The sequence below is a fragment of the Rhinopithecus roxellana genome, chromosome 15, assembly GCF_007565055.1.
Source record: "Rhinopithecus roxellana isolate Shanxi Qingling chromosome 15, ASM756505v1, whole genome shotgun sequence".
Classification (NCBI taxonomy): domain Eukaryota; kingdom Metazoa; phylum Chordata; class Mammalia; order Primates; family Cercopithecidae; genus Rhinopithecus; species Rhinopithecus roxellana.
The window spans coordinates 87,846,897-87,988,304 of NC_044563.1; the positions used below are offsets into that span (position 1 = coordinate 87,846,897).

The following is a 141,408-nucleotide window of genomic DNA, read 5'->3' on the forward strand; positions in this document are numbered from 1 at the left end:
AGCCTCAGTACTGAAATGAACAGAGCCAGCCTACGAGGTCACTCTGCGATTTGGGGCAGGAAAGATCTGAGTTTCTTTCTGCACTTCCATTGAGTCCTGCTGTAGAAACCACAAATGGGGAATGATCATTGAATCCCAGAAGGCTGAGCAGGAAGGGCTGCTGCAGGTCATCTGTGTTAATTCTTTGTCTTTGAAATGTTGGAGTGAGGCCCAGAAACGAGAAAGATGTAGCCCACGATCACTCCGCAGGGAGGAGTTGTGGTTAAAATTCAGACCCCTGGCTTCTAGCCCAGTGTCCTTTCTGCTTTGCTGAACCATTCCATCTTTTCTTTGCTTTTTCTTTAAACAAACCACCTCCTACAATTGCTTATGCTGAAAATCAGCCCAGTCTCATAGCTCTGCAACCTCTCTTTGTCCCCTTCCAGATAACCACAGGACACTTTATTTTACACTTCTGTCATAATGATTTTATACTCTCATTTTTAAATTTAGTATTATTTGGGGGGGTTGGGTAATTAACCCTAAATTCTTGTAGAGAAATTAAGTGCTTAGAGTATATTTCTGGGTTGCTTATTTTCTTCCATTGAAGTTTCACATGAGATTCCTGTCCATCATCACATTGCTTCAGTTGTTGCCGCTGTGTATTTTCATATCTAATGGGTTTGGTGCTCCTCTCATTAGCCATTATCAGAATTGTCTTTGCTTTTCTTACCTGTTTTGTTTTTGTTTTTTTTTTTTTTCCTCCAGATAATCTATACCTGGGTTATCCAGAGGAATTAGGGGCAGACGAGTAGCTTATCTCAGTCTGCCTTAATCCTGGGCATCCACACAGGTCAGCTGAATTGGGCACTCTTAATTCATGGCTCTGAAAATGGAAAAAAATGGCCATTGATTGAGAGAAATAGGCAAAAAAAGGGAGTAGTGGTGGCACCAATGCCCTGACTACCCCAAACTGTCACTGTTGCCCACTAATCTGCCATCCTGGGATGTGGGGCAGGATGCCCGCGCTGTGTGGGCATGCTGTCACGGGACGACGGAGCTGGCATTGCTGATCGACACTAGCCAGCAAGTCAACATGGCCACACTGGCTTTCTTATCACAGAACCCACATTCACAAACCATCTTGGGGCTCACCCTCCTTTCCTTAAATCATCACCACAGGGAAGCTTAAAAAATCTCTGTACATTATCAAGTTTCAGAATCCCCTTGGAATTTTGCTTCGAACTAAATGAAATCTCATTTAGGAAGAATGACTGTCTTTAAAATAGTCTTCCTATCATATAGAAATACATTAGGAATCTCCATTTCTTCAAGTTCCTTTTATAAATCTCAATTGCATTTTATAATTTTCTTTATATGAATCACAAATCAGTCTCATTGGTATTATTTTAAAACTTTTCATATGTAGTCTTATACCACTGTAAATGAGATCTTTTTCATTTTCATTTTGCAAATGATAATTTTTTTATAGAAATGTTCTTGGCTATTTTTCCATCTTATCTGGCAACTTTACTGAACTTTCTGATTCTGGGGGTTTTCTTGTTGATTCCCTTACATTTTCTCAGGCCCAGTACAGTAGATCACTTGTAATAATATAAACCATGAGTCCTCCTCTCTAACATAGTAGACTAATGCCTGTTCATCAATGCCCCCCTCAGGAACTTTAAAGAAATACAAGTAGTTGGGGCCTCCTTGGTCCCCACTGAACCATGACTTCAGTCTCAGCCTTAGGGCTTTGGCCTTCGGGTGCAGGGATGGGAGGTGGATTCCAGACCTAAAAGTCTGCAAAGGTGGAGAAAACCTGGCTTCTCTAAAAGCATACCAGTATAGCTGCAGACCAGAAACTTGATTACTTTGTAGGAACTTTTAAAAATTTTGGTCTGTGAGCAAGGGAAGCGAGTGAAGGATTTGAAGCAGCAGGTGCAAGGAGAGATTTGCATTATGAAAAAAATCACTCTCACTGCCATGTGAGAACAGACTGCAGGGGGGCTGGAGGGAAAGGGGGTGCAGATCATTATGTAACCACAGCTAACTCTTACTGCCTGTTTTAAGTGGTTTACATATATTAACTATTAAGTCCCCAGGACGGCCCAAGGCATACAGGTGGTTCATGGCAGAGCACGTTTGAATTGTTCCTAAGCACTCATCACCTCGACTCTTTTTCACAGAGAGGGTGGGAGGGACTTCAGACCCACTCATGGAGTGCATCCTGAGCTGCCATCTGTCTTCTGGGTGTGTGACTGGGTGAGGGATGGGTCTGTGCTCATCATGCCTTTTTCACAGGGGTAAGTCTAGCCTGAGTGTTGTCTATGCTGCTGTCCCAGGGAAGTGGGAGTGGGAGGTGAGAAATGTGTATCCTTTTAATGTAAATTTTCAGATGGGGCCCTTGATAATGGAGCTCTAGTGATGTTGGGTGCCTTAGACCTTATCTAATCCAACTCCCTCATCTTATACACTGATACACTGAGGCCAAGAAAATTGGGAAGGCACTTTTCTATGGTCATATAGGAGGCTGGGGACTTAGGCCTAAACTCAGGATTCCTGACATCCAAGACACTAATGGTGTTTTTAGATCAAGTGAGAACATGGGCCTACAACATCAGTAAATGTCTGGTCACCTGTAAGGAGCAAGGGCAGTTTTACAAGAGATTCGTGTCCTTCACCAAACTGCTTCAGTTGTCTCTCAGAGCCAGCAGGATGCGGTGGGACACAGTTCAGAATAGTCAGGCTGAGCTGCAGATATGGGGAGCCACAGTACGACAAAGAGAACTGGGGTGTGTTTGGTGCAGGGACCAGGTAGCTGGGGCAGAGCAGAGGATGACCTGAGCTAGAGGAACACACAATGGCCTGAGGCCCCTCCCACTGGGGGAAGGGAGACCTCTGAAGTTCATCTGAGGGCCAACCCGACTTGCCTGTCTCCAGGGAGACCCCAGAAATCCTCAGAAGTGCAAGGGCTGGGACAGGGCCACCTGGCATGAGATGTCCAGCTCAGAATCCCAGGGCCTCGTTCTGCTAAGCTGAGCCCCCATCCTCAGAGCTCCCTCCCATGCCTTCCTCAGGGTGGAGGTACAGGAAGGAGCCACTCTGCAGCAGCGGAGAGGATGGTGACAGCTCAGCAGACACAGAGACTTGGAGAGCAGGTGGGCTGTGATTGGACCAGGGGTCGGGAGAGAGGCACAGCGAAGCAAAGGATGCAGAGGTGGAAGGAGGCAGAGGTGGGTACTGCCCCGCAGCCCCACCACCCCTGGGCATGATCTCACCTGAGGAAGGCTAGAAGGAGTCTTCGCGCATCGCCTCCTCCAGCCAGAGCTCAGCTTGGAGATGTGGAGGGGGAAGGGACCCTCTTCCTTCCTTCCCTTCCTCCCTCCTAGAGCCCAGGCAGGGCAGCAGTGGTGGGACCACCTGTTCTCACCCTCATCTGTGGTGGGCGGCGGAGGCCCCATGGCACAGGCCTGGCGAGGCTGAGTAAATCCTTGCTGCTGTGACCACCCACAGTGCTTCTGCTTCCTTCTGTATAATAGCTCCTTGGGGAGCTGCCAGCAATCAATGAGACAATACAAGTGAGCACTTAGCACAGTGCTGGCCCTGTGTGAGGGCTCAGTGAGTGGGAGCTCTAAGTACTAAATGTTGTCCCATCTGCGTGGTACTTTGGACTTCCAGCACAGCATTCACAGACACATGTTCCTTCTCAGTTCAGCCTTACATACTATGTGCAGTAGGCAAGGCATACGTTGTCTCTAATTAACAGATGGGGAAACTGAGGTGAGCCTGGGGAGCGTGGTCTCTGGTCACCCAGTGAGTTAGCAGCACAGAGAGGACAAGAATTCAGCTCCCCTAAGTCTTATGTGTTTTCACAGCTGTGTTTCTTATATAAAATACAAGAATGCTAACACAAAAAACAATAAAGCAAGAATTCTCACCTTATTTCAGAGTTGAGCAAACTATAATCATCTTCTTTTGTCTCCTAACAGCCCTGCTGTAAAGAGTCAAAATATCAGAGAATGTTTAGTGCTGAAAGGAGCCTTAGAGATAATGCCACTCTCTTTCATGAAGCGCAGAGAGGGAACATCCTCATTTGAGGTCACACAGCATATTAGCAACTTAGTCAGGATTGGAACCTGGCACTGGCGTTCTTTCCTCTATAGCTGCTGCCTCCATAAGGTCTTGGAACTTTTATTCCCACTTGAAAACTCCAGTCCCATAGCACTACCTTTTAGGATTCTGCTTCCTCAGTGGTGGCTCTAGAGTCTGATATTTAAGAATCAGCAGCAGCAAAAGGGAAGGGCCATGGAGCAAAAAGATGGTGTGTTGGGAGTAATAAACTTTTCAAATAGTTTAAATTGCATTTCAGCGACTGATTCCTCTTGCTGGAGAGATTGGTGTGTGAATTCAGAATAGGATTGTTTAATATGCATTTCACATTTTAAATAATCATGGTTTTCTTAGAGCAGGGAGAAAAACAGGTCAAAAACACAAACTCATAGGCTTTTCTGAAAGGTTACAAAATAAAATGTTCTTTGCTGGAGGATATAAAGGAAATGGCTCTCTGTTTGACAAAGGAGAGGGCTCTGCTAGATAAATCCTGCATTTTTGAATAAATGAAAGCTCTCTTTGTCTCTTCCTGATCAGCTTAATTCCTTGTTGCCTATCTGTAAATCCAATAATGCTGGTGAAACAAACCCCTCCTGGAGGCTGAGCACAGGGGCCTGAGCGCTCAGCCTCAGAACCACTCTTTCTATTTATAATCTCAGCCTCTGCTCCCCAGAGAGCTGGGCTTAGATGCCCCATGGGCAAGTGGGCAAGAGGACTTGCTGGGAACAGAAGCTTCCCCAGATCAGGGACACTGTCCTCCAGCCCTGGATCTCCCTGCCTAGGAAGCACTCAGCAAATGCCTCAGAATGGGTAAAGAACAGATATTACAGTTCAGCATTGTTCCTGCACTTCCTCTGCTCCCTTCCAAGATAAATAACCAGGCTAAGAATTGCAGGTGTTTCTTGCAGCCACTTGGCTTTCATCTTAGTGACACACCATATAACACTAGGCGACTAAGGATATGTCAACTTGTAAGGCATTACTATATATATATATATATATATATATATATATATATATTTTGCCTAATCTATTTTGCATCAATAGTGTGTTTATTGTCTGTCTTCTCCAACATTGGGGGTGAGGATGTTGTCTGTGCTGTTCAGGGGTCACTAGGAGGTCTTAGGGGTCAAAGCTGGAGCTAAGAGGAGGTCCAAACACCTGGAAGAAGTGGCCGTCTGGAATGGAGGATGTGGCCCCTAGGGCGGCAAAGCTGAGACACTGGACTGTGTCTTTCACTCTAGGCAACTTTGTATGAGACCATATATGTGTCAGCTGGTGGGGCTTTTTCATAGAGCATTATACTTGCGTAAAATATTGTATCCCCATCTCATAAGTCCATTACTTTGTCATTAAAAATTCTCTATAAGGCTGGGTGTGATGGCTGACACCTGTAATCCTAGTGCTGTGGGAGGCTGAGGCAGAAGGGTTGTTTGACCGAGGAATCCAAGACCAGCCTGGGAGACACAGCAATACTCAATCTCTACAAAACATTTTTTAAAATTAGCCAGGTGTGGTGGTTCACACCTGTAGTCCCAGCTACTCCAGAGGCTGAGGCAGGAGGATCACTTGAGCCCAGGAGTTCAAGGCTGCAGTGAGCTACAATAGCACAACTTATACTCCAGTCTGGGTGCAGAGTGAGACCTCATCTCTTTTTTTTTTTTTTTTCTTTGTTTTGAGACAGAGTCTCGCTCTGTCACCCAGACTGGAGTGCAGTGGCGCAATCTTGGCTCACTACAACCTCCACCTCCTGGTTGCAAGTGATTCTCCTGCCTCAGCCTCCCAAGTAGCTGGGATTACAGATGCCCGCCACCACGCCCAGCTAATTTTTGTAAGTTTAGTAGAGACAGGGTTTGCCATGTTGCCCAGGCTGCTCTTAAATTCCTGGCCTCATGTGATCCACCCACCTCAGCCTCCCAAAGTGCTGAGATTGCAAGCGGGAGCCACCGTGCAAGGCCGACCCTGTCTCTTAAAAGCAAAAATTCCCCATAAAGGATGCTTAGTGATCCATCCTGTGAACATTGAATTATTTACTTAATGGAGTCCTAATTAATAGACATTTTTTTTATCTGCTCCCAACCAATTTCCCCTGTTAGCAATAAAGTTTCCATCAGTATCTTTGTATATAAACTTTTGACTTCGTTTTCAATCTCCTTTGACTAGTTTTCTAGAACAGGAATTAATGAGTCAAAGGGCTAAGGCACCTATCATCTGGTTTTCTCTGGAGGAAGGTAGTTCTCTGGACTCTACAACGCTCATCTGCCTGAATCTGAATTTGAACTCTATTACTTCTTATCAGTGTGACTTTCAGCAGATTATACATAACCTTTCTGTTGCTTCATCTGTAAAATGGGGATTATAATAGTACCTACATTGTAGTGTTGCTCTGAGGATTAAATGGGAGAAGTCATGTGTAATTGTTAAGTTGAATAGGCATAGGCATGACTCATGAGATGTAATCATAAAGCAAACTTTATTTTTGTCCCCCACAGTCTCTTCAAATTTATTCTGTAGGGCTCTTTTCCCTTTTCAAATTTTATTAAATTTAGGGTAAGTCCCATGACTTTCCTGGCCAGTTTCAGGTAACCAGAGGTTGTCTTGTCAGTAATTAATGCATCCTGTCTGTTGTAATAAAAAAAAATCTTGAAACATCAGAGTTACACCATCTCTTTCCCAGCACAGTCTGCTGTAGGCCAGCTGCCTGAGGGGAGCTTGGACATGACAGTCCTGACCCTTTCCAGGGTCCAAGGTGGAGCGGGAGGGAGGTAGGAGACGAGATGGGCGGGAAAGGTCTTCCATGACTATACTCTGATGAGTTGGTGTCCTGTTGTTCTCTGGGCCCTCTCTCTCACTGGGGTGTTTTTGCAGGTTGGTGGAGACAACCCCATTGCTGGAGTCTCATCCTGCACCTCCCTTGATGAGGGTGATACTTTCTCCCCATAGCCGATCCTATGGTTTCTTTCTCAGGCTCTGGGAAAGCGGTCTCCCTCAGTGTCACTTCCTCCCTTGGAGGAGCCCTCTTGGCCTGGATCTAAGACAGTCACATCTGGCTCTCTTGCTGGGTCCCACCTCTGTCCACAAGAGACACTCACGTGTGCTTTGCCCTGCAAACCAGGGAGCACAGGCTGATCCCGAAGCAGCAGCACTCTTGCTGCTCTTTGGATTTGTCCACTGTGGCACCAAGACCATTGTGGCCACATATCAACTGACTTAGGGGTTTCCTCAAGGCCCCACTCTGTGGCTTTGAGGTGAAGATGATAGCATCCTGCACCCCTCCCATGTATTAGGGATCATTTGACCCCAAAGGCTCTCTCTGAAATTCATTCTAAACCTCCAACAACCCTTTTTTCAATCTCTCTCCCATTTTGTATATATTAGAGATGGGTGTCAGCTAATGGCACGGATCCAGGTTTTCGCCACCTCTTTTCCAAGAAGTGTATCCCACTTCACTTTAGAATGTGGTATCTGTTCATTTGGAGCCCCAAGTGGAGCCTAGACTGGAAGCATCCCATCTCATCCTCCCATTGCCGTATTTGTCTCTATGAAACACACAGAGGAGCACCTGGCATAGAGCAGGCACTCAACAAATGATAGCTGTGTATGATCCAGGCTCACAGGCTCTCTAGTCACATTTACCTCATAACCATTCGATCTGGTTTTATTCCTATTACTTTGTTTTATGCCCTATGCGTTCTATGTTTCCTGTAGATTATGCTTTTGTGTATTTGTGTGTGTGGAAATGATTTGCTATTATTTTCAGCAGTGATTTGGAAAATAGACATTGCTTTTAATTTTACTAGTGGTTGACCTACTTTTTTTTCAGACATTGTAAGCCTGTTTATCTCAATCATCAGCAGTACTGCAATGGTCTTTGTGCATTCTGCAATTATTTAAATGGGAATTACAGAGGGCTTTATCTGGCCACCCATACTTATGCTACCATCTTGCCATGATGTCTACCCACAGCTTCAAAATGGCACTTGACTGTTTTAGGGCTGGCTTATCTTTGTCCTGGACTTTACTCATAGCTGTCTAGCAGTTTTCCATACCACTAGCCTTGTCTCCCTCAATCCTCCATTCTGCTCCCAATTATTTCTTTCTAAAGGTTACATCTGGGCAGATTATTCTTGACTTAAAACCCTCTAGTGGTCCCCCATTGGGAACCACATCCTTAGAATAGAGTCTATAGGATTTTTCCAAACTAAAGGATAATTGTAAACACCCTAGCTTGATGTTCAGGATGACATATGATCTGGCCCTGCCTTAACTTTCTAGGCCCATTTCCTGCCACACTGAACCATTCACCTATTGGTTGAATGCTGCCATGCTGGTTTGCACCTTGGTTTTCGAGTGCATTGGGCATGTACTCTCATGTCTCCATATCTTTGCTCATGTCATCCTCTCTGTCTGTAAGGCCCTTTGGTAAAAGACTCTAGCACAGTGTCCGGTCAATTGTAGAATCTCAGTAACTGTTAAGTTTCCCCCTTCCTTTGTTATCAGCTTATCAAAATCCTATTCATCTTTCAGGGCCCAGCACAACCATCATCCTTTTCTACTCTTGGGAAGGCTTATCCTAACCTGACCTCCCCTCTTCTAGGGACTTCCATTGACTGCCTCTTTTCTGTGTCCCCTCACCCTCAGCACGTTGTATACCTGTGTTGTAACACCAACACCTTAATGTGGGGTACAGTTATTATTTCTTCCTATCTCCCTTGCCAGACCGAAAGCTCCCTGAGAGCAGCCATGCACCTGACCCCCACTAAGGCCACTGCAGCCCTGCATCAGCCTTCGAGGGGCTAGTTGATGTTTGATTGATTTGAATTGGCTTCCTCAGACTGCAAGGTCATAATGCAAAGCCACCAGGCAGGACTCAATCTGAATGGATATAATTTATCATTCATATCCCTTTGCTTCCAAAATTGGCTAGAGATGGCCCACATTCAATAAAAACGTCACATTAAGTATAGCACATATAAGACTCCACATAGGTGGCTAAGTGCCAAAATGCTAACCCTCTTCCCTGGGTGAGCTGATCCTGCTGAGGTGGGGCGGGCAGGGGAGGGGGGTGGTGGCCCTGGGGTCCTCAAGCTAAGGTGGCAGATGCGAGGGTCTCTGTTGGGCCACTTCACTCCCCATGCATTCCTTCACTCCCCCTCACAAACATTTCATCACCATATTTGAAAATGCCTAAAATGCAAACAGGATGATTTAAATTCATAGCAAATATCTTACCCTTGCAGGATTTGGGCAGGTGGTGAGGGAGGCACGTTGGGATTGCTGTGTGGTGGTGTTTCAGTCGAGATAACCTTGCTCCTGGGGCTAAATTTGAAAAGTTTATGCCCTTCTTCAAGGGTCACTGTTATAGTGCAGTTGTAAAAACATAACTTTACCTGTGGCCTAGTATAATATTCATTATGTGACTTTCTGGAGTAGCTTTTGGATAGAAGGCAAGTGCATAAACTTAAAATGTCAACCACGGAAGCCATTTGAGTGGGAAAACCCATCATGCATTCTGAGTTGAATGTTAACACTCATGCACTCCATAGAACTCGAAGAAGCACACACATCATTCCCTTGCACACGTACCATCCAAAAAATGTTCTTGTGCAGTCCTGTTCAGTCTGCAGAGCCATCTCTCACACACATACACACACTTCTGCATACACTGAAACAGTCCTACTGCCCCCAACTTCCCATGCACACACACTCATGCATACACTGGCACACAATCCCACTGGCTTTCACACAACCTATGTGCATACACACATGCATACACATACACATTCATATGCATACACTGGCACTCAGTCCCACTGGCTCCCCCATATCCCCTGCACACACATGCAAATGCACACACATACACACTCACACATACTGTGTGCACTGGCACTCAGCTCCCTCACATGTACACACACTCACACTCATGCATACACTGGCGCTCAGTCCCACAGTTCCCCCACATCCCATGTATATATGTAACTTCTGCAGAAAGAGACTTGGAAAGCCATCTTATTTCTGCACCTCACTCTGCCTCCAGATTTTGTTCCCTTAGGACAGAGCCTAAACTGTCTATTTAATAGATTCAATTACTCCAGGCTCCTGAGACCTTCCAACTTAATTCTGATTGCTTTAAGGTGTCAGGTAATTTGGGAATAAAGGGAGGAAAACAGCTTCAAATTTTTGAAGGGAAAGTCTTTTAGACTCTAGTTGTCTCTGACATGGTAGCTACTAATTGCAACTCAGGAAGAGGTGGCCTGGAGGGCGGGGCCTCCAGGGGTCAAAGCTTCTGATCTCGAGGCAAGGTTCTGTCCTGAAGAACAGAGGCCTCTGGGCAATGCTTTGCTGCTCCGTTGCGGTCTCCAGGGTAGGGACCAATCTCTGCTGCCCTTCCTGGGAGGCCAACAAAGTCTAGGCCAAGCATCCCAGCAGGCAACAAAACAACCCTGCTTTCTGCATTCTGCACCCCACTCCCAGGTGTTTTATTTTGTCTGCTCTCTGTCCCCAGTGACAGTGATAGCTCTTGGAAGTTGATAAATAATCAAAGGTCAGACAGCATCAATGTTGTGCCAGACAGAGATGGGTCTGACTTGTCCTGAGCTCCAGAAGCCTGGAGAGAGAGGCTGTGTGTGTGTGTGTGTGTGTGTGCATGCATGTGTGTAGGTGTGTGTGTGCATGTGTGTAGGGGTATGTGTGTGTGTACACTGCATGAACTGTGATAGGCCGAAAGGAGATTGAAGGTAAGTGCTGTAGACCCAGACCTTTTGTGTGTGAATGCTAGCTTCATCATTGACCAGCTGTGTGACTTTGGGCAAGATCCTTGCCTTCTCTGTGACTCAGTTCCTTTGCTGTAAAATGGGTATGATAATGGTGCCTACCTTCTAGGGTGGCTATGAGGATTAAACGAATTATAATATGTATGTAGCACCTAACACAGCTCCTGACGCCCAGCAAATCCAAATGTAGTGGTTACTGTGTTTTATAATTTTTTTTTTTTTTTGAGACGGAGCCTCGCTCTGTCGCCCAAGCTGGAGTGCAGTGGTGCGATCTTGGCTCACTGCAAGCTCTGCCTTCTGGGTTCACGCCATTCTCTTGCCTCAGCCTCCCGAGTAGCTGGGACTACAGGTGCCCGCCACCACGCCCGGCTAATTTTTTGTAGTTTTAGTAGAGACAGGGTTTCACCGGTGGTCTAGATCTCCTGACTTCGTGATCCGCCCGCCTCGACCTCCCAAAGTGCTGGGATTACAGGCGTGAGCCACTGCGCCGGGCCGTTTTTTATAGTTATTTTGGGCAAGAGAAGGCAAGGCTGAAGGGCTGGGAGAGTCCTGGGGTGGGGGTCTGGCTGTGGCCCCAGGGCAGCAGGATGAGCCCCTTCCTCAGCCCAGTTGGTTTTTCTCACATTCTCTGCGGGGCAGTCCTGACCGCCTGTTTATCATCAGAAGATCCCCGCACAACACTCTTATGGCTTGGATGGTGGGGCAGAATCCAGGATGCACATGAGGACGCCCACGGGGCGTATGGGGGCTGTGCCCCTCCGCAGACCTCTCCCTGATCACCTGCTCCACACGCAGGCCCTGGTGACCCCTCAACCTGCTGCTCCTTGCTTCTGCTCGCCCTGCTGTGGGTCCTCTACCTTCTCAGTGTGCCATGCGTTGCATTCAAGCTGGTCCCAGTCACAGCCAGGACCTCCTCAGCGCGCGCAGAGACTTTCAGATGATCTTTGTAGAGGTTTTTGCCTCCGGTTAACTGCGCCCCCTAGGAAGGGCTTTGGAGGACACCGATCACAGAACAGTTTCAGCTCCACCACTTCCTAGCTTTAAGGCCTTGGGCATCTCAGCATTCCTATTCTCTGGGTTATAGGGATAAGATATTTGTCTCTCAAGGCTACTGTGGAGATTACATATTAGAAATTTGCAAGGGCTGGGAATGCAATAGACAGTAAATGCCCCCCTTCCCTTGACGCTATAGCTTAGATGGGAGGGAGCCGCTGCTGAGGAAACATCTCCTTAACCCAAAGACAGAGGGTTACCCAGGCGCGGGTGTGGAACTCGGAGGTGGGGGTGGGGGAAGGCCAACCTCCACGCTTCGGCCCGGAGGGTCCCCCGCCTCTTCCTGCACTACTGGATTCCTCCTCCATCCGCGCCCCGGGCCGGGTCCCTGTCCCCACCAAATCCGCGCATTGGTTTCCCATCCCATAGCGGAGATAGGTAGGGCAGGTACATAGGGAGGTGTTCCAATGATCCCCGTTTCACAGAAGACGAAACTGAGGCTGGGAGGCCTGGGGACTGGCTGCAGCCCCGCCGTTAGCCGAAGGTGGGCGCTGGCGCGGTCACGTGCACGGTGCGTGGATCGCGGCGATTTCGCGGGAGGAGGCAAGGCCGCTCCGCAGGCGCTGAGCCGGCCGGGGGGTGGGGTCTCCGAGGGCGGGGCGGGGCGAGGGATAAGGGGCGGGCGGGCGGTCGGTCGCTGCCACGCAGTGCTCCCGCCTTGGCGCCAGAGGGGCGCGGGACGGTGCGGTCGGCCTCCCCGCCTCCACGCGCGCGCACGCCCCGCGCACTCCCGCCGCTTCGCCGCCGCGCCGCGCAGGCAGCAGCTCGTAGAGCCAGCAGCCCGGGCCCTGGCGTGCAGCGGGGTCCTCGGCGGGGCCCAGCGCCCCGGCCCGGGAGGATGAGGCCCGGGGCGGCCCGGGAGCTGAGCAGGGTCCCCGCGCCAGCCCCACCGGGCCCCGGCCTCCAGAGCCGCAGCCACCGCCCCGCCCCCGAGAGACATGACTTCCAAGCCGCATTCCGACTGGATTCCCTACAGGTACGCGGGCGCCGGGCTGCGCCCACCACCCCCGACTTGGGACGTAAGCTGGCCCGGGATACGCAGCCGGGGCGCAGGGCACCGCTGCCCTCCCCACCTATCCCAGCACTGGGGCGCGGGTTGGAGTCGCTGGGCTTTCCTCCCTCAACTTTGAGGGCCCCTGCGGACTGATCCCGCCTGCCCCGCTCCACCCGCTTATCTTCCAGGGTTGCTGGAAGGGGCCTGTGTGGGCCTTGCTGGGTCAGGCAGCACCATGTGGGCGCCTGGGGAGGGAGCCCACACTGCTCTGAGCCCACTCCTAGGCCCAGCACCCCAGTCACACGCCTGTGTTGGGTGCGCGCACACACTTACACATCTGCACGCATGCACCCACAGGACGTCCGAGCTTTAGGCCAAAGACGCTCCTGCTGGTCGGTTCGCATTCTCAAAGCATGGATCCGTGAAGACAGTTATTCTGAACCAAGAGCACACCAGTGGTCATATGGACATGCACCCGTATATTCTACACACAAGAATTCTTGGGCTCACAAAGACACATGCCTGCATATCTGTGCGTGTCCACCTGCTGTATCTGGAGAATAACTGACACCTGCTTCTCACAAGTGCTACTCAGTCCCTTTCAGACACTGAATAATCTACTTGCTAGCAGGTCTATACCTAGACACACACCAGCTCACAGTACATGGAACTGCCCTCACATGCACAAAAGCACTCAAGAATCCAGGCACACGCAGGGAAGTCCATCACCCTTTGCTGCCAGGCACTGTGGTCTATCTCAAGGATGACTGGACTTTCCCACTTGCGTGGGAAGGGGGCGGGAAGGTGGTTTCTGGGGGCCCCTCAAAGGTGCAGGCCTTTCCCTGTCCACTCTACTCCATTCTCTCTATTACCAGGGAAAGGAGCTCATCGCCATGGTAGGGCCAGATTCTTGGCCACCCATTGGCTCCTTGGTTGCCATGGGCTACGGGGCTGTCTCTAGGCCTCCTAGCGGGACGTGTGTAAAAAGGGTGCTGGACTGCTAAGGCCTACTGTGTTATTGCTGACCCAGGTGCACGTGCTAGCGGACGGCAGGATCAGATCCTCAGGACCCGCCTTGTAACACAGCCTGCTCTCTGTTAGAGCCTCATACCAGTCACTGACAGAAAATAGTTCTGACAGGACTCTTCTCTGAGTCTGTCCAGACAGCGTCCCAAATAGAAACTAGCTGAAACCGCCCAAGGCTTGTTAAAAGCAGATCCTTCTGAAAACAGGCACGTAGCCTGGGAACTCAGGGTTTCTCTTGAGAATTGTTACCTCTAATCTCAGCTCCTGTGGGGGTTTCAGGGGTTTCCAGGTTATTTTATGTCTCTCCCCACCACCACCAGCAACACACACACGTGCCCACATGCAAGTCACCCATAGGATCTCCTGCAGACACATGTAGTCACACTTCAGTCTCACACGGATCAGGGAGCTGTTTCCATCATGGAACCAGGGACTGGGGCTGGGCTAACTCAGGAGAGCTGCTGCCCCCGACAGACTTCCATGCTGGGGCACAGGTAGTTTCTGGAGGACCCTGGCCTTTCTTGGCACATATGGGCTGAGGACCTTCTAGAAGACAGTGCAACCCCACAGAGTGTCATCAGCCTTTTCTAGCCACGCGGCAGAGGTGCCTGGGCAGGGCCTGTGGGCTGAGTGGACTCCGGACCTGTGTGTGGGGGTCCACATGGCAGGGTGGTGGCCATGGACTGAGGAGGGTGGGAGGGGCAACACTTGTGACTGTGGAGATGATGGCATGTTTAGGATCTGGCAAACTGGAGGTGGGCCAGGCCAAGACATGGTTCTAGGAAGCTTCTCCCAGGGAGCCAGGGACTAAAGCAACTTGTAGAGAGTGTGCAGGGGTCTTAGAGAAAATCTGCCTCAAACGGAATGGCTTAAGCCTATTCCTGGGAAAGGTGGCCCAGGAAGGTAGAATTGTCTCTAGGAAATGACTCTGTTCTAGCAAGTGCCTAGGGCCCTGGCATCCTTCAAGGAGTGATTTGGCACTTGCCCCAGCCCAGGTCCAACTACTGTCTCCCCTCCACCCCCATACCTCCAATTCCTTTCCTGGGCTGCAGACTCAGCCCTGAAGCATAGAATTCTGCCTCCCTGGAAGCCTGGCCCCAAGGAGCATCTCGACACCCTTATAGCCCTGCGCTGCTTACTTTCCCCATGCCTGTCACCCCGCCTCCTCGTTCTATTGTAGAGAGGGGGGGTGTGTAGCTGGAGGCAGGCTATGTCAACAGTTGCCAGGATCCCCCCTGCCCTGCTGGGGTCTTTCTGGGCACACACTGAGCGTGGGAAAGCACTGGACTTGGGGTGTAGACTTCCGAAATGAGAGACTTGGGCTGAGAGGAGATTCAAATTGCTTCTTGCATTAACTGGGCTGCTGATTGCAGTCAAAGCCACATGCTGTCTGATCACAGAGAAAACTGGGGCAGAAGACAGACAAAGCATTTAACTTGCAGATGGGAGTGGGGGCAGGGGGTGGCACGCACGTGATTTGACTGATGTGAGGTTTCCCTAATGTCACAGCATGTCAGAACTGGTATGTGGCATTTGCTTTTGGGAGAGAGGTGTTGGCTGTCTTCTTGCTAGTTCTGCTGGTGAGGGTTTTACTCCCTCTCTAATGGTTACACCTTGCATTCCCTGGGCCCAGCTTATTTTCTTTAGAGAAATGATAGTTGGTGATAATCTTCTTATGGGTAATTTTGGCTCAGTGTATAATGATCATGGATTAATCTCACATTCTGACTTCAAAGGGAGCCATTGAGTTTATAAAGTTTAACAATTGGAATTTTTTTCTTTTGTTTCTTTCTGTTAGTACTAATAGTTTCTAATTCTGCCAGTTTCTCTTTACCTGTGTTCTTGAGGAATGTTAAATGCCCTTAGTACATTGACAGCCTTTGATAAGTTGGAAGTGGAGCAGCGAGAGTCAGGAAGGACTAAGGCCCACGGCATATTGGAGGACCATGCTGGGTGCGATTGGGGTGGCCCTGTCCTCGGTGCCCTTGTCTTCATGGTCCTGAGGCCATTGCCTGGTGTTTCTCTCACTTGGTCATGAACTAATTGAGAGCAGGGAACTTATCAGGTTCCTGGTCGTGTCCCCAGCACAGACAAGACGTACACTTCTTTGAATTAAAGTGGCATCCCCGGATAGCCTCTAGGGCTTCCTTGGCTTTCCCAGCCCCACACCTGGGTTCGAAGCACACCTGAGGGATACAGTACTCTCGCACCACCATGGGGCCTCCTGTAGCACTGCTTGAAAAGCACACTGTAGGTCACAGAAAGAGAATCTCAGGCTGGAAGAGCCCTTACAGGTCATCTAGTTCTCAGTGTGGATGCTCCCTATGACATTCCTGCCACACGGCCTCCGATCAGATGGCTGTGACTTTTAAGTTTTTCCTTAGGTTGAACCTAAGCAAGTCTCTGGGTTTCCCCTCCTCCTGGCCCTTGTTAGGATCGTCCCACCACTTCCTCACTTTGTTTTCTAGGGAGTAATGGGACTCCTGACTCCTTCAGTTCTGCTGCTAGGTTCGGCCTCCGAGGTGCCCTGGGCACTTGGACCCACCACTTCACTTCTGGCAACAGTCTTATAACAACTCCCTGATTTTCTTGTTCTTTAGAGATCACCAGCTGTGGCTCATGGTCGCATTTGCATGGCTGAGCATTAGAATCATCCATGGCACTTGCTTTTACAAAGAGAGAGAGGAGTGGGTTGATTCTGGGGGATGTTGCCCAGTAGTTCTGAATGACCGAGTCAGGGCTTAGTCCCTCCAGCCGTTTGAATGCACCTGGTAAATTTGGGAACTGCTGGCTGGAATAGAGATGGTGCATCTTGGGAGGCTGGAACTCCTGTGAGCAGTGTGGTCCTCTCCCTTCTGGAGCCACGCTGGTTCCCACTGTGTCCCAGTAAGTTGCCAGGCAACAGAAGCCACAGATCTGGACTTTCCGAGGGTCCGGCATTGGGCACAGGGTTGCAGCCAGCTGCCCTGGCGGCCTTTCCTCTCCTGACAGCCCACATCTCTGATTTCCTGGGTCCAGCAGGGGTAGCTTCCACTGTGACTGAGGGGAACGAATGAGGGCAGGAAGAGGGGAGGGTGAAGTGAACGTGGGAAGTGTGTCCAGAGGGTTGGGTCTGTCCCTAGATTCCCTGACCCTTGGGCCTCTGGTTAGCGCTGGTGGAGTAGCTGGAGCGTGTAAGGTAGAGTCTACGAAGAGAGGGAGGGAAACAGGCTAGAGGATGTTGGCCGTGTGTGCTTTTCCAGGGCACCGAATTGTCCTTGTGGCCCTGCCCCCTGTTGTCAATCGTGGTTGACTACTCCGATATCTGTGGGGTGCCTTGGGGGAAGTGAGTGGATGTAGAGGGGCGGGCTCCCTCGGAGGTGAAGCTGCCGTCTTGTTGGTGCTGGCCAGAGCGGATGGATTTGTGGACGCTGAAGCCTAGGTTTCTCTGACCCTACTGAGCCAGTGGCTTTTCTGAGCCTCCCTGTTCAGGCCCCCAGCAGGAGCCGCCTGTGATGGAGGAGCCTCCAGGGTCAGCTGAAAGACCTATCCATCAGCGCCCTGTCTCCTGTCTGAGTCTCCTGGCGGGGCTGCAGCTGGCAGCCTGGGCTTGGCAGTTATTCCATAATTGGAGCTGAAATCATTAAAAAGCCATTACTGTCTCCTTGTGTGGTTATGGTTTAGTGCAGCTAGAACAGTGCCCATCAGAAACAGGCAGGCTGGGGAAGTGTCAGTGAGAAAGGAAGATGCCTTAGGAATGGTGCTGGGGTGGAGATGAGGAGGAAGGGCCATCTGGGTGGGGGTGGAGAAGGGAACTGGGCCTGCTGAGGAAGCTAGGGGAGCTTTTGGTTCTGCTCTTCCTGGAGACAGCCATCATGGTTGCCCTTGGTCTCCACAACAGCTGCTATTGGCTGGGGATTCTTTGTTATTCACCAGGGGGAGTTGCTGCGCACTTGTCCACTTGTCGTTAGCTAGGAACACCCACCTGGTACAAGCTCGTCACTGCTAGGTAATCGTGGTCCACTTCGTCCCCTTGCAGCTCTTCTAGAAACACTGCTTTACCAGGAGTCATGCCCACTGTCAGAGCCTCCCCATTTTAGTAAATTTAGTGTAGACCCTCCTAGCTGGGTCTTGCTCAGCCAGGCACAAGTGGCTTCTCCCCAGTGGCCACCTCCCAGCTGTGCATGCTCCTTTCCTTCTGTGTGCTTGCAAATGCCTGCCGGTGGGTGAGGTGGTAGGCGGCTCTCTAGGTACTTTGGGGATATCTGTTTCTGGAACCTCTTTTCAGAAGCCTAACGCTTGTGTTCATCCATCTTTCTCTGAAGGCCAGTGGTTAAGTCCTTTCTACCTGTAATCTTACCTAGTAATCAGTGTTACCGAAGCCTGTGGCTCTTTATCATTCTCCCCCATCAGGAAATGGAGGTAGAGGCAGAGGAGGAGAAAGGAATGTTTTCATGGAAAGCAGCCTCCTGCCTCCGGCATAACTGTGCATGGTCCATGGCAGTAGGACAGGGGCCTATGGTAGGGAAACGTGCCCCATGCATGGATGAGAGCATTAGAAGACGCTGGGCAGTGAGGCCACTATGGCTGCAAATACCTTTTGTCAGTTGAGCAGCTGCTGTGACCCAGCATTTCCGAAGGTGGCATTGCTGATGTGAGTCTCACCTCTCAGCTGGATGTCCCCTTTTCTAAATGACTCTAGATGTGAGCGTCAGCACCATGGAAGGCATCTTCTTTGTCTTGCTCAGCCAAGCCCAGGGCTGGGGATGGCCCAGGTGACTGCCCCGTCCCTGCCCTCTGAAAGTGTGAGTGGCTTGCGACTACCTAGAAAGCTGTGGAATGGCCCCTCTTGCTGGCACAAAGGGAAGCCAGCACTGTCTTGTGGAGGTTGCACAGGGGCCAGGCCACTGGCTCATGACAGTGGGGTTTATAGCTGCCCTGTGCCCAGGCACAGAGCTTGGCAAATGGAGCACAGTTAGATTCCAGATCCTGTTGCTTCTGTCAGCCAGGGGCCATTGTACAGAGCTTAGACTGCATTTTTCATGTGTGTGCTGAAAGTTGTGATGCATATGCACTGCACGTGTGGCTGACCATGGGGGACACTGGTGTTCGGGTCTGACCCTTTCAAGTCCATCTGTGGGCAAATGCTTTGACTTTGCTTATTCAGTCAGGCTGTTGGCTTGAGCTGTAGAGACAGGGGAGAGTTGTAGCCTCTCAGGGCCCTGAGGCATTTTGTGCTCTGGTCCTGAACCCTTTCTTCAGAAGTCTTCACTGCAGTCCTCCAGCCTGGGTGCATGCCTTCCGCGATGGGATGCCCACCCTTTCAGCCAGCAGGAATATTTAGAGACCTGGTTGCATCCTGTGGTCCTGGCAGTGCCTTCAGGGAGCCCCAAATGCAGCTGTGCCCTCTTAGGCAGATGGGCTGTTTCAGGAAGACCGAGGCCTAGAAGTATGGCTCTTGAGCAGTGTTTTCTCCTGTGCTCTGGCAGCTGAGGGTTTGGTGAATGAGGCTGTTCTGCACAGCCCCAGATCACAGTTGGGGCTCCTCAGGCATGCAGAGCAGCCCGTGGGTACCAGGAAAGGCCTTCCCAGCTGTCAAGTAGGCAGGACAGCTTCTAGTTAAAAACATGCATAGTCCTCATAGATGGTGGTCAAGGTGGTGGGTGGTGGGCAGCCTGTGATATGGGGACTTCCTTCTGCCCTCTGACTGGCTCCCTTGGAGATGTAAGTAGTTTAAGGCTCATGTAGGTCAATGAATGTTCCAGCTAGAAAGGGCTAGCCATCAGGAGGAGGTGAAAGTGACTTCACTTTGTCCTCAGGGTGATGTGACCTCATGTTTCCCCCTTACACACACATTGCACTCACCTTCACACAAGCACACCCACTTCTTCACAGGTGTCTGCATGCATGTGTGCACATACACGAGATATTCACACACTTCCTTATGGCCTCGCACAAACCTAATGCACTCGGGCATGCCCGTGCAGGTACCCGCACACAGTATGGTTCTGGGGCAGCTTCAGAATAACTGGACCGTGGCCGCCTGGGGCTTCCCAGAGCTCAGATCCTCAGGCTCCAACCTCACCCCATGCAGCTGTCCACACCTTGGCCTTTGTAGCATTTGGGCCTAGGTCTCATGCATGTGTCTCTGGCCAGCCAAAAGCCAAGTGGTTTGAGTTACCAGCTCCCTACTTGTGCCCTGACTTCCTCAGAGGCACAGCCAGTCTGGGTGAGATGAGGGTCCCTGTCCCAAGACTTGTGGTGCTCAAGGATTTGATGTCCCCCGGGCTGTCTGTGCCATGTCTACAGCCTGGGAAGGACCTGGTGGCTGGTTGCTGGGCTGTACGTTGATGTGTTGTGTCCACCCTGCAGACAACTCTGTGTGGCCCAAGCCCTGTACACTGAGGGACTGGTTGGTCTCTTAGCTTCATTCTCTCAAATGAGGAGGACCCTTTTTAAGTGGGGAAGGGGAGCAGACAAAGTCAGCACTCTATTCTGCCCACTTGGAAAGCTAGGAGTTTGCTTTGAATGGATGGGGAAAGGGTCTGTCCCAGAGGACTGCAGCCTCCTCTAGAATGGTGGAAAGGAGGGGAAAGGCTGGGGCTGGTGAGATCCCAGTAGGCAGCTGGAGGGAGCAGCCCCCTGGGTTTGTCTGAAGCCTGGCCTTGGACCTGGCTTGTTGCTGGAATGCCTCTGGATAGTTTTCCTGGATCTCAGTCAGGCTTGGCCCTGCTCAGGGATCTGAGGGGAGGGTCTCATCCAGTACTTACTGGGGTGTGCTTGGGGAAACAGGGGTTCTAGCAGGATTCCAAAGTGGCAGCTCAAGCCCTTTTGGTTCAAGCTGGTTTCAAGATGGCAGGCTCTACCCTTCCTCCTTCTACCATGTGGGCTCACTGAGCCCCAGAAGCCATGATGGGATGGGTTTAAAGAGCCCAGATATGCTGGGGTTGGGCTTTGGGATATATCCTGGCACCTCATGGGCAAGCCCTGAAAACCCCTCTTTCCCTCTGCAGTGTCTTAGATGATGAGGGCAGAAACCTGAGGCAGCAGAAGCTTGATCGGCAGGTGAGTAGGCCTGGGGCTGGGTGGAAGGGAAGAGTCTGGGCTGGGATCTCCGAGGGCAGAGGGGCAGGGCTGTCCATCTTCCCTGGATGATCCCGTCTGACTGGGGAATGGGATTCCCATGTGGAAGAAGAGAGGTGCACTCTCTCCCAGCTCAGCACTAACCCTGCGCGGCACATGGGCTTCTACCCCTCAGGCAGCTGGGTGACTGCAGTTGGAGAGCTGCCTGTGCTGTGATCCTGTCAAGGCAGCCACCTGGGCCCTGTTTTGCCTCCTTTTCCTGGACCCCAAGTCTTGGGGTTCCAAGGACATGGGGCCTTGGCCCAAAGTGGGCTGTGGACCCGCTGAGAACTGGGAGCCCTTCCTTCCTGGTGGAGGCAGTGGGTCAGCCAAGCTCTCTGCCTCCATAGCGGGCCCTGCTGGAGCAGAAGCAGAAGAAGAAGCGCCAGGAGCCCCTGATGGTGCAGGCCAATGCAGATGGGCGGCCCCGGAGCCGGCGGGCCCGGCAGTCGGAGGAGCAAGCCCCCCTGGTAGAGTCCTACCTCAGCAGCAGTGGCAGCACCAGCTACCAAGGTATACCTTGCCTGCCGCCCCACATCCTGTCACTGCTTCGGGGAGCCCCTCACTTCCTGCCCACCGTGTGGGGCTGGACCTGATGGGGGATGCCCAGGCTGTGTGTGGCTTCTAGCCCAGGCAGACAACTGAGTAGGGAGGGCAGAGGGAAGGTGGACCTGTAGCTTTGGGCGCCTGCATATGCTCCAGCTGTCACCTCCTGAATCAGGCGCTGAGGCCAGAAGGCTAAACCTTTAATGAAGCCAGGAGTTCAGAAGTCCAAGTTTTGATCTGGAGCATTTCAGTGAGTGCAGGAGGCAGCTTCTAAGAGTAGATGACCTGCTCCACCAGTATTCTGCATCCTGAGAGGAATGCATCTCACTGTCCTGCCCCATACCAACCAGTGTCTCAACACAAACACCTGTTTCCTTCCCTCTCTGCACCGTGTCTGCCTGGCTTCTGACTTGCAGATCCCTGTCTCTGGCTCACAACTCCTTAAGAGCTGTAGTGACCTGGAGCCTCCAGCTCCCATCCTTAAATGTTCCAGGTCTCGGCAGAGCCCAGATGGGAGAAATTCTCTGCAGCTCATCCTGGAGAGAGAATGGCTTCAGCACATCTCTGCTCTCAGGACCCTCCTTCCTGCTTGGGTTAGGTTAAGAGTAGGCTAGGCCAGACGGAGGGTTGGGCTCTCTGAGCTTGAACGGAGGACTCAGACTCAGTCTCCACTGCCCCCTGCTGGTGCTACTAATCCAGGCTGCTACTTCACCAAATAGTAATTCTAAGAAGGTTGCAGGCATCTGGCTTTTTGGGTTAGGAAGAACCTTAGCAGTCGTGGTGCTCCCCTCCTTCAGTGGCTTCTTTATGACCTGGAGCCTCCAGATACATGGAACTACTGGTAGTTGCCTCACCTCAGGGCTTTTTCATCTAACTGCTGGCCCCATACCCTGCCTCGCAGTGTTCCAGGTTCTTCTCTGGGTTCCACTGACCCATAGCTCCCTGAGCCCTTTGCACACTGGAGGGCAGCAGTTGAGTCTCATTTGCCTGGTGCCCATTTTGTGGCTGGGCACATCATACAGGCTCGGTCCCCTCTGTGCACGTGTATCCTCCGAGGAATCCCACTCTGTTTCTTCTAATAAAGGCTGGCTGTGCATCTGCCGGTGGCTAAGTACAGCGCTAGAGGCTTTACCTGCATTATCTCATTTCATCCTCACAGGAACGCATTATCCCCACATAATCAGTAAGGACGTGAGCTCGGAGGGGCTCAGTGACCTGCTCATAGTACTCTGCTAGTGAGCAGCAGGGCTAGACTTTGAACCCAGACCTAACAGACGCCAAATGGTCTCTCCTCCATATTCTGTTGCCTCCCTGATGGAAAGCTCCTTCATGCTAATTCCCGTGTGTGTGTCAGTTCAGCACCCTGACCATACCTGGTATGTCTGTACTCTACTTGAGAGGCCTTCAGAAAAGGGAAACAAGGACCTCAGCCCAGCTGTCTCAGAGGCAGCCCCAGCTGGTCCTCACAGAGCTGGCCCCAGCCCCACCCTTTGCTGGCAGCCACCTCCTCCACTTCCTTTGTGAGTGCCATCCCAAGAGTGGTAGTGGTACCCTGCCAGGAAGGCGGCCACTGTTCTGGGTCATATGGCGCGTGGCCTGTGGCTGTGTGGCATCACAGCCCCAGCTCTGCCAAGCCTGGCAGCTGGGTGAGTGAGGCTGCATATAGAATGGGGGCCTGCACCCAGGATTGTGGGCCCTGCCAATTTGTGCCAGAGGCCAACATCATGAGAGGTCATTGATGTGCAGTCATTTTGGCAGGTATTTCTTGGCAGCTGTGTTCCAGATGATGCCAGGTCATCAGAAAGACTGTGGTACAAGTAGCACCTCTGGCATAAGTGCAGGACTGAACTCAAAAGACAGTTTCTGCGCCAGGTGGCTCACGCCTGTAATCCCAACACTTTGGGAGGCCAAGGCAGGAGGATCACTTGAGGGCAGAAGTTCAGGACCAGCCTGGGTAACATAGTGAGACCCCATCTTTAAAAAAAAATTAGCAGGGTGTGGTGGCATGCGCCTGTATTCCCAGCTACATAGGAGGATCACTTGAGCCCAGGAGTTCGAGACTGCAGTAAGCTATGATCGTGCCACTGCAATCCAGCAAGAAAAAAAAGAGAAAAAGATAGTTTCTGGTTGTGCCACTACCAGTTACCTGCTCACTTGTGACTGGGACAAGCCATTTACCCTCTCTGGATTTGTTTCCTCCCTTATAAAATGGGGAGAGTTCTCTGTCTTAGGGCTTTGGTACTCGAAGGAGCCATGGTGTGTTCCAAGGTCCAAAATCAGCTGATTGCTATTCCCTGCTGACATGCCAGACGGCTGGGCCTCCACCTTTTTCACAGAGGACATATGAACATGTGACATTTGACTTCTGGGAGGTGCCTACTGCTTCTCTGGGGGCCCAGTCTTTATCCAGGTCCAAATGGTGGACAAAGCTCTTGGGAGGCTGCTGCACATGTGGGTGGCCTACCCGGGAACTGGTGTTTCGAAGGCCACTCCCACCCACCTACAGCATTAGCTGCCTGCCTCTCTGCCCTCTGCTGACTACAGGCGTCAAATACAGGGGATCATTCCAAGAGGAAAAGGAAGGAGTTTGATATACATCAGAGCTCAGAGTTTATCCTGGTTTTTGACCTGCTAGGTATACTCATTCATGTTACACATTCATTCATTTCTTAAATATTTATTGAGGTTTGTGTCAGGCTCTGGATTAGAGGCTGTAGGTCCCGAGTGAGCACGTATGGGTGTGGTCCCTGCTTTCATGGACCTTACAGTCTAGGTGGAGAGACAATGTTAAACAGACCGTCACGGGTGTGCTTTGTGGAAGGAAGCCAAATTCTGTGAATAGATGACAACACCTGCGCTGACTAGGGAGATAGGCACAGCTTCCCTCGGGAGGTGACATCCAAGCTGAAATCTGCAGGATGAGTAGGAGCTGATCACTGAGGGTGGCGAGGGGGAAGGCAGTGCAGGCAGCAGGAGCAAGGGCCCTGTGGCAAAAGGGAGTGCAGTGCATGTGAGGCACCAGACCAGCCTGGTGTGGCTGCAACTCTTGGTGCCCCAGAGGTGGGGAGTATGTGTTTAGACCTAGGGGAAGAGAGAGAATGTTGGCCTTCATCTTAAGAGCAATCAGAAACCATTCAAGGATTTTGAGCAGATTGGGGTTCTGCAGTATGGAGAATTTGGAGGCCACCAGCTGGAACCCTTCTGAAACCTCACTGTTGGTGCTTGTAGCTTCTTGTATCCCAGAGTTGTTCTAAGCACTCCTATACCCCAGCCTCCCATGGGCTCATCCCTGCAGAGCTCCCTCATAGGCTCCCTGGAGTGCTTGCTCTGGTTGTGGTCTCTTCCAGAAGATGCAGCCTTTGTTCCTTCTTCACCATCTTCAGGGGCCATATCTTCTTGGACATTCTCCCTGCCTCTGTTCAGGCTCAGTACGGTTTGGTGGCCCAGAACTTTGAGTGCTTAGTTTGTTGGCTGATCACAGGTGTTGGTCTGGCTGTTGACTTGATCACACTGGGCTGGGGGTGCCACCTCCTTCCAGCTGGGCCTGCCCTGGAATCTTTGCCTAGTAGAGATGAGTGGGCCTGATTCTGTGGGCTGTGGAAGTGGTACAGGGGCCCTGGTGGGACTCAGGGTGTGGTTGAAAATGCTGTGCTGGGGACTGTGTTCAGGTGGGAGCTCTGGTCTCACCCAGTGCCTGTTTCTCTCTCTCGGTCTGGGGATGTTTCCTGAGCAGTTCAAGAGGCCGACTCACTCGCCAGTGTGCAGCTGGGAGCCACACGCCCAACAGCACCAGCTTCAGCCAAGAGAACCAAGGCAGCAGCCACAGCAGGGGGCCAGGGTGGCGCCGCTAGGAAGGAGAAGAAGGGAAAGCACAAAGGTCAGCTCGCATTCTCTACAGCCCTCCCCAGCAGGCTTGGACTCCACTGTAGGGCTGGGGGAGGTTTGTCCTCCTGACTTGGAGGGGAGGGATAGGATGAAGAGCCTCAGGGAAGACACAGACTGCCACTTGGGGCACCCCCCCAGGTGGCTCATAGGCCTCACCTAGCTTGGGAGGTACCCGGGCTGCCTCTGGGTATGGGCATGCCCACCACACTGCCAGGAAGTGAAGTCCTACTCAGCTGTGGCCCATCCTTGTGCAGCCCTTGCTGTCAGCTCTTCATATAACATGGACTTCCCTTGACTGTAGTCCAGGTTCCATCCTCTGGACCACAGACCAGCCTGTTCCTTCTGCTCCTCTTTCTCCAGAAAAGACCCCTAAAGATTAAGGACAGTGATGGTGGCACCTGCCCCAGGTCCTGTCTCTTGGCTACACACCCCATTTCCTCAACTTTTGTTCATGGACAGTGGTTTCCAGGCCACCGCATCTTGGTTGGACAGTGATGTGTCAGGGGCCATGGGCTTCTGGAGCTGACCGAGCACTCTGGGCATAGCTCAGCAGGCGGGCAGGGTGGTTGCCACCTGTATGGGTCAGGTCTTGCTTCTGTTACTGAAGCTCTGTGGTAAGAGGTAGGAAGGCTGACGTGGGATGGGAGATGCTCCACTTGGGAAGGCGAGTGTATGCCAATTGCAATCTTTTTCAAGGGGCCCATGCTTCTAATGATGTATGTGAGTTACTGCATGTGTGTATGTGTGTATATTTGTGAAAGAAAACAGCAGCATTGATCACTTGTAGCTGGCCGTGTCCATGAATGATTGCTGGCCTTGGCTGTGGTCTGGATCAATCCTTGTTCTCCATCTTGTTTTTTCCACTGTGCAGTTGGTTTTGTAGATGGCTGCCATCTGCTTTAAGGATGCGAGATATTGTAAACCAACCCTCAGCAATTAATTTGGGGGAAGAGCAGAAGAAATGAAGCCCACATGCCTTAGTAGCTTACCAGTTGTTAACAGATTGCCTCAATCATTAGTTTTATAAAAATCAGTCTTGCAAATAAAGTTTTGCAGAGGGTCTCCCCACTCTTCCCTCATCCCCTTCACGGACATCTGAGAATCCAGGCCCTCCTCTCCTCCTCCTGGATGTAACTCAGGAGTGTCCGTGGCCTGCAGGCACCAGCGGGCCAGCAACACTGGCAGAAGACAAGTCTGAGGCCCAAGACCCAGTGCAAATCCTGACTGTGGGCCAGTCAGACCACGCCCAGGACGCAGGGGAGACGGCAGCTGGTGGGGGCGAACGGCCCAGCGGGCAGGATCTCCGTGCCACGATGCAGAGGAAGGGTGAGCCCCATGGGGGCCCAGTGATACCCCCAAAACTTAGTCCCAGGTTCTCAGATGTACCTTTCTCCAGGAGCATGGCCTTCCTGTGTCCAAGTCCCTCCCTGGCCATGGTGGGTGGGGGTGGGGCACACTTTGGAGACATATGAGAACCTCTTAGGCAGGGCGCCTGATAACGCCCCAGTGGGGCCCAGATTTGGGGCAGATTTCATTTTCCTTTTGCTCCTTAGATAAAGCTCCTTTTGCAAGAAGTTTCCTATATGTCTGCTAAGCTAGTGGGAGCAGGGCCACGATACCAAGAGGCGGGGTAGATCCTCCCTGGAAACCTTCTGTTCAGTTTTCCCATCACAAGCCCTGCCTTAGGGAGCCCCTGGTGCAGGGTGGCAGAGGGAAGAAGTCTGGCAGCACCACACACATTGTGAGGAATCTAATCAAGGATGGCTTCCTGTACAAAGGACTTGGAGACAACTTGGGGATGGGGATGGCATTCCCGGGGAACGGCGGGCGGGAGGACAGCTAAGATAGAAGCTCAGGGCAAAGATGAGGGGTTAGTGGGTCCCCTCTACATTGGGCTGAGGAAGGAGCTGAGGCCTGTTCCCTGGCGGATTCCGTGGCCTATGCCAGCCAAGGCCTCTAATAGGCCTGAGGTCAGAAATGGAGGTTCTCAGTTCAAGGTGAGCTCAGTGCAGGCCTTGATACACAAGAGGCAGTGGCAGGGTGGCTGCTAGGAAGCGGGGTAATGTAGGGACTGAGCTGAAACTGGGTGGTGGGGACATATCCTGAGGATTGTGGCCAGCCCCGGCTCATGTGTGCACCTGAGAGAATGTCCTTGTATATCTGGACATGTGTGGGAATGTATGTGTGAATGTGAGTCTACACGTGTACATATGGCTGTGTAAGAGTATGTGCATAAGTGTGGGTATAGGTGAGTCAGTGTCTGAACATATGTGACCATGTGTATTTCAGGGGCAGGGTAGACTTCTCCTCATTCATCCCTTCTTATTCTCTCCTTGGCCCAGGCATCTCCAGCAGCATGAGCTTTGAAGAGGATGAGGAGGATGAGGAGAACAGCTCCAGCTCCTCCCAGCTAAATAGCAACACCCGCCCCAGCTCTGCAACTAGCAGGAAGTCCGTCAGGGTGAGTGAGTGAGTCTGCATCCACAGCAGTTTTTGAAGGACTGCTCACCAGAATTAGAGGTGGAGAACGTGTGAAGAGATGATGGGGAGCTAGCTTTCTTGGGGTTGGGGCTGGACTCATACACCTTTTAGGAGCTTCTCTGCTGGCCTCTTACATCCCTCCACCTTGCCTCCTAACCTCTTCAGCCAGGCCAGCAGGGTGATGTGTAGGGGTAGCTGCAGTTGGACAAGATGACCTCTGAGGACCTCCCATATCTCCCATCTCCACCTCTAGGAACTGTTGAGAAGAGGGCAGGACTGGGAAGATGGGAAGATAGCTCCTGACCCCAGGCCCAGGCTGGCCAGGCCCCCATCCCAGGATCCTTCCCTCTCTCCCACCACCATATTGGGAGGCAGATTTGGATCCCAGATCACCAACTTGGGCTGCTTAGGGTCCTTGGGACTCAGGCGCCTGTTCTCTGTCCCCATAGGAGGCAGCCTCAGCCCCTAGCCCAACAGCTCCAGAGCAACCAGTGGATGTCGAGGTCCAGGATCTTGAGGAGTTTGCACTGAGGCCAGCCCCCCAGGGTATCACCATCAAATGCCGCATCACTCGGGACAAGAAAGGGATGGACAGGGGCATGTACCCCACTTACTTTCTGCACATGGACCGTGAGGACGGGAAGAAGGTAAGGTTGGTCTGGGCATGTTATCATCTAGGCTTTTCAGCCCTTTGAAGTCCTAGGGGCTAAAATGTGACTGGAAATCTCATATCTACCACTGACCTCTCAGTTCCTCAAAGAAACTGCCTTCGTGTCTGGTCAGTGCATATCTTTGTGTTTTCCAGTGCATTTGTGTGTGTGCACATATGTGCGTTTGGGAGCTGAAGCAAGGGAGAGACAGTCTGTGTGAGTGGCTCTCATGACTGTGTGCAGACCAGAGGCTGAGTCTGGAATATGACCTCGTTCCACTCCCCAAGGTGTTCCTCCTGGCGGGAAGGAAGAGAAAGAAGAGTAAAACTTCCAATTACCTCATCTCTGTGGACCCAACAGACTTGTCTCGAGGAGGGGACAGCTACATCGGGAAACTGCGGTACTAGCATTCCCCCAGGAAGCAGGCGGGAGTGGGAGGGAAGGGCAGGGGCAGGCTCTCTGTAGAGGGCCTGAATCTCCCTGAAGGAGATCTAGGCCAGGGATGGATACTCTCCCAGGATCCTCTCTGATCATCACACCCAACTGGAGGCCTATGTCTATGCCAGCCTAGAGCCAGACTTGGAGATGGGCCTCACACACCCGACCCCAAGCTGTTCCCAGGAGGTGGGTGCAGGTCCACTGAGAGTGATGGATCCAACCCCAGGATGTCACTGATAATGCAGGCCACCATGGAAGAGCTGCCTTGGCTCCATAGTCAATGCCAAGGGACAGGGCTAAGAGTAAGCTCTTGAGGGAAGAGACACACAGCAGTCTTGGGGGTGGGGAGCAGTGGGGAAGGGGCAGGAAGACTCTGAGCCTAGGCCTCTAAGGGGGGGTGGTGGGGAGGTAGGGTTTGCTGAGGAACAGAGTACCAGATTTGGGGAGCATAAATGAACATGAGAGGTCAGGAGCTAAAGCTGGAGATGGGGCTGGACTGACACTTAGGCTGGCTGTGACGGGGAGATCTCATCCTCTCTCCATGGGTACTAAGTCTCTTCCACTGTCTTATCAGATGCCATTCTGTTTGCTCACCTCCCATGAGGAGAACTCCCATGTTCCCCCAGATAAATCTTCTGAAGAATCCTGATTTACCTCCCCGAATTGCTCTCACCGAACTGAAATGCACTTTGAGTCAACTCAGAGCAAGTCCAGGCCTTCTGCCCACGAAGTGTCTTCAAAGACGTGGATTCAGTGAGCAGTGTGCCTCCCTGGGCCTGCTGCTGGCCCAGTCCAGAATGTTTTGCAGGCTCCTCATAGAACAGACGATGAGCTGTTCCCTGCTCTGGGGCAGAGGGTGCATGACTGTATACCAATTGTGCCTTTATTTCAGGTCCAACTTGATGGGCACCAAGTTCACTGTTTATGACAATGGAGTCAACCCTCAGAAGGCCTCATCCTCCACTTTGGAAAGTGGAACCTTACGTCAGGAGCTGGCAGCTGTGTGCTATGTGAGTCCTAGGTTCGGGGGTCTCTGATTTCCAAGGTAGATATGAAACCCAAGACTTGTTGCCTGATCTAGGGCCTATCCCATCCATCTTAGTGGGCAGACAAGGCTGTGTGGAGAAGGGCTGTCCTCTGTGGAGTGATCCTGGCCTAGGACAGGGGCTGTCTCCTCCTGACTTCAGAGCTGACACCACAGCCGGCCATCTACTTGGGGAGCTCAGAAAACCAGGCCTGGCTCTCTGCAGTCCAGGCCAGGAGTCTCTTAGACAGAAGGAGATGGTAGGCCTGGGTTCTTGTCTGTGCATTTCCCAGATCATCACTCTGGCATGCCAGGTTCTACATGGATTACAGGGCTCTCTGTCATCTCACTGAATGTTCAACCTAAGAGGTAGATCCTATTTTCTTTATAGATGATGAAACTGAAGCTCAGCTGCAGCAACGTCACACAGCTCAAAAATGACCAAACTGGTATATAAATATAGAGGATTACTCTACCTCTTTGAACCTGTTTCTTCATTTTAAAAATGAGGGGTGGGTATCTCATCACCCTGGGCATGGGCACTTCTTGGAGGCCATCAGTAATCCACAGCTACTTTGTATGATCCTTTGGTGCCACCTGCTGACCAGTTTTGGGGAGGCAGCCTGAGTCTTCAAGTTCTTACTGAGCTCCAACTATGCATACTGTTTGAGGCACTAAGGATATAGTAATGAACAGACATAAATGTATACCTTTATGGGACTCGAAGCCCTAGTAGGGAAGACAAGCTATGAAACAGATCTATCAGTGAAGTAAGTATGTTCTTTAAAAACGCTAAGAAGAAAAAGTAGGGGAGGAGGGATAGGAAATCTCAAGGTATGTGTGAGATTTTCAGAATGGCAGGGAGGGCCTCACTGAGGTAGCTCTTGAGTAAAGACCAGAAGGAAGTGAAAAACAGCAGTGTACATGTCTAGGGGACACAGTGAGGGCAAAAGTCCTGAATGCCTGGTATGAAGAAGGAATGGAGTAGACACCAGGGAGTAAATGGTGAGGAGAGTACGGTCATGGGACCACGTGCAGGTAAAGTCACATCTCCAGCTTTTACTCAGAGTGAGCTGGGGAGCCACTGGAGGGTTTTGAGCAGAGGAGAAAGATCATTTAACTTAACGTGCCTGAGCACTGGCTGGTGTGTTGAGAACAGATGGTGGGAAAGGAGGAATAGGAGGGCCAAGAACAGAAACCAGGAGTCCAGGTAAAGGCTGTACAATGATCTTGGTGAGAGAAGCTAGTGGTAGAAAGTGGTGGAGTTCTGGGTATAATTGGAAGGTAGAGCTGATAGAAACTCCTGATGGATTAGAAGTAGGATGTGGAAGACAGGACTTTGAGTGTGACCAAGTAGTTTGCCGCAGTGAATGGAAGAATTGCATTGCCGTGAGCAGAAGCAAGGATGACGCATAAGAGGAGCTAGTTCTGGCAGAGTAGAGACCCAGGAGCTCAGTTCTGGCCATGTTAGGTTTAGAGAGATGCGTGTTAGACTTCGGAGTGGAGATGGTGGGAACTAGCTCTTCATTTTTATTCCCGTCCCCCCTACCTTCTCCAGTAGGTAAATAGATGCCTCAGGTGGCCAGTGTTGCATTCTTTTTCCCAGGAGACAAACGTCTTAGGCTTCAAGGGGCCTCGGAAGATGAGCGTGATTGTTCCAGGCATGAACATGGTTCATGAGAGAGTCTCTATCCGCCCCCGCAACGTGAGTCTCTACCCTTCACTCCCCTCTTTCCCCATCATCCTAGTCTCTGCATGAGCTTCTAAGGGCAGAACTCCAGCTGATGTGTATATGTGGAGGGGATACCATATGAGAAAGCCCTGTAGGTCTAGGGAAATCTAAGGACCCCCATTCCTGGGATAGATCCCTCTTTGGGGTGGTCATGGTGCCAAAGGCCTGGGCCTGGCTCAGGTGAGGCTGCCCTCCCAGGAGCATGAGACACTGCTAGCACGCTGGCAGAATAAGAACACGGAGAGTATCATCGAGCTGCAAAACAAGACACCTGTCTGGAATGATGACACACAGTCCTATGTACTCAACTTCCATGGGCGCGTCACACAGGCCTCTGTGAAGAACTTCCAGATCATCCATGGCAATGACCGTGAGTGTTTCTGTCCCTACTCATTATGGTCCGTAGGATACCCAAGGCCCTTAGCATAGGGTTCAGCCCACCTAGCACTGCCTACACTGGTTAGAGTTTAAGAATGTGAGCTATACAGCTTAGGTTAGATGTATGGAACTTTCTAACCCTAATGACTGGGAGGTCCTGGAAGAACCGTCTTTGCAGCCCTGGTCCTAGATTCTGTGTATTCAGCAGAGTCTCAGGCGTGGGAACACCCCTTAAAAGGACTTTTCCTCTTCTCTGTCCCCTGGTGTTCACATGCATCTTTCTTCTTTGCCATCTGCTACCTCTTTGCTGCCACTTCTCCCAACTGGCCTTTGTTTTACTTCCTTTGTGATTCCCCTGGCATCTCCGCTTCTCACTTTTTCTTCCCTCATGTGGTTTGGGTGTCCGTCTATCCTTCCCTGGCTCTACCATTCCTGCCCTGTCCTTTTCTCTGTCTGTGCCTGTGCTTGGCCCCAGCGGACTACATCGTGATGCAGTTTGGCCGGGTAGCAGAGGATGTGTTCACCATGGATTACAACTACCCGCTGTGTGCGCTGCAGGCCTTTGCCATTGCCCTGTCCAGCTTCGACAGCAAGCTGGCGTGTGAGTAGAGGCCTCTTCGTGCCCTTTGGGGTTGCCCAGCCTGGAGCGGAGCTTGCCTGCCTGCCTGTGGAGACAGCCCTGCCTACCCTCTGTATATAGGCCTTCTGCCAGATGAAGTTTTGGCCCTCAGTGGGCTCCCTGGCCCAGCCAGCCAGGAACTGACTCCTTTGCCTCTGCTGCTGAGGCAGGGGAGGAGTAGTGGAGAGCGGATGGGTGGGTGTGAAGGGATGAAAATAATTCTTTCCGTGCCCCGAGATCACACACTCCCACCCTTGGGGTAGTAGTGTGTCGTAGTCGTGCTTACCAAGCTGAATAACCTCTTCAGCTGGGAAGGCCAGAAGAGGCATTAGAGGGAGAGGAAGCACAATGCAGGGCTGCTGTGGCCCAGTCATCCGCTCAGGCAAGGAGTCAAATGGCATCGGGTACTTCAGCAGGTAGGGGCACAGTGAGTGTGTGTATGTATGAAGGCCACGTCAACTTTATGTAGCAAAGGGCTTGGTGGCCAAGCCTGGCCCTTAAACAACTGCAGAAAGCCCTTCAACTAAAGAAGGCCTCACCCAACCCTGAGAGAAGTTGGGAGGGTGGTGGGAACAAGTAAGTGGCAGGACCCTGTCAGGATTGCAGGTGCCTGGCTGGCTGTGGCTATGGGAATCAGCTGGTGGCTAGGGTTCTAGCGCATTTGATTTCTTCAGGTTTGCTGCGTCTCACAGAAGGCAGGTAGGAACCCAGCTGTCTTAGTGGAGGGGCCCTGCAGGACACAAGCTCAGCATGCAGAAGTGCATGAACGGGGTCCCTGGATCAGGGTTGTTCTGGGAGTTCTCTCAGCTGCCCCAGGAGCTCTCTGCTGAGCAGCCCAGCACAACCCCCAGGAAATACAGATGCGGTCCAGGTCACCAGCTGACTGCACACAGCTAGGCATGCCTGGGGATCCTGCTGCCAGAGAACCATTCTCAGGCCATGGCATGCTCCTTGAAGAATTCTCTTTCTCTCTCTCTTGACCCAACTCTCTGTCTCTCTCGACCCAACTAACTCTCTCGACCCAACTAACTCTCTCTCTCTCCTCTCTCTCTCTCTCTCTCTCTTCTCTCTCTCTTTCTCTCCTCTCTCTCTCTCTCTCCTCTCTCTCTCTCTCTCTCTCCCCCCCCTCCCTCTCCCCCCCCCCCCCAACTCTCTCACTGCTGTCAGGGAATATTTTAGAACCACAAGAGATCAGCGGTGGCAGGACCCTTAGGGATCTAGTACAACCTTGTTGCTTTAGGTGAATCACACTCAGAAAACGGGGCTTGCCCTAAGTCACCTAGCTGGTTAATAACAGCATTCAGAACTTCAAGTTCTCTTGATTTCTTTGTTCCTATTGTCCCCCAAGAAACTAGTATCTCTGGCCTCCTGGGGTCCATTCTGCATGCCCTCTCCACTTCCCCCGATTCCAGAGACTTAGAAACAACAGAGTTGATACATAAGATTGAAACCATTCCAGTAGGAAATCAGGCAGTTTGCTGTTGAAAGTTGTCTGGCTTTTTGCATGTGAGCAAAAAGCAGACACAGGACTGGCCTGTGTCTGGCCCCTCTGTGAGGGCTACTCAGCAGTAAGCAGGCCTTAGTAAGGCTGCCGCACACTTTTTGGTCTAGGTGAGAGTGCATAAAGGTTCTGGGGGTGAGCCTGATAACTCTGCTATTTCTCCTTGGATGGCACCATCCACCCGGCAGGCTTGGGAACTCTAAGCTCAAGCTCTTGCTCATTTGTCATTTACCCTGGTGGAAGCTTCTTGCCCAGATAGAGATCTGAAATCGGTGGGAAGCAAGCAGGGATTGTACCTTGCTTTAGAGTAGATATGTTTGGAAAAGCTAAGTAGAAATTTTTTAAAATAAAAGTTGTATTTTAAACATGTTAGGCTTTGTAGGTAAAGGACTTGTTTTGACTTAAGTAGAAGTAATATGTTCTCATTTCTTTGTAATCTAGATTTTCCTATTTTGAATGCTTAAAGCAAGGCATACCTGTTCTAGCAGGATCTGCCCACACCTCGGCCGTACATCTCTGTGAGAGGCCCCTCCAATGATTAGCTTTTGCAACATGGTCCAGTTTCTAGAGGGCACTAGAACTTTCTGTGCCAGGGCTGGCAAGTTATCATGGTGCCATCCTCCTTTCTATAGTTCCAGTTTAGCCCTTCTTTCCCTGCCTTTAAGGAGAAGAAATGTGGTGACATTTGAGATGATGGAAACTAGATCACCTCTAATGTCAGGTCAAGCTATTTCTCTGGATCTATGATTTTAAGATAAAACAGGCTGGTTCTGAGTTCTGGTAAGACAGAGACCCTGGTGGCAGTGGAAAAATCAGAAGCACAAAGGAAAACTCTTGGCCTCTGCTTTCTCCTGTAGCACACAGAAGAGGGAGTTGGCTAGATCTTTTGGTGGGGTCAGGAAATACAGGCTGAGCTTTCTAGTCTGAGTGTGGAGAAGGGTAACCTCAGCCACAAAACTCTGTCAGGCATAGAGTGACAAGCCTCAGCAGCTGAGTGCACTCCTGGTGATGCTGGTTTTCCTTGAATACTGGCCCTGGGGCTATGGGCGCATGGACTCGTAAAGCTGTTGGCGCCCCTGGAAACCACCTGGGTTCAGCCTCTCCCACAGTAGGAGTTCTTGCCCTTCATACCCTCTCTCTGGATGGATGGTCCTTGATTGGGCAGGGAATTAATGACAGAATGAGCAGTCCCTAATGGTATTGGGCAGCTGGGAGTTTAGGCAGCTTCTCTGTAACCGCTCCTGGGACCACACCTGAAAACTACACCCTCTGCCCCAGAACAGTTCTGCAGAGTGGTGAAGTTCACTTCCCCAACTCTTCTCCAAGTCTAGCTTTTCTTTCCTTCTGGCTCCAAGGTGCTCTGTGTCGGTCTGTGTATATGTGTGTCTGCGTGTCTCTGTGTATATTTGGGGAAAAGGGCGATCAGCAATCAACTGAGGTTTCTTAATTGTGATTATATTCCTGAGAATGAGTAGGACAGGAATAAGGATGTTATAATCGCCTGTGGATTTTGTCCATTCATTTCATGCTCTTTGAACAGAAGGTATACCTGGGAAAATACCAGCTCTTTCTCTCAGGGTTCTGAGTGAGAGGACACCATCCAAGAATGTTGTTAGCTTTTCAGTTCCCACTCTGCATTGCCTGAAGAAATTGGTATGTTGCACGTATGCTTTTGGTTGAAATCGAACATATTCTAGTGAATGTGCCTTAAAAATCACGACACTAGTTCAGAGGAAGCACATAAGGTCCAGACCTATGGCAAAGACAGGTGTTGGAAGACAGGACTGTGATAATCAGAAGCTGTAAGAGAACTTTTGGAGCCTGCAGGATATTTACCTCTTAAATAAACTCAGCATTTAGAGGTAGTTCTAAATTTAACAAGTAACAGGGTTGGTTTGAAAGAAAAAGGTCCATGCTTTGCTTACAATGGAGTCTGCAGTGAGGGGAGATGCTGAGATAGCCATTTCCATGGCTCTGTTATGAAAGCACAAATTCCATCTCCTAGATGGACTTCCTGGTTTTCTCTTACTGCAGTAACACTGGCCTTCCCTTCTCTAATTCCTTACCCCAGCTGCGGCATCCCTGTGTCAACCCAGGATGCCAAGTGGCCCTCAGATTACGCTTCTCCAGATAGCTGAATGAGTCTGCTTTCACTGTTACTGGGACCTGAATGATCTGCAGTCAGGGCCCAGAGTTGAGACTCTATACTACCCTGGGCTCTGGTCTGTAGGCTTGTAGTAGCCACCAGTAATAAGCCAAGGGCTGGGCTCTTGAGTTTATGGCCACCTGGAATTTTCTGTCATCTCATACAGTTGGGAGGGGCAGAACAGACATTATGACAGGTTTGGTTTTTAAATTTTCCAACCAAGTTTGAAAAGGCAAGTTGGTCTTATAGAAAGCACTACTGCACTTAGTAGCTATGTGATTTTGAGCAAACCATGTAATCTCTCTAGGTCCATTTTCCTAACCATAAGATGAAGATGTTACATTGTCAAAGCTTGCTGTAGGATTCGGGGTGAATGAAAGTTACTCCTTGCTTTCATCACTACCTTTATAGCTCATCACTGTGCCTTTTTTTCTTTCCTAAGAAAGACATCACATCCCTCTCCTCTGTGCTCCTGTCCCTCCCTCCCCCTAGCAAGGTCCAGGCAAAGCTGGAGATGAGGCTGAGATCCAGAGTTTCCTAGAAGGCAACTTAGAATGGCTAGGAAAGGGGAACCTGACTGCTTGGTCAGGAGGGTGCAGTATCTCTTGCTGGGAACACAGCCAGTTTTCACAATGCCTAGAATGTGTGTGTCTATTTGCACAAGTTGTCTTTTCCTATTTTGGAGTGGTCAGACATTTATTTTTGTTCAAGATTATCTGGAGTTTTAGACAAATTTACAAAACTGTGCTTTTATTAAGTGACTTTTTGAATAAACTTCTTTGGTATTCTGGAGCAAATGTATTTATTTATTGGTATGTGCAATGACAAACTTGGTATTTTCCCATGTTGACATTATGTTGTAGAATTTAGTGTTTGTCTAAGTACAGACATAAATCAACAAATTAAACTTGAATTGTTTCAACATTTCCGTGTACTTTTTTCATAAAAGGGGGAAAAAAGCCCTGTTTACTTCCTAATTTTTTTCTATACCTTTCATTCATTGTTTTCTAGGAGCCTCAGGTGGGTAAGTAGGTGGTAATAGCAAAGAGGTCATAACCTCACCAATGACATGTAGGTCAACACTGTCCTCCCTCTGGCTGTCCCTTTCAAGTTTAAGGTTCATCAGAACCACACCCAGAGACTGGAAAAATGGTGAAGTCAGAAGGTTCTTAAGTTAGAGCAGTTCTCTTCAGGGTCTGCTGTGTCACCTGAAGGGGCTGGCGGTTCCTCAGCATCCCGTGGGCCTGGCCTTAGGAAGGGAACAGGGCTGTAGAGATGAAAAAGGTACAAAAGACCCAACCACTTGATTTCTCTGGGCTTGCTTGGACCCTAACCCATTTAAACAGGACTTAGACATGCTTAGGAATCTTTTTTGTTGCAGGGCAGCTGTGGCAGATTTGAAACTAAAAAGGAAGGGAGGCTACAGTGGTAGCTAGAAGCAGACGTGAAAGCTAATGGTCTGACCCAGAGAGGAGGTTATAACTAAAGGCACCCAGAGGCTGCAGAAGGGCCCTGGGCCATTCCTGGCAGTCAGGGTGGCCTTAGAGGGTGTCCAGTGTGACATCTCAGCAACACTGGACTCGGTGGTGACGGTGATCATGCTGTCACCAAGCACCTACCATATGCTTTGCCCTGGCACAGACACTTTATAAACAGCATCTTATTTAATCCAAACAGCCCTGTAAAGAGAGCATTTCCCAATTCATGGGGAAACTGGTTCTCTGAGAGGTTAAGGAATGGCCTAAGAGGAGAAATTTGGCCTATTTTCTTTGTATAAAAAAAAGGAAATGAAAAGGAAGCACATTTTAGAAAAGTCAATGGTCAAGGCAAAGTCATAAATGTATTCATGTTTTTTTCTCAATATTGCTGAATAGCTAAAGTATTAAATTTTTCTTTGGAACACAAATAGTCCAGATTGAAGGGAACTTTGAGAGTGGGGTAATAAATAGGGTTTGTTTATTCCCCCAGATCTAGAGTTCTGAGGTGACCAAGGGAATTTCCTACGTGAACCATGGCCTATCTCCTGTGGCCTCTGCCTCTGCCCCTGGTGGGAAATAGCATATACAGGATATTCTAAAAAGGAAAGAGGGTTTTGTTTGTTTGGTCAGCAGGTTGAAAAATCTTAGATGGCTATAGACAGGGGTGGCCCTATGTCCAAGATAGTCTTAGTTTATGCCTATCACCTTGGCATAATTACATTAAAGCTCCCTTTTTCCAAGGTGTTTGCATTTGGACCATAAGTTATTTGATTGCCCAAGCCATATAAGGTGCAGAGTATGGTTCTCAAAGGCCACTGCTTCTACAGGCCAAATACACCTCCACTCCTCAGCACACCTCCCTGGGTCCAGCTTCTGGAGCTAGTCATGGAGATAATGAAATGGTTTCTTTGTGCTCCCGTTGTGACCAGGAAAGAGGATCTCCTGGCTGCACTACCCACCTGATTTATCAAGAATGATCCCAGATTATGCATTTGTTTTGTGGGCTAACTGTCCATAGAGGTATGACTTGTGTACTCTGCCACACTGCCCAAAGGCCAGGGGACTGATCAAGTTCCCAGCCCCCTTGTTGTGAGAAATGAAGACCGCAAGGAAAGAAACAGCAGCCCTGGCAACAAAAACCAGTCCCATGATTTTGTCATCCTGGGTTGTATACACACATAACTATCATCCCTGAAGGATAAAATAATTCTGGAAAATCCAAAAAGAATTGTCTAAATTCTCAATGACTGAAAGGTACATCCAAATGTCTGATATATAAATACACAAATATACTCCTTATATATAAACCAACCAAGAGCTAGGGCAGGAAGAACTACCATAAGGGCTTAGTACTTCTGGCAGGAATTTCCATAAGCCAGTTTTCCCCAAAGACTAACAACACTTTACATAACAGCCTCATCAAAATACTTGAACATCCATGTATTTTCACACCCTACTGCTTTTTTCAACATCTCTTTCTGCCAAGAATGTCCTCTCTTCTTTGCCCAGCTGAAGAAGTTCTTAGCATGCCTCAAGGCCCACCTCCCAAGAAACTGAAGTGTCTTGGAAATACTTTAGCAAAAACAATTTCTCTTTCCTGTAGTTTTGGGCCCATGTCTGAATTATAGCATAGCCCTTATAATAAAAACATAATTACCACTTAATGAGTGGTTATCATGTATGAGCTAGAACTAATGCTGTTTTACACACACTGATTTCATTTAACCAGAACTTTTAATACTCCTCCCTTTACTACCCTAAAGCCAAAGCTCAGACCAGTTAAGGAGCTGACCCAAGATTCCACAGCTAGAAAATGCAGGGACAGACCATGGCTCATGTTTCTCTGCCTGCAGAATTCACAATCTTGAGCCCTCTTATAGGGTCATAGTTCATTTTATCTGTCAGGCTCTCTCTCGTTAATATTGAGTTTTTTAAGAATAGAAATTGAGCCTCTGTTCCTAGTACCTAGCACTGAGCAACTGACTGCTAAATGAATGAATTAGCTAGAAGAAAACAGAAGTATTTATCTCTAATAAGGGAATCATATCCTAGGGCAAAAAGGAAATCTGAGCGAGGAACCCAGGGCTCTCCTCGTAAATTAGCCCCTCATAGCGAACGAAGGGAAATAACAGAAAACAATTTATCGAAACAGTAAAGAGCACCTGTTATTTTTCACCTTTAGTGTACATCTAGATTGCATTCAGTACATTTTAAACTGCATTCCTTACAATGTGAAGCAAATGTTCTACACAGAGATAGATGCAATATACTTTCTATAAATTCAGTCTTGAATGACTTTTCTCTGTAACTCAATAATAAATGCCTAGTAGTAGCTGACAGATTATCTTATTATGATCCCATACCTTCTAACAGCAGTCTGTATGCTGATGTATGATTTTAAACTATTATTTTCCCGGCATCTTATTCATGCCAAGCATAATGTAACTCTAAAAGCCATATCTACCTTTACATAATTTCTTAATTTTCCAGTCTTCTACAATTCATGACTGGGAATGTCTTTGGGAATGTGCCCTCTTCAAACTCTCAGGTCTTACATGTAAACTGAATTCACACATACTTCATGATGTAATTCATGGGTGCTATCTTGTCTCAAGAAGACATGCGTCAGATGCAGTAAGGAGAAAAGGCCTTTAGTTTGGTCAAAATCCTCCCAGGCCTAATCTAGTTGCGACTTTCCCCAGCTCTCTCAAAAGACCCAAATATCTGAGTATGGAACATATAGTCTCTACCCCTGGGCACTGCTATATTGGTTCTCTGCAACAGACATACTCCAACTTCCCTGCTGAGTTGACACTTTGTATACAAGATCAGTTCTCATTTCTGTTTCAATTTATGTGCTTTTGAGAACAAATTTCTCAAAGGGTGCAACATTCAGAAACAGCTTTAGGTAAGGACTGTCCATAAGCGCACAGATTCTCTCCCCAGTTGCTGGCTTCCTGGCCGTCTGAGCTCCTCATGGCAGAAGCAGAATTCACAATCTTGAGCCCTCTTACAGGGTTGCAGCCTCCTCATGGCAGGACCATCCCTGGGCAGGCCTTCCTGCAGCTTCAATGGCCTCAAGTCTTGTCTCTGCAGGGCAGGGTCTAAAGTCTTTATCTAAAGCTTCCTCTGTCCACTGAAAACCAGGAGTGCAAAGGTACTTCTGGGCTTGGCAGTTCTGTTAAGGGGTAAAGGAAGCTAGATATCCAGGCAGTATCAGAGTAAAACAGTCCCCAAACAAGCCTCTGGGCTCATTCTCAGATCAGTGGGAGTTTTCCCTACTCTGGAGAAAAGAGGATGTTTGAGGCAGCATCAATGTTCCTAGGAAGACCCTCACTGCAAGGAAGAGGCTTCAGCTCAGAGAGCAGTCTTACCCTGCTCTGGGCCCAGCCCCACAAATAAAATGTTCTCTTCTCCCCAGGGGACTACTAACCTGCTCAAGGCCCAAAGAATAAGGCATCTTGGAGTCTGAAATCTTCATTCTTGCAACCTTAAGTCCTCATCATCTGTAAGCTGATGTTCGTTCACAGGTGAACTATATGTTACACCTACCAGGAAGAGTCAAGACTTTTGCCCCTGAGTGGTTCCATCTGTAATTACAATAGACCAAAACATAATTACTTAATGGATCAACTTCTCTGATAGGGGAAAGGCAGGAAGAGAAAGAGCAAAGCTGTCCTGTGTTCACACTAATGTCCGTGTTTTACAAGGTGACAGGTGTGTGAGCACCAGGAAGGATACATGATATCCGTGATAGTGGCCTGATAGCTATGACACTTGAACACAGTGAAGAAAGTACAGGGCACAGGGCCAAGAAGGAAATCTGAGGAGAGAAAGGTCACCTTGGGACTTGAGTAATGGATACTTCAGACTGGCTGTTTTCACTCTAAACCCTGGGGGTTACGCTTCCTCAGCGTGCTGCCTGTATATGCTTTATCGATGTTGATGCCCAACCCTTCATCTCTAAAGTCTTGGGACCACTCTTCTTTGGTGGTTTCCTCTTGCTCAAGGTAGCTATCTGCATTGAATCCAGCATTCTCTGCCAAGACAGCAGGATCCTCGTCTTCATGAAAACAGCAGGAACATGTTTCTGGCTTTGGATCACACGAGGTGACAGAATTATCTTCCTGGGCTCTGGGGTCAGTGGGCAGACTTTCCCAACCCAAATGATCTGATTCTTCCTCTTCTATCACTCCCATTCTCTCAGCTGTTTCTTCAGCAGAAAGCTCTTTTGGGTCAGGGTAATCCACCAAGATTGTTTCTTGCCTAGGCTTGATACACTCTGAAAGGTCATAAATTGGATAAGTCTCTTCAGGGTAACCTAGAGAGAAAAGCAGCACAAAGTATTACAAAGAATGTCTCCTCAAAAAAAAATAGTGTCAGGTTCAAAGAGGATTCTCAGGCAGCAGCCATCCTATCCTAACAGATCCATTCAAGACATCTCTTAAGATTCCAGTAGTTCTAAAGTTTCACTTGAGCAAATTCTTAGCAATCTGGCTGACTATCCCAATGCTCTGAAATACAAACCAATTCAGGTGAAAATTCCTTCTTATGTGTAGGGTGCTTGGGGCAGAGTTAAGTCTTATACCACGTGTTTTTGCAGTACTGATGAAGATTAAACAAACAACATGAGCCTTTAGTTTAAAAAAAAAAAAATCAAATACCAGAGCACAGCTCCAGGCTAATGTTTATAATTTCTATTTGGAACAATTTCCAAATCTTCCTTGGTGAAGGGGGGAGAGGAAAGGAATGCTAAGCTCTTTGAAAAATACCCCATGAAGCTTTCTATTTATCAAAACAATTGAAATGGCTTGCAAGTGTCAAAAATAGAGAGCACGTTAGCAAGACATGCCCAAGACCCCGAAGGACAAGCACTGCATTTTTGGAAGACAGAATTCCTGTTGTTGGCTTCTTCATCTTCACAAAATGGAACAAAAGAAAACAACAAACTGGTAAACAAAATGAGTAACACTGGTACTGAATCCCAGCTAGGATAATGAGAAAAGAGAAACTGTTGCCAAATTACCAAACGAAATGAAATAAATCTGTGTCAGCCAAGCAAGGCTGAGCAGCAGATGGGCCGTGCTGGAGCTCACACACCAGTACTGGCACCAGCGGCAGTGATCACGATACAGTGCAGAAAGCTGGAGGATTCAGAACCCATTTGCCCATTATGATAATTGGCAAATTCAACCCTAACATAAACCACTCTGTGCCTACAAACTGTGACAAATAAGTCTTTTTTGGTGAAATGTAGGGTGTGGGGAGACATTTCTACATTCACTGCTTTTTCTGACTATAAAAATCATACAGACACATTTGTAGAAAATTTGGAAAACATACAAGCTAATTTAAAAAAGAAAACACAAATCACCCATATCATCACTCATAATAATTTGCTTTTTTCTGGCCTTTTAACCATATAAAACATGTCTTTTCTTTTCTTCTTTTCTTTTGAGGCGGAGTCTCGCTCTGTCACCTGCCCAGGCTGGAATGCAGTGGTGCAGTCTCGGTTCACTGCAACCTCCACGTCCACGGTTCAAGTGATTCTCCTGCCTCAGCCTCCCAAGTAGCTGAGACTACAGGTGCATTCCACCACACCTGGCTAATTTTTTGTATTTTTAGTAGAGACAGGGTTTCACCACGTTGGCCAGGCTGGTCTCAAACTCCTGACCCTCAGGTGATCCACACACCTCGGTCTCCCAAAGTGTTGGGATTACAGGCGTGAGCTACTGCACCCGGCCAACATGTATTTTCTTATTCCCTTTTTTTTAAAAAGAAGGATCATATTTGTGCATAAAAGGTTATATCCTAATGTTTTTCAATTCAACATTATATCATGAGCATCTCTCCATGTCATTAGGCATTTGAAAGCTGGCTGCAAAGTATCTCATCACATAGCTACATAACTGACATGATTTACTAGTCCTCTTTTCTAGGACATTTAGATTCTTTCCAATTTTCCCCTATTATAAGTAGTATACAAGTTAAGATCTCTTAATGTAAGTCTATGTCCACTTCCTTAATTCTTTAAGATAGACTTCTACAAATAGGAAAACTAGACCAAAGGGAATGGACATTTTAAAAGTCTTTTTTATACTCTGCCAAATTACTTTCCAGAAGAGTGGTATAAATTTTCAATCTTACCAGTGATATAAAGACTGTCCATCTTATCACCCCCTCACCAGCACTCACAGTAGTATGTTAAGAATTTTGCCAGTGCAGCTTTATTCCAAGGCTCAACTTACTGTGGATGGAATGCTAGGTAAAGTGGAGCTTAGCTACCCAAGACCCTCAGCCTCCACGGTCAAGGATAGGAGCTGGAAAAGCTGCTTGCTAGTCAGCTCCCAGCCCCTGAATGCTTAAAAGAAGCCCATTTGCTGGCATGTCCCTGCCTTCCCACACCTAGAACAAAGCTTACCTTTGAATTTTCATGACTATCTGCTTTAAGAGGGAAGGCCACCCAGACTCAGGCTCTCAGCCTACCCCAACACCAGGCCTCAGACCAGCTCTGCATCCCTAGTCATAATGCCTGTACCCACCAACCCAGCCTCCATGCTGGCCCCTGCAGATACAGACTCCGGACCTACCAAGCATCAGGCAAGCAACTATGGCCCCATAATCCAGTCCCACCCTAGGTTCCAGACAAAACCAGAGCCAGGTCTGCCCGTATAGCCCCAATGCCAAATTGGCACCCCTAACTTCAGTTACCAGGCCAGCACCTGCAGACACAGACTCCAGGCCTGCCCAGTGCCAGGCTAGTCTCTATGACCACCCCTACCTTCAGGTTGGCCCCTGCATTCCCACAATCCAGCACACCCTGGGTCTAGGCCAACCCAGTAGACCCTAGCATTGGGCTGGCCCTCAGAACCCCAGGACTGCCCCTATGGACCCAGGTTCTAGGCTGGGGCCTGTGGCCAGCCCTAATGGACCTAGCCTCCAGACACATCCATCAGACTCAGACTCCAGGCCCATTTCAGTGGACCCAGGCACCAGGTTCATTCTAGCATCTGGCCAATCTCTGAAGACCCAGGCTCAAGGCCCAGTCCACCCCCAGGTCAGCCCTTGCGGACCTAGGCTTTGGGATAGCCTCTCCGCACAAGATACGAGCTCCAGGTCCATGCCTGAGGATTCAATCAACAGGTACACCCCAGGGGATCCAGGATTCAACCCCAACCCCATGGACTCAACACCAGGCCACCCTGCCTAAGGACTCTAGCAGCAAGGCCACCTGCAGATCACACCAAATGGCCTACCCAGAATCTCTGGGCATGCTGACTGGCGAATGGCTTTTCCAGACAAAGCCAGTATGAAAAAACCATTCACCAGCATAAGTCCCTGCTTCTTCAAATGCACAGACACCAATGCATAGCCATGAGGATCAAGAACAATCAGGGAAACATGTTGCCACCAATGAACAAAATAAAGCACCAGGAACAGACCCTAAAGAAATGAAGATATGGCTGGGCACGGTGGCTCACGCTTGTAATCTCAGCACTTTAGGAGGCCAAGACAGGTGGATCACCTGAGGTCAGGAGTTCAAAACCAACCTGGCCAACATGGTGAAATCCTGTCTCTACTAAAAATACAAAAAGTTAGCCAGGCATGGTGGCAGGTGCCTGTAATTCCAGCTACTCGGGAGGCTGAGGCAGGAGAACTGTTTGAACCCAGGAGGCAGAGGTTGCAGTGAGCCGAGATTATGCCATTGCGCTCTAGCCTGGGCAACAAGACAAAACTCCGTCTCAAAAAAAAAAAAAAAAGGAAATAAAGACACATGAACATGAATTGCCTAACAAAGAATTCAAGATAACTGTTTTAAGGAAACTTAGCGAACTTCAAGAAAATACAGAGAAACAATTAAAGGAAACTAGGAAAACAATTAACTAAAACAAAAAATTTACAAGAGATTGAAATTATATTTAAAAAATCAAATTCTACAGCTGAAAAATACGAGATATGAAATGAAAAATGCAATAGTATCAACAGCAAAACTGATTGAGCAAAAGAATGAACCTTTGAATCTAAAGACATTATTTGATAATATACAGTTGGGTGAGAAAAAAAGAATGAAAAGAAAGAAAGCTTATGGGATTTATGGGGCAGCTTATGGGATTTATGGGAACTGGAGTTCAAGAAGGAGGAGAGAGAGACAAAAGGATAGAAAGTTTAAAGAAATAATAGCAGAAAACTATACAAATCTGGGGAAAGTTTTAAGTATCTGGGTACAGGAAGGTCAAAAGTCTCCAATCAGACTGAACTCAAGTAAGACTATATCAAGAAGTATTATAATCAGACTATCAAAAATAAAAGAGAGGATGCTGGAAGCAGCAAAAGAAAAAAAGTAGATCACATATAAGGGAGTTCTAACAGATTTATCAGCAGAAACCTTAAAGGCCAGAAAAGAGTGGGAAAATATATTCAAAATGCTTATGGAAAACAAAAACAAAAAAAAGGTCAACCAAGAATATTGTAGTTGGCAAAGTTCTCCTTCAGAAATGAGGAAAAAACAAACACTCTGCCAGACAAAAGTTGAAGGAGCTTATCCCCACAAGATCTATCTTATAAGAAATGCTGAAGGGTGTTCTTCAAGTAGAGAGCAAGGGACACTATTTAGTAACACAAATATATATATGAAAGTATAGGCTAGGTGCAGTGGCTCACGCCTGTAATCCCAGCACTTTGGGAGGCTGGGGTGAGTGGATCACCTGAGGTCAGGAGTTCAAGACCAGCCTGACCAACAAGGTGAAACCCCACCTCTACTAAAAATACAAAATTAGCTGGGCGTGGTGGTGCATACCTGTAATCCCAGCTACTTGGGAGGCTGAACTGAAAACTATAAAATTTTGATGAAAGAAATTGAAGAAGACACAAATAAAATGAAAAGATGTCCTGTTTATGAATTGAAAGAATTGATATTACTAAAATGTCCATAGTATACAAAGCAATCTACAGATTCAACACAATCCCTATCAAAATTTCAATGACAATTTTTCACAGAAATAGAATAAACAATTCTAAAATTCATATGGAACCACAAAAGACCCCAAATGGCCAAAGCAATCGTGAACAAAAAGAACAAAGCCAGAGGCATCACAGTGCCTGATTCCCAAATCTACTACAAAGCTATAGTAATCAAAACAGTATGTTACTGGCATAAAAACAGACATACAGACTGATGGAACAGAATAGAAAGCCCAGAAATAAATCCACACATTTACAGTCAATTTTTTTAAACAAAGATGCCAAAAAATAAAACATACACACATACACATAGGTCAAATGACAAACACAAAAAGGTCAAAGGACAATCTCTTCAATAAATAGTGTTGGGGAAACTGGATATCCACATGGAAAACAGTGAAATCAGACCCTCATCTCACACCTCACATTTACAAAAATCAACTCAAAATGCACTGAAGACTTAAACCTAAGACCTGAAACAGTAAAACTACTAGAAGAAAACCTAGGGAAAAAGCTCCATGACATTGGTCTGGACAATGATATTTTTGGATATGACACCAAAAGCCCATGCAACAAAGGTGAAAATAGACAAATGGGATTACTGCAAAAAGCTTCTGTATGGCAAAGGAAACAACAGAGTGAAGAGACAATCTATGTAATGGGAGAAAATATTTGCAAACCATATATTTGATAATGGGTTAATATATAAAATATATAAGGAACTCAACTCCGTAGCAAAAGAAAACCTAATTTAAAAATGGGCAAAGGATATAAATAGACACTTCTCAAAAGAAGACATTAAAAATAGTCAACAGGCATATGAGAAAGTGCTCAACATCACTAAACATTCAAGAATTGCACATTTAAACCGCAATATCACCACATCTGTTAGAATGGCTATTATCAAAAAGACAAAAGGCAATAATAAGTGTCGGCAAGGATGTAGAGAAAAGGGAACCCTTCTATACTATTGCTGGGAATGTAAACTAGTACAGTCATTATGGAAAACAGTATAGTGACTCCTCAACAAATTAAAAATAGAACTATCATATGATCCAGCAATACCACTACTGGATATATATCCAAAAGATAAGAAATCAGTACGTCAAAAAGATATCTGCATTCCCATGTTCACTGCAGCATTATTCACAATAGCCACACTATAGCATCAATCTGAACATCCATGAATGGATGAATAAAGAAAATGTGGCACACATACACAACAGAATACTACTCATTTCTTTTTTTTTTTTTTTTTGAGACAAGGTCTCACACTGTCACCCAGGCTGGAGTGCAGTGGCACAATCTCAGCTCACTGCAATCTCCACCTCTTGGACTCATCTCAGCCTCCCACCTCAGCCTCCCAAGTAGCTGGGACTAGGCACATGCCACCATGCCTAGCAATCTTTTGTATTTTGTGGAGACAGGGTTTCACCGTGTTACCCAGGTTGGTCTTGAACTCCTAAGGCTCAAGTGATCCACCAGCCTTGGCCTCCCAAAGTGTTGGGATTACAGGCGTGAGCCACCACACCTGGCCTATTCAGCTTTCAAAAAGGAAATCCTGTTATTTATGAACTTGGAGGACATTATGTTAACCGAAATAAGCCAGGCACACACAGACAGATACAGCGTGATTTCACTTATACGTGGAGTGTAAAAAAGTCAAGATCATAAAGAAAATAAAATGGTGGTTATCAGAAGCTAGGGGGATCAGGGAAATGCTAGTCAAAGGACATAAAATTTCAGCTGGATAGGAGGAATAAATAAGTTCAAGATATCTATTCTATATTGTACAGACTACAGTTAATAACAGTATGTTGTATATATGAAAATTGCTAACAGAGTACATTTTAAGTGTTCTCACCACAAAAATCCTTAAATATGCAAGGTAATGCGTATGTTAAATAGCTTGATTTAGCCATTTCACAGTGTATACATATATCAAAACATCAATATATATAATTTTATGTATTCATTAAAATAAATAATTTTCTTTTTAAAAGAGGAAGAGGCCCCCTGAGGAAAATCAAATAACTCATAAAACTGCTGAGGTAGTCTATGTAAGCCAACATTACTGGTTACTCAAGAACATCATTAAGGGCGGACGCGGTGGCTCACACCTGTAATCCCAGCACTTTGGGAGGCTGAGGCAGGTGGATCATGAGGTCAGGAGATCAAGACCATCCTGGCTAACACGGTGCCCCATCTCTACTAAAAATACAAAAAATTAGCCAGGCATGGTGGCAGGAGCCTGTAGTCCCAGCTACTTGGGAGGCTGAGGCAGAAGAATGGCATGAACCCAGGTGGCAGAGCTTGCAGTGAGCCAAGATCGTGCCACTGCACACCAGCCTGGGCGCGACAGAGCGAGACTCCGTCTCAAAAAAAAAAAAAAAAAAAAGGAACATCATTAAAAATATAAGCAAGCAACAAAAATTCACTGCTCCTATGAGAAAACCAGTAGTTCAAAATGAGGGAACAAAACTAACCGAAACTATGCCAATAGTCCCTAATAAAATAGTGCAGGAAATAGCAGTTAACATCAACCAATTTATGATTGATATTCCCAATAATATTCAAGAAGATACTGCATTGATAAAACCTAGCCAGGCTTCAATTTAAAAAGGGAGCAAACAAGAAATAAAAAGGAACTATTGAATAGAAAGCCATAATTGTAAATAAAAAAAAAATTAATGCTCAGCAAGAAAACAGCAGATGGGGCGAGGTGCATTGGCTCACTCCTGTAATCCTAACACTTTGGGAGGCTGAAGCAGTTGGATCACCTGAGGTCAAGAGTTCGAGACCAGCCTGACCAATATGGCGAAACCCTGTCTCTACTAAAAATACAGAAAAATTAACCAGGAGTAGTGGCGGGCACCTGTAGTTCCAGCTACTTAGGAGGCTGAAGCAAGAGAATCACTTGAACCCAGGCAGCAAAGGTTGCAGTGAGCTGAGATCGCGCCATTGCACTCCAGCCTGGAAGACAGAGCGAGACTCTGTCTCAAAAAAAAAAAAAAAAAGAAAAGAAAATAGCAGATTGAAATGGATGTGGCTGAAAACCAAATTAGTATATTAAAAGTCCAAGTTGAGGAATTCTCCCAGCACAAAGATAAAATGATAAAGAAGTGGAAATTATGAGGAAAAAAGATAAGCTGCATGGCAAACTATCAACAATATCCAATTTCAGAATTACTGGAATTCTAGAACGAGAGAACAAAATAGGGTAAATGGGCACAATAATTAAAGAGATTATAAAAGAAAATATCCTTTAGCTGAAGAAAGCCTTGAGTCTTCCGATGGGAAGGACTCACTAAATTCTTGACAAAAATACTATGAAAAATCCACACATTCGTACACACTCAGACATGCGCAGATTATCTGACCAAATTCAGAATTTTTAAAAGCTGGAGGCATCACGCTACCTGACTTGAAACTATACTATAAGGCTACAGTAAACCAAAACAGCCTGGTACTGGTACAAAAACAGATATATAGACAAATGGAACAGAACAGAGGCCTCAGAAATAACACCACACACGTACAACCATCTGATCTTTGACAAACCTGACAAAAATGCGAAATGGGGAAAGGATTCCCTATTTAATAAATGGTGCTGGGAAAACTGGCTAGCTATATGTAGAAAGCTGAAACTGGATCCCTTCCTTACACCTTATACAAAAATTAATTCAAGATGGATTAAAGACTTAAATGTTAGACCAAAAACCATAAAAACCCCAGAAGAAAACCTAGGCAATACCATTCAGGACATAGGCATGGGCAAGGACTTCATGACTAAAACACCAAAAGCAACGGCAACAAAAGCCAGAATTGGCAAATGCGATCTAATTAAACTAAAGAGCTTCTGCACAGCAAAAGAAACTACCATTCGAGTAAACAGGCAACCTACAGAATGGGAGAAAATTTTTGCAATCTACCAATCGGATAAAGGGCTAGTATCTAGAATCTACAAAAAACTCAAATTTACAAGAAAAAAAACCAAAATACCCCATCAAAAAGTGGGCAAAGGATATGAACAGACACTTCACAAAAGAAGACACGTATGCAGCCAACAGAGATATGAAAAAATGCTCACTATCACTGGTCATCAGAGAAATGCAAATCAAAACCACAATGAGATACTATCTCACGCCAGTTAGAATGGCAATCATTAAAAAGTAAGGAAATAATAGATGCTGGACAGGATGTGGAGAAACAGGAACGCTTTTACACTGTTGGTGGGAGTGAAAATTAGTTCAACCATTGTGGAAGACAGTGTGGCGATTCCTCAAGGATCTAGAACTAGAAGTACCATTTGACCCAGCAATCCCATCACTGGGTATATACCCAAAGGATTATAAATCATGCTACTATAAAGATACATGCACACATACATTTACTGTGGCACTATTCACAATAGCAAAGACTTGGAACCAACCCAAATGTCCATCAATGATAGACTGGATTAAGGAAATGTAGCATATATACACTATGGAATACTATGCAGCCATAAAAAAGAATGAGTTCATGTCCCTTGCAGGGACATGTATGAAGGTGGAAACCATCATTCTTAGCAAACTATCACAAGGACAGGAAACCAAACACTCATAGGTGGGAACTGAACAATGAGATCACTTGGACACAGGGTGGGGAACATCAGACACTGGGACCTGTCGGGGGATGGAGGGCTGGAAGAGGGATAGCATTAGGAGAAATACCTAATGTAAATGACGAGCTGATGGGTGGAACAAACCAACATGGAACACATATACCTTTGTAACAAACCTGCACGTTGTGCACATGTACCCTAGAACTTAAAGTATAATTTTTTTAAAAAAAAGAAAGAAAATAAAACAAATTTCCAGACAGAAAACAAGTAAGCTAGCTAACTAAAAACAGGTAACCTATTGAGAAAAAGGAGCAGACCAGGATAAGATTTCTCATTTTCAACATCAAATTAAAGAATGAAGCAATATTTTCTAACATTTTAGGGAAAGTGGCATAATCAACGATTTTATACGCAGCCAAACAATTTGTTTGTGTACAGGTGAAAAATATGTACAGATATCCGAGTACTCAGTCCACAATACTATATGGGAAAGAAATATGAAGATATCCTTGACAAATACAAAAATTAGTCAAAATTTAAATTCAAGAAAAATGATGCTATATATAAGACAGTGGTTAACAATGAAATCTGTAAGAATTATCAACATAAAATAAGTATTGATAATGTGGCCCAGGAATTTAATGCTACTGTTAAGAAATGACACTTAAAACAGAAAAGGTTAGTATCTTTAAAAATTAATATCACTTGTAGTTAAAATTCCATATATTTTCAACAAAACCTAAAAGGTAGGTAGTGGGGGAACAATGAAAACTGCAATTTGGAGGAAAAACTGAATTTCATTTCATTAATTACTTGTGAGATTAAAATACTTTTTTATATGTTTCATAGCTGGCTGCATTTTTTCTTTGTGAACTGCTTATCTGTAAGGATATCAGTGTTTTCTAAATTAGTTCAAGAACTTTTTAACATATTAAAGATATCGGCCAGATGCAGTGACTCACATCTGTAATCCCAGCACTTTGGGAGTTTGTGGTGGGCAGATCGTTTGAGGCCAGGAGTTCAAGACCAGTCTGGCCAACATGGCGAAATCCCATCTCTACTAAAAATAAAAAAATTAGCTGGGCATGGTGGCGCATGACTGTAGTCCCAGCTATTTGGGAGGCTGAAGCACGAGAATCACTTGAACTCAGGAGGCAGAGATTGCAATGAGCAGATATCAAGCTACAGCACTCCAACTTGGGCAACAAAGCAAGCCTCTGTCACAAAAAAAAAAAATAAGATAACTTTTTTCAATTATATTTGTTATAAATATTTTTCCAGTTTATTCTTGTCCTTTAAACTGTGTGATATTTTCTGATCTGCAGAAGGTAAAAGTTTTTTTTTTTTTTTTTTTTTGAGACGGAGTCTCGCTCTGTCGCCCGGGCTGGAGTGCAGTGGCCGGATCTCAGCTCACTGCAAGCTCCGCTTCCCGGGTTTACGCCATTCTCCTGCCTCAGCCTCCCGAGTAGCTGGAACTACAGGCGTCCGCCACCACGCCCGGCTAGTTTTTTGTATTTTTTTAGTAGAGATGGGGTTTCACCGTGTTAGCCAGGATGGTCTCGATCTCCTGACCTCGTGATCCGCCCGTCTCGGCCTCCCAAAGTGCTGGGATTACAGGCTTGAGCCACCGCGCCCGGCCAGGTAAAAGTTTTATGTATTTAAGTTACACAATCTTTTCCCTTAGAATTTGTGTTGCTTTTAAAAAAAATTAATCTTTTTTATTTTTAGATAATTATAGATTCACCAGCAGTATATAAGAAGTAATACAAGCCAGGCACAGTGGCATGCACCTGGAGTCCCAGCTACTCAGGAGGCTGAGGTGGGAGGATCGCCTGAGCCCCAGCATGGGCAACATGGTTAAGACCCTATCCCTTTAAAAAATAATACTAATAGTAATACAGAAATCTCATGTACCCTTTATCCAGTTTCTCCCAAAGGCAACATCTAGCAAAACTGTACTACAATATAACCACAAGGATATTAATATTGATACAGTCAGTATACAGAACATTTTCCATCACCACAAGGATCCCTTATGTTGCCCTTTCATGGCACACTCACTCTTTCCTACTCCTATTCCTCTCTTAACTCCTAGCAACAACTAATCAGTTCTCTATTTCTATAATATTGCCATGTCAATTATAAATGTAATCATATAGTATGTGACCTTTGGGAATTATTTTTCCCCCACACTCAGCATAATTCTCCGGAAATTCATCTAGGTTGTTGTACATATAGTTCATTCCTTTTTATTGCTGAGTGTATACCACAGTATATATATACCACAGTTTATTCACCTCCTAAAAGACATTCAGGTTGTTTCCAGTTCTTGGCTATTAAAAGTAACTTGCTATAAATATTCACATGGTGGTGCATGCCTGTAGGCCCAGCTACTGCGGAGGCTGAGGTTGGGGAGTTGCTTGAGCCCAGGAGATCAAACAGTGAGCCATGACCATGTGCCACTGTTCATGGGCAACAGGGCAAGACCCTGAAAAAAAAAAAAGAGAGAAAAACAAAAGAAAGAAAAAGGAAAAGAAAAAAAGGAAAAAGGAAAAAGGAAGGAAGGAAGGAAAGAAAAGAAAACAAAAGAAAAGAAAGGAAAAAAGAAAACAAAACTCCAGACCAAGATAATATCATTGGAGAATTCCACATAACTTTTATGGCATAAATAACAGTAACTCTACAGAAACTTTTCCAGAAAACAGAAAAAGGAACACATCCCAATGCATTTTATGAGGCCAGGATTACCCTGAAATCAAAACCAAAGACATTACAGGAAAAGAAAATCACAGACCAATATCCCTCACATATGCAAGACCTATACCTTGGAAACTACCACATATTGCTGAGAGAACTTTTAAAAGATCTAAATAAATGGTGAGATATAACATGTTCATGAACTAGAAGATTCAATATAATTACTGTATTGATTCTTCCAAATTGATTTAATGATTCAAAGCAGTACCAATCAAAATCCCATTAGGCTTTTTCATAAAAACTGACAAACTAACTGTAAATTTATCTGAAATTGTGAAGGAAATAGCCAAAATAATTTTGGAAAAAAAATCTGAACAACTTGAACTACCCAAAATCAAGACTTACTATAAAGACACAGTAATAAGGACCATGTGCTATTGGTACAAGTAGAGACATACAGATCAATGGAACAGAATAGAGCCTAGAACAGACAAGCACATGCATGGTCAACTGGTTTTTCAAGCTAATGTCAAGCTAATTAAATGTAACAAAAGAAGCTGAACAATTGGGTATTTGATATGGAAAAAAATAAACCTCAGTCCTGACACCTCAGACCATCTATAAAGGTTAACTCAAAATAGATCACAGTCCTAAATGTAAAAGCTAAAACCGTAAAATTTCTAGAAAACATGGGAGTTAGGCAAACCTTGGGTTAGGCAAATATTTCTTAAACAGAACATAAAAAATGGGCCTGGCACAGTGGCTCATGCCTGTAATCCCAGCACTTTGGGAGGCCGAAGCAAGCGGATCACAAGGTCGGGAGATTGAGACCATCCTGGCTAACACGGTGAAACCCCATCTCTACTAAAAATACAAAAAAATTAGCCAGGCATGGTGGCAGGCGCCTGTAGTCCCAGCTACTAGGGAGGCTGAGGCAGGAGGATGGTGTGAACCTGGGAGATGGAGCTTATAGTGAGCCAAGATGGCGCCACTGCACTCAGGCCTGGGGGGCCAGAGCAAGACTCTGTCTCAAAAAAAAAAAAGTAAATCATAAAGAAAAAAATGGTAAGTTGGACTTCATCAAAATTTAAAACTTCTACTCTTTGAAAGATGCTGTTAAGAAAATATAAAGGGCCGGGCGCGGTGGCTCAAGCCTGTAATCCCAGCACTTTGGGAGGCCAAGATGGGCGGATCACCAGGTCAGGAGATCGAGACCATCCTGGCTAACACGGTGAAACCCCGTCTCTACTAAAAATACAAAAAAAAAAAACTAGCCGGACGAGGTGGCGGGCGCCTGTAGTCCCAGCTACTCGGGAGGCTGAGGCAGGAGAATGGCGTAAACCCAGGAGGCGGAGCTTGCAGTGAGCTGAGATCCGGCCACTGCACTCCAGCCCGGGCGACAGAGCGAGACTCCGTCTCAAAAAAAAACAAACAAAAAAAAAGAAAATATAAAGGCAAGCTACAGAAAATATTTGCAAAATACAGAAATGACAAATAACTTGTACTCAGAAGATATAAAGAACTCTTGCAACCCAACAAGAACCTAATCAACCCAATTTAAAAATTGGCAAACAATTTGAACAGACACTTCAAAGATATGCAGATGGCAAATAAGCACATGAAAAAATGTTCATCATCATTAGTCATTGGAGAAAGGTAAATTAAAGTCACAATTAAGGTATCATTTTACACTCACTAGAACAGATAAAATTAAAAAGACTAACAAGACCAAGTGTTACCAAGGATGTGGAGTAACTTCAATTGCCATACACTGCTGCTGGGAAGGGAAAAAGAAGAGCTACTTAGGAAAGCAGGTTGACAGTTTCTAATAAAGTTAAACATGTGGTCAGACATGGTGGCCCATGCCTATAATCCCAGCACTTTGAGGGGCTGAAGCAGCTGGATCACTTGAGGTCAGGAGTTCAAGACCAGCCTGGCCAACATGATGAAACCCTGTCTCTACTAAAAATACAAAAATTAGCCAGGTGTGGTGCCAGGCACCTGTAATCACAGCTACTTGGGAGGCTGAGGCAGGAGAATCACTTGAACCCAGGAGGCAGAGGTTGCAGCAAGCTGAGATTGCTCTGCTGCACTCCAGCCTGGGTGACAAAGTGAGACTGTCTTGAAAAACAACAACAAAAAAAGTTAAATATACAATTACCTTAAACCCAGAAATCTCACTCCTAGGTATAGACCCAAAAGAAATACAAATACATGTTCAAACAAAGACTCATGCAGAAGTTTATAGCTGCTTGAGTCATAAGAGTGCAAAGGTAGGAATAACCCAAACGTTCCTCAACTGGTGAATGGACAAATTATGGTATAAGCAAATAACTGACTACTACTCAGCAAGAGAAAAAGTATGGATACACTCAATAACAAACATGAACGTCAAAAGTATTACGCTAAATCAAAGAAGCCAATGAGCATATGCAGTATAATCCACTTACACAGAAAAGGCAAAACTAAAGGTACAGAAAGCACTTCAGTTGTTGCCAGGGGCAGGAGAAGGGCATTAGCTACAAAGAAGGGGGAGCTTTCTGGGGTGATGGAAATGTTCTTTATCAAAATTATGGTGTGATTATACAAACTCTATACATTTGTCAAAACTCATCCAACTGTACATTTAAAACTGGTTAATATTCCTGTTTATATATTATACCTCAATAATGAAGCTAATTTTTAAAAAATCTGTATGATCTCTTTTCTGGGCTGACAGCTAATAAAAAAATGAGAAGACACTGTTTACCTTCCCAGTCCTCCATGTAAGGAGCCTCCTCAGCTTCTTTCTCTGGAGAAAATCTGTCAATGAATTTTCCTTCTTTCATGACCCTGGTGATTTCTCGGAGCTGATGCAGCAACCGTTTCTCTTGGTCAGAAGTCACAGTCTGTGTTCTGCTTAGAAATATCAGACAATCCAACCATTTAGTGGTAAATACTCCTAGGCAATAGACATAAACATCACTATGGCCTGTCTGGATACTGGAATAGAAAGTGCAATTGCAGCAGATAATTATTCTAGGAATTGATCCTCCAACTGCATAGCTGGGAACTAGAGATGTTAGTCCAATGTTTTGATTTTATAAATGGGAAAACTAAAGCCCAGAATAAAGTGATTGCCCATGGTCCCGAAATTAGTTATTGTCAATACTAGGACCAGACCCCAGATGTCTCAGCTTTCAGTTCAGTGTTTTTTCAGTGTATCTCAATGCCCTGATTCTCAATCGCCTAACAATTTCACTGTTACTCACACTACTCCATTTACTACAAGCCACTTTTCTCTGAAGCAAGGTCATCAAAGGAAAATGTTCTAGGCCATTAGCATCAACCAGGAAAATTTATGCTACTAGAAATCACCAGGCTTAATTTACTTGTGCAGGTATAAGGATAGATTCTAAAATTTCAGAGGTGGGTAATTTTGAAAACTCAATCATCTAGACTAGAGAAATTGGGGAAACTGGGGTCCACAGAGGAGAAATATTGTTTATATATTCATACTGCCACTTAATGGAAGCACTATAACTAAAACCATCCAGGCTTCTGATCACATTCTGTGCAATTCTTGAAGCACAGTGCTCAAGTTCCACATTTTGGAAAACCTGGTTTGAATCCCAACTTAGTTGTGTGGCTCTGGCAAATATCTGCAAAAATAACATGAGACTCAAGGATAACAGTATGATTATTTTCTTTTAGAGGAAAGCACTGCATCACACTGTTAGGCAAACAAGGTCCTACTTAGAAGACTGATAACTATCTGCTTTGAGACCAGTTTTATCTAGCAGCAGGATTTAATGGAGGCTACTTATTCTCCTCTTAAAACCCAAACACAAGTTAATACAACACTTACAAAGGAAAAATGATGTACTCTGTACTAGCCTGTGGAGATGGTCATCTATTTTTCTAACAGCCAGTTCTGAGCCTGCACTCATTTCTACGCTCAGTCTAACTTTAGCCTTAATGACTAATAAGGAAAATGAAAACACTATTTCTCCTTTCAACATGAAGATAGTAACTGAGGAAAATGAAGAGCCAACATTACCAGAGACCTCAGTGAAAGGAAAAACGAAAACACCATGAGTTCCACTTCTTCCACACCAAGTAGCTTCAAAGCCATGAACTACTAAAGATGCCTATCTGTTCCACATTCAGCTAAAATCCTATACTTACAGGGCCTCTGACAGCTCTACTCTTCCCATCAGTACAGGAGTCCTGACTCTCCAAAACTGCTCATCTGTCCCACATAACCCCTATTTCTTACTGTTAAAACAACCCACTTTCTGTGAGGCTTCTGGGGCCAACTAGAAGAGCTTACCTGCCTATCACAAACTCTTGTCTCTTCAGGTGGCACATGTTACTTTTCCAGACTGTACACAGGGCATTCTGATCTTCAATGAACGCAACAGTCTTAATTCTGTTTCCTAAGTCATGGGAAATCAGAAGCCCTTATCCTAAAAGAGGATGGGTAGACTAGAGGAAGCAGAACAGACAAGAGCTTTCCCAGAGAACTCCAAACCAAAGCATCCTCATTTCACTCTAAACAAGTATACCTTTATTGTCCATATCTGGCATTATGCATTAATCATGGTCTACTTTATGATATATTCTGAATTTATTGCAATGAATATTTTCACGGATTCCTTATCATCTCAACTTGGTTTGATACTCCTAGAGGGCAGTAATAATTAAGTTGACAACAGTATAGGCACAATGCCATGATCACTATTAAAAGCTCAATAATTATGTGTTAGTTTGATTGATCCCCATTTCCTCACCATCCACTATTTTCTTCCACCTCCCTGAATTCTGGATTCCATTCTATCGTTTTACCAAAAGTTGCAAAAACTTTTACTCCTAAGTGATTTTCACTTTACTAAGTCCAAGGGTCTTTTTCTCACATTTCATTCTTCTTGACTTCTCTATACTATAGACCATCCTCTGCTTGAAACCTCCTCCTCCCTTAGCTATTGAGACATTTGTATTCCTCCCACTTCTTTAACCATTCCTTTTATCTATGACCCTGGCTCACTTTTCTTCCACCCACCTCCCAAAACAATTTTCCCAAGACTCAATCCTAGGACTCTCATTTCTCCATTCTTATAATCATGCCCTCAGGAAGCTGACCCAGTATCACAGATTAGACCATCACCTCTACAGAAAAGATGTCCTAATGCTACTATTAATCTTGACTTTTCACACAAATTCCCATCTCACAACTCCAGTAATTTCCTGGGCACTTCCACTTGGAGGCCTTGCGACTATGTTAAAGTTAATCTTAAATTCACCTCCTGAAACCAGGTCCCAGTTGGCTCAGAATCGTGAGCAACTCCATGAACAGGAAGACCAGAAGAGGCTGAGTATGGAAGATTCTAAGATGATAGAAAAATAAAAGGTCACAGTTGGGAAACAGCCTCACCAGAATTTTGAATTCTGTAAGCCCAGCAGAATCATCAAGTTCCAAAAGCAAGAGTTAAGCACAGAGAATTAAACAGATGTTAATAACACCATTCATGGTTAGAACAGAACTCAGATCAGTAAAAGATTTCAGGATACTGCAGCAGAGTCTGATATGCCTCAAAGATTTGGTGATCTTACCTTTCTCCATGGAGATTTTCTCCATCTCTCACTCCCAGCCAATGACTTCCAAACCTGAGCCCTTTGCTCTGACCTCAAGAACCAAATTTCCTATTGCTGTTTCATATTACACATGGATGTTCTGATGGCATCTCAGACATACTCAGTGTTGAACTTACGATCTCAACTCCAAAGCCTTATGTACTTTCCCTTCTTTTATATTTTATCTTGGTTAATGCCATAATCTTCCTTCCAGTTTGGCTGTAAATCTCCAATGCATCTCTATTTATTCTTCTTCATTGCTCTTATCTGGTTAGTGGTTTTCTTTTGGGGAACCAACTCATCTTCCATTCACAGTGCAAAGGTTAGCATGAGCCATGCATCCCCGACCTCTCCTTCAAGGGTGGCCATGTGACCCACAGCTAATCATCACATTCCATCCCCTTGGCTGCAGGGATTGATTCAGGGATAAATATAGGACCCAAGTTGAGCCAACTTTACTTTTGGACCTTGAACACAGTGAAGCCTGAACTGAATACTTTGACATTAAATTCATCCTGACAACAGTCCATGAGGAGACTGTCCCTTTGTTCCTGCTCCCTAAATGCCCAAAGCTGCTCTGGTTACCACCCTTCCTGAAACCTGGATGTTTAGTTGTTCCTTTGACATTATGAGCTACCCCATATTCTTCCAATAAATTCTGCCTCCTCGTACTTCAAACTTTTTGCTAGCCAGAGATGGCTGCTTGCAACCAAGAAACCTGATACAGCCTGTGATTTTTCTTCTTCCATTAGGTGCCCTTAACTTGGCCCCACTTTTCCACTCTCACTGGTCTATTTATTACCATTTGCTGAAACCTTTTCAATAATGTTCCAGCATACAGTCACTCTATATATTACTGTAAGAGTTATTTTTCTAAAGCATAGCAAATCGTGGTATTTCTCCTCAAAAGCCTTCAGAGACAAAATAAGTGTGTGTTGTCGGGGGAGAGAGGAGCTAGGCAAATGAAAAAGTATATGCCAAGTCCAGAGGCAAAAACATACAGGTATTTTAGAGGAACAGCAAGTGGTCAGTGTGGCTGGACCACAGAGAGAGTAATAAAGAAAGATAAAGTAAGAGAGGTACAAAAGGCCAGGTCACTCAGGACCGTGTAAGCTATGTTAAAGATTCTGTGCTTTTTCAAAATCAAAAGGGACCTGTTGAAGGATTAAAACAAAAGAGATAATCCATCTGTTTGGAAACCAGAAAGAAAACTGAAAGGTGGCAAAATTAGAGAAACCACATGAGATAGCTATGACCTATGTCAAAAACAGGTATTCATTCACTCACTCATGCACTCACTCACTCATTCTTTCTTCTACTTCATCTAATATTTTTTTGGAGCCTTTTATGTGCCTGTGCTAAGCTCTACAGCTAAGAAAGATAATCCCTGACTTCACAGAGCCTGCAGTCTTTTGCAGGAAGACAGGCTTATTAATTAAATAGAAATGACAAGACATGGTGATTAATGAGATATGGGAAGTAAAATAAAAGGTGAATCAAGGATAACATCTAATTTCTGCTTTGGGCAACCAAGTGGATGGTGAAGCCATTTGCTGATATGGAAATTAAAGGTAGAATAGGTTCACTTGGGGGATAGATGATTAATTCCATCTTGGACATTCATTCATTCAATAGATTATTTATCATGTGAGGAGGATAAAGGTAGGTATCTATGAGATATGTCCAGTGGGCTCTGCATATAGAGGTCAGGAATTGAAGTAAAGGACCTCAACAGAGAATGGTCATGATTTCCTCTTCTACCACAAAAGCGTACAAATGCTTATATCAAAAGTGAATAGGGGCCAGGCACGGTGGCTCACAACTGTAATCCCAGCACTTTGGGAGGCCAAGGTGGGCAGATCACCTGAGATCAGGAATTCGAATTGAGCCTGGCCAACATGGTGAACAAGCTTGCCTCTACTAAAAATATAAAAATTAGCCAGGTGTGGTGGTATGTGCCTGTAGTCCCAGCTACTTCGGAGGCTGAAGCACGAGAATCACTTGAACCTGGGAGGTGGAGGTTGCAGTGACCTGAGATAGCACCACAGCACTGCAGCCTGGGTGACAAAGAGAGACTCTGTCCCAAAAAAAAAAAAAAAAAAAAAAAAAAAGAATAGGTATTCTAATTCAGTAAGTCTTTACTTAGTACCTACTAGACAAACACACTCAACAAAATAGGCTAAGTCTAGCCTCAAAGAGTTTACATTCCAGGAATTCATGGCAAAAATCTGTAGCCCCACGCATGTACTCAACATGCCCACCAGGGCACTTTGCTGCCAGAGGGTGCACCGTCCCTGCTTTTTTCATGGTCTGCTTGACCATACCATGCTTCTAGCAGGTAAATTGTTACAACTGGGCATGCTATTCCAGGAAGGAATACAGCCTGTGATTTTTTTTTTCTTCCATTAGGTCCCCTTAATTTATCCCCACTTTTCCACTCTCACTGGCCTATTTCTTACCATTTGTTGAAACCTTTTCAATAACCTTCTAGCATGTCGTCACTCTATGTATTACTATAAGAGTTATTTTTCTAAAGCACAGCAAATCATGACATTTCTCCTCAAAAGCCTTCACAGTCAAAAATAAGTGTGTGTTGTGGGGGAAGAGAGGACCGAAGTCATAAGGACAGAAATCAGGACACCTCACTTCTGATTCCTAGATCCTTTCCTTAGTCTTTGTGTCCTTGAGATGAACACTGTGCTTAATATCAGACAAAACATGGCACAAGACTGACATTCTAGGATGTTTCATTATTCAACTATGTGTACAGACCTACATCCCTCACAAGTAAAAGCTTTCTGAAAAGTTTTATTAGATAATATCAAAAACTTTCCCCATATTTCTGTTCTTACTTAAGCATTAATGTAAAGTTTCAGAAAGTTTCAGAAGCTGCAGAGTTTTCAAATTTTAAGCCAACATCCTGCAGTTATGGAATATTATATAAAAGGACCTAAGAGGCTGCAAATGAATGTGTCTTCTGCCTTACCCCCAGAAACCCAGAGATGTGATACAATTTTGATCTGACAGAACAAATACTGGAATATTTTGGGCTTTTCTAATAATCATAGGAGCACAGACTTGTAAAGGAACAAATGCCACAGAAACTGAGGTTAAAGGACACAAACTAAGTATAAAAGGGAAAACATGTAGAAACATGGTGCTACGGTTTGAATATTTGTCTCCTCCTATACTCATGTTGAAACTTAACTGCCATTGCAACAGTATTAAGAGGTGGGGCCTTTATGAAGTGATTAGGACATGAGAGCAGAGCCCTCATGAACAGATTAATGCCATTATCTCAGTGGGTTCATTATCCCAAGATGGGCTGTTATAAAGTGGGGCTGGCCTCTGGTGCCTCCCTCTTTTGCATATGCTTGCTTGCCCTTCTGCCTTTCCATCATACGATGATGCAGCAAGAAGACCCTCACCAGATACCTCCTGTAAACCTTGGACTTCACAGCCTCCAGAACCGTGAGCTAAATAAACCTCCATTCTTTATAAATTACACAGTCTGTGGCATTCAGTTATACCAACAGAAAACATACAAACATATGGGCTGCTTAGCCCTTACAGTTTTTAGGGCATAAGTCCCATAGGGCCTACCTGTAAGGATAAAAGATGTTGGATTAAGGAGTGCCAGAGAGAAAAATCACATCTTAGAACTAAAAAATGAGAGATGTGGTAAAGAGCCAGAAGCCATGCTCTCTCCAGTGGGAAGACAGTTGCTCCCCAGTTCCAAAGAGGCAGGGTGGAAAAAGTTTTACACAATCTTTGCCATGCTACAGGCTTCAATCAATATGTTCCCACAGAGTCCACACCTCAGCATCTTACAAAAAGTAAACATTTTGGGCTAGGACCTGTGGCCCCTGAAATGAGACAGTACAACTCCAGATGTAGTACAACAAGGAGATGTAAATCTGGCATGAAGAGGACAGACAGTAGTTAGAGGTTATAATATTGCATCCCTGGCTTGGGCTATAGATAGATCATGCACATGGGTTGAATGGTAGAGTAATTTGAGTTAAGGGAGTCTGTTACTCAACAATAAATAAAAATGAGAAAATATCTTCATGTGGTCTCTTACCCCAAGCTCCAGGAGTTGGGTCTCCCAAGTGAGAGGTCCTGCCCACGGGTATTCATCTACGGTTTTCAAGACCCTTAGGTGTGGCCTGGGGTTTCCAATGGCCCAGGTGAGTGTACAGATATTTTTTCAGACCTAACTGTCTATAATAGCCTGGGTAGTTCTCCACCCAGACTGTAGGTGGGAGCTACATGGTTAGGGCAGAAAAGGCCAGAAAAGTATAATTGCACAAATTGGTTTAGTCACACTCATACAAATAGTCATATGTTAGATAATGTACACAAAGCATTTAGTTCAGAGTGTGGTCCTTAGTAAGTGTTCGGTAAATATCTATTATTATTATACACTCACAAAGATATATTCATGTATCTATACAACTTTGGGAAACATTCCAGATAGTAACTCCGCTTTCCAGATAAAAAGAAGGTCAAGGCTCCTAGGCCCACACAGGCAAGGTTCATCCTCATAAATGTCATTTCAACAGCACTGCAGATGTTGCAGGGAAATGCCACGTCAGGAGGCTGCAATCTGAGGATACCCACTCTCTTATATCCAGCCAAACAGAGGCAAGGCTGAAGCCAGTGAACACAGAAAGGGCACAGGGTACTAGCACTATAAAGGATGGCAAATACAGGCTAAGATAGAGCAACGAATTTCTTGGGGCAAAAAGTACACAGTGTGCCCACAAAGATGCAGGAGGGACATTTCAACACTTCCTTCTGCATGGGATTCTGCCACTCACCCTAACATTCTCCTTCCATCCTTGCCAGAAGACCTAGCTGAAACTGAACCCCTCTTTGTCCTCAATCTTACATTCTGGTTTTTTTTTCCTGGCCTTTCTACATCCACTTTTTCTTGGTGGTTGTCCACTTCTATCAACGTCCTGAAGCCACCTTTTCAGATCCTCAGCCACCCTAGTAGCAAGAGGAGTATCTTCCCTTTGGGACATTCTAAATGGCTAGTTTGGCTCTTAACATCTAATTTACTTGTCTAAGTCTGTGCTGGCACAGTTGACACAAACACGAATGCCTAATGTGATCACACTAGCTCTCTTCTCTCATTTTGTCTCAAGTAGAAAGCATCATGTTCAATAACGTGGTTTTACTTAAAATTATACCTATTTTAGACAGCTAGGAAAGTTTCTTTCTTAAATCCTAGTTATTTCACCCCATAGGAGTTACTCACAAATTTATTCACTTTCACAATAATTTGCACAACACTAAACTTTCGAAAACTAAGATTGCTTGACAGTATGTGAATGAAAAATGTTAAATGATAAAGAATACGTAAATGACACATTCACAATTTAAAAACTGACAGTACATAAAATGAAAATAAGCGGTCTATTTATCCAAAAAAAGCATAATTTTGAATTTTCTTTTCTTTTTTTGAGACAGAATTTTGCTCTTGTTGCCCAGGCTAGGGTGCAAGGGCACAATCTCGGTTCACTGCAACCTCTGCCTCCTAAGTTCAAGCGATTCTCCTGCCTCAGCCGCTCAAGTAGCTGGGATTACAGGTGTGCACCACCATGCCTGGCTAATTTTGTATTTTCAGTAGAAACGGTTTCATCATGTTGGTCAGGATGGTCTCAAACTCCTGACCTCAGATGATCCACCCACCTCAGCCTCCCAAAGTGGGATTCCAGGCCTCAGCCACCACTCCCAGCCTGAATTGATTTTCTAAATGAGAATAGTCTGAGTCCTGTTACATGAAAACCTACCTCTCACCATTAGGTCCCACTCTGTTGATTAATTTTTCCATAGCTGCTTCTGTCTCTTTCAGTTTTTCTTGCAGTTGAGCAAGCTCAAAACTGGCTGAAAAATAAGCAACAGTCTAAGAACCATCACAGACAACTCCCTAAACCTGTTAAAGAGACCACAAATTTTTAAAAACTATTGTACTGTTGCACTTCCCATTACTATCTCATTGAAGAACACAGCAGTTTTATTGAAGGATTCTGTGAATATTTAAGATTTCCAAAAAGGATGCAAAGTGTGACTGGGATATTTAGTTTCATAGAAAATCCAGAAGTAAATCCAAAAAGCAGTTACAGCCCAGATAAACATGATTTCCTGCAATGCTTTTGCCAAGTCTCTCTTTTGTGTGTGGAAAATTTTTCATAGGTTATTTTCCTGACATACATTCTAGTCTATAGATTCTTTGAGGAAAGAGCCATGTTGTATAAATTTAATTTCCCCAGAGAACACAGAATATTCTAGTTGTGTAATAAGTATCTGATGGCCATGTTTCAAGAGTCAGAAGTGTTAAACTCTTTCCCTAGATCTAAAAACTGATTTTGGCAATGATATGATTTCTCTGCCTCCACTTTCCTCTCTGCTACCCATATTTTGAAGTCTGAAAATGAGAAGTAATTCATTCCAAATGTGAAATATTAATTTGCTAATACATAAAAAAGTGAACTGATGGTTCTATACTTTTTGTAGCTATCCCTCCCTTAAAACCCCAACATCAATATAAAAACTTTTGAGAATTCCCAGAACTAAGGCAAAAATGGCATCAGATTACTTTGGAGCAACTTTTGAGAAATGCTTTTAAGACATACCCACAGACTGTCCCTGTGGCTATAAAACTGTTTGACTCAATAATAACCTGTGAATATACTGAGAAGGGGCACTTACTAATGTTCCTGTGGGTGTTTCCAGGTGTGGCAGTAGAGCATTTCCCACCATCCTCTGCGGCTGTTTTCCCCTTTGAGAGCTGAGAATTGAAGGAGGTATAGCAACAGCAACTCAGAACCTCAAAGTCACGGAAACCCTCATATCAAGTAAAAAAAAAAAGTTGGGAAACAAAAATCAAGTCAGAAATGAAATCAAATAGCAACACTAGAGAAATATCTCAAAAAAAAACAAAAAACAAAAAACAAAAAACAAAAAAAAAAACACCAAAAGATGAGAAGGTTTCCAAGTAAAAAATTATCAAGGCACAAGTGTAAACAGTAAAGTAGAGGTTCCTCTTCAAAGAGACTTTCCTCCCCATCTAATTAGGAATAGTAACTTCTCTTAGAAGCAAAATTTATTCAAGGACCTGTGCTAACATGCTTAGATATCTGCTAGCTGCAATAAAGAAATCACGGTACTTTATGTTCTTAGCTCCCACAATTTAGCCTAAATATTTGCCCTGGCATGCTTATACCGGTCCAAGCAAGCATTAGGTCATAGCCTGTTCCTCATCCTTATTTGAAGGTGTTTTTACCTTTTTCAGCGTTCCACAAGTTACTTCCTCCTTCCTTTGTTCTCCTCTGCCTTTGCCTCTTTTAAAAAGTTCTAAGTCACTAGCCAATCAGCACAAATACAGAATGTGAGGTCCCGTTCCAACCAATGGAAACCGGGCACAGCAGTAAGGTGGATTCATGAGGTTATAAATGACCATCTCCTTTGTTCGGTGTACTCTTGTGGCAAAACTGCTGGTGAGTGTAACCTTTCTGCAGAAAGTAAAAATGGCCTTGCTGAGGAAATTAAATTTATGTTCAAGTGCTATTTCTTTACGGCACCAGGGAACAAGCATTTCTAACACAAGGAAAAAATCTCCCTACAGGTCATCTTCCTTGCTCATGCTCATCTAAAATGGATGTGTGGCACCCTACAGGCATTCTTACAGACTCAACTCAGACTGCCTGCAGAATTCCTGGGCAAGAAAGAACTCATCTTATTGAAGCTTACTCTAGACAGGAGGGCAAAGTGAAGCTTCTGCCTCTACTTCACAGTACAGGGGCCCGGGACCTGCAAAGGCCTGCCTGGAGGTGGAACTTAACTGAGGGTCTGCTTTAAAGAACCCACACCCATGTCTCCCCAGAGCTAGGAAATATCAGGCTTAATTTCAGGATGGACAGTTCTGTCTTAGGAGAATTGTTGGAGATAATATTAAAAACAGCATCTCATATTCCTGTGGAGAAAAAAGGAGGACAAAGTGTGTTATTCGGCCTTAACAATGGCTATTTGGAAATCACTGTGCCAATCCCAATACATTCTTCTTAGAAAATCTTTATTCCTTTTCAGCCTGTAAAGATACTCAATTTTTTGTTTGTTTTTTGTTTTTTTTTTTTGGTGGGAACTGCTTTGAATTGTATCACTCACTGGATTAAGAACCAAAAGATCCAGGTTCAAGTCCTAGTTCTGCCTTGTTAGTTGTGAATTTTGGGGCAAAACACTTAAACACTGAGTAAATACTTCTTATGTGAAACTGAAATAATGGCTATCCTAAGTACCTCACGAAGAGGAGGCAAGATTTAAAGAGATGATGGACTTGAAATAATTTTATAAACTGTAAAAAGTTTTAATGTAGACTGATTTTTATTGCCATATTATATTTCATTGATGTAATATGATTAGGATGATTCTACTTACCTTAAATAGAATGTACAGTATATATAAAAAAATCCCAAAACCGTAGATTGGAATAATCTGCCCCATCAGGCCTCTTCCACTACCTCCTCCTCCAGCACCTCCGCCTGATGCTTTGGCCTTTGCAAATGCCTCTGCAAGGTGAGACCTCTGGAAACGAGCCCCAGGAGTCTGGCCACCTGTGGGTACCTGGTGATGATGCATCATAGGAGGAAATCGGCCCAATTTTCCTGAGAAAATAATAATCAGTTTTTATCTCTTTACTACTTTAAAGATGGCTATCATGAAAACACCAAATCATTAAGGTATAAATAACAGAAGCCAACTCAAACTAAGTTTAAGAAAAAAAAGGGAACTTAATTAAAAGGATATAGAGGTATCACACAGATCCTAAATATGATGTGATCATCTCTAGTTGTTCACCAAACCCATTTTCTCATCCTTCTGGGTCCTTAGCTAGACCACATTTTTCAGACTCCCATACAGTTAAATATGCCCATGTAACTGAGTTCCAGCCAAGGAATGTAAATAACTGTGCTAGCTCAAGGCCTGGTCTATAAAACCTCCCTTGTTATTCAACTCCATGATCATTACTCTTCTGCAGCATGGATGCTGACACCAAGGGGGACCTTGGAAGCCATGGGTAGAAAATGGCAAAACCTCCATCAACCTGGACTAACCTAAATAACTATGTAGTACAGAGCCCTCCACTGCTGCCACCTCACTTAGAGTCATCTGGATCTGTCTGTATGAGTGAGAAATCAACTTCTATTGTGTTAGGGTCATTACACACTGTGGAATCTATTTGTTACAGCAGTTAGCCACCCCTAACTAATACAGATAAGAAAATACAATGCAGTCTCAGGAGAAAAGAGAACTAGAAACTGGAAAGCCGTCAGGATCCAGGACAGGTACTTTCACATTCTAGCTCAATCTCTCTCCCTCTCTATGGGATCGTAAGGTTTTTTCTTTGTTTTTCTGTGCACATCTTCTTTATTCCTTCTCTGCAGACCATTTCTCTAGCTTCTTTGTGAACACAGGGCAAGATGGTCACTCCCACCCCTCAATCTGCATGTTCTTCAACAGCCTAGCTGAGACATCCTAATTTCGAATTCCTTGGAGGAAGACTTTAAGTACTCAGCTTGGGTAGGTATACATCTCTTTCCGATCAGCTATAGCTAAGCAGACAGGATTCATGTAGCACAAACAGGGTGTAAAAGGGGCTCAATCTTGTGAGTGGAAGAGCAGGGATTGGAGGGAGGGGCGAGGGGCAGAGGCAAGGGGAAGTGTTACAACTATTTTCTTGCATTTTTTTTCCTCCATCAAGAGCAATCAAAAGTAAACACCAACTACCAGAAAGGAATCTTCAAATGGCCAAATAAACAGGCTTGTATGAAAAACCACTGGGAGATAACATTACAGAACAGAAAATACTAGAGAGCATAAATAACACTCTAAATAACACTCTAAAAATAGAAATTAAAAATATTGTTGGATTTGATGAACAAAATTGACAAAGATGTGGAGAGGCATTAATCCTCATGCACTGTGGGTAAGTGATACAGATATTCTGCCTAGTGATCTGGCTGTATATACACACCCTGTGATCCAATGATCCCACTCTGGTGAGTAAATCCCACAGAAAATCTCAAATAAGGTTATATATATGTGAATTACAGACTTCATAGACCTATGTGAGAATATTTGCTGTGACAATAGTGCAGTAGGGAGTTTGAAGTTAACACTCATTTCCTTAACTGGAAGAATGGAAAATCAAAATGGAGTGAATACAAATATGGAATTCTACATAGCTTTGGAAACCACACTTTAGACACACCTACAGCGACATGAATACATCTTTAAAAAACATAGCATTAGGTTAAGAATAAGCAAATACCATTATGTAGGTTGAAAACACACATATCTTTCAAGCAAATGTGGATATAAAGACATAAACACATTAGAGTAGGTGCATATGAACAGGAAAGGGAACTGGAATGTGGGTTGAGGATAAAGGACTAAAAGAATAAAACAAGAAAGTAACTTGTACTAACAAAGTTAATAAAATGCTATAAACTCAGAACTGTCTTTAAGTTGTCGATGAAGAGTCAAACTCTAAAACATTTCAAGAGACTTATTCTGAGCTAAATACGAGTGACCATGGCCCATGACACAGCCCTCAGGAGGTCCTAAGAACATGTGCCCAAGGCGGTTAGGGTGCAGCTTGGTTTTATACATTTTAGAGAGGCATGAGACTTCAATCAAATACATTGGTTTGGTCCAAAAAGGGAGGATAATTTGAAGGGTGGGTGGGCTGGGGTGGGGGGTGCTTCTAGCCTATCGGTAGATTTTAAAATTTTCTGGTTGACAATTGGTTGAGTTTATCTAAAGACCTGGGATCAACAGAAAGGAAATGTTTAGGTTAAGATAAAGGGTTGTGGCAACCAGTTTTTCCAAGTTTTACTGTGCAGAAGCAGCTCTGAGCAGACTTCTGAGGGAATAGGTTGTGAAATGTTTCTTACATGAAAGGAAAATATCATGCGCCCCTTCAAGGCGGGGAATTGGTCCTGGCAAATCTGCCTCCCATTTCTGTTCAAAGTCATCTGTCTGCTTACTGAGATAGATGCATATCTGATTGCCTCCTTTGGAAAGGCTAATCAGAAATTCAAAAGAATGCAACCACTCCTCTCTCACCTATTTGTGACCTGGAAGCCCCTTCACCACTTTAAGTCTTCCTGCCTTTGTTTCAAGTTATCCCGCCTTTCCAGACCAAACCAATGTATTTCTTATACATACTGACTGATGTATCATGTCTCCCTAAAATGTACAAAACTAAGCTGTGCCCTGACCACCTTGGGCACATGTCGTCAGGACTTCCTAAGGCTGTATCATGGATGCACGTCCTGAACCTTGGCAAAATAAACTTTCTAAATTAACTGAGATCTGTCTCAGATTTTGGGTGTTTACACTTATCAGACTTAAAAGGTTGCCTTAGTTGATTATCTCCTGGGTCTGAAAAGAAAGAAAGAAAAAACAGTGGGTGAAAAGGAGATTCACTATAGAATGTGGACCTTTCCCATAAGAGACAACCTTGCAGGGCAGTTTCAAGATATGGCAAGGAAATATATTTGTGGTTAAAATATTTTTATTTATTTTCTTATTTGTTATGTGAAGTTATGCCAGAGTCAGGTGGGAAAGCGGGCTAGATTATATGGTGTGAAATAAAACCCCTCTGATGAGACTTCACAGTTTGTAGGGTGTGACTCCCAAGGCCCAAATTCCTTAGGTAGGAATTTGGGTAAGATTTTTTGTTTGTTTGTTTGTTTTGAGCGGGAGTCTTGCTCTGTCACCGGGTTGGAGTGCAGTGGCACGATCTCCGCTCATTGCAACCTCCGACTCCCTGGTTCAAGTGATTCTCCTGCCTCAGCCTCCTGAGTAGCTGGGATTACAGGCATGCACCACCATGTCCAGCAAATTTTTGTGTTTTTAGTAGAAACGGGGTTTCACCATGTTGGCCAGGATGGTCTCGATCTCCTGACCTCATGATCTGCCCCCCTCGGTCTCCCAAAGTGCTGGGATTACAGGCATGAGCCCACTGCGCCTGGCTGAATTTGGGTAAGATTTAAAAAATCAGAATTTAGTTCTCAGTCAACTCTGCTCCTGAGGTAAGAAAGAAGGTGGGTGGGCAGGCAGGCTTGGAAGTTGCCTTCTGCCTTGTATCCTTTCTCAGCCAAGCTCCACTCCAGTGATACTCCTTTTCCTCTCAATATTGACTTTAAGTGACATGGAAAATTTTGAAAATAAATACTTCTTTTTAAGAGTAGTCAGCAACAGAAGCAGATCTTTAGACAGTAAAATAAGGAAATCCTTTGTTCTGGATGCTGGTGACTATGCCCCTTTTAAATTTCCAAGGATCTTAGTATATCAAATGATGAGTACTGGCTTTGGCTATCACGCACCTTCAAAAGCATGCCTGGTCAGCATTCAGGAAGCTAACTTTTCTCTTGAGAGAATCTGATATATCAGGTGGCTAATGTTCAATAAACTAGATCTAATATTTGTAGTAATATGTTGTGGAATTTCACCTTACTGTGTTGAGAATATTATCTTCAAATCTGATATAAAACAAAAATATTAAAAATTAAAAACAGGTAATTATATAAAAAGCATTATTTTGCATCTCTAAAATTTAAGAATGACATTACACATCTCCCCCAAAACTTTTATAGATCTGTCAGCCAGGAAGATTTATAGGATACCTATTATGTTCAAGATTCTGCCATATGCAAGAAAAGAAGAGAGCGATAAAGGTAATAGAAACAATAGTTCCCACATGGAACAATGCCTTCAAAACCAGAATATCTTAAACAAAGACATAAATAACAGCAGCAGCAGGGTGTCAAGGACCTTATTACTAGATAAACTAAATATTCAAGTATTGAAAAGATGCAAAATATTTATTTTAAAAAAAGAGGAGTTGGCTGGGCGTGGTGGCTCACACCTGTAATCCCAGCATTTTGGGAGGCTGAGGTGGGCGGATCACAAGGTCAGGAGATCAAGACCATCCTGGCTAACACAGTGAAACCCTGTCTCTACTAAAAATACAAAAAAAAAAAAAATTAGCCGGGATTAGTGGTGGGTGCCTGTAGTCCCAGCTACTTGGGAGGCTGAGGCAGGAGAATGGCGTGAACCTGGGAGGTGGAGCTTGCAGTGAGCCAAGATCGCACCACTGCATTCCAGCCTGGGTGACAGAGCAAGACTCTCTCAAAAAAATAAACAAAATAAAAAAATAAAAAATAACAAAAAGAGGAGTCAAATGGAGTCAATCACTGAAGGGAAAGAATAGGAGAGAAGCGAAAGCACACCAGGAGGAAAGAAAGAGTGTGTACATGAGATTGAGAACAAAGAAACCATTAAGTAGGACTTACTACCAAGTTAGCTTGGCCCCATTTAGGGAAGTAACAAGAGATAAGGAGAAGTAAAGATGGGGAGGAGTTGAAATGCTAACTTGTGTGGTATATAAATTTGATACAGTGAACATTGATGAGAAGTACTTGATGGGGATTAATCTAGCAGCTGAATATAGGGCCTAATACAGACAGAAACTAGGATCTGGGAAAACATCAAAAAGGCTATTATAGTAATTTAGCACTGAGATGCAAATCTCTGAGGTGGTGGCTAGAACTATAAAAAGGAAAGGCTAGGTCTATAAACTGAAAATAAAATTCTAAGCCCACTAACTGACTGATGGGTCACCTCTTGGCCAAGGGGACCCCAGAGTAACCTTGAAAACTAAAGTCTTGGCTACGATAGGATTGGGGATTCCAACCCACCTCATTATACCCCTTCCCTCGCAAACCACTATTAGCCTTTCTTCCCTAACTACCAAACAGAAACCAGCCATTTCAAAAAACTCCATCACTGCTATCAACCAACCACCTGATGCTGTCCCTCCTTTTTTGCCTGATAAGAGACTACCAACCACAGAATGGTTCTGGCTAGTCTACAAAGAATGCACAGTAAGGGTTTTCATGTCTTCTGCTTCACCTTTTGATGTCAGAGGGCTGAAAACTCCACTCTCTGACCACACTATTACTGCCATTTTGTGTGTATGAGACCCATGAAGGACATGCTTCTCCTTTCATAAATATGCATGACTTCCCCAACAGCTTATTGAATATGTATATATGGCCACCCTGCTCAGCATGAATTCCTGTTCCCTTTGCCCATCCCTCCAAGTGTGTGTTTCTGCTTATGGCTGGATGCTACACTTCCCAGCCTGTCAGAATGGCCACCCTGAAGGTTGTAACCCTTTATAAAAAATAAAGTCTCCTCTTCTCTTCTAAATGTATAAATCATATTTTTTAAGTTAACTTGTCCAAGGTCTATTAATTACCATGTAATCAGTGCCATTTAACACTGAACAAAATATAGAGTTCATGAAGGAGGAGTCAGAAAACTCCAAGATCAAGAGTTTAAGATAGAGAAGATAATAAAGAAACTTGGAAGGCTTACTGTTAGGGAACAATTGAATATATATTTTTCATACATTATATTCCAGGTGTTGATGGAATACAGAAAAAAATTTTTTTATTATACTGCATTTAGGCTTAAGAGGAAACTCTAAGCTACCTAAATGACAAAGCTAATTAAAATTGAGTGAATGGTTCCCAATACCAAAAGGCTGGAAGAATATTGAATTTATGTGGAAAAAAGAGAAAGAAAAGAAAGATGCCCTAGCCAAAGATGACTAGAAACAAACCAGTATCATAAAAGGCAGAGGAGGATAAAATTGAAGGCAACTGAGAAGCCTGGAAACAGATAAACTAATGGCAATCCTTGTTTTCAGACACAATATATTCTTGAGAAATGGATGGCCATAACATGAAATCCTGACTGTCCACCTGTTTAGACAATAACAGAAACCAAAGTACTACAAAGCCTCAGAGTCAAAGGGGGCCTTAAAAGTCATCCACTCTTAATAAACAGTGTGGGGACAGCTAGATATTCACATGTAAAAGAAGAAAATTGGACCCCATCTCATACCATATACAAAAATTAACTCAAAATCGATTAAAGACCTAATTATAAGAGCTAAAACTTTAAAATCTTAGAGGAAAACATAGACATAAATCTTTGTGACTGTGGATTAGGGGTTTCTAAGGACACCAAAAGCACAAACAACAAAACAAAAGGTAGGCAAAGTTGATGTCATCAAAATTTAAAACTCTGGTGCTGCAAATGACACCATTAAGAAAGTGAAGACAACACACTGAGTGGGAGAAAATATTTGCTAATTATGCATCTGAAAAGGGTTAGTATCAAAATACATAAAGAATTCTTACCATGCAACATTAAAAAGACAAATAACCCAAGTAAAAATGAGCAATTGTGGCCAGGTGCGGGGGCTCATGCTTGTAATCCCAGCACTTTGGGAGGCTGAGGTGGGCAGATCATTTGAGGTAAGGAGTTCAAGACCAGCCTGGCCAACGTGGTGAAACCTCGTCTCTACTAAAAATACAAAAAAATTAGCTGGGTGTGGTGGTGCATGCCTGTAATTCCAGCTACTTGGGAGGCTGAGGCAGGAGAATCGCTTGAACCCAGGAGACGGAGGATGCAATGAGCAGAGATCACGCCATTGCACTCCAGCCTGGGTGACAGAAGTGAGACTAGGTCTCAAAAATTTCTCCAAAGAAGACAAACAAATGTCCAATAAGCACAGAAAAGGATGCTTAACACCATTCGCCACCAAGGAAATGCAAATTAAACTCACGAGGAGATACCACTTCACACTAACTAGGATGGCTATAATGAAAAAGATAATAGCAAGTGTTTGAGGTATGTAAAGAAAAAGGAACTCTCATACGCTGCTAGTGGCAACGTAAAACAGTGCAGCTGCTTTGGAAAACAGTCTGGCGGTTTCTCAAAAGGTTAAACACAGAGGAACCATATGACCCAGAAATTCCACTCTTAGGTATACACCCAGGAATATATACTCACACAAAAACTTGTATACAAATGTTCACAGCGGCATTATTCATAGTATCTAAATGTCCATCAACTGATGAATGGATAAATAAAATGTAGTATATCCACACAACACAGTATTATCCAGCCATAAAAAGGAATAAAGTACTGATCCATACTACAACATGGGTGAACTCTGAAAATATTGTAAGTGAATACAGCCAGCCATGGAAAACCACATATTACACAGTTCCATTAAAATGAAATATCCAGAATAGGCAAGTCTATAGAGACAGAAAGTAGACTAGTGATTACCTAGAGCTGGGATTTGGAGGGGTGCAGAGGAGGGAAAAAGTGACTGCCTAATGTGTATGAAGTTTTTGGTGGGGAGGTGTGTAATTTAAAAAGTTCTAAAATTGACTGTAGTGATAGTTGCACAACTCTATGAATACACTAAAAACTACAGTGACTGTACATTTTAAATAGGTGAATTGCATGGTATGTAAATTCTTTCTCAACAAAACTTTTTTTTTAAAGCCAGCTAGTCTAACCACCTGTGTTTAATACACTCATATGCTTCAAATTGTGGTCCTGATTCTGCTGTATACCACAGGATAGAAAACAATGCTTTCCCCAGGAAGTCCATGCTACCTGTACACAGCTCTGACTGATAGGACTGTCTTTATATAGAGTTGATGAATGAGTAACAGGAGTAAGAAAGAAAACAAAAAATAGGGTTTCAAAAAGCAACAATGAATGAATCATGATGAGGTCAGAAGAAACCTATGTTAGAACTGATTAAAGAAGTTATTGATAAGGAAACTTGTATAAGAATTAAGAAGGTTACTGATAATATCAAAGAGGTGTTGAAAAAGTAAAAAATACTATTTTCAAAGACAGAAGAGAGATTTAGAGAGCAATGGAACATATAGACTAGATAGCAAAAAATATGTTTTATATCCTAGAAGAAATCTGAGTACTTTATATTTGGTATTATTGTTCACATATTTACTGCTGAGCACTAAACAATGTGACAGACAATGTGTCAGGCTCTGAGATTAGAATGACAAATAGAACAGGATCTCTGTCTTTAAAAAGAGCTTACAGACAAGGAGCATAATTACAATGACATAGTAACTCTACCTTAACCGTCAAATCCAATGGCTTTTTCTCAGTTCTCACTCTTAATTTTCTGCAATACAAAAAAGTGATTATCACACAGTGGTCATTCAATAAATACTGGATTAATCTGAATAAATTCTTGACAATTTTTCCTGCCTTAATCTCTATGGCACATTACTCTTCTCTTTTTCCACTTGTCCTTCAACCTATTCCTTCTCAATCTCTTTCACTGGTTCTTCTTTAATCCCCTTCCCCAATACTTTGTCTCAGCCTGTTCTTTCTTTATACTTTCCTTTGGCAAACTCATTTATTCAAGGAATACACTGGAATTTCCAAATGTGTACTTCTAGTTCTAACTTTTCCCCCAAGCTCTTGTCTCTTATCTCTAAATTCAATTAGTATATGTCTTCTTGTATGTCTACCATCTCAAGCCTAAAAACGAACTCATCTTCACCTCCTAAAACCTGCTCTCCTCTTGCATTTCCTTTCTTTATAGATTCATTCTCTCCAACCTTTAGGCTTGAGACCTACAACATCTGCTACCTGTGACACTTAAGATGGTAGGCAACAATGACAACACTGCATTTGGCAAAGATTTCTCTTCTTGTAAAGTTAACAGGCCTCAACAGGTAGCAACCTCACCTCTTGGATCTTGGTACCACCATGTTTCTTAAAACTGAATAGCCCAGAATCTATAAAAAGTTAATGATTATAAAACATTTGGAAATTTCTAGTGGGAATTTTTTTTTACAAAAGAAAAATTTAAAACTATGAAATATGCCAGGTATATAAAAGTATAGATAATTTATGAACACTTGTATATCCACCGCCCAAATATAACTGAAGTCCCTTGTGTACTTTTCCCCCACACCCTCTCTGAGATAAACACCATTCTGATTTTGGTGCTTATTATTAGAATGCGTGCTTTTAGATTTTACTGCATAACTATGCATCTATAAACAATATATAAGCTTCTATAAACAACATATAATATTGCCTTGAATGTTTTAAAGCTTCATATTGTGGATAGGCAGTGGTGACGGTTGCACAACAATGTGAATGTACTTAACGCTACTGAACTGTTTACCTCAAAATGCTTACCACAATTTAAAAAATTCCTTTATATTATGGGATTATATTGGACACAGACTTCTCCAACTTTCCTCTTCTGTCTTTTTTTCCAGAGGGGGAATCAACACTTTGGCCAATAAATGTATCCATGTTGATATGTATAGCTCTAGCTGATTCATTTAAACTGCAATATAGCATCACACTGTATGATCATATTATAATTTATTTACCCCTTTTTCTGCTGATAAACATTTAGATTATTTTCAATTTTTCTCTATTACAAATGTTCTAGTTCATAGTTACATTACAAATAAGATGTGTTTTTTTAAGTTTGCTTTATTAAAAACAGCTAAAGAAATCAGAATAAAGATATCAGAACATAAAACTGTAGGTTTTCTAATCTAGAAAACAAAACAGCTGTGTGACTATCTCTACAGGTACTTCAATATTCCGTAAAAGGGAACGTGACTAAATCCTAATTGTTTATTGAAAGCTTTGCCCATATTTAGGTTTCCTTAATTATTAAAATTTAATCCCAGCATTTAGTGAGGCTGAGATGGGAAGATTGCTTAAGCCCAGGAGTTCAAGACCAGTCTGGGCAAGATGGCAAGACCTCCTCTCTACAAAAACTTTTATAAATCAGCCGGGTATGGTGGCATGCGCCTGTAGTCCCAGCTATTCAGGAGGCTGAGGCAAAAGGACTGCTCAAGCCCAGGAGCTTGAGGCTGTGGTGTGATCAGCCTGGGCAACAGAAGGAGACCCCATCTCAAAAAAAAAAAAAAAAAAATTCACTTAGGTTATCATTTAAGCTTAACTAAAAACTTAACGTTAATGGATTCTGGCCAGGTGAGGTGGCTCACATCTGTAATCCCAGCACTTTGGGAGACCAAGGCGGGCAGATCACCTGAGGTCAGGGGTTTGAAACTGGCTTGGCCAACACAGTGAAACCCCGTCTTCACTAAAAATAGAAAAATTAGCTGGGCATGGTGGCACATGCCTATAATCCCAGCTACTCAGGAGGCTAAGGCAGAAGAATCGCTTGGACCCAGGAGGCGGAGGTTGCAGTGAGCCAAAATCACGCCACTGCACTCCAGCCTGGGTGACAGTGAGAATCTGTCTCGAAAAAAATAATTAAAAAAAAAATTAATGGATTTTACAAAGTGAAGCTCTACCTTCCTTTGTTAATAACCATACCTATTGCTAAAAACAAAAACAAAAACAAAAATTTCAGCACTGTTAACAAAAGAGTTTTCTGAAAGCAACATTAACTCATCTGCAGCATTTCATTCTTGGGGCAAATAAATCTATAAAGAACTGGACATGTTTCTATTTTAATAAAAAAATAGAAACAGCGGTTCAAAAAAGGTCTTAAGGGGGCCAGTTCCTTAAGACAGCCAAGCTCTTCCTTAAACATTGATGAAGTTGTAGAGGCCATATTTGATTCAGTATTACTTAAAGTAGAAGCCAAGACAACAGCTGTTTCTTCCTCACCTGTCTCCTCCAAGGGCCCTATCTTCTTACATTTCCCTTCTACCTGATTCTGCTTTGTTCTCTACTGCTTTCACATTTTCTGCTAATTTAATCAGATTTTTTTCATCTTTTATTAACCTCTCCACTCTCAATCCATCCTATATATTACTAAAAGAGATCATTATATATCTAAGTTGCTTAGCACAGGGCCCTATCCATATACTCAATACACATCAATTACCACTGTTTTGTTACCAGAATAATCTTCCTAAAGCACAATTCTAACTGGTCTTGCCATTTCTCTCATCAAAAGCTTCTAATGATTTCCACTGATGACAAGAGGCTGTATTACAGCAGAATGGAAGTAGCACATTGAAGTAGAATGAGTGCCACCTTTTCAGTCAGTTACTGGTTAAGATTATGGCTGTGCCTCCAACTATTTCAGTGGAGGTTAAATTAATCTTTCTAGAGCTCATTTTAATCATCTATAAAATGGGTATGATATCTACTTTCCAGGGTTTACAAGAATTACAGATTAAATAATATCATATATACAAAGCACCTAGCACATATAGTAGGTATATAACAAATTCTGATTTTCTCTCCCCACAAACTGAATTCCTAAACAACTGAATTCCATAATCTAACCCAAAAGTACCTCTTCACACTACCTTCCCATTACATACCACTCATTTAGTCAAAACTAGGGTTCTCACCATGCTTTGAACCTGACTTTTATCTTCTTGCTTCTGAGCCTATGCTTACCCTCCAGTGGCTTTGCTTTCCTCTCCAACTCCACATATCTAAATCCGGCCAATCCTCCAAGGCCCAGGCCAGATACTGCCCCCACACCCCCAAAGCATTTTCTCATGCTACTCCCCATGCCTGTGAAACACACTGCTTGAGCCTCTTTAACTGCACTTACCACACTTGGCCGTATTCAAGAGTTTTATTAATGTGTCTTATAGCCTGTACTTAAAAATGAATTGGGAAACAAAAACAGGTAACATTTTCCACTAAGCACCATCTCCATCCAATTTTATTTGGTGTATATCATATCTGAGAAGAAGAAAAGCAGCCTCTAACATGCAAAAGTTGGCCTGCTATTATCAGCTAGGCATTGATACTGCCATAAGCTGGCTTGGTACTCACAGATAAGTTGTGGTGTTCTCCTGTTACACATAAGCAATTTCAGAACACCAACATTAGACAAGGCCATTCTGTGATCATGATGGATCAAGAAAAAAACAAGACCACTCTGTAATCTGTCTGAACACAGAGAAAACATGAATACTGTCCAAGCCACAAAACACCTAATATCCCCTAGTGCTGGTAATGTGAATGAGGGGGCTTCTTTATAAATTACAGCTTTAGTCTTTCTCTAGTTGGCCCTCCCTTTAGATAAACTGTTAAGATACCAGTCATAGAATTTGCCTTACTTCCCGAAAGCATCTAACTCAGAGTAAAGTACCACATCCTTAAACCATCCTCCAGATCACCTAACACAAACCCACATCCTATAATGACTTTTTCTAACAGTGCCTTACTGAGATGCCCCATAATTCCCCATGGTGTGCATTCTCCCTTGCTGCAATGTGTAATACACTCAACTTGTTCAACTACAGGTGTGTTCCTGGTGGCCTCCGGCTGGAAGACAAACTAAGAACTTCTTGAATAAAGGCCTAGTGTTGTATTTGTTTGGGTCCCCCATAGGGCAGGCTCTGGGTCTTGCATACTACAATCTTTGCTGACCTGATCTAGATGAATTATACTGCGAGTGTTAGCCTTTATTAGAATCTCAAGATCCTGCCCAGTCACTTGTAGGGCTAAAAATAGTTTTTTACTTCATTATCCTGCCAGTTTTCAATTTTATAGTTTCTAGAATAGAAACTGGCAATTAGGATGACTGATCAAGCAAGGTATTCCATACCCACTTACCTGTAAGTTTCTAAACTTGAAAAATGCCTAACTTACAAGCATTCATGGGCTCTCAAATTGTCCATTGTTTTCTGTTCATTTTCATAATATATGAACAGGAAAATGACCCTCTGAAATCAAAATGATTTCCTAATCTCTGTCCTTCAAATATTCCTTCAGAGTAGATTTCTGATGCTTCATTAGGGAAAATAAATGGTAAACAACCAAAATAATATCTTTGTCTTCAGGCACTTACATACCAACACATAAGAAGCTAGTTTAATATAACAAAGAATTATATATGTATGTCATACATGTATATGTGTATATGTATGTATACGTGGATATGTATATGTGACAAAGGGTCTGTGCTATTCCACAGGAACAGAGCCACTGCAGGGGGGCTACTAAGGAACCCTATTTATAAGCATTCAGGCAGGGTCAGCAGGAAAGATGCCCAGATACATTGCTACTGTGGGAACACCAAAGGTTCCCAGCCAAGTAGAAGTAGTAGATAGGACTCTCTTGAAGCCACCTCCAACACAGAGTGGCACACTGTCATCTTGGAGTATTTCAACTACCCTGGTACCTATTCAAACTCTCATTCAGTTGACAATGGAACAACTGACAAGTTCTAGACCAAGTGTGCTGACATTTTTATGTTCCACAGGTACATCGGGAGAGCAGGCGAACTGCTACTCTGACCAAGGAAGAAACTGGTTGACGAAATGAAAGGAGAACCTCAGGAGAATGAGATCTTAGTGTTTCTGACAACAAAGTAGGAATCGTGTAGCACAAACTTTAGGAAGCCAGAGTTAAGAAGTTGCGAGTTTTTTTTTTTTTTTTTTTTGAGACGGAGTCTCTGTCACCCAGGCTGCAGGACAGTAGCACAATCTCGGGTCACTGTTCCACCTCCCAGGTTCAAGTGATTCTCCTGCCTCAGCCTCTCAAGTAGCTGGGACCACAGACATGCACCACATTGCCCAGCTAATTTTTGTATTTTTAGTAGAGACAGGGTTTCACCATGTTGGCCAGGCTGGTCTTGAACTCCTGATCTCAGGCGATCTGTCTGCCTCAGCCTCCCAAAGTGCTAGGATTACAGGTGTGAGCCACCGTTCCTGGCCCAGAGTTAAGAAGTTTTGAAAACAGACATAACGCCACGGCATGAGATGCTCTCTGAGAGGGAAGCCCTTAAAATACCTTTCTATATGGGCACTTCAAAAATTCTCAAGCAGGTAGGAACAGCAGAGGAAAAAAACAAAAAAGATGTGCAGGTAGCTCTTCTAAAAGGACAGAAAAGATGGACAGACACATAAGCAACCAGCATGAAAGAGTGGCAAGACTTGGAAGAACGACACGAGGAGGCCAAGGCCCAAAATAAATACAGATTTACAAAAAGGCTAGCAAAAGCAAAAGGGGTGTTTTTAGTGATGTTTAGAGAAAAAAGGCAATTTGCCTTAGGATAAAATGGTAAGAAAACAGAACTTGTCAACCTCCATTTTGCTTCTATATCAAACGGGATAAATTTCTGGTTCAGTGGAGAATTAACAATTCTAAGGACAAAAGTAAAGTCCCAGAGGAGGATAAATTCAAGTATATTCACTAAATAATTTCTATCAAGAGAACTGGGAAAACTTCCAAATAAGGTCACTGAACTAAAGAAAAATTTAAGAAATTATGTTGATAAAAAGTGAAGTCTTGAAAGAACGGAGATAGAGAACTACTGTTCCAGTCTGTGGAAAGCAGAAAGTGGATGACAGACTCTACAAACTACAGAGAAGTGAACAGGTTGCAACTCTTGGGCTAGATTTTAAAAAGGATTCTTACATTTTTTTGAATGGATGTAGAAGGGAAAAGAAAGTACTTTTTTTCTGATTATAAAAGAAATGCATACCTATAAAAAATTGAGAAAGTACAGAAAAATTTAAAGAATTCCTCATAATTACGTGATCTAGAAATATCCACTGTTAAAATGTTGACGTCTTTCTAGTGAGTTTATATCTTTACTTTTCACTGATATCATACAATGTTCCCATGTCATTTAAAACTCTTCATGAATATAAATTACTGAATTCATAATAGTCTATCATATGGTTGCATGATCATTTATGTAACCATAATGAATGCAATAATAATAAGGTAATGGCTTACAAATGCTAATAGAGGAAGTCATGATCCCTAGGAACCAGCTCTAATTAATTAACTCATTCTTTCACTCATTCAATAAATATTTATTGTCTACTTATGTGCAGGCCTCATCTAAAGCTGGACACACAGCCATGAACAAAACAAATATAAATCCTTAGCCTCACGGAGCCTCCATTTTTTTTTTTTTTTTTTTTTTTTTTTTTTAAGATGGAGTCTCACTCTGTCGCCCAGGCTGGAGTGCGTGGCACAATCTCAGCTCACTGCAACCTCCACCTCCTGGGTTCAAGCAATTCTCTGCCTCAGCCTCTCAAATAGCTGGGATTACAGGCACCTGCCAACAAGCCCAGCAAATTTTTGTATTTTTAGTAGACACAGGGTTTCACCATGTTGGCCCGGCTGGTCTTGAACTCCTGACCTCGTGATCCACCCGCCTCGGCCTCCCAAAGTGCTGGGATTACAGGCATGAGCCACCACGCTCGGCCACAGGGCCTCCTTTCTAAGCAGGAAAAGAGACAATAAACAAGATAATGATAAATACTAAGGACAAAAAATAAGGCAGGGAGACGGGGTAGGACAGTGTTGGAAGTTAAGATTTTAGCTGGAATGGCCAGAGAAGGCATCAGGAAATGCAAGTTGAGAGAAAACACGAAGATCAAGGAAAAGGCACATGGATATCCAAAAGAAGAGCATTTCAAACAACGGAAGCAGCAAATGCAAAGGCAATGAATTGGGAGTATGCTTGGTATATTCAGGGAACAGTGAGGAAGCAGCCAGTGTGGCCACAACAAAGTAAGAAACATACAAAAGTAGAAGCAAATGGGGAAGATAATTATATAGGACCTTTTGGGTCATGTATAGACTATCTTTTCATCTGAGCCAGGAAGTTGCTGGAGAATTTTGAGGAGGGGAGAGATGTGAGTTGACTTAAGCTTCAACATAATACTATGGCAGCTATATTGAGAATAGACTGAAGTGGGGAAGGAAGAAGCAGACAAACCAGGGTGACAGAGTAAGATGGAATAGTGCAACCAAATAACCAACTGGTTGAATGACCCTGAACAAAACGTTTCCGTGAATAGACTGATTGGACTCTAAAAGCAGTTTTAAATGACTAATACATTTAAAACAATAATTTGACCTATCAAGAAAACATGCTGAGGCCGGGCATGGTGGCTCATGCCTGTAATTCCAGCACTTTGGGAGGCCAAGGCAGGAGGATCATCTGAGGTCAGGGGTTCAAGATTAGCCTGGCCAACATGGTGAAACCCTGTCTCTACTGAAAATACAAAAAAATGAGCCAGGCATGGTGGTGGGTACCTGTAATACCAGCTATTCAGGAGGCTGAGGCAGGAGAATTGCTTGAACTTGGGAGGCAGAGGTTTCAGTGAGCTCAGATCCTGCCACCACCCTCCAGCCTGAGCATCAGAGCGAGACTCCGTCTCAAAAAACAAACAAAAAGAGAAAACATGCTGATCATAGTCAAAGGTAAAATTGTTAAAAAAAAAAAAAAAAGAAAGAAAAAAAGAAAAATTATAACATGGTAGGAAAAATTTGAACATCAACTAGATATTTAATGACATTAAGGAAGTATTGATTTTTTAGATGTGACAATGGTATTGTGGCTATATTTTAATAAGAATCCATTTTTAGAGATGCATACTGAAGCATTTAAGGATGAAAAATGATCCAGTGTCTAGGATTTCCTTCAAAATAATCCAGTGAATGGGGGAAAAGAGGGTGGGGATACCCATGACACAAGACTGGCCATGTATTGATGGCTGCTGAAGCAGGGTGATACGGATTCATTTTACTACTAACTTTTGCTTATGTTAGAAAATGCCTTTAACAAAAAGATTTTTAAAAATCATGAATGGCACACAGCTAAGAAATGGTAAACAAATACACTGAATAAAACAATGAATGCTCTGAAAAAATTTCAAGAGCTAGAATTCTTGGCCAAATTTAAACAGATAAAATGCAACAGGGAAAACTACAAAGTCCTACATTTCATTCTGAAACATCAAATGAACAGTAGAAAATGAACAAAACCTAGATGAGCAGCTCCTACTAAAAGGAAAAAAAAAAGGCACAGAATTATAACATATAGCAAAGTCAGCAAGTAAAATGCTACAAACTAAAGCAATCCCCAGAAAGCATTAAGTATAGAAAAAGAAAAGTGCAGGGAAACAACACATTGGTCTTTCATGAACTGTCTTAGATATGCTGTTATTTGCAGTTCTAAGAGCCTCTTCTAAGAGGGCTATGTTCAAATACTTGTAACTAGGTCATACCAGGAATGGAAGAGGGAGCTAGGGATGTTAACACAGGAAAGAAGACTGAAGAAAGGGACATAATACTACTTTTTCAATTCCTGAATTAATCATCTTACACCTGTAAACCAAAAAGTATCTGGGACAGGCCTCAATCAATTTAGAAGTTTATTTTGCCAACGTTAAGGACACACCCAGGAGAAAGGTCTGTGCCTTTCTCCAAAGATGATTTTAAGGGCTTCAATATTTCAAGGGGAAAAGTATGCTGGAGGGGAAAGAAGGGTATGGTAATCCATATGTTGCAAGAGAAAACGAGTAGGTAGGGGAATAGTGAATTATGTATTCATCTGGTGCTCAGTAAATCGGCACTTTACATAAGATAAGGTGAACATAGGGTAGCTACCTGTGGAGATACTTAATTTTTTATCTGTAGCTACCTGCTTAGGAACAAAAGGAAAGGCAGTTTCTTGCATGACTCAGCTTTCAGCTTAATTTTTTCCTTTTGGCATAGTGAACTGGGGTCCCAAGTTTTTATTTTCCTTTCACACACCTTTAATCTACTTTTCCTCCATTCCTATTTTGGCAAAGGAAATCACCATCTACACCTTCACCTACACCTGAGAATGATCTAGATGTCTCCCTCTCCCTCACTTTCCAATTCTATTTTAAAATATCTCTTAAAATTGTTCTCTTTCCTCCAGTCTATCCATTGATAACCTCTCTTGCTCCAATATCCATATTTTCCTTTGGAAACTCCTCTCAACTCCAGAGTGGATTCATCACTATATTCTGTCTACCCACGGCACCACAAGTTAACTTAATTCAAGCTGTTAACGTGAGTGGATATGTTTGCTGGAACTTCTGGGAAAGAATCTGGGGAGTAGGGCTGGAAGGTGAGAGTGAAGGAGGACTTAAAAGAAAAGAAGCCTGGAGCTGTGCCCAGCAAAGTGCAGTAATCCCAGCATGTTAGGAGGCTGAGGTGGGACAATGACTTGAGGCCAGGAGTTCCAGGCCAGCTCTATACACACACATATATAAATTAGACACTCTCACTTTCTCTGGGCAATTGCATGTGAGGCGGTAATGTCTGAAACTTTTTCAACCATTGTTACTACCCTGAGAGAGCAGCCAGGGTACAGAACCAACTTGAGAATGAACCCAGAGTGAAAAGGACACAGAAAATAAGAGCTGGAGCCCCAATGTGACAACTGTGAGTCTCTTGATCAAACCATACTGCAAGACAGTTCTAACACAGGGTCTTTTCATTTACACAAGTCAATAAATTCCCTGTCTTAAGACAAGTCAAGCTGACTTTTCTGTCACTTGTCACAAGCATCCTAACTGATGAGCCCAATGACAATGACTTGCTGATGCTCATGATGTCTCAACTGGATGACTACAACAATCTTCTCCCTGAAGAAATCCTCACAACGCAGTGTCTACACTGCTGCTAGGGTGTCCTTTCTAAAACCAGGTTAAATGTTTCTCTTTTCCTTACACACTCAATGATGCCTCATCTGCCTTTAAAATAAAACCCAAACTCCTTAAGTATGACAGGAAAAAACCTTCACAATTTGGCCCATGGCAACTTCTCTGGTGTCTTCTTTCACAACTCTAAGGATACTTCAAGGCTCTATGTTTCTTTTCTTTTCTCTTCTCTTCTCTTTTCTTTTCTTTTTCTTTTTTTGAGACAGAGTCTTGCTCTGTCACCCAGGCTGGAATGCAGTGGCGGGATCTCAGCTCACTGCAACCTCCATCTCCCAGGTTCAAGTGATTCTCCTGCTTCAGCCTCCCAAGTAGCTGGAATTACAGGCATGCACCACTACACCGGGCTAATTTTTATATTTTTAGTAGAGACAGGGTTTCTACATGTTGGCCAGGCTGGTCTCGAACTCCTGGCCTCAAGCAATCTGCCCGCCTTGGGCTCCCCAAGTGCTGGAATTATAGACATGAGTCACTGCACCTGGCCCTAAGCCTCTGTGTTTCTTTGCTCTGTGTTTCTTCTGCTTAGAATGTCCTTCTTTTTCATCTGGATTATTTAAAAACAAAACAAAACAGAACACTTTAAGAGTTGCCTCCTCAATTTAGCCAAGGAAGGTAAAGCTGGGTTAACATCTAAATTTCAATTAATGTAATATGCCACATCAATAAAGGACAAAACCCACATAATCATCTCAACAGACATAGAGAAAAGTATTTGATAAAATTCAATACCCCTTCATAACGAAAAACACTCAACAAACTATGAATACAAGGGAACTTCCTCAACCTGACAAAAGGCATCTATGAAATGCCCCCAGATAACATTACATATGCCAGTATGAAAGCTTTCTTCTTAAGATCAAGGACAAGAAAGGATGTTTGTTCTTACCACTTCTATTCAACATTGTACTAAAGGTTCCAGCTAGGGCAGTTAGGCAAAGAAAAGTAAAAATAAAAATAAAAGGCATTCAGTTTAAAAAAAAAAGTAAAACTATATGCAGGTAACAAGTTCAGCAAGGTGACAAGACACAGTATCAATATACAAAAACTAATTGTCTATACACTAAGGAACAATCTGAAAACAAAATTTATAACAACATCAAAAAGAATAAAATACTTATGAATATATTTAACAAAATAAGACTTTCACACTAAAAACTACAACCTCCTTTAAAATAAATTAAAGACCTAGATAAATAAAAAAGAAATCCTGTGTTCACAGACTGAAAGATTTAATACTGGTAAGATGGCAGTACTCTCCAAATTGCTTCAGTTCACTATATCAAAATCCCAGCTGGCATTTTTTTTTTTTTTTTTTTGGCAGAAACTAAAGTGATGATCCAAAATTCATATGGAAATGCTGGGTCACAGGACCCAAAATGCAAAACAATCTTGGAAAAGAAGAACAAAGTTGGAGGACACATTTCATGATTTCATAACTTAGAAAAATACAATAATTAAGACAGCATGATACTGGCATAAGGATAAGTGTATAGATTAATGTAGTACAATTGAGAGTCCAGAAATAAACTCTTACATTTAGAGTCAACTGATTTGACATGGGTGCCAGAACAATTCAATGAGAAAAGAATAGTCTTTTCAACAAATGGTGCTGGGGCAACTATATATCCACATGAAGTTGGACTCCTACCTTACCCATATACACAAATTAATTCAAAGGGATCAAAGACTTAACTGCAGGAGCAAAAATTATAAAACTTGAAAACATAGGCATAAATCTTCATGACCTTGGGTTTGGCAGTTTGTCTCAGATATGACACCAAAAGCAGAAGAAACAAAAGAAAAAAGTAGATAAACTGGACTTCATCAAAATGTAAAACTTTTCTTATTCAAAGGGCACCATCAAGAAAGTGAAGGCAACCACTGAATGGAAGAAAATATTTGCAAATCATATATCTGATAACAGACTTGTACCTAGAATATACAAAGAACTCTTACAACTCAACAATAAAAAGACAAGAGGCCAAGTGTGGTGGCTCACACCTGTAATCCCAGTGCTTCAGGAGGCCAAAGTGGGAGGATCACTTGAGACCAGAAGTTCAAGACCAGCCTGGGAAATATAGTGAGAGCCTCATCTCTGCCAAAATATTTTAAAAATTAGCCAGGTATGGTGGCACACACCTGTAGTCCTAGTTACCTGGGAGGGTGAGGTGAGAAAATCACTTGAGCCCAGGAGTTTGGGGCTGCAGTGAGTAATGATGGCACCACTGTACTCCAGCCTGTGCACCAGGATGAGACCCTGTCTCTCTCTCAAAAAAAAAAAAAAAAAAAAAGGCCAGTAATCCAACTTTTAAAGAGGGTTAAAAGGACCTGAATAGACATTTCTCCAAAACAAGATATACAAATAGACAAAGAGTGAATAAACACACAAAAAATGCTCAATGTCATTAGTCATCAGGGAAGTGCAAATAAAATCACACAATGAGATACCATTTCATTCCCATTAGGATGGCTATAATCAAGAAGACGGATAACAAACAAGTATTGACAAGAAACCAGAAGCCCTCTTACACTGCTGTTGGTCATGTAAAATGGTACAGCTGCTTTGGAAAATGGTCTGGCAGTTCCTCAAAAGGTTAAACATGTAATAACTATATGACCTAGAAATTCCACGCTTAGTTCCAGCCACGCTGGAATGCTCACATTTTCCAAATGTACACACCCAAGAGAAATGAAAACATTAAGTCCACACAAAAATTTGTATACAGACATCAGTAGCAACATTATTCACAATAGCTAAAAGGCAAAAATTCAATGTCCATCAATTGATTAATGAATAAATGAAATGTGGTATATCCACACAATGAAATATTATTCAGCCATAGAAAGAAGTACTGCTACATGCTACAACATGGATGAACCTTGAAAACATTATGCTAGTTAAGAGACATCAGTCACAAAAGATCAGATATTGTATGATTCCATTTACATGAAATGTTCAGAACAAGCAAATCTATAGAGACATAAAGTAGATCAGTGGTTGCCTAGGGCTGGAGGTGGGGTGGGGGATTTGTGGAGTAATAGCTAAAAAGTATGGGGTTTCTTTGGGGACTGAAGAAATATTCTAAAATTGATTGTGGTGATGGTTGCACAACTCTGAATATACTGAAACCCAATAAATTGTAAACTTTAAGTGGGTGAATTGTATGATATGTAAATTAGATCTCAAGAAAGCTGTTATCAAAAACAAAACAAAACAAAAAAAGACTTCCCTCCTCTATGTTCTATGAAACCCGTCTTTTTTTTTTTTTCTTTTTTGGCAGGGTCTCACTCTGTTGCCCAGGATGCAATGCAGTTACACAATCACACCTCACTGTAGCCTTGACCTCCAGACCTCAAAGGATCCTCCCACCTCAGGCTACAGAGTAGCCTGGGCTACAGGTACACACCACCATGCCTAGCTAATTGAAAAAAAAAAACAAAAAACTTTTTTTTGTAGAGATGGAGGGTCTTATTATATTGCCCAAGGCTCCCAGGCTCAAGCAATCCTCCTGCCTCAGCCTCTCAAAGTGCTGGGATTACAGGCATGAGCTGTCGCACCTGGTGTATGAAACCCTTCTTAAGTCCCAATAACACTGACCATTGCATACGTGTCTCCACTGTTCCCTGTGCAGACTTCAGTAACTGTGACCAACACTCTTGCATTTATCTGCTGACATGTCTGTTTTGCATTTATCTGTTGACATGTCTGCTTTCTTTTACTAAACTGTGGCCTCCTCAAAGCATGGAGTGCACTCAGTTTTTCTTGGAATACATAGTGTCTGTATACTGTGTGCATAGTATGTGATATGGTACATCATAAATATTTGTTAAAAGACGATCTTAAAGGCTTTCATGTGGAAAGGGAACTGTGCTTGTTTCACGCACATCAATGGGCAAAAATGGAAGACATAATGACACGTATTTTCAAGAATTTTCAAATACTCAGGGTTATTCCTTTCTTCAAAGCAGGGATTTCTGGGTTCTGCGAATTCTCTGAATTGATACTGAAATTCTGAGTAAATTTATAGAGTACGTACATTTTTCTAGAGAGAAAATACAGTTTTAATTTTTAGGCTGAGTGCAGTGGCTCACGCCTGTAATCCCAACACTTTGGAAGGCCGAGGCAGAAGGATCACTTGAGCCCATGAGTTCGACACCAGCCTAGGCAAAACAATGAGACCCCCATCTCCATACAAAAACAAACACAAACAAAAAAAAATTTTTAAATTAGCCAGGCATAGTGGCATGTGCCTGTAGTCTCAGTTACTTGGGAAGCTGAGGTGGGAGGATCAGTTGAGCCCTGGAAGGAGAGGCTGGTGTGAGCTGTGATCATGACTCTGCATTCTAGCCTGGGTGACAGAGTGAGACCCAGGGAAAGGGAAAAGAAAGGGAAAGGGGGCCAGGAAGAGAGGAAGGGAGGGAGGGAGGAAGGAAGGGAGAAAGGAGAGAGAAAGAAAGAAAATACATAGCTTTTATAAGATTGTCAAAGGGGTATGTAACCCCAAAATGGTTAAGATTCATTGCTGCAAGTTTCAGTTACTGGAATGTATCATTCCAGGTAAGTTTTTTCCTAGGTTATACTACTTCAGTAGCTTCTCTTTCTCAAAAACAGAATTTACAATATTAGTAGCTTAATAATCTTAAGGTATTTATTGACTGCCCATTATATGCCAGGTACTGAAAAAATAGTGATAAACAAGATAAAGTCCCTACCCTTGCAAACTTACATTCTAGAAGGTGGAGACAAAAAAACAAGTAAACACTTAAGAATATTTTATATCATATAGTGATGCCTATCAGGAAGAATATAAAACACGATAAAATAGGGAATGATGAAAGGAAAGAGTTAGTGTCATCAGGGGAAATCTCTCTAAGGAGGTTTCATTTGAGCAGAAATTTGAATGATGAGAAGGGCACTGAGGGAAGAGCACAGCACTTCAGGAATAAAGAAAACTGAAAGTACAAAGATCCTAAGATGAGAACACTGAATACCAACACTTGAGTTCTCAAGGGAACAACCCCATGTCTAATCTCCACTCTATATTTTCTACAACGTTTAGAAGAGTGTCTCCCACTCACAATCAATAGTACTTGTTCAAGATAATTCACCATAATAGAAAGACAAGAAAAAAAAAACCAAAAAACTGTTTTCGAAGAATCTTCACTGTTCAGGATCATCATGAATTTACTCTTCTTCAAGGTAGACAATATCATTAGACAAAGTAGGTAAAAATCTTTGGGATTACTGCAGTGAGACAGAAAGAAAAAAAAGAACAAATATGCAAATATGTTTTAGAAGTCTCTTCCAGGTGGATAGTCTTACAAGCACAGATTATCAGGCAAATTCTGTAAACAGAATTATGTGTTCAATCTGCCCTCCACCCCTGAAGCTTGGTGCTTTGCATTTACAGCGTGTATGATGCTCAAGAGAATGGAACTACAGCCAATGTGCATTAAGCAGAGAGAAGTGGATTACAGTTCAAAAGGAGCTGTCCAGCAATCAACAGTTTAAACATTACTGGAAGTGTTCAGACACCGTAAAATCATGTCTCAAAGATGTTACAAGGATAATTTACAGGAGAAAGTTACCAGTAGAACTTCATGACCTGTAGAGAATTGTTCTGGTTCCTTCTCCCAGCCTTCAGCACCATGCCTTTACACTCATTCTGTAAAAGGCCCCAGTGCAGCTAAGAGGATGAATTTTTAAACGCCACATATATCATGCCAACAACGAAGAATTAACAGATAAATACTGCTTCAATAAGGGGAACGTAATAATTCGTTCATAACCACACCTCAGCAACTGAAACTGGGGTTATTAAAATCTTCAGGATATATTTTTAAAGGCACAAGAAGACCCTGAAGCAGTGAGAGCCCAGCACCAAGTTGAAAAAAACAACGAATTAAGGTTTGCTGTACCAATTGCATTTGCCTTAATTTCGTACGAAGCGGCGAGTCAGAACACGGAAAACCTAAAGAGGGAAACACAACTGGGAACCCATGGCTCAAAGCACATGAACAAATGGTGACAAGATGAGTTAAGTCAGTGGGGTAAGAGAGAAGTGGCTGCGTGTAAACGGGAGTATGCAAGGCCACCTAGAGGATGCCCAGGCATGTACGCATACATTCCTGGCCCTTCCAGCAGCAGAACCATCTGGGTCGCCACCTGCTGAGAACAATGGAACCGTGGGGACTGGCCCTTCAACGCCGTCTCGTCCGCCCTCTCCTGTCAGTTTGGTGGATATTTCGGTGAAGGCTGCAGACTCTCAGAGTCACCCCTCCCTCCAGCAGCGTTCTCCGTACTCTTCGGGGCCAGGAAGCTCAGAGAGAGCTGGCCTGTTCTTACCTTCAGGTGTCGGCGGCGGCTCCTGCCGCTTCCCGCGGGACAGGAAGGCCTTGGGCAGCAGCAGCGACAGAGCCAGGACAAGCCCAGAAGCCAGAGCAACTCTCTGCACTGTGGAGTAAGCCATGACGGCTCACGGCGGTCGTAGGTCCAAATGCCAACCGAAACCGGAACCGGAATCGCAGCGCAGGCTGCGGCTCCCGATCAAACCGCGGAAGGCGCGGACGGCGTCGCGCAAGGGACATGGTGTGCGAGGCGCCTGCACCTTCATCTCCAGCGTGTGGAGCTGACTTGCTTCTCCGGCGTGGTTACCCGTCGCTGTAAATGGTACCCTCGCCTTCCTATTCATACTAACTAAAAACTCCTCCCTCATTCCCCATGTTCATCCGTTACTGAGTCCTGTGCATTGTACCTCCTACACATCATGCCCGGATCTCTATCCCCACTTACCATCACTGCCCCCCACCCACCCGTAAACCACAACATCGAGTTTCTCATCATCTCCATGAACTCACTGTCTTCCAACTTCCACTCATGTCTCTCTCATTCATTATCCAGCTGCAGCCACAGGTGATAATGCTAAAACAGAAGACTAATTATCTGTCTCTCCAGCTTACAACCTTTTAACTCTCCATTATCTTCAGAACAATAGTCAAAGTCCTTTCTATAACCTCAACGCCCTGCATGAGCTGGTCTTACCAATACTCCTTCCAAACTGGATGATTTACTATTTCTTTAGCATATTGCTTGTCTTCAGGGAAGCTTTGCTCGTCCTGTTCCCACTGCCTGGAAAATTCCTGACACCATCTCCACTTGTCAAAAACTTCTCTGAAGAACAGCTTAAAAACACTGCTCTCTCGAAACTTTTTCAGTCAGCCTCTTCTTCCTCTACAATCCCGCCGTTCTTTGTTACTGTCTTCATTTGTTCATTTAGGATTATTTTAGTTTTTACTATGTATTAGACCCTCAACTTGGCACTACAGGTCTGATGAATAAAACGGATTCCCTTTGTAGGGCAGATAATGATATAAACAAAAAAATGCAGGAAATATTCTGGACCCCCGAGCAGTCTGCTCAACTGGTACGAGGAAAAGTCAAGAAAAGCTCCTTTGAGAAGGTGAAATTGAGTTCGTTGTTGAAAAATGAGTAACTTACTAGGCAGACAGGTGGGAGGGGTTAGAAAGGTAGTCCAGGAAAAGGAGGCCAAAAAAATAAAGGCCAAGCTGGAAGCTTCCTGGTGTATTCAGAAAGCTACTGGTAATTCATTTTGGCAGGGCAATAGAGTAGTGACAGGATACGAAGTGCACAAATACAAGCAGGAGCTACATTGTGAAAAGCTTACGTACAACTTCCAGTTAAACATGGCAGATGTAACATATGCATTTATCTTTGTTTTCTCAAGACAGTGCCCAAAAATGAAAATAAATAAAGTGTATAAACTACAAGACTAAATACAGTGATAGAAAACATGACAGCAGAGGAGTAATGTCAATTTTCTAAGACACACACAACACTGTCCAATAGAAACATAATGCCAGCCACATATGTAATTTAAAATTTTCCAGCAGCCACATTTAAAAAGTAAAAAGAAGTAAAATTTATTTTAATAGTATTTTAAACCAAGATAAAAAAATATTTCAAATTTTATCAGCACGATAGTGTGGGTCGTTGGCGCCCACATTAGACAGCACAGGTGAAGAGCATAAAAAGTTAAATGGCTGTGGAGGGAAAACCTGTAAGGAGTAAACTAATTTGCCACTCAAAACCTATGGTCTTAAGAATTGGAGGTACTGGGTTCCTTTAAAGCCAGGGGTGCGGAGTGGATCTGAATGAAGAATTGGCTGGAAATCTGATTAAAAAGCAGTTGAGACTGGGCACGGTGGCTCACACCTATAATCCCAGGACTTTGGGAGGCCAAGGCTGGAGGATGGCTTGAGACCAAGAGTTCAAGGCCAGCCTGGGCAACATAGTGAGAGCCCTAATCTCTACCCAAAAAAAATGTGAAAAATTAACCAGGCATGGTGATGTGCACCTGTAGTCCCAACTACTCAGGAAGCTGAGGTGGGAAGATTACTTGAGCCCAAGAGTTTGAAGCTACAGTGAGCTATGATTGTGTGAACCACAATTAGTTATGATATATAAGATGATAATAATGCCTGAATGAAGCCAGTAGGGGCACCCACTCCAGCCAGGGTGACAGAGTGAGACCCTGTCTCTAAAAAAAAAAAAAAAATTGTTTAATTTTTTTAAAGCAATGGACATCTTCTGAATCTCTTTCCTTGATTCATGCAGCCAGATGGGTGCCCCTGCTGGCTTCACTCAGGCATTATTATCATTGATGTTATTAACATCACTAAAAGTTAGAGTACTGATTATGTTTTAGGCATCTTACATATCATAATTAATCCTCCCAATAACTTTAAGAGGTAAGCAATATTATGGGTATCATTTTACAGGTAAGAAAATGGAGCCCCAGAAAACATAATTTACTTGCCAGCAATTACACAGTATAAACTGGAAGCTATGATTTGAACACAGGCATGCTTACTCAATAATTTGCCGTCTTAGCTACCAGGTTTACTCTCTGGGGAGGTTTAGTCAGAAAACCACTGGACTCCTGGACTATAGGTGCAGATTAGGGAGGAGGTAACTAATGGGATGTGGTCTCTAAAAGATACAGAGGAGTCTGGAATGACTGCCCCCCGCCCCCAAATTCTAGCTTGGGTAACTGGGTAGACACTGATTCTATATAACATGATTTTAAGAACAGAAGAATCAGGTTTGTGAGAAAGATGAGTTCAGATTTTGACTAGCTGAATTTGAAGTTCCATGAAATATCCAAGTAGAAATATCCAGTTGGAAATATGGGCCTGGAGCTCAGAAGAGATGTTTGGGCTAGAAACAATATGGAAATCATCAGCCCATCTATAGTAAATGAAGTCTGGGAGAAGACGACATTAGTGAGGGTGCTCATGTGAGGTTATAAGAAGCCACAGTGGAAACCTAGGTTACAACATTATGTTGAAGTTCCCATGTATGAGGACAGAAATGTGGTGGGAAATTTCTGATCCTTGTGTTAAAATCTTCAACGAATGTGGAGTTACTACAAGGTTGGAAGGTGACAGGAACAGAAGAAGTTATGAGCAGCCAGATGACATGCTCTTCTAAGGAGCTGTGGTTTCTTTTTTATTATTATTTTTATTTATTTATTTATTATTTTTTTTTGAGACAGAGTCTCGCTCTGTCACCCAGGCTGCAGTGCAGTGGTGCGATCTCTGCTTACTGCAAGCTCCTCCTCCTGGGTTCACGCCATTCTCCTGCCTCAGACTTCCAAGTAGCTGGGATTACAGGCACCTGCCACCACACCTGACTTTTTTTTTTTTTTTTTTTTTGTATTTTTAGTAGAGACGGGGTTTCACCGTATTAGCCAGGATGGTCTCGATCTCCTGACCTTGTGATCTGCCCGCCTCGGCCTCCCAAAGTGCTGGGGTTACAGGCGTGAGCCACTGCACCTGGCCGGGAGCTGTGTTTTTTAAAGGAAGAAGAGGAAGAAGCAATTTGGAAGCAGCAAGGGGGAACAAGTTGGGCATCTATTCTATTCCCTGGCTTTGAGCTGTAGGAAGAAAAATAGCTCTTACTTTGGGAGATCTGCAAGGGAAACAGAGCCCAGAGGCAACAGCCTAGTTTTCATTAGAAGAAGACAGGCCAGGTGCAGTGGCTCACATCTGTAATCCCGGCACTTTGGGAGGCTGAGGGGGGCGGATCACGAGGTCAAGAAATCAAGACCACCTTGGCCAACATGATGAAGCCTGTCTCTACTAAAAATACAAAAATTAGCTGGGCGTGATGATGCATGCTTGTAATCCCAGCTACTTGGGAGGCTGAGGCAGGAGAATTGCTTGAACCTGGAAGGCAGAGGTCGCAGTGAGCTGAGATCGCACCACCGCACTCCAGCCTGGCGACAGAGTGAGAGTCCATCTCGGAGGAGGAGGAGGAGGAGGAGGAGGAGGAGGAGGAGGAGGAGGAGAAGGTGGTGGTGGTTAAGATAAACTTCAAAGAAGTCAAGGATATAGGAGTTTTTCTGATGATAGATCTTGACTCTATATGGCATGGTAAGTGGAAGGTTTGGAAGTCAGAAATGGAGTCAGAGTAAAATATTAAGTGAGCAGAATGGAGATGAGGGGCCATATGCAAACTGATGACCTTGGGGACTTGGACTTTAGATGGTGGCCAAAGTAAATGGGCAGAGATCATGATCTCATTAGTCCTGGAAGTGGCTGAGAGAAAGGTGAAAGCAGCAAGTTATAGTCCAGAGTATTTGGCTTGGAAAATATTCATTGTTATAGTCAGTTGGGATGTGCGCCTGGAAGACATAGGAGCCTCCTGAAGGTGACAGAGCTGGTAGGCAGCTCATGGAGCTGGGGCAGCTTGGAGTGGGACCTGGGATGGCTGCTGTCTCTGGTGGCTAGTGGTATAACATCAGACCTAGGAGTGCACTAAAATTGAAGATCTTAAGGGTTTAGATTTTCCAATAAAGTACTGGTAGGGGGCTGGGCATGGTGGCTCATGCCTGTAATCCTAGCACTTTGGGAGGCCTAGGTGGGTGGATCACCTGAGATCAGGAGTTTGAGACCAGCCTGGCCAGCATGGTAAAACCCTGTCTCTACTAAAAATACAAAAATTAGCCAGGCGTGATGGTGCATGCCTGTAATCCCAGCTATCCAGGAGGCTGAGGCAGGAGAATGACTTGAACCCAGGAGGCAGAGGTTGCAGTGAGTCGAGATCGCGCCACTGCACTCAGCCTTGATGACAAAGCGAGACTCTGTCTCAAAAAAAAAAAAAAAAAGTATTGGTAGGGAATTCAGATCAAAAATCAAAAGTCTAATGGCTATAGGCTGAAGAAGGAGCAAATGACAAGGAAGTAGAGATGGCAGGTACAGCCCAGTGTATATGGAGCTGGCATGAAAAGAAGGGATAAAAGTTACAGTGATAACTTGAGGGTGCCTTTTCTAAGGGAAGAGAAAAGCATGTTTATATATTTAGAGGAAAAATGTCAGAAAAGAGGAGATGGAAAATAGAGGAGCAAGGGAGATCAATGTAGGAGCAAAGCCCAGATTGTGGAGCAGACATGGGAGCCAGACATTGAGTTCCCTGGCAGTAGGGATCAGCTCAGAGGAAAGGAGATGGAGTGGGTTCAGGTGCATATGTTAATAAAAGGAGTGGTGCAGGGACAGAAAGTCATGGGGGTTCATTTCTCATTGCCTTCGTTTTCTTGGTAAAGGATATGTTTGGGCCATTATCTGAGAAAGGACTCAGGGTGGAGTGGGAGGAATTCTTGAGTGTAGTGAAGGTTTGGAAATAGGCAAAGAGGTATTCAGGAATCACTCCAGCTTTGCACAGGGGCTCCCTTTGGAGCTTAAATGCAACCAGGGATTTTCTGTTCTCTCCCTGCGGGCTTAAAAGTATCTTCTAACCAGTACATTCTGGGCTGGACTTGGCATCCCCAAAACATCCTTTGAGACTGGTAGCCTCCAAGGGGTCCATTCTGGAAGACTAAAGGTGGTCAGGGGAGGGGAGACTGAGAGGTCCTTAGGGATTAGTTGTCAGTTGTCTCAATTCTCTTTTTATTAGATTAAAGGGAAAACTGGGATCTACGAAGGGGCAAAGATTTGCTATGGATCACCCTGATCATTCGTATCTACGCTGGAATTGAAGCCCAGTTCTCCCAACTCCCAGAGCAGGATTCTCTGCACTACCTCTGCTGTGTCTGCCAGTTCTTTTGGACAACAAAGAGGAAATAGTCTTCAAAAACAATAGCTAAACCCTTCATTTGCTGAACTTTAGAAATCTGTTTATTCCTTGTGTATTTTTCCTATCTGATAGCCTGTGTGGGAAAGTGCCCCAGAATGTTTATCATTATAAGTTGGAAGTCTTCATTCATGAAATCACTCCTAAAGTCAAAATTTGTTTAACATCAGGGCACTTGAATTCTAACATGGGGAAGGGAAAATGAGGAAACTATATATATATAGATATATATATAGATATATTTTTTTTTAGACAGAGTCTCGCTGTGTCACCAGGCTGGAGTGCAGTGGCACAATCTCAGCTCACTGCAATCTCCAACTCCCTGGTTCAAGCAACTATCCTGCCTCAGTCTCCCTAGTAGCTGGGATTACAGGCACATGCCACCACGCCCACCTAATTTCTGTACTTTTAGTAGAGATGGGGTTTCACCATGTTGGCCAGGATGGTCTCGATCTCCTGACCTCGTAATCTGCCTGCCTCAGCCTCCCAAAGTGCTGGGATTATAGGTGTGAGCCACCGCGCCCTGCCAGGAAACTTTATTTCTAGGGCATTTACTTATAAGTCATTGTGGAAAAACTTCTCCCAGGGTTAAGTTGACAGCTGTTCCTTTATTTCCTAAATATAAGGTCTCCCTGGAAGACAGGCCCATGAGGAGCTGAAGAAAGAAGTGGGAGGACAGAGGAGAACTCACACAAGATGTTTGCAGGAGGAAGAATTCAGATTGGAAAATAAAAATAAGGTGGGAGAGAAGCCGGGGAGGGGTGGGAAGAAAATAGAAGAAAGAGGAAGAAGACCAAGAAGGAAGAAAACGGACATGAAGTGGTTGCCTTCTTATGAACTCCCTGCAAGGGAAACAGAGTCCAGAGGCAATAGCCTAGTTTTCAGGAGACTCCATGGTCTCCTAAGTCTTATCCATTGTGCTTTACCCTCCAGATCAGGCTGGAATCTGAGCTTGGGATCCTCTCCTGCTCTAAAGCCTTCCATGACTCCCTTTGGCTACCATATTTAGTCTCAGCTCATTGACCACCCTTCCAAGGGCTCTCATCCTTGAAGTAGAATTCATTCCCTTGCCCAAAATCATCCCCTCATCTCTAGGCCAGCATGAGCTCTGTGTATTCCTCTCAAGATGCTCCTTTACCCAATTTTCTTCCCTCCTTGCCTTTCATAGCCAATCTTCCCTAAAATATAAGGCCCAAACACTATGAACTTTTTTCAGGAGGCTCTCCCAGATTCCATTCCATGCTGACTCTTCCTTTCACTAGATTCCTGTGGACACTGTTTCTCATGGGTTTTTTGGTCCTTTTCACCTAGTTGGGAGTCCCAGGAGGATAGGGTGCTTCTCCCATGGCATGGCTGAGCATAGAACTCGTTCACGGCAGGTATTTATTCAAGTATGAGGCTGCTAGTTTCTCAAACACACATTGATTCTGCCACTGCTCTGAGCAACTAGACCTCTCTCCAGGAATCAGCAATCAGTTGCCTTGAAGAGTCACCCCAGAAAGTCTCATTTCAAAAAGACTGAATTTGCCACCAAATTTGTCCCTGAAGTGACTGTAATGATTAATTGTGTGTTAATTTGTCTGGGTGATGGTGCCTAGATATGTGGTCATGCTTAATTCTGGATGTTTCTGTGAGGGTGTTTTTGGATGAGATGAACATTTGAATCGGCAGACTTGGAGTAAAGCAGATTGCTCTTCATAATGTGAGTGGGCCTTATCCAATCAGTTGGAGGCCTGAATAGAACAAAAGACCCACTTCCCCTAGCAAGAAGCAATTCTGTAGCCAACCGAACTTTGGATTTGAACTGCAGCATCTGTCCTTCCTGGGTCTCCAGCCTGTTGGCCCACCTTGCAGAGTTTGGATTTGCCAGCTTCTAAAATCACATGAGCCAGTTGCCTAAAGTAAATCTCTCTCTCTCTCTCTCTCTCTCTCTCCTTCTGTCCACTGTGGAGTCCCCATTGTGGAGAGTCATACACCTTACTACAGGCAGGAAATCAAGGTGGTTAGCAGGAAAATGAGACCTAGGTGCCCAGAACACTGAGCAGAAGGGAGCAAGGCCTGTAACTCCAAAGTTTACAATGAAGAGGTTAGAGAAGACAGGCAGGAGATGGGACAGAATGCACAGAACAGCATATGGGACCTGGACTTTGAACGATGGGTAGAATTTTGATCAGGGATAAGGGAAATATGATGAACACCTGCCAATAGTGGATGTCCACAATCTTTGAATACCCTTTCTTCATTTGACATTATCCATATTGAGAGTCTCAGGTTCTCAATGTATAAGCCAACAAACTACATTTCCTGGCCTCTTGCTACTAGGCAAATAGTTAATTGTTTCCCCTATCAGACATACCCGTGTCCAACTTTGGTTTGAAAGTTATCTCTGAGAGGAAACAGCAATGCTTGCTTGGCCTACCTCTTGGTGGGTGAGGCAGCAGCAGAGGTGGGATGTTCCTGTGGCTGGTAGCCACAATGCAGTTTCCCGACAGGCAGAGCAGAGCCCATGCAGGTCTGGGATCTGTGGCACTGGGGCTTCCTTATAAGGCCAGTTCTGTGGTGTGGTTCTGGGAGTTATTCCAAGCTCTGGGGCCCCAGTTTTCTCATCTGTGAAATGGAGAGTGTGCTGCCTCCCTCCCACTGAGCCAGCAAATGTCATGGAGCCTGGAAGGCAACCATGTGTGAGATAAAAACAGCAGCAGCTGCTGCCACTCAAAGGCAGGTCTGAAGAAAGAAAATTGCAATCAGAAAAAGGAAGAGTTTTCCAGGAAAATCTTTGGGAGGAAGACTCTAGAAGACCCACATTTCTTATCCTAAAGCTCTACCCAACTGGGGACAGGTGGACAAAGGTTAGGGGTATGAGGATAGAAATTTCTTGGTGGTGAGTGGTCAAGGTGAGAATGTCCGTACTGCTTTCCTACCAACTCTCCTCACTGGCCTCTGCCTCTGGAAGACGCAGAGCAGAGAGAAGTCACAGTTGGATACCTTGGGCATTTCTGCCTTGAATAAGGAGAAATAGTCTTTGGTGCCAATTAATTAAGCAAACTGATAGAAATTCCCTGCTTAAGTCACACTTTGCATATCCATAATCTCTGCACTACATTTTCTGTAAACTTTACCCCTGGGTAAAAATTGGTGAGCATTTAAATGCTTCCTCACATAATCTTGCTAAAGCACACTCTTGCCTATAAATATTCATGCCACTGCCAAAACATTTGCAAGCTTTCCCTAAAGGTGAAATGTGTGTAATGTACTTTGTCTTCTGGGTATAAATATTATCCAATACATTTTGGTTAATATGAATACACTAATTATTCCTGTAACCCTTTTAAAAAGGGTCATCTTCATGATGTGAATTTTTAAAAAATGTAATTACAATAATTGGATACTTAATCTAATTAAAATTTGCTTTATCTTTAATGGGAATTTGTCTAAAGAGGCAGAATGACAATTGGCTTTTTGATAATGACTGTTTTCTGTCTGCAGGGGATCAAGTTGGTGAAAACTGGAGAACCAGGCAGTTTTGTGTCTGCCAGTTCCCTGGTTACTGGGCAGAGCAAGGCCAGCCTCTCTTCTTCTTATAATTCACTACTTAAGTAGTGAATATGGGTTGTGGTTACTGGAAAAGGACTAGGGGAACCTTTTGTATTCCAACAGATGAAGCTGCTCCTCTTCCTAGGAAGCAGCCCTTTGTTCTCCTGGACCTGTGATTGATCCACAGCAGGCATGTGATTTCAGCCTGATAGATCAGGTCCCTTGCTGGGCTTGCTGCAGCTGGAGAAGAAGCAGTTCCATGTTGCTTGGGGGCCATGGTGCTGGAAGGAGTTGTAGTGGATGGTATAGGGGCTCCACTCATATCCCATTGGTTCACCCTTGAGGTCACCTGCAGACAGTCCCTGCACACAAACTTGAGTTCCTGTGTCTCTCTGCATAAAGCTGTTCTATGGCCTGGGGAGCAAGCTAGGGAGTTACCACTCCCAGAGCAACTCTCAAACAATGAAGGAGGGGAGTTGGCAGATAAACACCTCAACTTCCTTGTTCTTCAGCGGCTCAATTCTGAGTGGTGCTCCGCACATTCTTTTTGAGGCATCCCAGTCAGATTGAGATCTACTTGCCCCAGCTGTAACCCACCAACACACCTGTTTGGGGTTTCTGCCCCTTCTTTGTCTCACTTACCTGCTCTCTCATTTTGCTTCTGGTGTCACCTTCCAAATAATGTGGTACACCCAAACTTTTGCCTTGGAGTTTGCTTTGAGGGGAGCCCAAACTAAGATAGAGGTAAAGTTGGGGTTTTCAGGCAACTATTTTCCCTACCACATGGATTAGGCCTGTTTGAAGAAGGTAAAAGAGAAGCTAGCAAAAATAAGGGGGATGGAGAGCGAGCTTGGTGGTGCTGAATGGTTTCACCAAGACTCCTTTTGCTCCCTCTCATTCTTTGATTCTCAAAGCTGCCCTGAACTCTTCCCAGGCATGTGAACCAATACATTCCTTCCTGTATATGTTAAGCTTGCTTAAATTGGATTTCTGTCTCTAGCAACTGAAAATATTAATGACTCTTACAAAGAATAAGTGAGTTCACATGCAAAACATTTTGCATAGAGCCTGTCACATATTAAATATTACTACTGGTGCATATTATTATTATTTACTGTCTGACTTGCTTCCAGTGGAGACTATGGATCAAGAACCTAGAGCCTAGAAAAGAATCTCAAAAAGTCAGTTTGATTCTACCTAATTTCTCTCTTTTGTGTTTTTCATAACTTGATTACGTTGATGTCTACCTTCTTTGCCACTGGGAGATACTTTATACTTTATACAATAATTATAGCTTTACTATATTCTTATTCATCATTAACAATGGGCAACTAAATGCTATTCTATTGTGCTTAAGGGTCATGTATTGGCCACAACTTTGTTACCAAGATCTGAGAGACAAACCACCCAGCATGAATGACCCAGTTGAGTTCAAGACATGGCAGGCTCTGCCTAGCTTCAGGGACCCACTAGGACTGTCATGGTCCTTAGGCATTTTTGTCTTCATGGGCTCCTTCCCCATTAATGTTTATATTATATGACTACATTGGCATAAAGAGAAATATGTTAGTATTATATATTAAGACATGTTCTTTGACCTAAAAATCTATTTTTCTTCCTGATTTTAAGATAAATTAAAACATGTTAGTGTTCACTGTGCCTGATGGTTAAATAGGCCTTACCTTGCTAAGTTCACACCTGCTGCTTGGTTAGCAACTCACACCCCAGGAAGGTGGGTGTGGAGTAAACAAGTAATGTGACACCTGATTTATATTTTTCATAACATATAATAGTTTTAAACTGTATCAAGTATCACAGGAACAAAATGTTGACATTTTTAGAAAAAGTGCTGGGAGATGTTTCTACATTCTAGGGCCTGTGGAAGACTTCATCTTGGCAGAGGGAAAAGGCTTCCATGAATCTTCTGGTTATGCAAAGGCAAGGCCCAGCGGCACATCTGGACAGAGTAGGGGTTGACACAAGGATGAAGTGGCTTTTCAGAATAAAGTAGTGTTTTCTTTTGATGAAAAGTTGTTGTTTGGTAAAATTTGGGACTTCATCTGGTGGCCCAGAGTCAGGAATTTGACAGCCTGGGGACTGAAGAAGAGAGGACAGGGTTTGAAGACCTAGGATTTTTGGAGGAGCTGGGCCTAATGGAGAGTCAGCCAGGAAAGAACTCCCTGTGGTGGGAGATGGCAGGTGGGCCATAGTTTCAGTAAGATGCTATTCAGGTTTTCCTCCTGCACTGTAATCCTCTTATGATTTCCTCAAGCCTTTAGAAAAGTCTTGGACACACCATGAGCTGTGTCAGTGGTCTTAGGGTATAAGGAAGGGCACTCTTCCCTGTTTGGAGCAAGGGACTTCCCCCTTATAATGCTAGGGCAGAGGCAGCAGCAGTGAATGAATGGTAATGCTAATTCCGACTGCCCAGTAACTAGAAACAGCGTGAGTGGGGGCCTGTGGTGCCACCAGATGCAAGCAGAGGAACAGGCTGCAGTGTGTCCGGGTCAAAAATGCACTTGAGACAAAGGCTGTTTCCCCCAGTACACTGGAAGACATTGATCCTTGAATGGAAGGAGGCAAGGAGAGGAATTAGATCCTGTTTTTACATGGTTAACGGTCCGCAAGAAGCTGAAGTTTATAATATCCTCACCTCTCTGAGCCCATGTCTAATTACAGTCTCTTTGCTCCCAGCTGCAGCCACATTGGGCTCCCCATTCTCACTCAAACATGCCTGGGAAGCGCCCACCCTGAGCCTTTGCACTTGTGCCCTCCGCCTGGGATGCTCTTAACACCAATTATCTACATGGCTCAATCTCTCACTTCCTTCAAGTCTTTGCTCAAATATCGCCTTTCTCAATGAGGCTTTCCATGACCAACGTATTTAAAATACAACACTCCCGATCTTCTTCCCTTGCTTTATATTCTTCCTTGCACTTACCACCTTCTAAAGCTTATTACCTTCCTTGCTTGCCTGTCACTCCCCTCTGGAGTAGAGGCTGCATTAGGGCAGGGAGTTTTGTCTGCATCCCCAGTGCCCAGAGGAGTGCCTATGACATGGTAGACTTCAGCAAATATTTATTGGGTGCATGAATGAAGATAACAGTGTCTGGGTTATACAAAGTGCCTTGAATAACCTCTCTAACTGAATGTAAGCTTATATGTATGTTATTTAGCAACTGAAAACCATAATTGGGTAAATAAAGTGGGAACAGGTTTGCATTGAATGATTGATCATTCACAGTCTCGTTTGGCTTAGATGGTGTTTATCAAGCTGTAGGTGGCTGGTTTTAAAATAGTGTTTTATAGAAACCTAGGAGCTGTAGGGCATCTTTCAATGTTTGTTCTTAATTTTGTTTTCAAATATGTTTTTAAATATCTTTGAGTAAAACGCCTGCTTGAATGCATTGTATATTAAATTTGAATATATTGGCAATTCCTGATGCACTATTACTATCAGGTTAACTCACTTCAAAAAAAAAAATAAATAAATAAAGCTTGGGAATAAAGATCATTCTGCCATTTCTATGAATGTATCTGTATTTCTTCAAAGTGTGTCCATAAAAGGTTATTTTAAGTTTCACTTGTGGCACTTTATTTCTTACAAGGAATGTAAGCAGTTAATTTTGTGGTTTTTTGTTGGAAAAATAATGATTTTCTACTGTTCTCTTTCAAGCTTCTGAAACAAGTTAATTGAAGATCATCTTGACGGTGCAAGGTGGACTGAAAATACATTGTTGTTTTCACTACATTTCTCTGGGTGTCAGGATTTTCTTTTTATTTTATTATTGTTTTTTAACTTATTTTAGATTCAGGGATATGTGTGCAGGTTTGTTATGTAGGTAAACTGTGTGTCACAGGGGTTTAGTGTACAGATTATTTTGTCCCCCAGGTAATAAGTATAATACCTGATAGGTACTTTTTGTGATCTCCCTCCTCCCACCCTTCACCCACAAGTAAGCCTCAAGGTCTGTTGTTTTCCTCTTTGTGCTCATGTGTTCTCATTGTTTAGCTCCCACTTATAAGTGAGAGCATGTGGTATTTGTTTTTCTGTTCCTGCATTAATTCGCTTAGGATAATGGCCTCCAGCTCCATTCATGTTGCTGCAAAGGATGTGACTTCATTCTTTTTTATTGTGGCTACACAGTATTCCACGATGTATATGTACCACATTTTCTTTATCCAGTCTACCACTGATGGGCATTTAGGTTGATTCCATGTCTTTGCTACTGTAAATAGTGCTGCCATGAACATACGCATGCATGTATCTTTGTGGTAGAATGTTTTATATTCCTTTGGGTATATACCCAGTAATGGGATTGCTAAGTCAAATACCAATTCTGTTTAAGTTCTTTGAGGAATTGCCACACTGCTTGCCACCGTGGCTGAACTAATTTACACTCCACCGGCAGTATCAAAGTGTTCCCTTTTCTCCACAACCTCACCAACATCTGTTATTTTTTTACTTTTTAGTAATAGCCATTCTGACTGATGTGAGATGGTATCTCATTATTGTTTTGATTTGCATTTCTCTAGTGATTAGTGATGCTGAGCTTTTTTTCATATGCTTGTGGGCTGCATGTATGTCTTCTTTTGAAAAATATCTGTCCATATTCTTTGCCTACTTTTTCATGGGGGTAGTTTGGTTCTTGTTTGTAAAATTGTTTAAGTTCCAAATAGATTCTGGATATTAGATCTTTGTTTGATACATACTTTGCAATTATTTTCTCCCATTCTATAGATTGTCCATTTACTCTGTTGATAATTTCTTTTGCTAGCAGAAGCTCTTTAGTTTAATTAGGTCCCATTTATCAATTTTTGTTTTTGTTGCTATTGCCTCTGGCATCTTTGTCATGAAATCCTTGCCAAGTCATGTGTCCAAAATGGTATTTCCTAGGTTACTTTCCAGGGTTTTTATAGTTTTAGGTTTTACATTAAAGACTTTAATCCATCTTGAGTTAATTTTTGTATATAGTGTAAGGAAGGGGTCCAGTTTCAATCTTCCACATAGTTATTCAGATGGTTTTCCTAACACCATTTATTGACTAGAGAGTTCTTTCCCCATTGCTTGTATATGTTGGCTTTGTTGAAGATCAGATGATTCTAGGTGTGTGGCATTATTTCTCGGCTCTGTATTCCATTTCAATGGTCTATGTAGGATTTTCTCAATACTACGCTACCAAAACAAAAGGCAAAGACAAGATGGGTGCCAAACTAATACGTAGCAGAAACTTTCCTCAATAGCCTTGTTTTCAATATTTCTTTAAAGTGGTAATTTGTTATACTTTTGTATTTGTTGTACTTTGGGTGCTCTTGCTTTATTTATTTTTTTGTTTTCCTATGAAACTGATGCAGCTATGTAAATGAGCTCGTGTCACCATAAGGATATAACCTCATGTATTCCTAAAGTCATGGCACCTGTAGATCCAAGTGTTGTTCTATACCTGCTCCCCTGATCTACTTTCTGGGTTAATGTAACTTAATTTATATCAAGAAGGTTTTGAATGTGGAAAGCTAAATGTACACAGGGTGTGGGGAGGCAGTGAAGTTTTTAAATTGACAAGTTGTCAATTCACTTTTTTCCATGAGTTTTTACATGTACATAGATTCTTGTAACCAAAACAGAACAATGTCAACGTTCCAAAGAATCCCATCTGCTGTACCTTTATTAAGGCTCATCCCCATCACATACCCGTGGCAACCAGTGATCTGTTTTCCAGAATATCTTATAAATGTGATTATATGGTATGTAATCTTTTGAGTTCTTTCACTTAGTATGATGCATTTGAGATTCATCCAAGTTGTTTTGTGTATCAATAGTGCATAGCTTTTAATTGCTGAGTGGTATCTCTTGTGTGTATACAGCATAGTTTATCTATTCACCCACTGAAGGACAATTGGGTTTTTCCAGTTTTTGGTGATCATGAAATATTGCTATAAACATTTGAGTACAGATTTTTATGTTAACATAAGTTTTTATTTCTCTAAATACAAAAAAAAAATGAAATGGCTGGGACATAGGTGAACATATGTTTTGCTTTTTAGGGAAGCACTTATGTTTTCCAGAGTAGCTGTATAATTTTGCATTTCTACCAGGACTATCTGAGAGTTCCAGTTACTCCACATTCTCATCAGCACTTAATATTGTCAGTTTTGTTTTATTAATTTTAGCCATGTTAGTGTATATGCTGGTGTGTCATTGTGTTTTTATTTTGTACTTACCTAATGACTAATGATGTTGAGCATCTTTTCATGTGGTTATTTGTTATCAGTATACTTTTGCTGAAGTGTCTATTTAAACCGTTTGCCATTTAAAAATTGAGTTGTTTTCCTATTGTTGAGTTTTGAGGGTTAGATATGTGATTTGCAAATATTTTCTCCTAGTCTGTGACTGATGTTATGTTTTGTTGTCATTGTTTTGAGACAGGGTCTGGCTCTGTCACCCAGGCTGGAGTACAGTGGTGCGACCTCAGCTCACTGCAACCTCTGCCTCCCGGGTTCAAGCCATCCTCCTCCCTCAGCCTCCCAAGCAGCTGGGACTACAGGTGCATGCCACCATGCCCAGCTAATTTTTGTATTTTTTTGTAGAGATGGGGTTTCACCAAGTTGCTCAGGCTGGTCTTGAACTCCTGAGCTCAAGTGATCTGCCCACCTCAGCTGCCCAAAGTGCTGGGATTACAGGTGTGAGCCACCATGCCCAGCCAATGTTTTTATTTCCTTAACCATATTCCTCACAAAGAAAATTTTAAATTTTTGATGGAGTTTAATTTATCAATACTTTATGTTATGGATTGTACTTCTAGTGTCATATCTAGAGCTCTTTGGCTAACCCAAGGTCAAGATATTTTTCTATCCCTGCTTCTATGAGTATTATAGTTTTACATTTTACCTTTAGGTCTATTACACATATAAAGTTAATTTTATATAAATTGCTTTTAATTCTTGACTTTTCAAAACCATTGGTTGTTTTAATTATTTGACTTTCTTTTTGAATGAAAATGACTTTATAAAACTAATACATGTTTATTATACAAGATACAAAGAAGAAAGCTAATATTCACTCTCAAACATCACCATACAGAAACGACTATCTCTAACTCTTGATGAACATCATTTCGGAAATCTCTCTCATATACATATTCATACATGCATACAGATAGAGCTTGGAAAAAAAGGTAAGTATGTGAAAGACAAGTAGGTAGCTTTCATTTTATTGGGAATATTGTCTTCTTAAGAAACACCTGGGCCGGGCGCGGTGGCTCAAGCCTGTAATCCCAGCACTTTGGGAGGCCGAGACGGGCGGATCACGAGGTCAGGAGATCGAGACCATCCTGGCTAACACGGTGAAACCCCGTCTCTACTAAAAATACAAAAACTAGCCGGGCGAGGTGGCGGGCGCCTGTAGTCCCAGCTACTCGGGAGGCTGAGGCAGGAGAATGGCGTAAACCCGGGAGGCGGAGCTTGCAGTGAGCTGAGATCCGGCCACTGCACTCCAGTCCGGGCGACAGAGCGAGACTCCGCCTCAAAAAAAAAAAAAAAAAGAAAGAAAGAAACACCTGGCCGGGTGCGGTGGCTCACGTCTGTAATCCCAGCACTTTAGGAGGCTGAGGCAGGTGTATAACAAGGTCAGGAGATCGACATCCTGTCCAACATGGTGAAACTTCGTCTCTACTAAAATACAAAAAATTAGCCATGCATGGTGTTGTGCGCCTGTAGTCCCAGCTACTCGGGAAGCTGAGGCAGGGGAATCGCTTGAACCTGGGAGGCAGAGGTTGCAGTGAGCTGAGATTGCACCACTGCACTCCAGCTTGGTGACAGAGCGAGACTCCATCTCAAAAAAAAAAAAGAAAAGAAAAGAAAAGAAAAGAAGCACCTATGATATATGTTGGGTTTCCTTATCTACCAACTTCCTCATGATTATGTCTATTTTTTAAAAAACTTTATTCCATTTTGTCTTACGTGATTTCCTTAATTCTGACCGTAAAGACTCTGGCTGTATTTTCATTCATTTTGAAATGTTATTTGCTGTTTCTGATGTGAAGTAGATCTCTGTAATCTTCTCTCTCTCTCTTTTGCTTTTGTTTGTTTTCTTGACTTTTGCCAGATTATTATTTCATTTCTTATAAAGCTCTTCTCCATACCTTTATGTCTGTTCTCCAAATTTTTCTTCAGAAAGAGAGATCATGTCATCTATAATTTAATGAAATCTGTGGGAAATTATTTGTCTGAATCCTTCCATTGTTTGTGTGGGTAGTTCCTCTTGAAAATTGTTTTTCATCTGCTTTTTGTTTATGTTCCTCTTCTTATATTCTCCAGCCCCAACCCTTTGCTAAGGTCCTGTGCAATTTCTAGGAGATTGGTTCTCATCTTTAAATGGAATGGGTTATTTGTTGAAGAAAAGTGTGGGGAGAGGAGATAGAAGAGTGAGCTAAGATAGTTCACAGCTTCAACTGAAGCCAATAGTGGCAAACAGCCTCTCAGCAAATCTGTTATTTTACCTGCCCAATGTCCCTGTCTTCCATTTGTCTTCAGCTTTCAAGAGATTTATAAGGCTTACAGCAGGGATACTAAAGTCACAGGTTCTCTGTATTATGATCGTATGACCCTCATTTAAGCCCCTTCTCCATAACCAATTCCCCTCCAGGTCAGAGTCCGGATAATAGTAATAATGGTGATGCTGCTGCTTCTCCATCTCCTGCCCCCACAAAAAAGACTAGTTGATGAGTCAGCATCATTTACTGAACAACCAGTCTTTCAAATGTTGATTCAAAATGCTACCCTTATAGTAAATTCACATCTATGTTTTGATTTCTCTCTGGACTCTCCATTTTGTGCCAATTATCAGTCTACTGTGTCAGTAGTGTACTGGTTTATTTACTATAGCTTAATAATATGTTTTATTATCAGGTGGAGCTAATTCATTATCATTCTGCTTATCTAGAATTTTACTGCCTATATGCACAAATATGTTTTCCAGATTAACATTATAATCACTTTCTAAGCCATTGGTAGGATTGGTATCACAATTAATGTATACATCTATTTAATGATAATTACCGACTTTATAAAATTAGGTTTATTTTGTTTATAGCCAAACATTAGTTGTATCTTCATTTATTTTAGTCTTTTTGCTCCTCAGTAGAGGTTTATAGGTTCTAAACACTTTTTCTTAAATGCATTTCTGGGCATTTCTGCTTTTACTGCTATTGTAAATATGAACTTTTTCCTCTACTATTTTTAACTCATTTTTCATATAGGAAAAATCTGTTTTTATATTTCAGTTTTCTAACTGTCATTTACCATTTGTTGTTTCCATTAAATTGTTTGGATTTTTTCATATCAATTACAAATAATTGTAATTTTCCCTCCTCTTCCCAATTTCACATCTTGTATTTATTTCTTCTGGCTGTTTATATCAGTCAATAACTGCGCAACAGTGTTAAATAATATTGGTGTTACAGTATACCCTGACTTTATTCCTGATGTTGATAGAAATGATTCTAAAGTTTTAACATTAAGCATGATGCTGACTTTTAGTCTGAGGACATCTAAGTGTATTAACATGGTAATTAGATTAACATATTTCCTAATTTTAAATCACTCTTGCATTTCTGGTATGAATTTTACTTGGTATTGCCAAAAATATGCTACTAAGTTCTACTTGCTAGCATTTTATTTAAGATTTTTGCTTTCTTATTCAAAAGTGAAATTAGGTCAGGTGCGGTGGTTCATGCCTGTAATCCCAGCACTTTGGGAGGCCAAGGTGGTGGATCGCTCCAGGCCAGGAGTTTGAGACCAGTCTGGGCAACATGGTGAAACCCCATCTTTACCAAAAATACAAAAATTAGCCAGTCTCATAACCCTGTCTCAAAATAAATAAATAAATAGATTAAAACTTATTTTGAAAAGTGAAATTAATCTGTAGTAGTTTTCGTGTCTTGTCAAGTTTTATGATCAATTTTCATGTATCTGCATGTGTATATTTACATATACATATATATACATATATAAATGTATCCATTAAGATTTATATAATATACATCTTGATTTTTTCATGTAACATGTTTTAAAGATATTCTTATGACAGCATATGTTTTTAAGCATAGATGAATCATACTTTTTATTTATGTATTTTTTTCTTCAACTTTTATTTTACGTTCCAGGGTACATGTACAGGATGTGCAGGTTTGTTACACAGGTAAATATGTGCCATGGTGGTTTGCTGCACAGATCAACCCATCACCTAGGTATTAAGCCCAGCATCCATTAGCTATCCTTCCTGATGCTCTGCCTCCCACCCCTACCTTCTCCCATCAGGCCCCAGTGTGTTCCCTGCGATGTGTCCAGGTGTTCTCACCATCAATTGTTTAACTTGTTTTGTTACAAAGACTCCTGAGATTTTCTTTCCTTTTTATGCACTGGACTCGTTCAACTTCAGAATTGTTTGTTCCTCAGAGGTCTGAAAGAGTTTATATGAGAAACTATTTGTGTATGTGTGCATATGCATGTATATGTAAGTATAATTTCTTTTACAACTTTCTCAATATCTTCCATGATTATTAATGTCTTTAGTCAATTTTGATAACATATTTCTAGAAATAATTTCACACAGCTTTAAAAATACATTAACATAGAGTTATGAAAAATTTTAAATAATAGTATTTTAACTTTCTACATATTTGTGGTTATTTCCCTGTTTTGTGTATTTGTGCTTCTTTTTGATTGAATTAACTACAGGTTAAGCATCTCTAATCTGAAAATCTGAAGTCTGAAATGTTCCAAAATCCAAACCTTTTCTAACGCTGACCTGTTGCCATGTCAGGAGACCAAAAGCCTGTCGTTGCTTGTTGTTGCTGTTTTTAACAGCTGATCCGGGTATTCTGGGAATGCTACTGTGCTGCTTAATTACCTTGAACACATTATTTTTTCACTGTGTTAAGGGTATATCATATGTTTTACTGTTAAGTACTTCTGTGTGAATAAATAGAAGAAAATGCTTATTGGTAGCATATAAATTCAAAGTCAGGAAAGATAGTGATGCAAAACAATCACAGATTGTCCACATGGGTGGCTGATATAGTGACACCTTTGCTTTCTGATGGTTCAATGTACACAAACTTGTTTTATACACAAAATGTTTAAAATATTGTGTAAAACTACTTCAAGGCTATGTGTATAAGGTCTATATGAAACATAAATGAATTCCATGTTTAGACTTGGGTCACATCCCAAAGAGATCTCATTATGTATATGCAGATATTCCAAAATCTGAAAAAGTCTGAAGTCCAAAACACCTCTGGTCCCAAGCATTTCATATAAGGGATACTCAACATATAGTAATTTATCTATTTTATTTTAGCCTTTTCATCAGTTGGGCAGTTAATAAATTGTTCTTAATTAAATTATATTTGTATTATTAATTTCTTCTTTCTGCTTTTCTTGGGATAATTTTGTTTTTTTTCTTGTTTAGTTGGATGCATGAATCAATTAAATTATTGTAATTGTTTCTTGTCTAATGTTTAATGTGTAGCTGAGCTAGGGAGCACTGCATACACACATGCTACTCTGTGTCATATCACAAGGTCCCTTGAGATTTGGTTTCAGCCATGTGAGTTGCTCTAGCCCATTTGTTGTGAGCAGAAGTGATATGTTTTTTGTCTGAACTGAGAGGGTTAAGAGCTGGTATGTTTTCTCCCTCCTCTTTCTTCTGTTTTTACCACAGCCCTATAGGCCATGAGTTCCAGATGGCACAGCTCCTCCATCAGCCTACATTTCTAATGACTGTTGGAAATAGGCATGGACACTGAACTCAGGAAATAACCTTTAATGTGTTAAGCCACTGTGATTTCAGAGTTTGCCTCTGGTGCCAGCTATTAGTTACTTATCTTGTCTAACAGTGTGTTCAAGGCTATGACTCTTCCTCTGAGTAGAGCTTTAGATATATCCAAAGTTTTGATATGCAACTGAAATAGTTTGGGGTTTTGTTCCCTCCATATATATATGTATGCTGCAAGGTGTATATATATATATATATGGAGGGAACAAAACCCCAAACTATATGTGTATATATATATACACATATCAACAGCCCGCCAAATACATATATATATGTATGTATGTATTTCCCCCCACACCCGCTTCCTGAGCTGGCAAGTAGGGCTCGGTTGGGGCACCAGCTTCCTGAAACCACCTGAAGGGAGTAAGCGGAATCCAAGCTAATCTATAGGAAAGCCTCAAGCCAAGAACCAGAGAGATGGATTGCGAATGCCAAGACCAAAGAGGAAGAAGCAGCTTTGTGAAGGATATGTGTGTGTGTGTGTGTGTGTGTGTGTGTGTGTGTATTCCTTTTGTTCATTCTCACAGCTGCAGGGTACATCTGCTTAGCCCAGCTTTTGAAATTTCAGTCTGGCCACAACTCCAGGCCCTCCCACCTTACTTAAGTCAGTCTATAAATGCAAACTGCAGCTATCTGCCAGGACCCTCCTAGGCCTGCTGCATTTATTCCTCACTTGCTTCTTCTCAAATGCCATGCCCCATTAGGTTACCAATTCCTGGCTCCATCTCTTCTTCACAAATCTGTTTCTTCTCCTTTGGTCTTGGTATTTGCAATCCAAGTTTTTTGGCTTGAGGCTTTCCTGTAGACTATCTTAGATGCTTCTTACTCCCTTCAGATGGTTTCAGGCAGCTGATGCCCCAACCCAGCCCTACTTGCCAGCTCAGGAAGGAGCTGTGAGGAAAATGCCATCCTTGGGTTTCCCTGCAGAGCTCCACCCTCTCTCATTCCTCCTCTGTCTCGTGCTCCCTCTGTCGAAGGTCAGATGCACATGCTGCACTGAGTGGGTGCTCTGGGGCCTAAGTGGCCTCAGCTTTCAGCTTGGCATATGGGAATTTTGCAGCCTGTTGGGAAGCCCCAGGGAGGATGGAGACATAGTGCTGCCACCACTGCCACTTTCAGAGCCTCAGAACAATCTGGGCCTTTTCCATAAAAGGGAATGTGGGAATATATATGATTTATAATGTAAACAATATACATTGACAGGATGTGAATGAATACAAGATGAGTAAATAAAAGCACAAGAATAAATACACATCCTAGGTGGAAGCATCACAGCAGGACAGGGCAGCCAGTGGCTACTGCCTCAGCCTTCCTCCTCACTGAAAGCCTGGGCAGCCACCCTGCCCAATCCCTGCACCCTAACCTTGAAGCCCCCCTGACTTCAGCAGATCCTACATTAGGAGCTGATCTCTTCACAGTGGGGCAGTTTGGTGCACAGAAAAAGCACAGGGCAGATACTAACTAGCATTGTAACTTCACACAGATCAGTATCCCTCCCTCCTGCTATCCTCCCTGGTTTCCCCATCTGTAAGTGAAGGGATTAGACTAGATGTCCTCTAAGTCCTTCAGGAATGTCCTTTCATAGTCCGTCTTATCAGAAGGATCAGTGTGATGCACACTATTTCTGAGCCTCAGTTTTCTCATCCATAAAGTGGGGGTTCTGATGGGAGGGTCACAAAGGGCTTGATATGGTTTGGTTGTGTCCCCACCCAAATCTTACCTTGAATTGTAATAATCCCCATGTGTCCAGGGCAGGGCCAGGTGGAGATAATTGAATCATGTGGGTGGATCCCCCATACTGTTCTCATGCTAGTGAATAAATCTCATGAGATCTGATGGTTTTATAAATGGGAGTTCCCCAGCACAATCTCTCCTTGCCTGCTGCCATGTGAGATGTGACTTTGGTCCTCATTTGCTTTCCACCATGATTGTGAGGCCTCCCCAGCCATGCTGAACTGTGAGTCAATTAAACCTCTTTTCTTTATAAATTACCCAGTCTCAGGTATGTCCCTATTAGCAGCATGAAAACACACTAATACAGGGCTCTTCCACCTCTGATGCTCTGCTAGGTGGCTCTGACTCCCTGACTTGCTACCAGAGTTTGCAGCAGAGGCACGCGCACACACACACATTCTCCTCCAGGCTTCAGGGCAGCTGTGGAATGGGCTTGGTTTCTGGGCCTGCAGCCCTTGGGCAGATTGGCAGCAGCGCTTCCATGTAACCTTCCTTCCAGACCTCCAATGGGTTGGACCCTGTGCCCTCTCTCTCCTGGTCCACACATGACAGAAGGCATAGGTATCATCTCCTGTCCCGAGGGCCCACATGCCCCAAAGCCCTCCTGCTGCAGCCCTCAGCAACTGTGTGGTGAACCCCTGTTCTGTACCTGCACCTCTGTGCTTGGAACTGAATCTGCCCTCAGGAAGCAACTGTCTAAGGTGGAGAGTTGGGGAAGAGGAACCCAAGAGAGAGAGAAATTGGTATCCTTAGGAGATGTGAGAGAGAGCATAGGGGACCCGAGGAAGCAGAAGGCAGGCAGGCCAACAGGGAGGCTGGTGCATCTTCTGGAACTAGTAGGAGACGGTTTTTTCTAGGGACACGACTTCTGGCTTGAGCCTGAACTTAGAATGCAGCCTCTGGGTCGCTCCTCCATCCTCCCAGCAGATGGCAGTGTGCGTATGGGAACCAAGGTGAAAACGCCTGGGATCACCAGCAGAGGATTCCGCAGGCTAGAAAACAGGAGGGAAATCATTGTCCTTCTTGCCAAAGAGCTGGATGATCAGATAAAGGGTCATCTGTCCTCCTGAAGAATCACCCACTACCCTCATGAGCTGCTAAGGGGAGGTTTCTCCAGGAGTGCCGGGGCAATGTTGTCCCTTCTCCTTCCGGGGGTTGGGCCTACCCCACCCTACTCAGCGCTTAGGCTCCATGTGGGCCTAGGTGGGGGTCAGATTGGCCACAGGCCCTCAGGGCACCCTCCCACTGGAGAAGCCTGCCCCTGTGTAGCCAGCTTCTGCCAGCAGCATTGCCCCAGCTCTCAGGCTGAAGCAGCTTCTGGGCAACTCTCCCAAGTCCATTGCAGTCTGTGTCCAGGGTCCTACAGCAAGGATTGGGTCATAGGGGCTCTGAGCCTGTTCCCAGTAGCCCCTACAGCTCAGCCTCACTGACTTAGTCCGCTTCTCAAGGCAAAACCCTATATGTCCACCACAGTGTCCTGAAGAGGGGACCCAGAGGAGCAAACAGCCTGGGCTCCACCATCCCTGGTCTTGGGCTGGCCTCCTAGCCTGAAATGAGAGCTTCCACAGACACCACCAACTATCCCCTTCCTGCCTGGGATTCAGGATGCCTGGTTTGGCCTGAATCACCAGCACTATTGCAGCAGACAGGACCCCAGACACTATGGCTAGCCCGGCCTGAGAAGAGATGCTGTAGCATCTGCTGCCTTCGGCATGGTCACCAGGCACTGTTTTGCAGGAGGCCTGCAGATGCCCTTTCTCCTTCAGCAGCCTAATAGAGCCTAGGCTGCAGAGTCAGACATGGCTTCTTGTCTCCACTCCACTAGTTACCATCTGCATGGCTCACGGCTAATGATTTCTTCTGTGAGCCCCAGTTTCCTCTTCTGTAAAATGAAAGTTTTAATGGTACCTCCATCATAAGATGGTGGGAGTGTTGGCCAAGCCCCCGTGGATGGAAGCTGCTCTGGTTTCAGTGGACACTGCCTGAGAAATACTCTCAGAAGGAGGGGAAAAGAAAGGGTAGCACATGAGGTGACTGGGTTTGAGGCCTGACTGAGCTCAGACTCCTTATTCTAGAGCAGGTTTCAGGCCAGCTGAGGCAAAGCCTCTGGGACTACAGCTGAGGAAGAAGAACGCTTTCTACCTGCACTGCCAAGATGGAAAACAGAAGGCTAATTATGGTGGGTGTCTCATATTGGTAATTTTCTGGGGGCCTCTGGGGTCACTGGCATCCTGTGGTATCTGGGTTTGGGCTCTGTCATTGGCTCTGAGCTGAGCTCTGGGCTCCAGGCTCTGGGTTTGGGTTGGGTTGATCCAAAGAGAATGTTGAAGATTATATTATTTAAGGGAATCACAGTTGAGTTCAGCTTGTTAAGTACAAGGTTTGGCACGTGATCAGTGGTAAAACAGAATGAATGAATGCACACTATTTTTCACTGACTGCAGTTTTCCTAATAGACCCTCTCTGGGGGCTGGGGCCCTTTTCAAATAGGAAGGAGGCAGGAGATAAGGGTTCCAATTCTTACACTTTCTGTTTCCTGCTTTGGTCAGCCTCTGTGATTTTGGGTCCTCATTTACAAATGGGACAGGGTAACCTCTATAGGGTCTTCCAGCTCTGGGATGACTGGGTCCTAAAGGGAGAGGATTAGCAAGGCCTGAGAGCAGAGAGATTCCTTCCCGAGGTGGGAGAGAGGCCTTCATGGGTGGTGGTGACTTCCTAGATATGAGTATACGCTGGGTTTTGGAAGAATGTTGTCCAGGGAGAGAGGCATTGTGGGCTGGATCAGCAGTGACAGTAGGTCTGGGTGTTTGTGCCATAGCTGCTTCCTGATGGCACATTTTCCTTTGCTCTGCAGCCCCACACCCTGCTGACCCTGGCAGTCATTTCCCCTAGGTGTGTCTAACCAAGACCTGGGGCAGAGGTGGAGACTGTTGAGAAGAAGGTTCATAAATGGGTAGTGATGGGATTTGGGTCTGGGTCCATAAATGGGTCGTGGGTCTTGGGAGATAAGCTTCTGATTAACTTGGGGGTCATTAGTATACAAGGAACAGAGCATCACTGGGGTCAACCCAAGCAAGGGAGGCAAATAAGCCAAGAATCTGAGTCTTTTAGAAACCCAGACAGGACCATGATGGTGCAGGGTCTCAAGAGTCTGGGTGGAAGCTAGTTCCAGATCCCTGGTGGCTGGAGGACTTCAGTGACAGGTGCTCATACTCCTCACTGCGGTGCTGTGTCATTAACCCAACTAAGCCATGCCCAGTGTGTCCACTCCTCTGCCAGATATCACTGTTCTTCTCACAACCCTCTGTATTCTCTCTGTGTTTCCAGCTCCTTTTTACTTACAATTTCTCAATTTCAGCTTGCCATAACCTTCCACAGCCCTTCAGGACTCACGCCCCCATACTCTACTATAAGACCTTTCTAGATGCATCTTTGTTTACCTTCTACTCCTACTACTAACTGACTTTCTCCACATTTTATAATCCGGATTTCCAAAAGCAAGAATATGATTTGCCATCACCTGGTCAGGACCAAGTTCTTGTCTGATGAGCTGTGTTGCAGTATAGCATAGTACAGCATTGCTGCCTAGAGAGGGCAAAAGAAGACTCTTTGATGGCATGCAAGGAGGCTGCTTGCAGTTGAGGAAGTTGTGCCCTGCACAAGGGTAACTGACTGAGGGGGAAAGCAGTAGATGTGTCCTATCGGCACTACATGGCAAGTCATGAATCTTTATGTGGGGCTGCATCAACCCAGAAGAAAGGAGAAAGGAGTGCCTTTGTCAGAAGAGAAGTGGCCCTGTGATGTGTCAGATACTATGATTAGCGTATGATCTTTTTGTTACATAGGACAATGCATTTCTTATCTCTTCTCCATTTCACCCTGTGTCTGGTAGTTTTTGCTGCATAACAAACAAACCCTCCCTTAAATTAGTGGCTTAAAGTAATAACCATCTATTATTGCTTATGAGTCCACGGACTGGCTCGGTGGTTCTGCTAATTTGAGTCTGGTTTCGTTGCTCCAGGCTAAGCTTCTTTATGTGTGTGCCTTTAGCTGGAGGCTCAGCTAGGGGCTGGATGATCTAGGGTGGCATCGCTCACACAGCTGACAACTCTGCTTCTGGAAGTTGACTGGATGTCACTTGGAGGTACAGGGGTAACAGGGCTATATGTCTGTCATCAATTAGCTAACTAGCCTGGACTTGGTCACAGGACAGCTCAAGGTTCAAGGAAAGCAAATGGAAGCAGGTAAGGCCTCTTTTGGTGTAGGTTTAGAATTTGAAGTGTCTCTTCTGCCATATTCTTTCAGCCATTCACAAAAACTACCCGAGATTCAAGGGATAGGAAAAAGACTCTTGATGGGATATATTTCAAGTCACATCACAAAAGGGAAAGTAGAAGAAGAATAACTTACAGCCATTTTTGTAATTTATCACACACCACCAACTCTGCCATGATGCTCCATCTGCCAGGGAGGCGACCAGAGAGGGGACCTAAGCACAGCCCACAGGAACTCATGAGAACAGAAGTTCATGGGGGTGCTCCTAAGCCTTGTATACATATCCAATAGTCTTAGATGTGGATTCAACTGGGTATGTGTTGTGAGAAAGAAAACATGGAACTTCTTTTTCACTAAGAGCCCCTATCTTTGCTCTTACAATTTATATAACTTGAAGTTATCATAGTTGCCAATGCCTTCCTGAAACTTACGCCCCAAGAACACTTTCTTAGCCATCATGGGTATAGGGATAGGGAGAGGAGGGATATGCAGTTGAAGGAATAAGGTTGAGAAACTGGGAGGTCCGGGTTTTGAGTGGGCCAGAGATATCCCCATAGATCTCTTAGCTGTCCTTGCCTATAGGCACAAAGTTGACCTTGTTCTTACCCAAACTACTTTGCTTGTGAAGCCTTATTCTCCAGTATTTCATATGACCAAAGTCTCCTATTTTTGAAATACTCACAATTCCTTACCCCTGCTTCTACTGTTCTTGTCCTTATTGTGGCAGCTCCTCAAGTCTTCCTTTTTCTAGAACTCCTTCAGACTTCTCCTGGCTTTAGTTCCTCTCTATCCTTCCACTGATCCATTACATCTACCTCTGTCTTGTCAACACACTCAGTTCCATTGACCTCTGTTTCCCCACTGCCATTGTCAGTGATTTCCCAATCCTGCATCAATCCAAGTACCATCTTTCCTGTCCTTGCACACAGGGAGCTGAGTGGTCCTGGGCCAATTACCCAAATACAAGAACGAGAACCCTACAAATTATGATCTCCTTTCTGCCAGGCCCTCCATAGTTCCCACCCATCCCTCTGTCAATACCCAGCATCCCTGTCTCCTGCTTTCCACAGAAGCTATTTCAGAATTTATTTCCTCTCCCTTAACCTCCTGCGGCACCACCTGCCACTTCAATCATGATTAAAAAAAAAAAAAAAAACCTAAGGAATAGAGACCTTCATATGGAAACTCCTTTGATGCCCTTCTCTATCAATAACAACTTGCAACCTCTTCCTGACTACTGGCTCTAACTCTAAATAGTCATCAAACTGCAGCTTCCCCTTCCTCTCCTAGGTGAGCCACTTCAAAGTTATGCCCATACCAATGGTCTATTTAGGTTTAGTTTAGAGGAGGGCACAACCACATGGCTGATATGGGGGACTGGGTGCCTTGTGGGGTCTCCCATCAAAGACAAGACAGGGGAAACCTTACTCCTACCCCATTTTAGGAAAAATTCGAAGCTCATGCACTTGAAACACCCAGAACAAGGTCCAAAGGATAGTGGCAGAATCAGTTTGAGTTTTGGGGGCGAAAGTTGAGCCACATGAGGTGGTATCATAGGAAAAAGCAGATGAAGAAAGAACAAAGAAGAATGGATCTAGGAGATTTCTCTGAGCAGCCTTGGAACACTCAGATAGTCTTCCTTGGCCTTTGAGTGTCAAAAAGGATAAGGGGAATACTGACTTAGTGTGTGGGAAATGGAGGCCACCAGCTCCCTTCATAGGTAGGGTAAGTCCAGGTTTTCCCTGGATTTTCCCAGAGGAAATGAGGATGTTTCTGAGAAGAGAGGAGGTAGGTAAGGCCCTCCTTACCTACCTCCCTTTGGGTAACCACACTGCACACTGTAATGATAATAGCAGTCCATGGTGATAGGAGTATACAGAAGACTTGGTGAAGTTGGAGACATCAGATTACAGGCTGTCTCCTTGAGGAACAGAGAGATAGGTGAATGAGTGCAAAAAGGGAAGCAGCTGGTTCCTGGAGAAGGGCAAGTGATGGCCTGTCTCTCTCCTGGACACCTGCACTGAACTGTCCTTGGTATGGAAGTTCTGCCTTCTCTTTTTGGTGTGACAGCCAGACTGAGGGTGAGAGGGAAGAAGAGCCAGAGACTGATGGGATGTCTTCCCTATCCAGGGTGTCCTGCAGCACAGTTGTTGGCACACAGTAGGGTCTCAGTTAATATTTGTTGAATGAATGGTAAATGATTCTGGATACTCTGGCCATGTCTGGAAGGTAATTTTTCCTTTTGTTGCTTTCTTCCATCCAGATGAGGCTGTTGGCACCCAGGCTTTATGAAGACTACGCTGTCTGAGCAGACCCCAGTGGCCAGATGAGTTCTACCTTGTTAATACCACACCAGTTTAATTATGGCAGAGTCAGAGTTCTCCTCCACCCCATTCCAGGAGGTGGTATGCTGTTATGGAAGGAATTGGGGACTAGGAATTAATAAGGACTGATGTTCTGGTTCCTTCAACATCATGGACTTGTTGAATAAATTTGGAAAAGTCACCTACCCTTAAGACTTCAGTGCCCTCCAGAGATGATAATAGAGTTATCTGCCCCTATAGAGTTATGGCAAGATTAAATGAGCTAACAAATTGGAAGAACTTTGCAAATCATAAAACTTGGTGCATAGGAGTAGAACTGTAATGATAATGATGCAAAGTATAGCACCTAAGATAAGATAACATCTTACCAAGGCAAAATATGCAAGCTCTTTGAGGGTAGAACCTGTGGGTGATTCTTCTCTGTAGCCTCACAGGGCTTAGTAAGGCATCACATAGATGCTGAGTAAGTCATTGAATAGAGCTGAATTTCCTTCTTTGGAGGTCCTTAGTAGTGACCCAGATCTGGAGGTTTCAGGTCCAATTAAGGTAAAGCTCTCCATCATTTGCCATTCTCCAGGAACCAGCTGCTCCTCCGTTTGCACTCATTCACCTATCCCTCGCTTCCTCAAGGAGAGAGCCTGGAATCTGCAGTCTCCAACTTCACCAAGTCTCCTGTATACTCCTATCACCATGGACTGCTATTATCATTACTGTGTGCAGTGTGGCTACCCAAAAGGAGGCAGATGCACAGCATCAGCATCTGCTAATCAATCACTCCCTTTTGGAAACTCTACTTGGTGCAAAACTGAAGGCAACAGTTAGGCTAACCACATCTATTTCTTGTTATTGGGAGTTATTCATGAGGGCAGCTATAATTATTGTGCATCTATGTGTCATTTTATAGGTTTCAATTTCTTAGTTGTTTTTGACCAAAAATTCATGAATACATTAAATTACATTCCAGCCCACTGGTTCATACCTCGAGTGGGATCATGGTGTGTCCTCTGGAGTGCCCACCACTGCCCACATACCTTTTCCTCCCTCCACCGCTGGCCACTGAGGATGCTTAACCTCAGTCCCCTGGACACTGTTAGAAGGTGATGTTAAAGGAAGGGAAGCAGTTGTGGATTTAGTTAGCTATGAGAGGGCAGATTTGACCTGGGCTCAAAGAGAAAGGACTCCAAATGCTCAGGAAGTGAGGGATGTGTCACAGAGACTCTGATGCTAGTGGACATTTTATAGCCTGTTTGCAGCTGGACTGGGTGGAAGTGGGAATCCAGATTCAGAAGGGCTCTACCTCTCCCACCTGACAACAGTGGCTCATGGCATGACAGTTCTGCTCTTCATCTTCTCCCTTGTTCTACTCCTCCAAATGACCTCCCATCCTGGATCAATCTCCCCTTTACCCCTACACTCCTCCAGCCATGCCTGGCCCTCGCCCCAATAGATCAATCTCCCTTTTCCCCCTACACTCCTCTGGCCATGCCTGCCCCTTGCTCCCAGTAAATCAATCTCCTCTTTCCCCCTACACTGTTACAGCCATGCCTGCCCCTCGGCCCCAATATTTGTCTCAGGGAATGAGCCTGGTGTGAGGGGTCCAGACTGGAAGAGAATGTGAGGAGCCTTAGGCCAGGAATGTCTGTGGCTCAGCAGTATCTACTCAGCCTGTTCCTGTACATCATTCTGATATTGGAGCCTCAATCCTTTATTCATCTATTTATTTAGTAAACATTAATTGAGCACACAAAATGTACCAGGTTCAGTTTAACCATGTTCACTAAAATGTGTGAAGTGCTTATGGGAACTTTTTGTAAAAGGTAAACTATCAGGGCTACGTGCCTGTGAAGTCAGTGCTTGGTCTTCAAAAGATGGCAACTGGCTCCACTTGCTTGCTCTGTGATTGGGTTAAGTTACTTAATTTCTCTGTGCCTCATTTTCCTATTTTGTAATATGGAAAGCATAATAACAATAGTAAGGGTATGGTAAGGATTCCATGAGGTAATATTAGGCAATATGAAATTGCCACCATTCAGCCATTTTTCAACCACAGAAACACCAATGTCATATGGTTTAACCTGCCAAAGTACTTAGCACTGTGCTTGGTACAAAACAAAGTGCTCAGTCAGTGGTACCTTTGCTTTGTTTTATTTGGATGCTACAAGTCTAACAGTTCTTTCAACTCAACTGTTTGTATAATGCTAACATTTAGATAGGAAGCTCTTTCTAGCACCACCAGAAACATTTTGACTCAAGGTTAACATACTCAGTGGATAGGTTTTGCTCAAGACTATCCCTGGGGACAATCATGTTAGAGCAGGCAGTGACTGACAACAGGTAAACATGAGCCAAGGAACTACTTCATTGTGTTTAGGAGTTGGCATTTCTTTAGGTCTTATCCAAAGCACTGTTATCCACATTATTTAAATATAAAGCTAACTATTAACGCTAACTCATGTTTTCTCCATTATTTTAACAGGGTTTTATTTATAGGAAATCATAATGAAGTGAGAATTGTCTCTATTCTTAATAAGAGATAATGTGCCCATTAATCACAAATATATATATACCAGAAACAGGAAGAAGCATGAACATGTCATCTCTGAGTGCAGTCCTCAGTCCTAGAGGTACAGGAAGGGAGTGGGAGGTAGGATAAGAGTCTGTTTTCCAGAAAGCTTGAGTCCAGGAGGAGCACAGTGTCTGGAAGCCAGGGCCCTAAACAAAGCCCTCCTTCTCACCATATCTTCTTCTGTTAAATGACCCACTCAGGCAGCACTTTAACTGGAATCATCAAAGGCTCTGCCTTGCCAGAAACCACCCAACCCAACCCTGCATACAGAGCTCCTCCCAGGGCAGCACTGGTCTCTGCTCCAGTGCCTAGAGGTGAAGAGCTATCTGGCATCTGTCAGCTTTCCATGGGCAACTTGTGAGCAAGGCAGGCTTCTCAGGGCTTCATGGATTTTCTCAAAGGCCCTAGGGCTCTTCTTGCATTTCCTCCAATCAGGACCCAATTCCTAGTTTTCAAGGAAATGAAGCAAGGCTGCAAGCTCTGCAATCTCCTGGGGTCTTCTGACTTGGCAGAGCAAAATGTACCAACACCTGCTGCAGCTGCAAGCCCCTTCCTATTTTTCGTCATCTCCCTCCTCCAGCATATTTCTAGTCCTTAGAAAGCGTGCAATGGGGCCCCTGAATTCCCTTTGGCTTTTAACAAAGAGGCTGTATTTTAATTTACAGAGTCAATGTGAGGAGTGGCAAGGTGAAAGCAGAACATGTGATTTGTCAGTCATTGCTTTAGAGCAGGAAAGTCCCACCCCACGTGTTGCACAGGAGGCAATGGAAGCTCAGAAAAGAGGAGGGGCTCCCCCAAGGTCACACAGCAAGTCTCTTTTCCTTGCTCTAATAAGCTTTTCTTTCCACAATATTGTATTAAGTGCTAAACTGTAGGCCACCCCTAAATAAGAAGAACTAGAGAGCCAATCTCAAAGTCTGCATCTCAGCCATAGAACCCTCTGTGTTACGAGGCCCTAGGGAAATGCAACCCCCCAAGTTTGAAGTGAGGAGGCTTCCTCTTGAAAAATCGGTTAAAATGCCCTCCTTTATGCACATGCCAACTTTGACTTCAAAAAGACTTTATTCCCAAGGATAAACAACCCTATGTTTGTGTAATATAATTAAGTGAAGGCATCTATAAATGTCATACTAGCTTGTGCCCATTTCAAATTGTTATGCATCAACAGAACTTAACGAGATAGCCAAGCCTTCTCCTTGCTGTGAGACTGAGATAAGCCACGGCACTGTGGGCCCTTTAATAGATTGCCAAAATAAAGCATTTTCTATGCAAATTATTCTTGCAGTGGGACAGCTAATCGCTTGCCAAGAGCCCGCCCACTACCTCTCTGCAATTAGTCGTGAAGTTGAAGGAGCTCCAAACTCCGCAGGCGCACTCAGGGCCTCCTGCTCCTATGGCTTGTTTTCAGGTTAGCAGAAACTTTCTTTCCTCTGGTGGTAGGGCCTGGTTGCCCTGGCACAGAGACAGTTGGGTAAAGGGAGTGAGGGAGTGGGCAGCAGATAGACAACTAAAGGTAAAGCGGGGAGGCCATTGCAATGGCCCAGCACCTAACTCATGTGCATAATGTGCACTTGGCAGCGGCTATACCCTAGGCTGCACTTTGCTCATCTATAAAACTGGTGTGGACACTGGTCTGAAGGTCCCAATCATCTGGTGTTTTGAGAACAGGTGACAAAGGGAGTTGGGAGCAAGCTTAGCCCTCTCAAGGAAGAAACTCAAGGAAGAACCCACTCTGAGCTCATAGGAAACCAGAGACTTAAGGTCAGAATAGGAATTTGGAGTCAGAAAAATCTGCAGGGTCCTAGCCTGCCACCACTCCCATCCTGGCAACTGTTGTCATACGCACAGGAAGTCTCTATGGTAGTCAAAGGAGAGTCTCAGATAATTGAACCAATGATTAGAGCACTCCCTCACTCTCACACAAACCAACCGGCTCTCGAGTTTTCTTTCTGCCTCTCTCCCAAGTATGTCTCTGAGTCTCTTAGTGTCTCTCTCTCCACGTCTGTTCTGTTAGTGCCTTTCACACCCTCCCACCTATAGCTGGCTGTGGAAGCAACTCCAAAGGTGGGCTAGCACCCAGTGGCCTCCTGAACCATGACCAGAGCAGATTTGATCTAAGAAAGGAAGACTAGGGTATCTTGCTCTTGTCCCAGCTTATGCAGGGCAATATCCATGATCTGGGCTCACACATGCACCCCTCAGAGAGTTGGGGTCAGGACTCTAGCCTGGATGAGAGCACCTTCGGCCTCCATTTCCAGAATTTGGTGAGATGGGCCAAACCCATGTTGTCCAAAGGAGCAGACTTGCTCAGGGAGGTATCAGGGAGCCCCACGAGAGCCAAAGTCACATGTGTGAACATATGTGGTTGGGGAGGAAGGGCGTAGTTTTGGTGTCTGGGCAGCTTTAGAAGCTAACTGCTCATGTGGTAGGTAAGGGCCTGGGCTAATCCATGGGTTCTTAGGTCAGTGGTTTTCTTACTTAACAGAAGGCTATTTTCCTCATTAGAATCCCGTGAACACATCAATATGGAAGTTATTTAACCTAGAAGAGGGATGGATAATAGTTTTTTGCCTTTGATATTCTTTGACAGCCTTTTGATACACTGAGAGCCCCGGGGAGGGCACAGATGAAAGGGTCATTTGGTTGAGACTGCAGCATCAGCTCTGCTCCTCACCATGCTGATTGCTGGTGACTCCGACAATTCACACCAGTCAATCCACTCGGCTGCGCTTCCCCTGAGGCCTAGGCAGTTCTAGAAGTGCCCGGTAATCCTCCCATGCAGATGCTGGTGCACTGAAAAACTCTTGTTGCTAAAGAAGTAAATGACCCGGGAGGAGCATCCCATTGAGCCGTTGCTGCTGATTCACAGTGGAGACAAAGGAACTGATCACATTAGCTGGCCATCTTGGGATGTGGCCCAGGAGGCAGGAAGAGCTTCAGTAGCTCTAGCCCTTCACTCTGGTCTCACTCAGAATCACACCTGGTCCTTGCCTGGAAGACCAGGGCTGATAACTTCATCCTAACTTGCTTTGGGGTTCAAGGCTCTGCCCAATCACCTGCCCAGGACAACATCATCCTAAGCTTAGAGTCATCCTTTGTTTAGACCAATTTTGCCCCCACTAACCCCCCATGGCCCTTGTGGCTGAGGTCCTGTCACCTGCTGATACCCAGAGTTCCTGTACCTGTCTGTGTTCCAGGAAGAGCATGGCTCTTGAATTCCTCTCACCAAGCTCCACTGTGTTGGATGAGGGGCACTGAGGCTGGGTGCGTTATGCCTGGTGTTTGCCCCTTACCTTGTGGCCTCTTTGTTCCTATTGCTTGACTGGCTCCCATGCAACACCTGAGAGAAGGTGGGGTGCAGTCAGGATGGGGGACTCTTCCTACCCACCTCATCTAAGCTAACTCCAAGTCCAGATCCCAGCAAAGCTCTCCTACCTCAGTGAACCAGTCCTGCTCATTCACATGCAGAGACATGACCAAGCTGGTCCCCAAGGGTTTGCAGCTGGAACATGTGGGGCTGGGTTGGGAGAAGGCAGAGCTGTGGGATTCTCAGCTCTACCTGAGAGGGCAGGCCAGGAAGGGTGCAGTGATAAAGAGTGGGCCAGTAGGGTGAAGTGAGAGAAGACGGGGCAGGACGAGAATGTAGGGGACCGAAGAAACACTTAGAAAACCTGACCCCATGCTTTGAGCCCTAGTAAGACAATAAAATCCCCTCCACCTTCTTTTTCCCTAACTTCCTCTTCTTGCTTCTCCTCCCTTCCCCATCCATTTGCTAAGGGGTTGTGCTGAGACTCAGCTTTGCTGTGGGTCTCACGGTATCTAGGGGCTAGCCTGGGAGCCCACCTCCCATGTGGAACATTGCTTCTATCAAACATGCATCTGGAAGGCTCACAACTGTAATCCCAACACTTTGGGAAGCCAAGGCAGGAGGATCACTCGAGGCCAGGGTTTGAGACAGCCTGGGTAACATAGTGAGACCCCATCTCTACAAAAAAATTCTTTTAAAATTAGCCAGACATGGTGGCATGCACCTGTAGTCCCAGCTACTTGGGAGGCTAAGGTGGGAGGATCAATTGAGCTCAGGAGTTCAAGGCTGCAGTGAGCTATGATCACACCACTGCACTCCAGCCTAGGTGGCAGAGCAAGACACTGATTCAAAAAAATAGAAAATGCATTCTAACTCCCTGTGGATTTCTGGAGCCCAAGTCCTGTATAGCCAGAGCTTGTCTACACTGTTTGACATGCACAACCTTGTTCCACGCTGGGCAGGACCCCCATGGGCACGACCATAGCAGCCGGGATCCCTGTCTCTTTGCTGGCCAGCTCCAGGGTTCCCAGAGTACCTTGTGCTCAGGGCACATACTAGCAGCTGAGGGAAGTGACCCTACACCGCAAGACCCAGGAATTTGTATATTTAATTCCCCCTCGCCTGGGTAATTCTAAGGCACAACCAAGGGTGGGAACCCTGATCTTCATAACTGCATCTCGAACTTCAGTGGGCCCTTATCAGAGTCATCTAGGGCACTCAGTACAACATAGACTCCTAGAACCCATTTCCAGAGATTCAGATTCATGAGGTCTGAAGTGGGCCTGAGCATTTGTGTTTCTAACAAGCTCCCAGGTGCTGGATGCTGCAAGTCCATGGATCACACTTACAGTAACAACCTAAGTTACACTGGTCTGATCCAACCTCCCATTTTCCTGAGAGAAAGACTGAACTGAGAGCAAAGCAGGGCAGGGGATACCAGCCGCCCACCCAAACGCCCAAACCTTTGAGGGCTCAGGTTCCCACTTTAGGAGGACAACAAAACTCAGGCCAAACCCAAGCTGGCCTTGTTGGTGCAAGTTGGGCCTCTGGCCTGGCCCAGATGGCTGGTCCATCAAGAGTGTTAGCCACTGCCATTGGCTGGTCTCTCACTGACAGCAGAAACTTGGCCAATGGCAATCAATCAGGGGGCCCGCGCTGCCTTAAATACCAGCAGAGCAAACAGCCTCAGACAAAGCTGCACCATATATCAATTACCAAGAGGCTGCGTGCTCCTCTGGGCAGAGGGAGCCGAAGCGAGCGGCCAGGGCTGCTGCCCCAGCTGATAAGGGCCCGCATTGTTCGGGGACAGCTGGCAGCCCGATAAGGGCCTGCTCGCCCGAGATAATGGCAGTGGGCAGGCGCCTCGCGGCAGTTTAGAATTTCTTGGGTCTCCAAGAAAGGTTCTATTAAGCCCACTGACCCCAATTGAATATTAATTAGCTAATTAACGGATTTATTGTTCCACGCCATTTCTGGAGAGGCCATTTTTTTCGAGTGCCATTATTTTTGTAAATGATTTTTCGCATTGTGCATAATTGAATCTTTGCAGCTGCCAGCATCTTCTGCATGATTTGGCAAAAAAAAGGAAGCAGAAGCACTTAGGGCTTTTTCCCCCCACCCTCCCTCTGAACAAATGTTTTCAGCCCCTCCTGCTGATGCTGGAGCGAGGGGGAAGTAGGGGGGCTGTCTCTGTTTCACAGGTTTGATTTTTAAGCCTAACTGCAACGTCTGCACTGCTTTTTCCTTCCTTTTGTGGGCAGCTGAGGGCCAAGGCACTCCGTGCTGTCCCCACCAGCCCTTTGTCTGGCTGTCTTCAAAGTACTCAGACTTAGCTTTTCTCAGTCCAAACTTCTTAAGGCATTGTGCTTTCTATTAGGGAGAACACAGAGGGAACAAGGCCCAACCTTGTCCCACCTCGAGCTCCTGGTGGAGAGAGGCCAGCCAGCCCTGAACTGCCAGGGGAGGAGCTCTGGCCAGCTGAGGAGCACTCCTGGTGGGCTATGCCTGGGTTCCTGCCCCTATCTATCCCACCCTTGCCTTTCCTAGCTGGAGCCCACCCTGGGTCTGGTTGCTCTGGGGGAACAGAGCCCCCATCCCAGAGCCTCTCTGCTGCTCTTTAATAAGTCTTTGCTCCAAATTCCACGCCAGGGTTACTTGACTCCCTGGAGCTGGCATCTGCCCATAATAAGTTGAACCAGACAGTCCCACCGGCAAATGGCTGATTGAATCAAACCCATTCCTCTGCAGAGGGTCTAGAAGAGGGAGGGTATGTGTGCTGGGATGGGGCTGGCGTGGGTGACATAGCAATATTGTCAGCCGCATTGGGGAGACCTGTTGGACCTCATAGACCCTTCTTCAGCATCATTAATGAAGCCAGGGGCAGGCAGGAATATTAGTCAGGGCCCCTCTGTGGGCAGGTCTAAGGAAGGCTCATGCCCAGGACCTGCCCCTGGCCCCCAGGGGCTGCAGAACTTTATTGGGATTTTTTATTAAGCTGCCTCTTCCTGCTCTCATCTCTGTCCCTATCCTGCTGTTCGTGCTCAAAAAGAGGAATTCTGAGGGCGTTTGTGAGCAGGGAGATGAGTCAGGAAGGAGTTCTTGAGTCTTCCTCTACAGGCACTGGCTGGGACCACCCATTTCCTTTCCTCTGGAATAGAATCCAGCAGGCAGACAGACTGTCCTGGGAATCTCCTCCAGGTGCAGAAGTTGTGGAAGACACTATATGAGATAATCCATATGTTAATTAGCCAGATTTAGTCACTCCACGATGTATATATACTTCAAAACATCATGCTGTGCATGGTAAATACATACTTTTTTTTCTGTCAATTAAAGAAAAGTTGTAGAAGGGACCCCAAAAGTCTAAGAACTGAAGGTGGCCCTTAGAGTTGGGGAGGGGAGTCATTCAGCCTCTGAACACCTCCAGGGCGGGAAGCTCACTACCATCAAAGCTTTCATATGGAGAAGGGTCGTACTTACACAAAGTCCATATGCTCCTCCCTATATCCCACCCATGCAGTCTCCCTCTGCTCATGACACCCATTCAGCTAATAATAGAAACAACCGTAATCTAACCGTAATATCTAACATGAAGTGAAGAACTACTATGTGCCAGATGCTGTTCTAGGTACTTTCATGTATTACCTCATTTAGTCTTCCTCATGTCTCTGTGGGATATTTTTTTTTTTTTTTTTTTTTTTTTTTTTTTTTTTTTTTTGAGACAGAGTCTCGCTCTGTTGCCCAGGCTGGAGTGCAGTGGCACAATCTCGGCTCACTGCAAGCTCTGCCTGCCGGGTTCATGCCATTCTCCTGCCTCAGCCTCCCTAGTAGCTGGGACTACAGGCGCCCACCACCACGCCTGGCTAATTTTTTCTTTTTTCTTTTTTTTTCAGTAGAGATGGGGTTTCACTGTCTTAGCCAGGATGGTCTCTATCTCCTGACCTCGTGATCTGCCCACCTCCACCTCCCAAAGTGCTGGGATTACAGGCGTGAGCCGCCGTGCCCAGCCAGTAGGTGGGATTCTGAGGCAGAGAGATGTGAAGTAACCTATGCAAGGTCACTGATGAAAGTAACAGTGCCAGACACCAACCCAACGTTGCTGGATACCAGTGCCCCCACATTTGACCTCTCTGCTCCACAGTCTGGAAAGCCATGACTCTAAGACTGCTCTGCTGCAGGGAAGACAAGCTAAGGTGCTGTAGGTGCGCCTCATCTGACAGGGTCTCCCTTGCCTTTGTTGCCTTAGGCCCTCTTCCTGAAGCCCAAAGTCCACAGGCGGTCTGGCCGGAAGAGAGCCTGTTCCTTTCCATGTTCTAGACACCATACTCTGTTAATGCAGTCTGGGTTGGTGATAAAGCTCTTGGTGAGGGGTTGCACTCCTCTATAGCCCCCCTTACCCTCCGAGGTTCAGACTTACTGTTTTGAAAAGGAGTCCCCCAAACCACCTTCTCTAGTCCTCAGAATTTTGGCAGAATTTGGTCTGATCCTCCCCAAGTAGGTTTTCCTACACCTCCAGAATCTGCCAGAGACTCCTTCTTTAATCCCAGTGAGCTGACAGCTGGAGCCCTCCTCTGGGAGTTACTAAGAGAGGGAGGCCTCAAGTTAGAGGCTGGAGAGACTGCACAGACCTGGTTCTTCCCTTCTATGAAGGTGACCCATCAGGACACTGGCACCTCCTGCTGGCTGCCCTGGGGGCTGCAAGCCACCCTTTGGGTGTTTGGGAGACATTCCTTCCAGTTTCCTATTTTGCAAAGAGGACTGGGGCTCAGCGACAGGAAGAGAACTGCCCAAGTTCACCCAGTCACACTAAGGGGGCCAGACCATACCCTGTTCTCTGTCCCCAGGGAAGAGCCAGGTGAGTGTCTGATCAGGGATCCAGGAAGCCAACAGTCATACTTGGCTCAGAGGACTAATGTAATCCCTCTCAGAGCCTGATTCTCTGGAGGGGACACCTATTGGCCTACTGGCCACCCCAGTCAGGGTGCCTGAAGTCCTGCAGTCCTTGCATGGCTAAATCCTGGGAGTCAGTATTGCTTAAACCCCATCCCCCTGCCTCTTGGATATTCCTAACTCAATATTCTCAAGGCTCTCAACAGGAATCTTTTCATCAGACAAGACAACCCAGGCTCCAGCAAGCAAATTTCTGTCTGTCTGGGAATGCCACCACTGACAGGGCTTATGGGACCTGGGCAGAAGTCCCCAATCCGTGGGTAACCACTCATAGGTTCAGCAACCTTGGGCAAGTCACATCTTTATGACCATCAATTCCTTAACTGTAGAGTGGTATTAATAATAATGCTAGTACTCTTTCCATGAAACATATATATATATATATGTATATACAGTATCTCTCTCTCTCTCTCTCTCTCTCTCTATATATATATATATATATATAGTTCTCTATATACAGTTCTATATATACAGTTCTATATATAGAGAGAGATCAAAACCTGAATCTTAAAGGAAATATTGTTAGATATCATGTATCTATGAGGCTCTGGCTCTGTTGCCCAGGCTGGAATGCAGGGGCAGAATCATAGCTCACTGCAGCTTTAAACTCCCAGGCTCAAGCAATCCTCCTGCCTCCACCTCCAGAGTAGCTGGGACTACAGGAGCCCACAACAACACACTTGGTTACTTCTTTTGATTTTTTGTAGAGACAAATTCTCGCTGTGTTGCCCAGGCTGATCTTGAACTCCTGAGTTCAATCGATCCTCCTGCTTCAGCCTCCCAAAGTGTTGGGATTACAGGTGTAAGCCACCATACTCAGCCTGAAAAGATATATTATGAACTGGCAGGATGGAGGTTACATTTGGTAACCTGAAAGGAGGCACTGGGGACTTGGGGGATATATTATAAACTGGAATACATTGATGCATATGAACTTTTATTTTCTTTATTTCTTCTAAAAAAAAATGGGATACATGTGCAGAACATACAGGTTTGTCACACAGGCATACGTGTGCCATGGTGGTTTGCTGCACCTATTGACACATCTGCTAAGTTCCCCCACTTAATCTCCAACCCCCAGTAGGCCTTGGTGTTTGTTGTTCCCCTCTCGGTGTCCATGTGTCTTCATCCTCATTGTTCAACTCCCAGTTATGAGTGAGATGCATGTGAACTTTTAAGACAAAACCTGAATCTTAAAAATCCTCTTGTAATATGGCAGACCACACTCCAAGGCTCCCTGATACCTCTGATCATTGGGACCCTTCAGAGGAAAATTGTGAGACTCACATAGGAAATCACTGGTACACAATGTCGGGGTCTCCCAATGGGATAACTAATAATAGTAGAATTTTGGGCTCCAGACAGACGGGTTGGGGGATATTCTGGGGTCTACGGGAGCCCTGCCAGATCACAGAAATGCTTCCATTTTTTCTGGAGGTAGGACCAGCTGCAAGCATCCAAGTACCAGGGGACTCATGTCTTTTCTAAGAAAAGAGAGTGGGGTGAGTAGCTTCAGGCTTGCTCTAGCAAAGGCCCTGTGGCAGGCTCTTCAATGAACCCAACTGTCTTACACAGGATAACTCGGATTTTACTTCAGGAAAAATAACTTAGCTACACAGAGCTTGAGGAGCAGGGAAAGGTGGATGGAGATGGGGATGGTCAGAGGAAGACAGGGGCAAAAATGGAGAGGGAGGGAGAGAGAGAATGACAAGGAGGACACAGGGAAAGAGTCACAGAGGAGAGACAGAGAATATTGCCAGGAAAAGGGCTTTTCAATGGGCAAGGCTGGACATCAAAACCACCAGCATAGGGCATCAGAGTCCCTTTCATGTGTCATCCAAGGCAGGGGAGGGAAGGGAGGACAGCTTTGATGGTTCTTGCAGTCCCAACTAGGCCAGAGCAGGCTGTACTGCACATGCTACCTTCAGGACCTGCTTCTAAGAGCCTCTCCTGGCTGCTGCTTCAGTCCTAGAGAAAGAGGGCTTCCAGTTTTTGCCTGCCTGCCAGTTGGAGCACTGCCTTGGGGCCTCAGCTAGGCTCTGGTCCCAGTTACCATTTCCATATTCACAGTCCCTCTCCTCAAGCAATAGGGTGAGTAGGGAATGAGAATACAAGGGTGGGTGGGAAGGAAAACAGTGCTTGGTGTGGAGAGGACAGCCACTACTAATCTGCAGCACAAGGCCCTCCCTTCTGGCCCTTAGGTGAGACAAGTACATGATCTGCTAATATTCTTTTGAGACGAAAATCAGAATATTGGCTATTAAACTCTCAAAGGCAGGACCAGGCCCCCATCAGAAGTCAAAGGAAAAGGTCCTGCCCCTTTCTCTGAGTGCCACCATACCTATTTTCCCCAGGTCTAATATATGCTCAACTCCAGTGAATGGAGGCATAAGCAGTTCTAATGAAGGCTTCAACTAGGCACCCGTAAAATCCATACAGGAAGTTGGAAAGACCAGGGCATGAGTTTATACAGCCAAAAAGTTCCCTCGTACCGCAACAAGGCTTCCACAACTTTACCTTTGGAGTCCTTTGTAGGGTGTATTAGTAAAGATGCTCTGAGCTGCAAGTAACAGAAACCCCTGATTCAAAGGGACTTAAACAATAGAGTCATCTGGAGGTAGGGTGGGCCCCAAGTGTATACCACCAGCAGCTTAATGAAGCCACTGAGGACATAGATTTTTCCATTCCTCCATTCTGCCTTCCTTGGTGCCATCTTCATCCTAAGACTGGTTTCCTTCATGGTCATAAGATGGCTAGCAGTGACAAACAGAACCACCTGTTTCCTTATTCACATATACAAAGAGAGGAAACCTCTCATCCTGTCATGGGATATGAGTCCTTAGTCTGACAAGAACAATTTGGATACCTACACACCCTAGACCATTAATAGGTTCCAGGTACACTCCTTTGTTTTAGACTTATCATCTGTGGAGTGGAGCTTCAAAGTCCCCTGAATATCCACCACAGAGGGTGTCTCAGGTAGATGGTCTCTTGTTCCTGTGAGTGAGGAAGATGCTCATGCTTTGGCTCTAGTTTGACCTCTAAACCAGAAATGGATGCGTTGCTTCCTCCTGGATTTACCTAACAGACATTCACAAAATTCACAAAATTCAAAGCTGATTATTACCAGAGGAATACATATTCCTCCTGGTTACCTGATTTTAATTTCTCTCCAATAATTATTACCTGTAATTATTATACTAAAGTAAGTGTTTCCCTCATTTCTGAACCTGTTTTTATTGTAGAGAGAACTTCCACTAACAGAAAATGCCCCATATGAGCCATTTGGGATATTGGCATTATTCTCAGTTCATTTCTCAATGAGCCCCAAATACCCTGGTGGTGGGGGGCTGAGGAGGTAACCACAGTTCACTTCATCTCATAAGAAATTATTTGCCCAATGTGAACACCTTTCCTTTGGCCATTTTATTCTCTGTGCTTGAAGATGCCTTGGGAGCAAAGAGTGGATAAAACTCAAAGCAGGCCTAGGACGCAATGACTGGATGGAAGCCCTTGCCTTCTCTATCCCCAAGAGAGTTCTAGTACTTATTGAATGGAGAGAAAAACAAAAAAGTCCAGCAAAGGCTCATGAAGAGCAAGTCATGAAAAACTCATTCCTCATCTGTGCAATAGAAGAAGCTGCAGGTGTCCTCACCCCTGCTGTCTGCTCTGTCCCCTTTCCTGGTGTCTGCTCCCAGGCTGGAGTGCAGTGGTGTGATCATGGCTTACTGCAGACTTGACCTCCTGGGCTCAAGACCTCCTACCTTAGCCTCCCAAGTAGCTAGGTGCACACCATCATACCCAGCTAATTTTTAAAATTATTTTTGTAGAGACAGACTCTTGCTATGTTGCTCAGGTTTGAACTCCTGGACTCAAGCAATCCTCCCACCATAGACTCTCAAAGTGTTGGGATTACAGGTGTAAGCCACTACTTCCTGTCATGATTCACTCTTTATATCACTGCAGAGTGATTTCCCAAAAAGTTCAGACCTGATTGTGCCTTTGTTCCACTTAAAAAGTTTTGACATTTCCTGGTTGCCTCGAGGGTAAAGGTCCATCTCCCTGGCCTGGCATGAGAGCCCCTGCCAACAGGCTTGCTGCTTTCCTCCAAGGCCTCTGCGTTCTGAGTTGCAGGTACATTGAGTGCTGGGTCACCCTCCAACTAAGCCCCACTGTCTCCCACTTCTGTGCCTTTACCGGCTGCCGGGCATATTCATCATCCCATGTTTGATAGTTCAAGCGTCCTTTCCTCTGATACTTTCCCTTCTCCCAGGAAAAGTTAGTCACCTTCTCTTCCTTCTTTCTGAAGCCTCTGTTCAGAGCTCTGACATGATGCCAATCACACTGAGTTATGACTTTTTAACAGGATGGCTCCTGACTCCCCTCCTTTCTGTGAGATTTCTTGAGGGCAGGGGCTTTGCTTCATTTGTCTTTTCACCTTTCTTGCCTGATACTGCATTACACACTCGACATACCTTGGATAGACAGAAATCTGGATGGAAGGAAGAATGGCAAGAAGGATGGATGGATGGATAGGTTGATGGATGAATTAAATCAACATCACTTTTTTTTTCTGCCTAGGTCACTAGACTGCTCTCAGGCATGCTTTTCAGTGTCTGGATTCTTGGTAAGTTCCTTCATAACCTCATCCACACCTGTGACTGAAAACTGCATCTGACATGATACTACTCAGCTGTTTGAAGAATCAACCCCCAAAGAGCACCAAATAATGGTAGTCTGATAGGAAGTACTGCATGACCAGCCAGCCACAGGGCTTTGCCCCAGGCCATATCATGCTCAATTTTTAGCCAAGAGAGTGGTCACCTCCACTTGCAAAGAGCATTATTACCCCTTGGCAGAGGGGCATTTCAAAACATCACACCATTGTGCTACACTCTGACACCTTCTGAAGCTTTCTGGTCTATTGGGCCTCAAAGTCCTCCCCAATAAACAGTGCTCCTTAACCCCAGTTCTATACCCCCTGCCCCAGGACACAGACCATCCAATATCTCCATCAACTGTACTCCCTTTACCCATAGACCACTTCACTACTTCCAATAAGGCCCCTCGCCTCCCGGCACGTCTGACTGTGTGCTCCTCCCTGAGCCTCCCTAGCACTGCTAGGTCTTACATTTGCTTTTGTCTCAGCCTGAAGTGTCCTTTCTCCATATCTCCACACAGATAAATCCTAGCCCCAGCTCAAATAAGCCAGTTCTGCTCCCTGGGCCCCAGCCTGAGCCACCAAAAGCATTCTTCCTTGATACTCCTGCTTCATAGCAGGTCACTGTGCCCTTATGGAGGTAGGGCTTTAATAAGTGATACCCAATAAGGTTACCTATGGTACCTACAGGAAAATACATTTTGCAAGTGTCCGTAAGATTCACAACTTAGAAAACAGTGGACATGTGTGCTATGCCTGACTCACAACTTGAACTCTCTATTGCCTAGTACATAAAGGCTTAAACTCTTCTGCTCAGCTTCCAATTTCCTGTCCCCCACTTCCATTCTAGACACATTCCACTTCCCAGTGTCCCTTCTTCTATGTTGACGAGTCAAGATTACAGGCTTCCCTCTGTACCTGTAAGGTCTTTCCTCATATTTCTAGCTAGTCTTTCTGTAAGAAGCAGCTCAGTACTTGCCTCTTCTCAGATATTTTCTGCCACATGGGCCATCTCCTCTTCAGAATTCTCACAACACAATATCTATTCATCCACTCTCACCATGTATTGCTTCTATTAGTGGTCTACACCTAAGGTACAGAGCAGGCACTGTGTCCCAAGAGGAAGAGAGCTGATTTCTCTTCTGTCCTCTGCATGATCTAACTACCTTACAATATATTTTATATCCTTCCCTGTAAGCTGGGACTATTAACCTGTGTACTCCCAGGGAGGCTGGGAGACAAAATATAGCAATGGGGGTTATAGGGCTTTAATAAGCAGAAACATTTCTATAATGGGTTGTTGTCTTTCACCCCACTGCGGGGGGGTAAGTTCCTAGAGGGTAGAAACCTGAGACCGCTAATATAAAAACGTAGATTGCCCACTAAAAGCAAGGGGCCCTTGATATTGTGCCTCTAAGGTCTCTTCAGGCCCAAGGGCATTATTTTGCTGGACAAAGGGCTACTGGTCAGTGGTAGGGAAAGGTAGAAGTGTGCATTCTAACAGGGAATAAAGACAACCAGAAGTATAATGGGGATCTGGTCCTCACCCAGATGGGATCAGGAGCCCAGAATCTGCATCTATCTTGGGACTCTGGAACCTGTGCCCCTTCCTTTACATGAAGTCTTTTTCCTGGCCTAAATGTTTATCTGCAAAAATCAGAAAGCAAAACTTGAAAGGTATACAAGACTAGGAGAGTGTCTGAAGGGGAGTGAGGAATATGGTGTCCCATTCTTCAAAGCACCGCTGGTGTTGAGGGTCACCAGAGACAAACTCGGTGGTGGAAGGCAGAGTCTATTCCTTCTTAGCCCTGGGCTCACACTGGGAATGCCTTGGGGGTCCCCAACAAAATAGATCATGCAACTTTTTTGCTTTATATTCCCCCTTCGACAAAGCTTGGTTGTGAGCTAAATATTGTGGTCCATCTACTGCACACCACCAATCTACAGCCCTCTACCAAAGGCAGGGTTGGGAAGAAAGCATGCAGAAACAGTCCACACCAAATGTCCCATGGAATGGGACTCACCGTTTCCCAGAATGTGGGAGAGGGATGAACCTCAGAGATTATGTTGCACAGCCCCACACTGCATACAGAGAGAGCAGAGCGAGATGGAGTCCAGAGCCTCGGTTAGAGGCCCTACGCTAAAGAAAAAAGATGAGGGCATCCAACCCCATATGAGATTTAAAATAAAAATATCTAAACTGCAAAATAAAGTTACGTGTTTGAAATGAAACAAACCTTTATATAATATATATGTGACACACACATATATATGCTGAAATTTTTAAAGTGCTCCTTTTTTGATAGCCTGGGTTTTTCATTTGGTTTTTCCACTTTGCTGGTCCCAGGCAGGGGGCAGAGGGGAACAAGACAAATGTCACAATAAAGGATAATGTCAGCATCATTTTCTGGAGTCAGAGGCACCTGGGCAGAGGCCCCCCTTTGAAGAGCTGAGCTGCTTCTGGAGTTAGTGAGTACTGGCTTTCCAGGGAAAGGCCACACCATATTTGTTGGGGGTGCTTTCCACCGCCTCTTCCACTCTATATGTGCTGATGAGCCCGAGGGGCTCCATCTTGGAAACTCCAGGACCACAAAGAGCTCCGGAGAGTCCTGAGACCCGGCCCGGTTCTCCTTCACGTAGGACATGCTCACATCTTGGACTTGGTGGGGAAGTTCTGCAGTTCTGCAGCCTGACAGCCCCAGAAGGGGTGGTGCCCACCATTCAAACCTGGTCTTCTCTTTCCCCTTCTCAACATTTCTCCATCTAACCCCCGCAACCTGCACCCATCCTGCCTCGTGCTGTTTCAGGCTCAGTCTTCCAGAATTTTCTGGGATGTCTGCCTGGAGGGAGAAAAGCCTCTGATGCTTCTCTTGCCTCCCTTCCCAGCC

General features: G+C 44.4%; 2 protein-coding genes and 2 long non-coding RNA genes across 13 annotated transcripts in view; 3 read left to right on the forward strand and 1 right to left on the reverse strand.

The window, feature by feature from the left end:
* The window catches only part of LOC104670015, a 9,346-nt gene extending 8,862 nt beyond the window's left edge, over positions 1-484 (forward strand). Inside the window, exon 4 of the long non-coding RNA XR_749081.2 lies at positions 1-484. This exon is cut by the window's left edge and continues 1,267 nt beyond it. This is a non-coding gene — a long non-coding RNA (uncharacterized LOC104670015).
* A 12,114-nt stretch (positions 485-12,598) lies between these two features.
* TUB (TUB bipartite transcription factor) lies at positions 12,599-33,847 on the forward strand. The gene is made up of 12 exons (XM_010373168.2): positions 12,599-12,894; positions 20,931-20,982; positions 21,390-21,552; positions 25,319-25,462; positions 26,629-26,796; positions 27,813-27,931; positions 28,401-28,598; positions 28,889-29,001; positions 29,932-30,049; positions 31,670-31,768; positions 31,994-32,165; positions 32,649-33,847. The coding sequence occupies exons 1-12, from the start codon at positions 12,857-12,859 to the stop codon at positions 32,780-32,782; spliced, it is 1,518 nt and encodes a 505-aa protein (XP_010371470.1). The 5' UTR covers positions 12,599-12,856; the 3' UTR covers positions 32,783-33,847.
* Positions 24,247-93,752, reverse strand: RIC3 (RIC3 acetylcholine receptor chaperone). Of its 10 annotated transcripts, XR_004053594.1 has the most exons (10): positions 93,530-93,689; positions 76,844-76,892; positions 68,237-68,463; positions 66,512-66,590; positions 65,593-65,686; positions 56,928-57,073; positions 41,760-42,238; positions 41,351-41,507; positions 38,444-38,512; positions 24,247-25,432 (listed from the first exon to the last, which is right to left on the reverse strand). XR_004053594.1 is itself a non-coding variant. In XM_030917920.1 (6 exons), exons 1-6 carry the CDS (start codon positions 93,651-93,653, stop codon positions 41,799-41,801), a joined length of 1,113 nt encoding a protein of 370 aa, XP_030773780.1. In that variant the 5' UTR covers positions 93,654-93,752; the 3' UTR covers positions 37,167-41,798. The 10 variants fall into 10 exon arrangements, 3 of the variants coding, with proteins under 3 accessions (XP_030773780.1, XP_010359568.1, XP_030773781.1); XR_004053593.1 differs by lacking the exon at positions 24,247-25,432 and having other exon boundaries at positions 37,167-41,095; positions 93,530-93,704; XR_747763.2 differs by lacking the exon at positions 24,247-25,432 and having other exon boundaries at positions 37,167-41,095; positions 56,928-57,076; positions 93,530-93,704.
* A 78-nt stretch (positions 93,753-93,830) lies between these two features.
* LOC104660789 lies at positions 93,831-103,562 on the forward strand. The gene is made up of 3 exons (XR_747761.2): positions 93,831-93,853; positions 94,541-94,643; positions 99,961-103,562. It is a non-coding gene; the product is annotated as an uncharacterized LOC104660789 (long non-coding RNA).
* Positions 103,563-141,408: the final 37,846 nt, after the last annotated feature.

Bases quoted from the DNA above. Each gene is read 5' to 3' on its own strand.
- TUB (XM_010373168.2), top strand. From the start codon at position 12,857: ATGACTTCCAAGCCGCATTCCGACTGGATTCCCTACAG. The intron at 20,983-21,389 runs GTGAGTAGGCCT...CTGCCTCCATAG, and splicing joins AGCAGAAGCTTGATCGGCAG to CGGGCCCTGCTGGAGCAGAA. The intron at 21,553-25,318 runs GTATACCTTGCC...TTTCCTGAGCAG, and splicing joins TGGCAGCACCAGCTACCAAG to TTCAAGAGGCCGACTCACTC.
- RIC3 (XM_030917920.1), bottom strand. From the start codon at position 93,653: ATGGCTTACTCCACAGTGCAGAGAGTTGCTCTGGCTTCTGGGCTTGTC. The intron at 68,464-93,529 runs GTAAGAACAGGC...TTATTTTCTCAG, and splicing joins GCCGCCGCCGACACCTGAAG to GAAAATTGGGCCGATTTCCT. The intron at 65,687-66,511 runs GTAAGTGCCCCT...CTTATTTTTCAG, and splicing joins AAACACCCACAGGAACATTA to CCAGTTTTGAGCTTGCTCAA.